This window comes from Rhinoderma darwinii, chromosome 3 (assembly GCF_050947455.1).
Source record: "Rhinoderma darwinii isolate aRhiDar2 chromosome 3, aRhiDar2.hap1, whole genome shotgun sequence".
NCBI classification, from domain to species: Eukaryota; Metazoa; Chordata; class Amphibia; order Anura; family Rhinodermatidae; genus Rhinoderma; species Rhinoderma darwinii.
The window spans coordinates 106,168,449-106,312,627 of NC_134689.1; positions in this window are offsets into that span (position 1 = coordinate 106,168,449).

The window sequence follows — 144,179 nt, forward strand, 5'->3', positions numbered from 1 at the left end:
TCTACTTAATCCGCCACTGCATATCGGTGCCGTTATACGGACAGTGTCAGGGCGGCTTGCACTGAGTTCCCTCCCGCGAGAACACACACAGACTGAGAGAGCGCTCTCTGCAGAACTACCAGTCTGTGTGTGTTCTCGCGGGTGGGAACACAGCGCAAGCCGCCCTGACACTGTCCGTAGCTGATTGGACAGTGTCAGAGCGAAGAGATCACGCCCCCTTGCCAGTTAGTTAGATAGAAACGCCCCATTGACAGTTCAGGGGCTTATTTACATATCGGGCACCAAATATAACGGCACCGATATGTAAATAACGGAGGAAGTTAGAAAAATAATTTCAAGTGAGACAGTGTTTGTGAAGCTCTGCCTATTACATGCTGCACTCAGCTGCACATGTATGGGCAGGTGAAAGGTTTTCTTTAATGCGTTAAAAGTCAAGGTAAAGATGGCTACATCTGTATTACCGTATAATAATATTACACTAGTCCTAGAGGGTATCTATAAGTTACCTGCTGTCACTGAACCCCTCAGTGCCGCTAACCCTACGGATACAGCTTTCAGCGCTAGTTACAGCTCCTCTGTAATCAAGATACAAAGCAGCTGTATCTAAAAAAAAGTAAAACAAATTTTTAAGAAAAAATATGCAAGTTGCACCAAACTTAATTTTTTTTCTTACATATTTTACATTTTTATTCATTTTTTCTGTAACACAGCAAGGGTTAAAAGAAACAAACAGCAATATTTATTACCCTGATTCTGCGGTTTCTAGAAATACCCCATACGTGGCCCTAGTGCGCCACTCGACTCAAACACAGTCCTCTGAATTGAAGGAGCACCTAATGGATTTTAGGGCCTTGATTTTATTGGGATGTTTTTCAGGCAACATGTCACATTTGCTGAGCCCCTAAACTACCAGTAATTGAAGTCACCCAAAAAGTGACCCATTTTGGAAACCACACAACTTAATAAATTTATCTAGGGGTGTTGTAAGCATTAGGACTTCACAAATGTTTCATAAACACTGGGCCGTAAAAATAAAGAATTGCATTTTTTCCAATAAAACTTTGCTTTAGCCCAAAATGTTTCATTTATACAAAAGGAAATAGGAGAAAATGCACCTCACAATTTGTTAAGCAATTTCTCCTGACTATGGCAATACCCCGTATGTGGTCATAAACTGCTGTTTGGGCACACGACTGAGCTCAGAAGGGAAGGAACAACAATTGGCTTTTGAACACAGATTTCGCTGGAATTATTTTCGTGTTCCATGTTGTGTTTGCGGAGCCCCAGAGGTATCAGTACAGTGGAAAGCCCCAATAATTGACCCCATTTAGGAAACTACACCCCTTAAGACATTTATCTAGGGGGGTAGTGAGCATTTGGACCCCACAGGAGTTTTCCAGAATTAGAGGCAAAGCATAAAGAATTGCACATTTTTTACAATTATGCCATTTTAGTGCCCAATATGGTCTGCCCAGCTTTTGTTATTGGAGACACTCCACCCATAATTTTTTATGCAGGTTCTCCTGGGTATGGCAATACCCCACATGTGGCCATTATCTGCTGCCTGGGCACACGGCAGGGCTCAGAAGGGAAAGGAGCGCCATTTGGTTTTTGGAAAAAAGATTTTGCTGGAATGGTTTTCAGGTGCCATGTCGCGTTTGCAGTGCAACTATGGTACTAGTACAATGGAAACCCCAAAAAAGTTACCCCATTTTAGAAACTACACCCCTCAAGTAATTTATCTAGGGGTGTAATGAGAATTTGAACTCCACAGGTGTTTCATGGAAGTTATTAACTATCACGGTGCGGGGTGTGGGCCCACTGGGCCATACCGCATAGCGGGATAGCAGCTGGCCAAAAAGGTACAATGCAAAGTCTATAGTTCAGAAAGGGTACCTGAGGCAATGTAGACAGTAGCGATGGATTCAGGCTAAGATGAGGCTCCAATAGTAGACAGACACCCAGCGGGGTGCTATACACTAGATGCAGTGGAGGATACAACACGACTCCAACTTTTGACAGCACAGAGGCACGGTAGCACGGGATACAGGGTACAGGCAGCAGGAACGGGTAACACAGGGAACTGGAAAACACTAGAAGACCATCTGCAAGGACAAACTTTAGGTAACACAACAACGCTCAGGCAATGATCAAGAGGGCAGAGCCCCTTTTATAGTCCAGCAGCATTCTGGGCTAAATGCAAATATTCTGCAACTGTGCGCGCACTGGGCCTTTAAGGCCGTGCACGCGTGCGCCCTGCGGGAGACAGTCTCTGAACCAGGAAGTGAGTGCCGGCATCTCTCAGGAGGGAGATGCCGCCGAGAACTCACACGTCCATGGGCGCGGCCGTCAGAGGGTAAGTCAGAACGACGGTCTGCGGCCATAGACGTGACATTAACACCGGGCAGTGAAAATAAAAAAAATCATTTTTTTCAAATAACGTTGTTTTGGCCCGACATTTTTCAGTTATACAAGGTATAATAGGAGAAAATCACCCCATAATTGGCTATGAAATATCTCCTGAATATGGCAATACCCCATATGTGGTCGTGAACTGCTGAATGGGCATATGGCGGGGCTCAGGAGGAAAGGATCACCATTTGGCTTTTGAGCACAGATTTTGCTGAAATATTTTTGAGCTAGCAGAACAATGTAAGAACCCCAGAAGTGACCCCCAAACTGCACCTTGAAAGTATTCATTTAGGGGTATAGTTATTATGTTGACCATGTAGGTTTTTTTTAGCCGGAATTACGGGAGAGAATAAAACTGAAAAGCGCCTTGTGGCTTTTTGTGCCGAGTTGGATGAATTCCAGACATAATTTGTTTGCAGTGAAGGAGAAGAAAAAAACTGTCCTTCAGTATTCATCTATGGGTATATCGATTTTTTTATTTCTTTTTTTAGCTATAATTCCAAATGGGCAATAATGGGCAATAATGTAGTGGAAATAGGGGTGAAATTGTCTGTATGGCTTAATGGAAATGTCAAAAAGGGTTAAAACCTTAGAGAATAAGACATAAAACTAACAATTTAGGAAAGGTAAGAGTGAAAACATTTCTTGATACACAACCCTGGCTTATAAGGACAAGTGTCACACTGTGACTTTTCACATTCCGTTTTTATAACAGACACAACATTTTTTTGTAGGGTCTTCTCTTTTTCTTAGTGGGGGCAGGGGCGTAGCTAGGGGGGGCAGGCGGGGCACGTGCCCCGGGCGCAGTTCAGAGGGGGGCGCCAGTGCCCCCTCCTCCTGCACTATAATTGTACCTGTGTCGCAAGGACACAGGTACAATTAGAAGCAATGAATGACCGGGCACGTTCCATGCCCGGCCATTCAGCGCCTCTCCACGAATGAAGCGACTGGTACCTTTTGTACCAGTGACGCTTCCGTCGATGAAAGGCGCTGACTGACTGGCAGGGAAAGTCATCCTGCCCAGCCAATCAGCGCCTTTCATAGACGCTGTGTTCAACCCCCTGGAGACCTGCGCAGAAGAGAGCAGGTCTCCATGGCTGCCGGACGGCGTGGGAGCGGGATTAAGGTGAGTTTTAATTTATTTATTTTTTTAATTGTAATAGACGTGTGTGTCTGTATCTGCGCGGGGGACTTTGTCTATGGGGGGGGGGTGTCTATCTACAGGGGGACTATATCTACAGGGCTGGGCTATATACAGGGGGACTATATCTACAGGGGGGCTATATACAGGGGGACTATATCTACGTGGGGGGGTGTCTATCTACAGGGGGACTATATCTACAGGGCTGGGCTATATACAGGGGGACTATATCTACAGGGGTGGGCTATATACAGGGGGACTATATCTACAGGGCTGGGCTATATACAGGGGGACTATATCTACAGGGGGGCTATATACAGGGGGACTATATCTACAGGGGGCTATATACAGGGGGACTATATCTACAGGGGGGCTATATACAGGGGGACTATATCTACAGGGCAGGGCTATATACAGGGGGACTATATCTACAGGGGGGCTATATACAGGGGGACTATATATACAGGGCTGGGCTATATACAGGGGGACTATATCTACAGGGGGGCTATATACAGGGGGACTATATATAAAGGCCATTCAGCGCCTCTCCACGAATGAAGCGACTGGTACCTTTTGTACCAGTGACGCTTCCGTCGATGAAAGGCGCTGACTGACTGGCAGGGAAAGTCATCCTGCCCAGCCAATCAGCGCCTTTCATAGACGCTGTGTTCAACCCCCTGGAGACCTGCGCAGAAGAGAGCAGGTCTCCATGGCTGCCGGACGGCGTGGGAGCGGGATTAAGGTGAGTTTTAATTTATTTATTTTTTTAATTGTAATAGACGTGTGTGTCTGTATCTGCGCGGGGGACTTTGTCTATGGGGGGGGGGGTGTCTATCTACAGGGGGACTATATCTACAGGGCTGGGCTATATACAGGGGGACTATATCTACAGGGGGGCTATATACAGGGGGACTATATCTACGTGGGGGGGGTGTCTATCTACAGGGGGACTATATCTACAGGGCTGGGCTATATACAGGGGGACTATATCTACAGGGGTGGGCTATATACAGGGGGACTATATCTACAGGGCTGGGCTATATACAGGGGGACTATATCTACAGGGGGGCTATATACAGGGGGACTATATCTACAGGGGGCTATATACAGGGGGACTATATCTACAGGGGGGGCTATATACAGGGGGACTATATCTACAGGGCAGGGCTATATACAGGGGGACTATATCTACAGGGGGGCTATATACAGGGGGACTATATATACAGGGCTGGGCTATATACAGGGGGACTATATCTACAGGGGGGCTATATACAGGGGGACTATATATAAAGGGGGCTATATACTGGAGTGGGCTGTCTATAGAGCACCATATACAGGGGTGGGCTACATAGTATATAGCCCCCTGTAGATATAGCCCACCCCTGTATATGGTGCTCCATAGATAGCCCACCCCAGTATATAGCCCCCCTGTAGATATAGCCCCCTGTAGATATAGCCCCCCTGTAGATATATTCCCCGTGTATAGCCCACCCCTGTATATAGCCCCCCTGTGTATAGCCCACCCCTGTAGATAGCCCCCGTGTGTATAGCCCACCCCTGTAGATATAGCCCCCTGTGTATAGCCCAGCCCTGTAGATATGGACCCCTGTAGATATGGTCCCCCTGTAGATATGGTCCCCCTGTAGATAGGGCACCCCTGTATATATAGTCCCCCTGTAGATATAGCCCACCCCTGTATATAGCCCACCCCTGTATATAGTCCCCCTGTAGATATAGCCCACCCCTGTATATAGTCCCCCTGTAGATATAGCCCACCCCTGTATGTAGTGCTCCACAGATAGCCCACCCTTGTATATAGTATATACAGGGGTGGGCTATCTGTGGAGCACTATATACAGTGGTGGACTATATGTACAAGGGGGGCTATATACAGGGGTGGGCTATCTGTGAAACACTATATACAGGGGTGGGCTATATCTACAGGGGGTCTACATACATGATTTGGCTATCTGTAGAGCTCTATATACAGGGGTGGGCTATATCTACAGGGGGCTATAAACAGGGGTGGGCTATATCTACAGGGGGGCTATATACAGGGGTGGGCTATCTGTAGAGCACTATAGGGGGAGTTATTTGTGGGACACTATATACAGGGGTGGGCTATATGGGGGCACTATCTACAGGGGTCACGGTGTGTGTGGGACACGGTGTATGGTGCTATTATAATTAGAGGTGCAGTGTATGGCGCTATTATATTTAGGGGCGTAGTGTGTGGTATAATGATAACTTTATATTTATTTATAGGTGCAGAAATGTTGGAAAAGTGAGAAGCTGAAGACATGTGAGCGGCAAACTGCAGAAATGGGCTGTGACCGGGAGAAGTCACCATAGAGGTCTGGACCGGATGGAGAGAAAGAACTAGAATCTGAGACGTCACCGGTGAGTCACTTAATGTAAATGTTTATTCTGCCTCTAATCAGTACTGTAGTCACTGTATGATCTGCAGCGAGATGATGGGTGGAATGATTATGATAGGATTTATTTTTTGTGATACGGCATCTTCCAGCATATCCTTACCATTGTTCGGACCATGCTGGGAGCTGTAGTTTTACGCCGTACACACCTATACAGCAGGGGTTGCACTAAATTGAGCTGTATTTGTGCTGGTGTTGTATATATGTAGTGAGCTTGCTTCTGGGGCTGTATATAGAACCATATTGCTTGTGAAATGTACAAATAATTTTATGCTCGCGTTACATAAAAATAAATGACACGTCGATTGGTAGAGAAAACAAACACGGTGAGGTGGAAGGAGATGTCGGGAAAGAGGTTGGGGGGGGGGGCGCCAAACTGAATCTTTGCCCCGGGTGCTGGAGAACCTAGCTACGCCTCTGAGTGGGTGTACTTCACTTGGGAAGTGCTGCCCTGATACAATACTGCTGGCCTCACTGTTATGGGATTTACTTGCAGACTCTTCTGCCTGGTCTTTAACCAGTTCAAGACCGAGCTATTTTGAGCCTTCAGGACCAGACACCGTTTAGCCCTTTTTAGCATGTGTTAGTTAAATGGCTATGACTTTTTTATTTATTGGGCTAACGACGTGATTTTTGCGATGTTTTTCCCGTAGACAATGCAGGTTTCTTTTTTTTATCATTTTTATACACATCCTTTTTGCTATTTTAGAATTTTTATTCTTAAAGTTTGAAAATAATAGTAAAAAAATAAGGTTTTTTACGTTTCAGCTATTTTTTTTTTTGGTAATAACATAGTTTTACCCTAAAATAGACCTTTTATTTGTGATCGTCATTGTCTAACGTAAATTTTAATATATTACATGTCTATATTAGGGTAATTAGCGACAATGATTGGCGGGGGGAACAGGTTTTTTGGGATGGGTATTTTATGGGTATGTACGATTGTCACTAATAGGGCTGTGCTGGGTCTAGTAAGACCCAGCAGCAGTCTGTCACTAACGGCACCTGGCAATCATGTGACCAGTCACATGAACACCGGGAGCAATAGAGACAGCGGCGCGGCCACTGCCTCTATTCCTATACACAGTGTTCATTGAGCGCTGTGTAAAAGAGATCGGAGAAGACAGAAGCAGCGAAAGCTGCTTCTAGCCTCTCCTCAGGGTCCCTGGCTGTCACTGACAGTCAGAGACCCGACATTCAGCTGCCCGATCGCTCGGGCAGCAAGTTAAAACCCGAGCCGTAAAAAGTCTATGGCTCGGGTTTTAAGGACCCTGACCGCTGGCCGTAAAAACAAAAAATTATTGTTTAATTAATTACTTTCTTCTGGTAGTCAAAATTCCGTGCTTAATTTCTGATAAATGATAAAGGAATTGTACAGCCCTGTTTGTATAGGGTGCACTGCAGTCTTCTGGTACCATACGTGGGACTTCCTCATTGCACTGTATGGCTGTAGCATTTGTTCAGCGCCTCCCACGTGTTGATGAATGGATGAGATGAACCCCATGAATGAATGTAGGAACACAAACATCTATTGTATCTCTAAATTTGGTCACCATCACAGTCCCATTACACAATGACCTGCTTTCACCAGGTCTCAATTTTTGGTCAACCAGATTTTTTTGGGAGGCCATTTTGATTCCTCCGTATTGTGTCACAGGCAACTGTATTTTTTTCAAATAGACTGTGGACAAGTGGAATGCTAGTATAGAAATTGTCTAGATAAAGGTTATAACATTTATCTAGCAGGGGGTATAAAAAGTCCCACACAATTTTGACGCCTATATTGAGGACAGGGCAGATTTGGGAGTCTTTCCCTCTTAAAATCGAAATCTGTGAGTGTACCCACTTTCACTCTCACAGATCTTATACATTTTTATTCTATATTTTGCCCTTTTACTTGGCAAATATTGCCTAAATATTAGCCTTCCTTTGAAGTGACTCTTCTATGGCAATGTTTTTATTTGGGGTGTATGCCTCTGAAAATGTTTCACTCACAAGGGTAATTAATGGCATAGTTTTAAATAACCTGTCCTGGTTGAGGTCACCAGGCGGAGAGCACTGGCTGTTAACATTGCAATGGAGGAACTTTAATATTGCCTCAAAACGAATTTGCACCATTTTAGCCCTGTACATTGGGGTATCGTATAAAATGTTGGTCGACCAGTAGGACTGTATGTTTGCATTAATCCCACAGTTTCGTGCAGTTTTTCGCCCGGAATTCCCTGCGACCACCAGGGCGGATACGCTGTGTAACTTTACACAGCGTATCCGTCCCATGTGAACTCAGCCTACTAATCAAACTTTGATGGGCAATAGTAATTATAAGAAATCAATGTTTTTTTCTAAACCGAGAAGAGAGTTATTGGATATTCACTCATCTATTTAATACTTTGAAAACCGTCCAAAACAACATTCCCATTTGCATGGATTTACGCTTTATTTAATGACATAATAAACTGTATCTGCTGCTCACAATAAAGACACAATCATATTTATTCAAAAGGAACGAGGGACCCTCAGCTTGTCCAGCGCACACTGATTTATACAGGTTTATTTTATCTGGGCTTGGTAAATTAAATCCATCTGTTCTAATTATAAGAATTACAATATGGCCACTTACTAATTATTCCTGATTGAAGAGATAAATGTGTTAAATATTTGACAACACACAGGATGTGTCGGAAATAATAGATTCTTGTACTAATAGTAATGGAAATAATTGGAGGCAAATACAGGAAAATATGACAAATGGATTGTAGAGTTTAATTAAATTTTTGATGACTGTTAAACTTTTACTGTGTTTCATTACAGGCTAATACTAGCTGGACAGAATTGCATACATATTTCAGTTTGACAAATGAATTTTGGTTGTTAATATGCTTCTTCAAGTTCCGGGTTTAAGGACTTATCCATTAAAATAAGTAAATTATGTATATTATTTGGATTAAGAGGTTGTTGATGAAATTGACACTTTGGGTTAATTGAAATGTCTTCAATCAGTTTGGAATGCAGTACACACAATTTCTTGCCAAACCCAAATTTTAATATTTCTGACCACAAGGTCATTACCATTTTTGGACAACATTGAAAGTTGAGGCAAAACATGGACTTTGTAGTGTGACCCTTGCAGTCCAAAGGAATACATTGTGACGCATGTACATGTAACACAATATCATGGAGAAAGAGTTGGCTAAAAGAGCTGCACTTACTGTAACATTACTAAAGAAACTATTGCAGATTAGTCACTTGACTGTTGGCAAGTTAGGGTGCAAGGCCGATAGGAGATGAATTATTCTCTTCTAAAAATCAAGTTAGAGGAGGCATGGGGAAAATGGAAGAATACGATTATAATGTAAACTAGGTAAGCGGGTTATAGGTATAATTATTGTATGTATTGGAGTCCTACTTAGATGTCATTATGTTTCCATAGTGGCAATAGCAAGATGCACAAGTGATTGTGGTTGCCCATAGCAAAATTTATTGCAGCGGTTGTAAGCATACCAGACAAAAGGTATAAAAGTCTGCTGTCCAGGTCTACCCCCCTCCTCTTGAGCATTTGTAGAGGGTAAACCCTGTAGTTTCTGATGTGACCCAAAAACGGTAGTTCTGTCACTGTTTTTCTACTGTTTAGTTGATTTATTTTAAAGGGCGCCTACCAATCAGTAAGTTTATGCTGCCCTAATTAGCAGTCAAAATATTTATATGTCATGTCCACCTGCCACGACAAGGATATCTCATTCAAGTGGGTCTCTACACTTGGAGACTCACATCTCTCTCTCGGACTAAGGCCTTAAAAATGTAGTTAGGATAAAGCTAGTTCCTAGCTAGCATGAATACATTTTGTAGTCCTACACCCAAGAGAGAGAGAGAGAGAGAGAGAGAAGTACATCTTCTATTGATAGAGTCAGAGAGACCCACCAGGTAGCCGGTGAATCCCTTGGTCTGCCCCTGAACCAAGAACCAGGGCTCCCTCCATCATCAAAGCCTCCTTCCCCCAGCCACTTGGTTACTGATGCGCCCATATAGTAAACTGTGTTCTTTATTTAATAAACTACCCAGTTTACTGTAAAGAAGAATTGCTGGCAAGATAACATCTTGTCAGCAGGGCTTACCTTATTCCTCCATGGTCCCCTCTTCCTCAATATTGCCCCCTCAGCTCACAGGAACACCAACGAGGTGTTAGCAAGCCCCACTGTCCTCAGTACGCAGATGCAGTTGATTACTATGGTGGAGCAGGGAGCCATCAGGTCTCTGTTCTACCATTCACTCTGCCATAGACAGCTCAGTACACGCACCTATGCTGAGCCGCTGACTACACCAGCTGAAAGAGGCCTGAAGACTGCTCTGCTCCGATCACTGTGGAAATAGGGGTAGGTGAGTATGCATTTTATTATTTTAAGGGGCACTAAAGGGTCACAAATACTGTGTGGGGGCTTTAAGGGGCACTATTACTTTGTGGGGATGTACTAAGGGGGCACCAATAATGTGAAGGGGCACAAAGGGGGTATTAATACGGTAGGGAATAATAAGGGACATCATCACTGTGCAAGGCACCAAGGGCATTACTAATTATTACTGTCTAGAGAGCACTAATGGGACCCTATTACTTTGTGAGGCTATAGGGGAGCACTATAATAGTGGAGGCCACTATTACTATGTAGGTGGCATTAGGGGCACTATTACTGTGTTGGGCTAAAGAGGGAGGTATTACAGTGTGGGCAGCACTATTACATTGTGCAGGCACTATTACTGTGTGGCATACTATTACAGTATGTGAGGAACTAAGGGAGCACTATTACTGCGTGGGGATTAATGGGGGCACTTTTACAGCTTGGGGAGAATTACGCAGGGGGGACATTTTTACATTGTAGGATCACTATTATGTGTGGGACACAAAGAGGGCACTATTACTGTGTGTGGGAGACTAAGGAGGCACTAGTACTATGTGTAGCACAAAGAGAGCTACTCTTACCGCGTGGATGGCCTTATAACTTCGAAGAGAACTCAGAGATGCACTAAGTGGGACACTATTACCATTTCAGCACTATCTATTTGCCATTGCTATTTTTGGTGGCACAATGTTTCTGACAATATTTTTGCAGAAGGAGGGCAATGTTAAAGGGGCAGCAAGATGCAAATAATGTGCTGTAAAAATAAAGAGCCAAAAACGTTTGGGAAGCAAACTCTGCAGAGATAAGTTATGTGTAATGTCAGGATAGGGAGACAGACAGGTGAGCCCTAATCTACCCGCCACTCTGTCCCTGCCTACTTGCAAAGCCCGTCCTAGGCGACGGCGTACAACTGGGCGACGGTCCCTATGCTCAATATGTGTACGACAGACACAACAAAACAAGGGTACACAGAAGCAAAGGAAAGTGGGGCAGTTGCCCACGGCAACATCGTGAGCAACAGAGTAGTGGACGAGCCGAGTCAAACCAGGAGTGTACGTGGTAACAAATGCAGAGCAGGAGAATAGTCAGTCAAGCCAGGGTCAATATGAAGCAGAGGTTAATGGTAACAACAGGAACAGCAGAGCCAGGAGATAAGAGAATCACAGGCAAAGGACAAGCAGCAAAAGAAGGTATAAGTAGACCAAGGGCGGGATCTAGAACCGTCTGGCCAGGCTGCGATAGGCTCTCCCACTCCTAGCCTAGCAGCCTGAGTGGTAGCAGATCGAGTCACTCTAGCAGACCTAGGAACAGATGCAGGCTTATTAACCACGTGCGTCGACACAGAAGCTGTGTCAGGAAAATCCTTTACTGTACCCCCCCCCTTTTATGAGGGGCCACTGGACCCGTCCTAGGTGGACCTGGCTTGTTGGGGAACCAAGATGGAACTTCCTGAGCAATAACCCGGCGTGAACATCCCGGGCGGGTACCCAAGTCTTCTCCTCAGGCCCGTATCCTCTCCAATGGACCAGGTACTGGAGGGAGCCTTGGACCATCCTGCTGTCCACAATCTTGGCCACCTCGAATTCTACCCCTTCAGGTGTAAGAACAGGGACCGGAGGTTTCCTCGAGGTAGCCAAGGACGGGGAGCAGCGTTTCAGGAGGGAGGCATGTTGTGTATTTGAAAAGACGGGGCTAACTCCAGCCGGAAGGAGACAGGGTTAAGGACCTCAATGACCTTGTACGGCCCTATATACCGGGGGAGCAAATTTTTTGGACGGAACTTTAAGGTGCAAATTTTTTGAAGACAGCCACACCAGATCCCCGACCACAAACAAGGGGTTAGCAGAACGTCTTTTATCTGCCTGGGTCTTTTGTATGCTCTGGGACGCCTCAATGTTCTTCTGAACCTGGGCCCAGACTGAGCACAGTTCCCGATGAATGACATCTACCTCGGGATTGTTGGAACCACCAGGTGAAACGGAGGAGAACCGTGGATTAAATTCAAAATTACAGAAAAAGGGGGAGACCCCTGACGAGTTACTGACCCGGTTATTGAGGGAAAATTCGGCGAGGGGAATGAAGGAGACCCAATCATCTTAGCAGTCAGAGATAAAACACCTTAAATATTGTTCTAGAGACTGATTAGTCCTCTCAGTTTGGCCATTAGTTTGAGGATGGAAGGCAGAGGAGAAGGACAGATCAATCTCCAACTTCTTACAGAAAGCTCTCCAAAACAATTAAACAAATTGCACCCCTCGGTCAGAAACAATATTGACAGGAACCCCATGGAGACGCAGGATGTGTTTGACAAACAAGGTAGCTAACATCTTGGCATTGGGTAGTTTCTTAAGGGGCACAAAGTGGCATATCTCACTGAAGCGGTTTACAACAACCCACACCACCGACTTGCCTTGGGAAGGGGGCAGATCGGTGATAAAAATCCACGGAGATATGGGTCCAAGGTCTCTGGGGAATGGGCAAAGAACATAGTAAGCCCGCTGGTTGGGACCTGAGAGTCTTGGACATAGCAGAAATTTCACAAGCGGCGACGTAGGCCTTAATGTCTTTAAGCAATCCAGGCCACCAATAGGTTCTAGAAATGAGGTGCTTGGTACCCAGGATGCCTGGATGGCCAGATAGTGCAGAGTCATGATTCTCCCTGAGTACCCTTAGCCGGAATTGCAGGGGAACAAACAGCTTGTTCTCAGGAAGGTTCTCGGGAGCTGAACCTTGATCAGCCGCAATTTCAGAGACTAAGTCAGAATCAACAGAGGATATGATTATACCTGGGGGCAAAACACAAGCAGGATCCTCCTCTGGAGGAGGGCTGGCCATGAAGCTACGCGACAGCGCATCAGCTTTAATATTTTTAGACCCAGCCCTATAGGTGACCACAAAGTTGAATCTAGTAAAAAAACAACGCCCATCGAGCTTGTCTCGGGTTTAGCCTCCGGGCAGATTCTAGGAAAACCAGATTCTTGTGGTCGGTAAGGACCGTTACCTGGTGCCTAGCCCCCACCAGGAAGTGGCGCCACTCTTCAAATGCCCATTTAATGGCTAAGAGTTTGCGGTTGCCAACGTCGTAGTTACTCTCAGTGGGGGAGAACTTCCTGGAGAAGTAGACCAAGGGCAGGAACTAGAACCGTCTGGCCAGGCTGCGATACGCTCTCCCACTCCTCAGCCTACAAGCCTGAATGGTAGCAGATCAAGTCAATCTAGCAGACCTAGGAACAGATGCAGGCTGATTAACCACGGGTGTCAACACAGAAGCTGTGTCGGGCAAATCCTTTACAGTACCCCCCTTTTATGAGGGGCCACTGGACCCTTCCTAGGTGGACGTGGCTTGTTGGGGAACCGAAGATGGAACTTCCTGAGCAATAACCCGGCGTGAACATCCCGGGCGGATACCCAAGTCCTCTCCTCAGGCCCGTATCCTCTCCAATGGACCAGGTACTGGAGGGAGCCTTAGACCATCCTGTTGTCCACAATCTTGGCCACCTCGAATTCTACCCCTTCAGGGGTGAGAACAGGGACCGGAGGTTTCCTCGAGGTAGCCAAGGACGGGGAGCAGCGTTTCAGGAGGGGGCCTGTGATTATGTAATGTCAGGATAGGGAGACAGACAGGTGAGCCCTAATCTACCCTCCTCTCAGTCCCTGCCTACTTGCACAGCCCATCCTAGGCGATGGCGTACAACTGGGCGACGGTCCCTAAGCTCAATATGTGCACGACAGACAAAACAAGACAAGGGTACACAGAAGCAAAGGGAAGTGGGGCAGTTGCCCACGGCAACACCGTGAGCAACAGGGTAGTGGACGAGCCGAGTCAAACCAGGAGTGTACGTTGTAACAAATGCAGAGCAGGAGAATAGTCAGTCAAGCCAGGGTCAATATGAAGCAGAGGTCAATGGTAACAGCAGGAACAGCAGAGCCAGGAAACAAGAGAATCACAGGCAAAGGACAAGCAGCAAAAGAAGGTATAAGTAGACCAAGGGCGGAGCTAGAACCATCTGGCCAGGCTGCGATAGGCTCCCCCACTCCTCAGTCTACCAGCCTGAGTGGTAGCAGATCGAGTCAATCTAGCAGACCTAGAAACAGATGCAGGCTGATTAACCACAGGTGTCGACACAGAAGCTGTGTCAGGCAAATCCTTTACATTATGGCTGAAAGAAGTTGTCATGGGCCAGATTGAGAAGAAAAGGGAAGGTGAATGACTGGAATCAGAGAAAACATCACCTGTGAGTCACTCAATTTAATTGTGATGTAATCACTTATATTGTCTGCAGAGATCCTGTGTATAACTGGCATCTACCACTATATGGTCACTGTATGGTGGCAATATTTGCCTTAATGGTAGTTACATATATGTCATTGTGTGGAGTAGAGATGAGTGAATCAATTCTATACGAATTGCGTTTGATACAAATTTCCCAAAAGTTTCAGACTCATTAAAATCCCAAACTTTTGGGATTTCACGGTGCATGAGTTGTGGTGAAATTATGTTCAATTTGGTGCTGATTTGCATGCAGATTTGCTGCTGCAGAGAAGAAGAAGGGAGAAGAGAAGATTTGAGAAAAAAAACCTCACTCACCTCCCCTGGTCTCCCAAAGCGTCGCATCCTGCTTCCATTGGCAGGTGTCTACTGAGTCAGCCACCTGCTGCGATCACATGCTGCAGGTTTTTTTTAAAATAAAAACATATTGTTTTCAAGCTTTATCCAAAGAAATACCACTATAAGAAACTTTAAACACATAACTGGAATTACACTTTAAGACATAAATGTTACAATGATTGAAATATCCTTCTAACCTGATCTTTTGTCTCATAATGGAAGCAAAAATGATTGTGCTGGTCATCTGATAACAAAAATTCACATTCCTTAAACTACTGTAATTTAAACAAATACTAAGCAAGAAAATTATTTCAAATAGATCATTTTATCCAACTTAATGAATTCAGCATTTATTTTTTTTATGAAAGAACATCAAAGCCAGGCATAAATTGGCAGGTTGGTATAATACTGGACTCCTATATGCCATTTTCGTGTTCCGTGTCACATTGTCTTCCCTGTACAGCCTTTCTAGTCATCTCAGTTTTAATATATACTGATTATTTGTCTCTGAAGATTAAAGGGTGGCAACTACTTGATTACTATCATTAGACAGAGGAAATATCCTTCAAAGTCAGTCATAACAGCCAGATGCACAGAAGCAATTTTGAAATGACAGTACAGTAATATATTATACGAAATCACGTTTATGCTTTGTAGTTGTTATTTATCCAAACTACCAATGTCTTTGATAGTAAAAGAAATGTATTGTTTTGACATATGAATATTGGACAAGTTCATTTTGAGAAAAAAAAAACAACAATATTTCTTTGCTTTGTTACCAAATACTATAACGTTTCCCAAAAAGCAGCAGTTATAGTAGTTACATTATTCTACCTGCAAATAAAATGATGACAGATTGTTAGGATATACTATTAATGTCCAAACAGCGGGGGTACGACCAATAGGTACCTTGCTCATTGCTGGAACGAAGTAGCACTGGCATTAGGAAAGCACTGATCTTTTTCTGCTGCATGGCCGGTCTATTATAGTTATTCGTCGACCATATCGCGTCCCAAAAAAAATCATGTAGAGCCAATGCGGCAGAGTGGTTTCCTAGCCCTGCCTCTACTTTGTTCTAGCAACGGGGTGGGGATCACATTGGTTGGACCCCCTATGTTATCACGCATCGATGGCATATCCTAACCTATGCTCGCTAGCGTCGTTCCCTGAATCTTGCTGCCCTAGGTACCATACCATAGGTGAAATTTAGTAAATATGGCTCTAACTGCATCTACACACATATATGCAAATACTAACACCATATATACACTTCAAATTACATACATACATAAATATAAACACCTCCTGAATGTTCGCTATAGACACACATATACAGAAAATAAATATAAAATGCCCTTGGGAATAACACAGTAGGGGGCGCAGGGTTCAGGATTTGGTAGCTCAGAGGATTAGCTTATACATTAGATGTCAGTCGCTGATGGAATATGGCTGATGATACAGTGCGGTAGCCAGTCTATATGGATAACTGTCGCAACCATCTCCAGCCTTCACTGCAGTTGCGAGAGAGAGAGAGAGAGAGTGGAGGGACACAGGGCACACTTGGATTGGGAGAAGCAGGCCAGATCAGCTGAATTCACTCCCTGCAGGTTAATGGCAGAATTATGGTGGTAAATAATTACTTTGTTGTGCTTTATCATAGTTTTTTATATGTATAAATTATATTATATACATTTTCTTATATTACATTTCACCAAAAGACATTTTTAAATACTAAACAATTTATGTAAGAATATTTTGTGTCAAAAATAATCAAGGTGGCTACACAGAGCATCAGAAATGGAGCTGTCCATCACTGCTATGGGCTACATACAAATTTTATGTCAATTGGAAGTACTTCAATGTTCTGCCAGCCAAATTGTTTCTGCAAAGTGCTGATTTATCGGTAATTGTGCTACCATATAATAAACCAACAAGAATGTTCTTCCAAGGGAAAATAACAGCGAAATAACAGTGTGGAGAGCTATTTGGAATAGCTATTCCATGTCAGTCACAGATAAATTCTTCCGAAATCTGAAATTTAATTTTCCAGATTTAAGGCACATCAGATTATTAACAAGAAGTCTAGGTTAGAAAGACAAATGGTGTTACTGGCTATGAAGTTTGTTTTCAATTTTATTTTAATAGCTTCCCATATGTTTTAGCATACTGAATGTTCATTTAAATATAAAGAAGGTTATATCTGTAATATATAACAGTTTATATAACTAAACATTGTGGGGCAGAATTTCTAATGTGATTGTGCCTAGACCTTGTCGTAAATTTCGCCAAAATGTAGTGCATTACTGGTGCATAATGTTGTATCAAATTTTAGACCTATTTATGAAGCAAATGCGCCAAAGAGAATAGATGTTTGTGCCTCACTAGCCAATTTTCAAATCTATCTATCTATCTATCTATCTATCTATCTATCTATCTATCTATCTATCTATCTATCTATCTATCTATCTATCTATCTATCTATCTATCTATCTATCTATCGATCGCGATCTGTCTGTCTGTCTGTCTGTCTGTCTATCTATCATCTATCCATATATACACACACACACACACACGCGCTCTCACACACACACACACACACAAACACATATGTAAAACTGACAGGAAAACTATTAGGCCATTCGTCTGGCAGACCTGGGTGTCTTTGTCAGATTAGTTTTATGTGTGTAAAATGTCTTAACCATTAACATAGGTAACATATAAAACAAAATAAAAGAGTTATAAAACTCAAAATCTTTTGAAAACCATATGTTCTACTAATTGCGTTACAAAATAATGTAACAACCATTTAATGACTTTGCAAATGAATACCCTGAAACCTTGTTTTCAATATACCATAGAATATAAAACAAGATTTACAAATGAAATACTTTCCTTTGTTAAAATATTATGTTTACAAATTGTCTTTTGTACTGGAACGGAAGGTGAAAGTTGAAATCTGTATGAAAACCAGTTAGATATTAAGTGGTAATTAAAAAAAAAAAGAAGTATTCGCCTCTTCTTAAGAAGAATCTCATCTGATGAAATATCATGCAACAAATACCATGAGTCCTATTTGCCTTACTTTTTTCCTTCTATTCTAGACAGAGAATATTTGAAATGTCATCTGCCTCTTGATAGCGATTGCAAGATTTCCACTGACCAGCAGAGACTTGGCCAATGGTTGCTTTAATGAAACCAGGTAGCAGCACTATACCAGGATCCCCCGACACTGAACATACCACTGACTACTTTCTTGGTTACATCTGCTATTATACGTATATAAAGAGGACACCATACTAGTCCACCAAACCCTGAGGAAGCCGGGTCTGGCGATATGCTGGGTTTTCTCTTGGTGTGTGCCCATCTGCCGGGCTCATACCGACTTCTGATTTTTATGCTGGTTTTGGTTATGTTTCTTGATGGATTGAATGTCAAATTGTGATGTCTATATTACATTATATGATTTAATATGTGGATTGAGGTGGAGTTACTTTTGGTGCTTCACATATAATCCGGTAGGTCAGATTGTGTTTGGGGCTTTTACACACTTTACGGTGTATTATATTGTGGATCATGCATTTCTGTATACAATGTTTTTAATTTTTTTGTCCTTCTTGGTATCAATAAAATAGCTACTTTTGATATTATCTGGACGTGCATGTAATTGTTTTGCCCTACTCTTATGGTAATCACAGTTGTTTTATATAAGGCAAAGACTGTGCACTCACTATACACTTAGTGTGGCCACCCATCTCTTGTTGTTTCCTGAACCTACTACAGATTACTTCTAAAAGGTTGCTGAATGTATCACTGACCAATAGGTAATGGACCGTAAAATAACTACAAACCTGTTACAGCACACAATCCATATTATCGACCCCCATGTATAGTGACTAGCCTGTGCCACAGACCCCAATTTAAAGAAATCTGATCACAGGTCACAAACTTACCACTGACTTTCCGGGCCCACTTTGTAAATGCTGCCCTAAGCATGACACTACCTCATGGTGAACAGGGATGTTGGTGAGAATGCATAGGTTTTATGGCCATAGAAATGGGACTACATAAATATTAATCATAGATATATATTTACCTTATTAGAAAGAGATAATATGGACAGCACAATAAAATATCACAAAATAAAAACAATAGTAATAGAACAATGTTCCAAAAATTGCCCACAATAGAGTATCCTATGGCACAGTCTAAACCAAATAATGTTTAATCTACAGATAAAGGCACCAATCTATCTAGAATATTGTAGAATGTATATAATAACTATCAATAGTTGAAGACTAGATTGCAGGGTATGAGATTAAGGCTGGGTTCACACGACCTATTTTCAGACATAAACGAGGCGTATTATGCCTCGTTTTACGTCTGAAAATAGGGCTACAATACGTCGGCAAACATCTGCCCATTCATTTGAATGGGTTTGCCGACGTACTGTGCAGACAACCTGTCATTTACGCGTCGTCGTTTAACAGCTGTCAAACGACGACGCGTAAAAATACAGCCTCGGCAAAAGAAGTGCAGGGCACTTCTTTCAGACGTAATTTGAGCCGTTCTTCATTGAACTCAATGAAGAGCAGCTCAATATTTACGGCTGTCAGAGAAGCCTCGCAAAATGCGAGTAGGAGCATTTACGTCTGAAACAAGGCAGCTGTTTTCTCCTGAATGCCTGCTATCGTGTGCACATACCCTAAAAGCCAAACTGCGGGGCCGTCGTTGTATGCTAATAAATGTATCAAAAATTGTATAGCTGCACCACCTCTTGGATATGAATAAAATTATTGTAAGAATTGTTGTTATAACTGTGCATTGGTGTAATAATTGGTAATAATTAAGTCAACTTATTCTAACATTGTACTGTCTTAATGACTTGTTAATATGGAAAATTACTCACCAGTCCCTGGTCATGCAGCTCTTCTTATCTGTTTGTCAGTAAATCAAGAGCACTCATCAGCTGACATTACCATCGGACCTGGCTGGCAGCTTGTTGATGCATGTCCTATAGATGCATAGGTTCTCAATGATCGCTATCAAGCTGGACTTAAGGTCTATAGTTGTTGGATCACAAATAGATGGATATCGTATTCAACTGAGGTGGAATGCTATCACAGGTGGCTAAATGCATTTCGGAGCCTTAATCCGCTCCTTCTTCTTCTCTAATAAAATTTCCGCTTACATCTCTGTCATTTTATATCTTTAGATAATGTATACAACTCAAACTGGACTTCAAACAAAATGTCAGTGATTGAACAATTAAAAATTGTCGCCTTCTTTTAAGTTCTTCTCACCCTTTGCCCACTTATATCCGTTTGCGGGAAACCCCATAGAGGTTGTCACAAAATTTTCCCAGACCCTAGTGATAAAGTGAGACATCACCTGCCCATATACAACCGGATAATCAGGGAGAGATACTGGTCACCATAGTAGTTGTCAGTCAAACTAGTGCAGACATTTTTGTAAAAGTACCATACAATGACAAATGTTGGCCAAATAACATTTCCATACAGTTGCCTTAATAGCAATGCTACAATAGAGTGATGCAAATAATACACTGAACAGTGCCTATAAAACTATGCCACACCATGCCTAATACCACCTTACAGTGTTCAAATAATACCAACATACAGTCTACAAATAACAGCTCCATGTGTAATTTAATAACAGTGCAATGCTATTATTAATATAGTTTCTCTGATTTATTACATATGATGAGGGTTTGCCTAATTTCACAGACATCTTTTTCTTTTCTTTCTTTCTTTAATTTTCTTTAATTTTCATTCACTTATACAAAACAAACTAAAAACACTTCCAATAGGGAGAGCAGAAACAAAAGAGGGAGAAAACTAAGAAAAATACAAACAAAAACAAAAAGAAACAAGAAGAAACTAATTATTTCTTCCTTCTCCTTTCCCTTCCATACTCCTAAGGGGAAGCTTAACATTTGAAGTCCCTTGTAATGTAACTATACAAGTTATAACTAGCTACGTTAGTCTAAATCTACCATACTCCAACTTCTAACGATTATTTTATCCTATCCCCTCTCTACCCTTTATTTTACCCCATATTTTTAAATTAGGATTTTTTTTCCCCTTCTATCCTCTACCCTCCTTGGCTTTCGCCCCCCTCTTTTGTCCTCCAGTTCCCATTACATAATCTCCAACGTATCCATCACTGCTCTTACATGCTGACTTTTATTCCACGGAGTTCAAACTTTTTTAAAAATTTTCATAATTTACCCAATTTTGTAATGTGGGAGGGCTCAAATTTTTCCAATTTAGTAGAATGCATTTCCTAGCAAAGTATAGAAGTTTTGCCACTGCCATATTGGTCCTGGAATTTTCTACAGCTAAGTCTACGGCACCCAATATACAGATTCACAACTTTGACGAGGCCACTTTTTGAAACATATTATATATTACCTTACATATTCTCTCCCAGAAAATACTGACCCTAGGACATGCTCACAGCATATGTATATTGTCAGCATTTGTTTTCTTACATCTAGGAAACCTAGAATCTGAGTTACTATAAAACCTAGATATTTTATCTGGACAGAAATGGGAGTTATGTAGGACATAAAACTGCAACATCCTAGGTGCCAGACTATTAGTAAGGCACCTCAGAGCCAAAGACCAGCCACCAGGGTTTTCCATCTCCAAAAGCCTCTCCCAATGTTGTTTTGCCTTCTAGGGATTTACTGCCAAATCTTGCTTTATATAAAGCATATATAATTTATGCGTCAGTCCCTTAAAGGGAACCTGTCACTAGCATTACACCTATTAAACCAGCAATACCAGGTGGTAGTGGGTGAAAAATCATTTCCATATAACCTATAATTGTCTTCTTAGTCGGCTCTGTAGCTTTAGCATTCCGTTTTTTAGTGTTCCCACACCATATGCAAATGAGCATAAAAAAAGTCATATCTTCGTTTGATAAGAGTCAAATCTTCCTTTGAAAAGAGTCATATCTTCATTCCTCAAGTCTTTCCGAGTTTACCACGCCTCCTTACCTTTGATTGACAGCTCCTTGCCTTCCCCCAGTACACAAAATCCCACGCTTGTGCATTAATGTCCTGTTCTGGTGTGTGCGCACAAAGAGACACCAAATTATTACGATAAAAAGCGCAAAATGTTTGCAAACCATTATTTACAGTTGGAGGAGGAGTTTAGGAGAGGGGATAACGGCAATGAGCTTTTGATAGCAGCGGCCAGTGAGGGATAATTAAAGTTCAATAGGTGAAAGGCTGGTGACAGGTTCCCTTTAAGTGAGCTAGTATTCATTGCCAACTCAACAACATCAGAGATATCCCCAATTTTGGCTGATCTCTGGTCCTCGACTTTGCATGCATGTAATAATTGTAGGTAGTGATATCTAACTTGTATTTAATATTGAATCTATCATACCCTATAATATTTTCCCTTTCCACTATTTGATCTAGATAGACAACCCCCAGTTATACCCAGCATTTTGGATTAGTTATCTTATTTATCTCCTTAAGGTCTGTATTTCCCCATATTGGTGTAAAACCGTAGCATCCCTGTACCTTTCATTTATTTTTGATGTTCCCAAATAATTTTTGCATAAAATGTATTATTTGAGGTAGAAGAACCATCTTAAGCAGGACGATACGCCCAGGCATTGAAACAGTGAGATTTTTCCAAACTCTAATCTTACCCCTAATTTTACCCAGTAGCAGGACTAAATTCAATTTTACAAAATCCTGTGGTTCTTTTAATATATTAATACCCAAATATTTTATTGTTCGTGAAGGCGAAACTTCACGAATAGATCTTGGAAAATATTCATTTAAATCATCTACTGGCAAACATACTGATTTATGCCAATTTATTTTCAGACCCGAGTATGATCCGTATACTTTAAAACTTTCCAATATCCTTACTTTTGAGGGATGCGTCCCCAAACATAGAAGGACATCATCCGTATAGAGTGATATCTTTCCTGTGACCTCCCCAAACTCGAAACCCACAACATCTTTATCCCTTCTGATGTCTATGGCCAATGGTTCTATCATTATGGCAAAGAGCAGGGGTGAAAGAGGATACCCCTGTCTTGTGCCACGCTGCATTTGAAAGTCTATTGACTCTTGTTCATTAACCATTACCCTAGCCTTGGGCTTAGTGCATAAAAGCCTTACCCATTTAAAGAAATTGGGCCCAAAGCCCATCTTTAAAAGCATGCCCCATAAAAATTCCATTCTATCGTATCAAATGACTTAAAGGCATGCAATATGAGTATGGTTCTTTCCCCTGGGTTGGACAGCTCACTCTGTAGGTTCATATACAACCTCCTTAAATTGTCCACAGTGGCCATACCTGGCATAAAGCCACTTTGGTCGAAATGTATTATTAAGGGGACCACCTTGCACATACTGTCTGCCAGAATTTTGGCCAACAGTTTAACATCCGTATTAATGAAATTGGTCTAGAAGAGTCCATCTTATAGGGTCTTTCTCTTGTTCAAGAATAAGAACAATTAGAGCCTCCCTAATGGACTCCGTTACTTCCCCTATGTTCTTTAATCTATTACATATCCAGACTAGTGTAAGACCTAGGATTTCTTCATATTGAACATAAACCTCGAAAGGAAAGCCGTCCAAACTAGGGGATTTATTCTTAAGGATTCTACTTAAAACTAGATCTTGTGGGGGCCCCTTACAACTGGGCTTGCTCCTGTGTAAGTCTTGGTAGACTAAGTTTATCCAGGTAGTCCTTAATGTCATACTATATGAGAAAGCATGTATCCAGCACTCGTAGAAATAAAACTTCTGGTTTATTTGATCACGTTAAAACAGATTTAAAATGCCGGGAAGACGCTAACGTGTTGCGAACCACTAGGTTTCTTAATCATAGCTGGCTTCCTGCAGAGTCAAATTCAATCTTTATAACCAGGTACATCCTATGTCATATGACTCACTATGGGGGGAGTTAATACTAACCTCATATAAACTTCACTAGACACAAAAGTAAGATTACTTCAGTATTAGTTTTCAAAACATATATTTGTTAATTCCGAAGTGACCACCATTTCACATAATGTAGCAGTTTGAATAAACATAATTATTTCTGGTCCATATTCATTCAGATGTTTTATTTGCACACTTTATGTAAAACTCAGTGAGAAAGGATTCAGGTGTGTGGTAATGATAATTATCAGGTCCGTGGTGCAGAAGAACAGCAAATTTAAGACCTGTCGGTAAAGCTAATGCAGAGTTTCACAAAAGGTGCTGAAAACAGCTCCTATGTTATTATGTGAGTAGTCTTATAAGATTAATATATTTCAATATAAATTTGTGTGATTATCAAGGGTAAACTATACATTAACATAGAATAAACTCTCATCTGAAAATGGACATCTTAATTGTAGTAAGAATAGAGCTATATTTATGGTAGTATCCTGCATTATATTCTAATTTGAGAAGTTATTTTAACTCTGAAAATACCTTGCTTAATAATAGTTCTTGCTCAAATAATAGGACTTGTTAAATATAATACAATCTGTTAGTTCAATATGAATTTGGTCTAATTAGTATAAATACGTTAGATCATTCCTGAAATTCATCCCTTTAGGGAAGCGTCTATCGAGTTTTAAGATCCACAATGCTTCTCTATTAAGGAGTAACTTTCTCCAATCCCCTCATCTTTTAGGTTTAAAGACTCTTTCTAACCCACAGACCTGAAAAGACCCCATATTGCGGTGATGAGCCTCTATGAAATGTTTTGCTGCTCCTGATACATTACGTTTATTGGGATTTTTTATGTCTGCTATATGTTCTGCAATGCATTTTTTGGGTGTTCTAATAGTGCAGCCTACATATTGTAGATTGCATTCTTTGCAATAAATTATGTACACTACATGAGTAGTATTGCAATTAATAAGCGATTTCATAATTTGCAGAATTTCTAGCTATAAAATTGCATCCAGTTTTCATGATATCTTTTAACATCGGGTCTTTGTACAATATAGGAAGATATTGTTTCACTTTAGTCACTATTTCATTGTAATCAGTACTATAAGGGGTAGAACATACCATTGTTTGCCTACACTGTTTATCCATATACTTATTTACTTTAGTAGAATATAAATATTCTTGGGGGGTGGAGCTAGCGCTGGACTTGTATGGACGTGTCTACAATAGCTCACTTTTAGCTTACGTTAGCTTGTTTCATCTCACTATGGTCAAGATCGGTGGCAGTAAGGCTAGAGACGATCCGGATACCTCTAAACCTGTCGTGGCACAGGGAGATATGGAGAAATTTGTGAAAAGGAAGCCGGTGGGTGCAGGAGGACATAATGCCAAGATGGCGCCGACTTCATCCCGCTCACATGAGGAAGGGAAGTCTGAGGCCTCGGATGGAGAGAGTGATGCAGGGGGAACCTCCACTGAACTGCCGCTTACAAGAGCATTCTTCAAAAAGGTACTTAATAGGGCTCTGGAACCTCTTGTTATAGACCTGGCTGAAATGAAACAGGATATGCGCATAGGTCAGCGTGTTGAAACATTTGAATCGACTCAAGCCTCCATGTTATATTTCAATACTGCTGTCACGCAGTGTTTTTCCTCCTGCCAATTGCACCTGAATTCAGCATTTCGAGCTCTGGAGGATCAAGAAAACCGAAACTGCAGGAACAACCTGCGTTTCAGAGGTATACCTGAATCCGTTTCTGCCGATGCATTGATGGAAACAATTAAGGAGCTCTGTCGCACTCTTTTAGGCCCTAATGCACATGGTGACTTTATTATTGAGAGGGCCCATAGGGCTTTGCGCTCTAAACCTAAAGCTTCCGATCCACCGAGGGATGTGATTTGCCGCTTTTTGAATTACACTGTTAACCAGTTCAGGACCGGGCTATTTTGAGCCTTCAGGACCAGACACCGTTTAGCCATTTTTAGCACGCGTTCTTTAAATGGCTATAACTTTTTATTTGTTGGGGTAACTACGTGATTTTTGCGATGTTTTTTCCGTAGACAATGCAGGTTTCTTTTTTTATCATTTTCTTATACACAACCTTTTTTCTATTTTAGAATTTTTATTCTTAAAGTTTGAATATAATAGTAAAAAAATAAGCCTTTTTTTCCGTTTCAACTATTTTTTTTGGTAATAACATAGTTTTACCCTAAAATAGACCTTTTATTTGTGATCGTCATTGTCTACCGTAAATTTTAATATATTACATGTCTATATTAGGGTAATTGGGTCAGCGCTAGCGTTTCAACAATGATTGGCGGGGGGAAATGTTTTTTTTTTGGGGTGGGTATTTTATGTGTATTTATTAATAAAACATTTTTCCACTTTACTTTACTTTTATTTTTTTATTACTATTGTCTGTCCCTCAAAGGTCAAAAAAGACCTTTGGGGAACTTTATATATTTTTTTCTTTCTTTTACACCATGTTTCTGCACAGCAGCCCCAGTTACAGGGGAAATCAGCCCTCTCATAGTGACGATTGTCACTAATAGGGCTGTGCTAGGTCAAGTAAGACCCAGTAGCAGTCTGTCACTAACGGCACCCGGCGATCATGTGACCAGTCACATGAACACCGGGAGCAATAGAGACAGCGGCGCGGCCTCTGCCTCTATTCCTATACACAGCGTTCATTGAGCGCTGTGTAAGGCCTCATTTACACGAGCGTGTGCGTTTTGCGCGCGCAAAAAACGCTGCGTTTTGCGCGCGTTTGTATGGCGTATGCACTGCGTATACGCAGCCTTGTTGCGTTTTAAACGCGCAAAAGGCATTTGACAGCTCCGTGTGTCATCCGTGTATGATGCGCGGCTGCGTGATTTTCACGCAGCCGCCATCATAGAGATGAGGTAGTCGAGGCCCGTCACTGTCCAAGGTGCTGAAAGAGCTAACTGATCGGCAGTAACTCTTTCAGCACCCTCGACAGTGAATGCCGATCACAATATACACCAACCTGTGAATAAAAAAAGACGTTCAAACTTACCATGAACTGCCTGCTTCCTCCAGTCCGGTCTCCCGGCCGTTGCCTTGGTGACGCGTCCCTCTCTTGTCATCCGGCCCCACCTCCCAGGATGACGCGGCAGGCCATGAGACCGCTGCAGCCTGTGATTGGCTGCAGCCTGTGCTTGGCCTGTGATTGGCTGCAGCTGTCACTTGGCCTGAATTGTCATCCCGGGAGGTCGGACTGGAGGAAGGAGCCGGGACTTATCGGTAAGTCCGAACTTCTTTTTTTTTTTACACGTATATGTATATTGTGATCGAAAGTCACTGTCCATGGTGCTGAAACAGTTTAAGTCTTTGAGCACCGTAGGCAGTGACTGTCTCCTGACGTCGCGTACCCGAACATTTTTTGCCGGGTTCGGTCAAAACGAGTTCGGCCGAACCCGGTGAAGTTCGGTGCGCTCATCTCTAATTTGACACTCCGTTTGGATGTTTGTAACCAGAAAAGCACGTGGTGCTTTTCTGTTTACATTCATCCTTTTGACAGCTCTTGCGTGATTTTCGCGCATGCAACGCAGGACCGTCCGTGTGGCATGCGTTGTTTTCACGCACCCATTGAAGTCAATGGGTGCGTGTTGCGTGAAAAACGCAAGAATATAGAACATGTCGTGAGTTTTACGCAACGCACTCACGCAGCGCAAAATACACGCATCGTCTAAACAGCCCCATAGACTATTATAGGTGCGTACGACACGCGTGAAAAGCACGCGCGTCGCACCCGCGTATAATACGCTCGTGTAAACGAGGCCTAAAAGAGATCAGAGAAGACAGAAGCAGCAAAAGCTGCTTCTATCTTCTCCTCAGGGTCCCCGGCAGTCATTGACAGCCGGACACCCAACATTCAGCTGCCCGATCGCTCGGGCAGCAAGTTAAAACCCGAGCCGTAAAAAGTCTATGGCTCGGGTTTTAAGAACACTGACCGCTGACCGTAAAAACACAGCGGGAGCCAGTTAAGGATGCTATTTTGACCAAAGCAAGATATTCTGTTGCTCTCTCCTTACACAGCTCTATTATTGTAATTTACCAGGATTTGGCGACTTGTACCCTTCAAAAACTGCATCTTATTAAACCACTTACCGATTATTTGAGGAATAAAAACATCTTGTATCGTTGAACTTTTCCTTTTGGTTTATCCTTTTTCCATGATGGTCGCTGCTTGTTCATCTCGTCAGTTACTGATTTAGATTCTGTTTATGCTTATCTGGACATCGAACCTTTGGACATAGAGGACTGGTATCCAGTTTCGGATTTGACCTTCCTCACACGGCTCATCTGACACCTTGGGAAAATATTCAGACTCCAAAAAAACAACGAAGCAGGAAAAAAATTGGGACGCTTGACTCCGCGCAGATTTTTGGGAGAAAGATCTAACCATCCCTAAATTGATAAGACTGTCGTGGCTCTGATATTGTTCTATATCCTTTTTTGACACGGGGTGGGATGTTATGGCCTTGTCTCCTATGGTTAACTTACCAAATTCCCCCTTTTGGAAGGTTCTGTATGAACCGATATTGTTCATGTTTCCTGCTTTGGGTGCTCCCCATCTATATTACCCGTTTGTTCTCTCCCTTCCCCTTTGTTGTTGGTACTCTATGTTGTGTCCCTGTACTTTGTCTTTTCCTTTTTTACATTGTGGAGGTATGACTCTCTTTCAAATACTTTTATTTTGAACACTACAGGTGAGCGATAATTAGTCGTGGCTATCTGGGATCTAAGTTGTAGAAATATATTGTACTGCTGTCATTATGTTGCTTGTTTTTCTCTGTTTTATGATTTCTCTTTCACTTATACTACTATATTATTCCTTCATTGAATATAGTGTCATATAGGGGGGTGTGGCCGCTAGCGCATTGAGTAGTACACGTTTGATTCTAGCTCCTTAGCTCCTAGGCTGTTCTCGGCTCAAACCGGCTTTTTGACAAGTCTTCAGTGACTCTATCTGTCATATACATATACCGGAACATTGCCTGACACTTACCTATCATGGGAAGGATTCGGAAGAAACCTGCCACATCTAAACTCACAGAGTTCTTTCCGACGGCAAGATCTCAAAATTGCCCCGGCTCGTCTTTATCAGAGTGTCAAGGAGACTCTGCTGCAAGTCGGAGGTCTTCAGAGGTTGCTAGAGGTACGATCCTTGCTGCCTCACCACCTTACCTTCATCAGCCCTCCGATGTCTCGCTGCTGCACTCTGCTTCTCCTCCATCTGGGCTGTTACCCTCCAGACCTCCATCTTCCCCTTCAGTGAGTAACATTAGCTCTCCTGCAGAGCATGCTTTAAACATGGTGCATGTGTCAATGCAAACTGCTGGGTCTGAGAAGCCAGTAACTGAGGCTGCACTTAAGCATCTATTGCATGATCTTCATGCATCAATTCAACAGTCTATTAAAAGTGCATTTCATGATCTGCAAAAAGACTTTATTGCTTTGGGGGAGAGGACCTCACTCACTGAGAATAAGATGGCTGAATTTTCCAAGTGCCCATAATGCCCTGGTGGATACTAATACTTGTTTGGAAGAACAGGTGGAAGCGCTTACATGCAAAATTGCAGACATGGTAGACCTCTCACACGGTAATGTTCGATTTCGGGGCATACCCGAGGATATAAAAAATATTCACTTGGTGGAATACTTGACAGATCTTTTTGTGGCTCTCTTGCCGGACACGCCGCAATTGGAATTGCTGATCGACAGAGCACATCGTATCCCTAAACCAAGATCCCTGCCTACTTCGACGCCTAGGGATGTGATTGCTCGTATCCATTTCTACCACTTCAAGGATAAACTCCTATTTGCAACTAGGAATGTGACCTTCTTTCCTGACCGTTTCTGTAATGTACAATTATTTGCCAATCTTTCTGCAGCTACTTTACTTCGCAAGAGAGAATTTGTGTCTACAACACGGATTCTTCATGACTACCAAATTCCCTATGAATGGGGTTTCCCAGTTAAATTAATTATTTCGCACAAAGATTCGAAACATGTGGTGGATACTCCGGCTAAGGCCTCTACTCTTATTAAAGGATGGAACTTAGATGCTGGTCTTTCCAAGTCTGCCACTTCCTCGCTGACGCGTGATATCTCTCCACCTAAGAAGCCTCTCTGCCTGTATACAGAATGGCGGCAAGTTAAACCTCATCATTCTTCTATATCTTAAATGTATCTTGATAATTTTACTCATACTGGTGAAGTGTAGTTTTGCTGTGTATGAGTTGCCTTCATAGAGGTAGATGTTTGATGTGACTGTTTTATGTCTATTTCTCCTTATTTTTAGGTCTGTCAAGCTGTCTCATTAACATGGCCTAGGGTGGGATCATGTCTATTGCTTGTTAATGCAGATTTCCCTCCCTTCTGGGATTGTGCAAGCTAGATTGTATTACTTTGTTTGTTATTTTTTTGCTCAACTGTTAGCTCGGTTTGTTCTGTTTGCTAAGCTCACGGGTTCTACCTTATTATGTCATCCTATTATACTGCGAATCTTTGCTATAATGCTATTTTTCATGGAATGTTTCTTTGAGGTATATATTTTTTGTATTTTACCATGGTGCTTCGATTTTCCTCTTTGAACACTAAAGGGCTAAATAGCCCATTTAAACGGTCAATGCTATGGGTTGAAGCCAAAAGGTTGCAGGCTTCTGTGCTTTGTTTGCAAGAGAAAAAAATTTGAATTTTTAGGCTTAAACATAAACACTTTCCTCATGTCTACACGGCTCTGGCTGTCTCTACAAGGGGAGTCTCCATAGTAATTAACCATTCGGTTTCATTTGTTCAAGATCTTGTTCATATTGACTCAGAGGGGCGTTAAATTATTCTTGTCTGTCATTTGAATAATGTGCAATATACCATTGTTAATGTGTATATGCCAAACACTCATCTGATTCAATTTATCATCAAATTGTTTAAATTGATTCATAACTTCTAAAGTGGGCATCTTGTGTTGGTAGGAGATTATAATAAAGTCATGTGGCCTTCTCTGGATTCTACAGCTCCTGGAGCCATGCATTCTCCCTCTGATTTGTTTCAGGTCATGTCTAAAGAAGGTTTGATGGATGTTTGGCGCTTGCAACATTTAAATGAGAAAGATTTTACATTCTTTTCACATCCTCACGATACTTATTCGCGAATTGATATATTTTTTTGTGGATAAACCTTTGTTTGATAGGATTTCCTCGTCTCAAATAGGACTTATTACTTGGTCAGACCATGCCCCCATTTCAATGTCGGTGTCTAAAAACTTTAATAACAAATATGGTTTGGACCCTTGGTAGCTGGCAGGCCAGATACAACAATTGAAAAACAGATGCCAGAGGCAAAAAGCCCTATTTCCCAACTACCATTAGAGTTGTTACATTTTAAAATATAATCTTTAATGTGCTGATTCAGCAAACAGACAAAACCAACATAAATGGTTAAAATTCTCAGTGCATGGATCGGGTCAGCAACCATTAATGGTTGTATCGGTATGCACGTGTATGTGCCGTCTATACTTGCAGACCGGCAAGGTCTGGAGACCGTTAGTAGCAACAGTGGACTCCTAACCCCTGGGGGGCTCTTCTTTCAATTTTAATACATGCTGGAATTTAGGGTTTAACAATTTAATAATCTAACTGGTTAGGAGTCCACTGTTGCTATTAACGGTCTCCAGACCTTGCCGGTCTGCAAGTATAGACGGCACATACACGTGCATACCGATACAACCATTAATGGTTGCTGACCCGATCCATGCACTGAGAATTTTAATTATTTATGTTGGTTTTGTCTGTTTGCTGAATCCGCACAATAAAGATTGTATTTTAAAATTTAACAACTCTAATGGTAGTTGGGAAATAGGGCTTTTTGCCTCTGGCATCTGTTTTCCAATTGAAAACTTTAATAAACCCCCCTCATTTCCTTGGAGGATCAACCATTTTATATTGAACTCACCTAAATACCAGGGTTCTAATATTTCTACTATGGAAGAGTTCCTTAAATTTAATGTAACTCCTGACGTGACACCCACAACGGTATGGTGTGCACGTAAGGCCTCTATGAGGGGTCATTTCCTTAGCTTAGCGGCTAAAGATAAAAAAGTTAGGGACGCTAAACGTCTTCAATTATTAGATTAAATTCTTCATCTTACACAGCTAAATAAGGGCACGGCATGTGCAGATCAGTCTCGATTGCTTAGTCACCTTCATACGCAATTACACCAAATTGATTTATACAAGTATGATAGAGCTTTACATAGATTAAACGTTAAATTCTACAGGCATAGTAATAGAGTGGGTGCCCTTTTAGCGCAACAATTGAAACACCAAGCTTTTAAAGCTAGAATTCCCTTTCTTTATAACCAGCAAAATGATATTATATTTAACCCTCAGGATATTGCGAATTCCATTGCATAGTACTACTCTTCCCTTTACAACTTAAACCAAGATCCTGATGTCCCTCAACCTTCCTCCACAGATATTGCTGACATTTTGGCTTCTATCTCTCTCCCAAAAATTACGCCATTGACTGCTTTGTTTCAGCCCTTTCAACTTATAGAAATACTGGACGCTATAGCTACTTTGAAATCTCAGAAATCTCCGGGTCCTGATGGTCTTACTAATGATTATTTTAAAACATTTCGATCCATTCTCACCGCACAACTTCTCCAATTGTTTACGCATATATATTCAACTGGTCAATTTCCCCCGAAAATGCTTTGGGCCACAGTCATCACATTGCCTAAACCGGGTAAATCTGCAGATAGAAGACAAAATTTTAGGCCCATCAGCTTACTTAATACTGATTTAAAATTGTATTCCAAAATTCTGGCCCTACGTTTGTCTTCCGTACTTCCACATTTGATTCCTCAGGATCAGGTTGCGTTTTGTAGATCTCATAGATTGGGTGGGGCGCCGTCAGACGCCTTCATTGCTCTTATCTTTGGATGCGGAGAAGGCATTTGACTGCGTGCATTGGGGTGATTTGGATGCTGTGCTTGCCAAATTTGGTATTACAGGGAAAGCCCGGGACATCATTGTGGCATTGTATACTCATCCTTCAGCTACTGTGCAAGCTTCAGGGTAACAGTCCACTCCGTTCTCCATATCTAATGGCACTCGCCAAGGGTGTCCGCTCTCCCAGTTGATCTTTACTATTGTGATGGAATCATTGGCGGAGGTTATAAGATCGACTCCAGAAATACAGGGAATTACTATTGGTAGAACTGAGCACAAAATTGTTGTTTTTTTGCTGACGATGTACTTATGGTTTTGTCGGATCCTTGTGTCTCCCTCCCTCATATTATGTCCATTCTGAAGAAGTTTAGTGCTGTCTCTTATTACAAATTGAATGAAAGTAAGTCACAGATTATGAGTATGGGTTTATCTTCTAATGATGTACATATTTTGCAGAACTTATATACCTTTAATTGGACGTCTCAAGGGCTTCCCTATTTAGGGATTCAGTTGGCATATCCTGTTTCAAGGATATATACTCTTAACTATCCCCCTTTACTTACTCAGTTGGAGAGGGAGCTTGATGACCACCTTCGGTTTGAAATTTCGTGGGTAGGACGCATTGCAGCTCTCAAAATGTTGATTTTACCTCAAATTCTTTACTTGTTTAGGAACTTGCCTATCTGGGTTCCTGTTTTGTACTTAAACAAACTTCAGAATCTTTTAGCTAAATATGTATGGAAAAAACAAAAACTAGGGTTGCTATTCAGGTTTTATACCTTCCTATAGCTAAAGGGGGGTTGGGCTTTCCCCATATTGCAGCTTATTATCATTCTTGTATTTTAGATCAATTAAGACAGTGGTTGAACCCCACACATCCAAAACATTTGGTAATTATTGAAGTGGGCACTTTGATTCTATTAGTACATATTTATGGGCTGCAGCTCTTAAATTGCCAATCCCTACTCCATCTTTGTTCACTATTAAGGCTGCTCTATGTTCGTGGAAATCGATGGTGGTCAAAAAGGCACTCTTTCCACTGAGAGTGTCTGAAATTAATATTCAGACCCTTTCGCAATTAATACCTGATTTGAACTTATCCATTTGGGAAACAAATGGCATTAAAACCATTAATGACGTTTGGAGTGGGGTTGTTCTTTTTACTTTTGCAGAGCTGGTTGCTAGGTTTAACTTACCAACAACTGACTTTTATAAATATGTCCGGATTCGTCATTTCTTGCTGGGCATTAGCAGGAGTTCTCCTCCTTCTAAATCACTTTATGAATTTAATTTTTTCAATATTCAATAACTGCAAAAGGGGGTCTAATGCATATTTGGCTGTATTGGGTATTTTACAACAGACAGCTTTCCAGTCTGTTGCGCGGTGGGAGTTAGATTTATCCTTACCTCAGAAGAGTGTGGATTGGGAATCCACATTTTCACTGGCCCCTCAACTGTCCAAATCTACTCACCATTTGGAAGCTACTAGAAAGATGTTATATAGATGGTACCTGACACCTCACCGCCTATCTTTGATATATCCTAATTCTTTCAATGTCTTTTGGAGATGCTGTTAGGAGGTGGGGACTCTTAAGCATATTTTTTGGTATTGTCCTGTCATACAGCCTTTTTGGGGTAAAATAGAGAAATTATTATCGACCGTCTTACAATACCCGCTAGAATGTACTCCTGAACTTGCCCTGCTTAATGTAGGGTTAGTTGATTTATACTCTCACGACAAGACGATTCTTTTTCATGTGTTATGCTCTGCAAGAATTCTTATAGCTAAGTATTGGAAGAAAACCTCCACTCCTACGTTAAATGAGGTGATTCAGTATGTTAACTTTAATTGTATTATGGAAAGAACACTTTTCCTGCAAGGAACCCATGTGTCACAATATCTTCTTTGGGATAAATGGATTTCCTCTCGCTATTATGTAGATTCTCTATACCTAATTTCTATGGTCCAGTGAGCTTTGCTTAGTTCTGTTTTGTTTATTTGTTTTTCTTTGTTTGATTTTATTCTTCATTACTGAGTTACAGTCTTACTATTCAGGGTACACATATGTTTTGGATTTACTACAACTTCATGCCTGATCTTTGAGCATTATTTTGAGCATTTGTTAAACGGGTGCTTTGTGTGATGTGAATGTATTCTGATAATGCATTGTTCTCTATAATTATTGTCAGTGAGGAATGCCCCGCAATCAGTTTGTATGTAAAAATGTATGCGATATCTATATTTTTCTCTCAATAAAAATTGTATGTTTTAAAAAAGAAAATAGTGTCATATAACGTGAAGGGCCTCAATTCCCCTTCAAAGAAATGTCAAATTTTCTCCTCTCTGAAAAGGTTAAAATGTGATGTTCTGATGCTACAAGAGACACATTTAAAAAAAGATCACTATCCGAACCTTTCTTTCCAGTACGGTTTCATTGTGGGTGCAATAGTTCTGCCTCCCCTCTGAGTGTAGGTTTTCAGAAATCTGTCCCGTTTGTATGCCTCTCTCTCACTCCAGATCCAGATGGCCGATATACTATTCTGAAAGGTAAAATAATCACTCAAATTCTTACCCTTGTCAATTTGTATGCTCCAAATGTTGGTCAGGTTGCATGGTTGTGTAATGTCTTGGATTTGGTTGACTCTGTGGCTGTTGGTCTGCTTATTGTAGGTGTTGACATAAACCTGGTCATGGATCCTTTAACGGACTCTTCCGTTAAAAATCAGCTTTATCTTATAGAACTTTGAGGAAAGTTAAAACGTCTCTGCAGGATCGGGGCCTGGTTGATGTTTGGAGGTGCTTTCACCCGACAGAGGTGGATTACACCTTTTACACTCCTGTGCATGCTTCTTATCAACCTTTAACTACTTTTTTTTTGCATAAAGCCTGCCTCCAGCTCTGTGTGCATACTGTCATAGGTACACATTTACACTCTGATCATGCACCTATTTTCCTTACTTTGCAATTTGCCAATCAAATGGGCAGAACGCCTAGGAGGAGACTTAACAACTCTATTTTGAGACTACAGGAAACTAGAGATTCTATTCGGGATAAACTTGAAGAATATTTCGAGCTAAATGCCCTTCCAGACACTTCTCTTCACGTAGGCATATGGCTTATGTTAGAGGACAGTTGATTAGCATTTGTTCCCATAAGAAAAAAGAACGAGATAAACTTTCTAATACTCTTTTGTCTCAGATTCAGAAACTAGAGAGGCTTCATAAAAAATCTCTGGCTAGCCAATACCTGACGGAACTTAACGACCTTCGAGCCCAGCTTAAAAATTTACTTAATGAATTTACGTTCCCAACATAACTTTTATGTCCATGGCAATCCAAGAGAATCAAACAAAGGCAGATTAACAATTATGTTCACATGTTAAAAACACCTGATGGCAGATTTACCTATTCGGCCCCGCATATTGCTGGTCTGTTTCGGAACTTATACCACAATCTATATAACCTGGAATCCTCACTTCCCTCGACAAATCTGGAGGATAGACCTGGGCTCATATCTTCCTTCTTAGACTCTCTCTCTCTCCCAGTCATTTCTGAGGCGCAAAGTGAGCATTTTGCTAAATCTTTTTCCATCACAGAGCTGGAGAGTGCTGTTAAACACTCTCCATCTGGCAAATGTCCGGGTCCTAATGGCCTATCTATAGATTATTATTCTACTTTTGGAGACATTCTCCTCCCCCGATTATTGCATACCGCAAATCTTGCTACTCAGGGTTCATCCTTATCTGTGGATATGTCACGTGCCCATATCTCCCTTATTCCAAAAGAGGGGAAGGACCATACTGTGTGTGCCAACTTCAGACCCATTTCGCTCCTGAACATGGACCTGAAGCTGATAGCAAAGATGTTATCGTCTCGCCTAAAATTGATTCTCCCGGATGTTATTTCCCCTGACCAAGTCGGTTTTGAATTGCAGAGAGAGGGTAGGGATAACTCTAGTAGGGTATTACATATACTTCATCATTCCAAAAAAGACAAAATACCCACAGTAATTCTCAGCACGGATGCTGAGAAGGCCTTTGACAGGGTTAGTTGGAATTTTATGAAGCAGACTATGTTATCCTTTCATCTCCCTGCCCCCTTCATTAACACTGTTTTTTTCCATGTATGCGTCTCCTTCTGCCGTTACTGCGGTGAATGGAGCCTTATCTTCCCCTTTTGAAATTAGTAATGGCACCCGACAGGGATGTCTTCTTTCCCCCCTGTTGTTTGTAATGGTTATGGAGAAACATATGCAGTCTATACGATTGAATCCCGATATAGTAGGTTTTCGTTTGGGTAATGTAGAACATAAATTAGCGGCCTATGCAGACAACCTTCTTTTAATTGTCACAAACCCTGATATCGCACTTCCCAAGGTGCATGATTTATTAGACTCCTTCAGTTATATTTCAAATTTTTGGATTAATGCAAGCAAATCTAAGGCCCTCAGAATAGCCCTACCATCAGATTGTAGATCACATTTAATAGCCGATTCGGCCTTTGACTGGTCGTCGTCGCATATTACATACTTGGGGATTGAATTATGTGCAGACTGCAATGAGTTGTTCTCTATTAACTTCTCTCTGCTTCTGTCTTCTTTCCCGTTGCTGCACCGCTTAGATTTGCTTTATCTGTCGTGGTTTGGTCGGAAGAACCTCGTCATCTCTTATGTTACACCTAAGATTACCTACTTGATGCAGACCTTACCTCTACCTATTCCCAGGTCATACTTTTTACACATGAATAGACTACTTGCCAGGTTTATTTGGCGAGGGAAGAGAGCTCGTATTGCGAGATCTGATCTTTCTCGTCAGAAACTTTTTGGAGGCATAGAATTACCTGACCCAGAACTATATTATAGGGCGATACATCTTGCCAGAGTATTAGATTGGTTGCATGCCCCACTACATAAATTGTGGGTTGCTTTAGAAAACTACAAGTCCCCGGCCCCGCTTCGTACCCTCATTTTGTTAGATACTTCCCTTATTTCTGGTAGTACTCCCCCTAATCCTTTAACACAAGCAACACTCTCTGTATGGAAGACTTTTTTGGATAGATCTGATTCACATTTATTACCTTCACCCTTAGTTCAGCTCAGGGATATTATTGGAGGTGCCCCTAAGGCTTTGCGTGACAGCGCTCCGATGAGCGTAAGATATTCTCGGACTCCTCTTACACAACTGTTCGATGACGATGGTAGTTTGATCTCCCATTCTGCTCTCATGTCTGCTTTATCTATTGCCGATAGTCACTTTCTGCTACTTGCATATGTGAAATCTGCCGCTTTGTCGTGTTGCCGGTCTCCCTCTTTCCATAGGGATGTTAACTGGTTTGAAATTCTAGTCTCTCAAAACCGTACTCCACTTAAGTCTATTTCTCTGATTTATAAGAAACTCTCTATACCCGTTCCATCTCGACCTCCTTATTTTATTGGTTTATGGGAAAGGGATTTGGGTAGAAAATTGTCTGATGCTGACATTTCTAAGATCCTGATTTCCCCTTATAAAATGTCTATATGCATTAAAATACAGGAAAATAGTTACAAATTCGTATCCCGATGGTACAGGACGCCAGATAAGACGTGTCTGTTTTCCTCGACACATTCTGATACCTGCTGGAGCTGTAAGACAGAAAGGGGTAGTTTTTTTATCATGTTTGGTGGGAATGTGGCTTGTTGGGAACATGGTGGGAGGAGATCTTTAAACTTTGTAATGACATCTGCAAATGCTCCATACCTATGTCTCCAGAAATTGCCCTAATTTCTATACCTCTCTCCTCGGTACAGGTTGCCCCTTCTGCTTTATTTAAGTTATTAATAGTTGTGGCCCGTTTGTTAGTCCCACTTCATTGGCTCTCAGATTCTATTCCTACTATCGACCATTGGATTGCGAAGGTTGATCAGATTTATAGATTCGAGGAGTTGTCTCATTGGGATTCTCAAACTAGGAAAATTTTCCTTACAGTTTGGCACTATTGGAAGATCTTTCCCTAAATTTGTTTGAGGATGTATTTTGTGAAATTTTGCTTAACAACGTGATTAACTACGTGTACAAACCATGTTTATATTGTACCAATGTCCCTCCCTCCTTTTTTACTTTCCTTCCCTTTTCTTTTTTGGCAAGGTATCTTGATATGATGTATAATATTTAGTATGCTTGCCCGTTTGGAGTTTTGTCTTTTTCTCTGTTGATAATTTCAATAAAATGTCAATAATAATTAAAAAAAAGAATATAAATACACTTTTCTGGCTTTTGCATCTGCAATCCTCTTTGCGATTGAGATAAGAAATAGTATAGCCCCTAGCTCTCAATCTAGTCTCTATTGTTTTGCATTCATTCAGAAAATCCTGATGCTGAGTGCAGGTTCTTTTCGTTCGTACATGTTCCCCTATCGGTAGATTATTAATCACTTGCTTGGGATGAGCACTGTGTGCATGTAAAACAGAGTTTCCTGATATAGGCTTTCGATACATACTACTCTGTATGCATCAATGTAACTGGTCTCCTGTGAATAGAAGGTCTAGAAAAGGAATTGTAGTAGACTCAATATTAAATTTGAAAACTAAGTTGTTGTTATTATTATAATTATTATTATTATTATTATTATTATTAATAATAATAATATATTCTAAAAAATCTTGTATAAGTGGAACCGATCCAGACCATATTATTAAAATATCGTCTTTTGTAACCACTGTAAGGGTATGTTCACACGGCTTAGCAAAATACATCTGAAAATACCGAACTGTATTCAGGCGAAAACAGCTCCTGATTTTCAGTCGTTTTTGTAGCAACTCGCGTTTTTCGCTGCGTATTTTACGGACATTATTGGAGCTGTTTTTCAATGGAGTCAATGAAAAACGTCTCCAAAAACGTCCCAAGAAGTGACATGCACCTCTTTTTCACGGGTGTCTTTTTACGCGCCGTATTTTGACAGTGACGCGTACAATTACACCTCGTGGGAACAGAACACCGTAAAACTCATGGCAAGCAATGGGCAGATATTTGTAGGCATATTAGGGACGTTTATCAGGCGTAATTCGAGGCATAAAACACCAGAATTACGTCTGAAAACACTGCGTGTGAACATACCCTCATAATGGATATTTTTAATTTATGGGTTACAGTATGTATCGATTACATTTTTTTCCCACCAGGAAACGTAAATATTCGCTAAAGAATGTGAAAATCTTGCACCCTTTGAACCACCCAAGCGTTGAAGGAATTTTTTTTTCGTTAAATAGAAAATAATTATGTTTTAATAGATATTCTGTGACTACAATAATGTATTCTTTAAATTCATCTCTATAGCTGGTGTATTTTCTTAAATGATCTCTAAGTGCTATAATCGTTTTGTCATGTAGAATTAAAGAATAAAGGGCTGTGATATCACACGTCACCCAATTTCAGAAAACGCTGTGCAAACGCGTTGAGTGAACCTATGCAAACTTATACTTTTGTATATATATTTTTTTATTACAAGTCGACACCGCAAAGAAACAGAGACGATGCTTCCACTTTCCACTTTGTATACTAACAAACTTATTTTCTATATTTTTCCACATTTTGTATATATATATCACGTTGGGTGCGTGGACCCACTGGGCCGTACTGCCTTGACGGTATAGCAGCTGGCCAACAGGGTACAACTCAAAGTCAATAGTTCGGATAGGTGTATCTGTGGTAACCTCTGACAGTAGCGAAGACAGGCTCAGATGGGACCTTGGCAGCAGGCGGACACCAGGCGTGGTGTAACCAGAAAGGCGTAGTACACAGCACGACTCGACTCCAACTCTAAACGACACTTGATCCAGGATAGCACGGGACACAGGATACAGGTAGCAGGAACGGGAACACTGGGAACTAGGAAACACTTAAGGGACCATTTGCAGAGAGGAACATAGGTAAATGACAACAACGCTTAGACAATGCAGGAAGTGGCAGGGCCCTTATGATAGTCCAGGGTGCTCATGGGCTAATTTGGTTCTTTAATTCAGGTGCGGGCGCTGGCCCTTTAAGAGTACCCTATGGGACACAGCAGAGTGAAGCAGAAGTGAAGCTGTTGTCTCCTATGGAGGAAATGCGAGCCAGCGCTCACTGATCCATGGCTGCGGCCGTCAGAAGGTGAGTAAACCTGACGGCCCGCGGCCATGGGTATTACAATATATATACTTATTAAAATTTACGGTCATTGAATATTTACTGAAAGAGAATCACACCAATATTGGTTTACAATGAGAAATTTATTTTATAATGCAAAAAAGTTCATCATGAAACCAGGACACTATAGAGATTAATAGTCTTGAAAGACTTAATAGAGCAGCAGCTCAGTTTTCTGATCAACATGTGCCGGGTAATGACACTAATCAGAGTTTGATCAAACTAATGCATGATCTGAAAAAAGATCTAAACCAACAGATACGAATATGGTGGGATAGCACTCTTATATAGATAAAAATATGATCCCAAGGGGTTTACGGATACGCAAAGTACCAACCATAATTTATAATGACAACTTTATTATTGAATGGAACCAGATTATGAGTGATGCTTCTATTTGACTGATGTGACTCATCACTTCTTATGAAAATCTAAAATTAAAAGAAGTGGAAATTTCAATAAGGAAAACCCATGCTTCACTTCAAACTTTAAATCAATTGCCAAAATATGAAGAATTAAACAACAAATTGAAACAATATATCACGCAATTAGAGGACATTATAACAAAAATTAAACACACTAAATTTGAAAGGGACGTTAAGGATTATAAAGAAGACATTGTTTATACTTGGTGAAACAACCGCAGTCGTACCACAGCACTACATACTATTTTGAAAAAACAAAATTGTGGAAAAGATACAAACGCAATATGAACAAAGTGAATTTCTGATCGTCTGAATATGACTCTATGGATGCTATGAAATGTCTGATTCAGATGGATATTTTGAACAGATGGGGAAAACAAGACAAAACCATAATACACACCATAGACCATCAAGAAAATCAACCCACTCTGCAAGATCCAGAAAGAGATCCAGAAAGGAGCAGATATCCGAGATGCAAAAGGCAGTAATACTGATGGATGATCATATCCTGCAACAAAATGAATGCGAGAAAGAACACCATCACCCAGTGGACCAAAAAGCACTATATAATACATCTAACCAAAATGAAAACTCTAAAAAGTTTTTTCCTCTTTCTTCAATGATGCGCAATTAAAATTGACAAATAAGTTTGCAGAAGAAAAGCAGGACAATGAACATCAAAGTCCCTGCCAAGAGAATATATCTAATTTTCTGGACAGAACTGTTATTCATAGTGAGAAAGATAATTGTCCTTTGGTTAAAAAGAGTGGTGAAATAAGTGACAAATCAATTAATACGTCATATAACATTAAAGAAGAACCTAATCTCAGAAATGAATGTTCAGTACTAAACCTGTCAGCTTTCATACTTAATACGAATCAAATAAAAGTTCTAAAAAAAGGTTTCAACTTTTTTCCAGCAAGAAATTTTGACCCTTATCAAACCTTATTAGATATAAATAAGTTTGTACGGCTACTAACGATCAAGAAACACTTTTCATCTAAAGAAGAAAATTAAAACCAGAAATAAATGTTGTGTCCTATTACAGAACTTTATTTACAGAATAATTTTGAGGGTTTTAATTTTGAGGAACAACTTGCGATTATTACTCTCCAGTCTCTATATAATGAAATTCAGAATCAGATGTCCTGATATGTCCCTCCAAAGACATTAAACATTTGTCTAACCCTTTTTTTTTTTTACCACATTTCTTCTAGGCCGCCAACAATGGATGATTTCCAATTATTAGTAGAGGAAGCTTTGAAAAATTTATATAAAGATAAATCTACAAACACTTTCAAACTTACTAAGGCCTTATTCACACGAACGTGTTTAACATCCGTGATACGCGCGTGAAAATCACGCGCATCGCACGGACCTATGTTAGTCAATGGGGCCGTTCAGACAGTCCGTGATTTTCACGCAGCGTATGTCCGCTGCGTAAAACTCACGACATGTCCTATACTTAGCCGTTTTTCGCGCATCACATCATTGAAGTCAATGGGTGCGTGAAAATCGTGCACGGCACACGGAAGCACTTCCGTGTGTCGCGCGTGATTCGCGCAACAGTAGATAAAGAAATGAAGGAAAAAATAAAAGCACTCCCTTCATTTCTTTTTCTAAACAGCAAAACCGCGTGTCATAAGGATGGCATATGCGTGAAAATCATGCAGCCACGCACCTTTCACTGATGACACACGGAACTGCAACACGTGCAAAACGCAGCATTTTTTGCTCACGCAAAACGCACACGCTCGTGTGAATCCGGCCTAAGGGAGAGAATTTAGCATTAAGGGATTTGAAGGAGACTACAAACATCATAATACGAAGCTCAGATAAAGGAGGGTCAGTAGTAGTCTTAGATGCAGGCCCCTATGAAAAAGAGATCATGGTTATGTTAAATGATACAAATACGTATAGGAAATGAACGTTAGATCCCACAGACATTTTTAAGAAACAGTTATTGAATCTTCTTATAGAAGGACTAATTATAACAGTTCTAACGTTAAAAATAAATTAAATATATGAATAGAGATTATCCCATTATCCCTATATTCCATGCGTTGCCAAAGGATCACAAAAATATATTTTCCCCTCCCCTCAGGCCTATCGTATCTAGTATTGGCTCTATCAATGAGAGATTAGGAGAATGGCTTGATACACAACTTCAACCGTTGATGAAGAGATCACTGAGCTATATCAAGGACAGCAAGGAAGTTCTGAAAATAATGGACAACCTGAAATGGGAGAAAAATTTCAGTTGGGTGACGTGTGATATTACAGCCCTGTAGTCTTCAATCTCACATGACAAAGCCATTATTGCCCTTAGAGACCATTTAAGCAAATACACCAGTTATAGAGACGAATTGAAAGAATACATCATTGAAATCACAGAATATCTATTAAAACACAATTATTTTCCGTTTATCAAAAAAAGTTTCCTACAATGCTTGGGATGGGTGCAAGATTTTCACCTTTTTTTTAGCTAATATTTACGTTTCCTGGTAAAAAGTACATTTGATCTATACAAATTGTAATCCATATATCAAAAATATCCATTATTACGGTCGTTACATAGACAATATTTTGATAATATGGTCTGGATCGGTTCCACTTATACAAGATTTTTTAGAACATACTACTAATAATAATAATAATACACAGTGCTCATCCCAATATTGTCATTAATAATCTACCGATAGGGAAATATGTACGAGCAAAAAGAACCTGCACTCAGCATCAGGATTTTCTGAGTGAATGCAAAACAATAGACACTAGATTGAGAGCTAGGGGCTACACTATTTCCACTTTCAATCGAATGAAGAGGATTGCAGATGCAAAAAAAACCAAAAGTGTATTTTTATTCTAATAAAGTAAATAAGGATATGAATAAACAGTATAGGCAAACAATGGTCTTTTCAACCCCTTATAGTACTGATTATAATGTTATAGTGACTATAGTGAAACAATATCTTCCTATATTGGACAAACACCAGATATTAAAAGATATCATCAAAATAATCAAAAATCCACGTGGCTTAGTAGCACAGGTTCATACAAATGCAGCTGCACGAGGTGTGGAGTATGTGCCTTTATGCAAACCAATACAAGTATAGTTTCCATCTCCACTAATGCTCAATTTATAATCAAATCGCTTATTAATTGCAATACTACTCATGTAGTGTACATAATTTATTTCAAAGAATGCAATCTACAATATGTAGGCTGCACTATTAGAACACTCAAAAAATTAATTGCAGAACATATAGCAGACATAAAAAATCCCAATAAACATAATGTATCAGGAGCAGCAAAACATTTCATAGAGGCTCATCACTGCAATATGGGGTCTTTTCAGGTCTGTGGGTTAGAAAGAGTCTTTAAACCTAAAAGATGAGGGGATTGGAGAAAGTTACTCCTTAATAGAGAAGCATTGTGGATCTTAAAACTCGATAGACGCTTCCCTAAAGGGATGAATTTCAGGAATGATCTAACGTATTTATACTAATTAGACCAAATTCATATTGAACTAACAGATTGTTTTATATTTAACAAGTCCTATTATTTGAGCAAGAACTATTATTAAGCAAGGTATTTTCAGAGTTAAAATAACTTCTCAAATTAGAATATAATGCATGATACTACCATAAATATATCTCTCTTCTTATACAATTAAGACGTCCATTTTCAGATGAGAGTTTATTCTATGTTAATGTATAGTTTACCCTTGATAATCACACAAATTTATATTGAAATATATTAATCTTATAAGACTACACTCACATAATAACATAGGACATGTTTTCAGCACCTTTTGTGAAATTCTGCATTAGCTTTACCGACAGGTCTTAGATTTGCTGTTCTTCAGCACCACGGACCTGATAGTGATCATTACCACACACCTAAATCCTTTCTCACTGAGTTTTACATAAAGTGTGCAAATAAAACAAAACATCTGAATGAATATGGACCAGAAATAATTATGTTTATTCAAACTGCTACATTATGTGAAATGGTGGTCACTTCGGAATTAACAAATATATGTTTTGAAAACTAATACTGAAGTAATCTTACTTTTGTGTCTAGTGAAGTTTATATGAGGTTAATATTAACTCCACCTATAGTGAGTCATATGACATAGGATGTCATTACACTTTAGGATGTTATTACATATCCTTTGGGCCCTTTTCCATTTATTCTTATTCTTCATAGTAGGATTGCCACAATAGCACCTCTCTTCAGCTTCCACCCTTTCAGCAGCATCCCTCTCCATACCAGAGAGTCTCCTCCTAACAGTAGACGTTTCCTTAATAATTATACCCCGTCTATAGGCTTTTGCTACATCCCCAAAAATGTGGGGGTTCGCCGACAGATATTATCCTCAAAAAAGTGCCTTATTTCCTCAATAATTATTTTGTGCTCCATCATAAGAGACCATACAATGCTATCTCTAAATATATTTCTCATAATATCATCCCCTACCTGTACCTGTACTGTTAATGGTGCATGGTCCGATATTTTGCTTGTCTCATATTTAACCTTAGTGATTTTCTTTGCAGCTATTCTATTACTTACTGACAAATGAATACGTTGAAAAGAAATGTGTCTTAGAGTAGCACGAGTACTCGCTTCCTTTCAAATATTTGCTACGCCAAATATCTACACCCTACTTCCTCTATGAATTGTTTCAATCCACTTCTACCTTGTGTATTCTGTGCAAGTACCAAACGAACCTTATCTTTTAAAGTGTGTACCACTCCTATTAAAATTATATTGTTGATATTTTGTCAAATTAGTAGTTTGAACACATACTATAGCTGGGAGATAATTTTTAATAAAATTGAAGACTGCCATTCTCTTTATTTTCGAGCCCAACCCCCTAGTGTTCCAAGAAAGAATCTTTACATTTTTACCAGGAGCCATATCTAGACCATTCCATTTCTCCCCTGGAATCCATAGCCATATACACCACCAAAAAGAAAAAGGCAAAGTAAAGAATGGGGGCGAAACCCCAAAAACCTCTCCTTCTAAATAGCCCATCTAGTTGGGGATACTCCACCCCTAGATAGACTTCAAAAACCTCTGCCTAACTCCCCCCCTGCTTCTTCCTACCTGCCCCTGACCTCCTAGGAACCTATATTTGATTTATTATATTCAATATTAAAAACATAACTACTAGGGGCTTTAATTTAATATAAGTTAACCCTTTCTAGGACCCTCTTATGCTACAAAAAATTTCATGGACCGTCTACTGTGTCATGTTATTTCTTCCCACAGTCCCACACAGATTGATTAGTGCTACATTCACATCACCAGCAATTTATCCCCAATGTTTTCCCTTTTAGATTCATGTCAGCCCACTCTTTGGCTTCCAGTGAATCCTGGAAGAACACATTCGTCTCCTTCCAGATAACTTTAAGTTTAACAGGAAATATCATTGAGTATTTAACTCCATGTGCCCGCAGTTGCTTTTTAACATCTTGAACGTTCAGCACTTTCCAATTTCCTTTTGTGCTTATACATATAACTAGTATAGAAAACCCGTTACAAAAGGAATGATGATAAGTATTTGTAAAAACTACTATAAACTATTATAAAAAAAATAAGTGTATCTTAAAACCTAATTATCAAAATTTTAATATTGGTAATTAGGATCCTACATGTTCAGACCTTGGCTTTTTTGCACTTACAAAGTTGAAGAATTTGTGGGGATTTGTTTTACTATCCTTGGCCACCTACCTTTCGTTTTGTATTTTTGCTGATTTTATAACTTTTTTGCAGATTTTATTAAGCTCTTTGTAATTTACAAAGGCTACAGCTGTACCCTCAGATTTGTATTTTTCAAATGCCCTTTTTTTGTCATGTATTGAAGGTGTAAGCCATGTAGGATTTAACTTTAGTCGTTTATACTTTTTACCTATAGGAATACATTTTGCACTTTAATTATACAAAGTAGATTTTAAGATTTCCTACTTATCATTTGTACCATTATTTGAAATTAGTGCTTCCCAGTCTATATCCTGAATTGAAGCCCTCATCCTGGGGAAATTTGCCTTCTTAAAATTAAGTGTTTTTGCCCTCCCAGCCTGTGTTTGTTTTCTTACAGTATAGGTAAAAATATAACTATAATGTGATCACTGTTATCGAAGTTTTCACGAACATTGACATTCCCAACAAGCTCTGAATTATTAGAAATGACCAGATCCAACAGAGCTTCACCTCTAGTCGGGTCTTCCACAAACTGGCCCATAACATTTTCCTGCAACAGGTTGAGGAAATTTCTCCCCTTTGCAGTTGATGCCGAACCATGACACCAACTCATATCCCGGCAATTAAAATCTCCCATTAGCGAGTATAATTATTGTTTCTTGCTTCCTTTTACATGTGTATATAGGCCTTGACTTGAGCTATTTACTCAGCCATTTTTTTAATTTGTGTTCATGTTTTTTAAAATGTCAATAAAAAAAACACCAACAAAAGAATTGCTTTTTTTATGCATACCGCCATTATACAAAAAAATTATATAAATTAAATGCTACATATATATATATATATATATATATATATATATATATATATATATATATATAAAAATAGAAATCTTGCAGCACTCCAAAAGTGTGAGAAAAAAGTGGTTTTATTCAGCCAACAAACAGCGACGTTTCTGTCCTACAATAGGACCTTTATCATGCTTGATAAAGGTCCTATTGTAGGACAGAAACGTCGCTGTTTGTTGGCTGAATAAAACCACTTTTTTTCACACTTTTGGAGTGCTGCAAGATTTCTATTTTTATATACTGCCTTGTCCTTGGATCTGGACGACTTGCTTGGCACCTACACATGTGTTTTTTAGTGAGTGCTGCTGCTTTCTATTGCTATATATATATATATATATATATATATATATATATATATATATATAAAAATATATACACTTATACTACCGTTCAAAAGTTTGGGGTCACCTAGACAATTTTGTGTTTTCCATGAAAACTCACACTTATATTTATCAATGAGTTGCAAAATGACTAGAAAATATAGTCAAGACATTGACAAGGTTAGAAATAATGATTTTTATTTCAAATAGTAATTTTCTCCTTCAAACTTTGCTTTCGTCAAAGAATGCTCCATTTGCAGCAATTACAGCATTGCAGACCTTTGGCATTCTAGCTGTTAATTTGCTGAGGTAATCGGGAGAAATTTCACCCCATGCTTCCAGAAGGCCCTCCCACAAGTTGGATTGGCTTGATGGGCACTTCTTGCGTACCATACGGTCAAGCTGCTCCCACAACAGCTCTATGGGGTTGATATCTGGTGACTGCGCTGGCAACTCCATTACAGATAGAATACCAGCTGCCTGCTTCTTCCCTAAATCATTCTTGCATCATTTGGAGGTGTGATTTGGGTCATTGTCCTGTTGTAGGATGAAATTGGCTCCAATCAAGCGCTGTCCACAGGGTATGGCATGGCGTTGCAAAATGGAGTGATAGCCTTCTTCAAAATCCCTTTTACCTTGTACAAATCTCCCACTTTACCAGCACCAAAGCAACCCCAGACCATCACATTACCTCCACCATGCTTGACAGATGGCGTTAGGCACTCTTCCAGCATCTTTTCAGTTGTTCTGCGTCTCACAAATGTTCTTCTGTGTGATCCAAACACCTCAAACTTCGATTCGTCTGTCCATAACACTTTTTTCCAATCTTCCTCTGTCCAATGTCTGTGTGCTTTAGCCCATATTAATCTTTTCCTTTTTTTATCCAGTCTCAGATATGGCTTTTTCTTTGCCACTCTGCCCTGAAAGCCAGCATCCTGGAGTCGCCTCTTCACTGTAGACGTTGACACTGGCGTTTTGCGGGTACTATTTAATGAAGCTGCCAGTTGAGGACCTGTGAGGCGTCTATTTCTCAAACTAGAGACTCTAATGTACTTGTCTTGTTGCTCAGTTGTGCAGCGGGGCCTCCCACTTCTCTTTCTACTCTGGTTAGAGCCTGTTTGTGCTGTCCTCTGAAGGGAGTAGTACACACCGTTGTAGGAAATCTTCAGTTTCTTGGCAATTTCTCGCATGGAATAGCCTTCATTTCTAAGTATAAGAATAGACTGTCGAGTTTCACATGAAAGCTCTCTCTTTCTATCCATTTTGAGAGTTTAATCGAACCCACAAATGTAATGCTCCATCTTCTCAACTAGCTCAAAGGAAGGTCAATTTTATAGCACCTCTAAACAGCAAAACTGTTTACAGCGGTGCTAACATAATTGTACAAGGGTTTTCAAGTGTTTTCTAATCATCCATTAGCCTTCTACCACAGTTAGCAAACACAACGTACCATTAGAACACTGGAGTGATGGTTGCTGGAAATTAACCTCTATACACCTATGTAGATATTGCATTAAAAACCAGACGTTTAGCACATTAACAATGTATAGAGTGTATTTCTGATTAATTTAATGTTATCTTCATTGAAAAAAACTGTGCTTTTCTTGCAAAAATAAGGAAATTTCTAAGTGACCCTAAACTTTTGAACGGTAGTGTATATATATATATATATATATATATATATATATATATATACACACAAAATTGATGCCTAAAAAATTTATAACTTTTCCCACCAAAAAAGGCCTCAAGTTGCTATGTTATATTATTATTGTTATGTTTAGTAATGAATTATGCCCTGTCCAGCCCTGCCGAGTGATTGAACTCCGTCAAAACCCTCACCCTTGACATGCCCCGGAATCCGAGCCACCAGCTGACGCCTGTCTGTCCGAACGTCTGCCCGAACCGCCCCCTAATGGACATACGAGTGCCCAAAGATCCATACCAGGCACGGGGACTGGTCTGAAGGAGAATGAAGACAACCGTTAGGCATGAGCAATAACAAGAGCCTCAGACACGACCCCCCCACCCGGAAACCGCTCCCTCACCTTCCCTCACCCTCATGCAAGCAAGTGCGGATGCACATATGTTTTATATCGACGAGATTCCCACCTCCCTATGCGACGCACCACTTCCGGGAACCAACCACCAGCTGGCCGCCTCCGTGGCTCCCCCAATCCAAAATGAATGTGGCGCGTAAGATGTATCCTCTAGGCCCATGTACCAGAGACACCTTCGAAAAACAGCCGTAAACTGGAAACAAGATATAAACCCCCCCCCGTCCGCATGACGCAGCAATGGACCCGCCCCAACTCATTAGTCCCCAAATAAGACACTAAGGTACGCACTGGACACATGATTGCCCCTGACACTGTATGCAATACCACTTGCTTTCCCCTTCCTGACTGATCCATTTTAGACCGGCGAATCCTGAACTCCACCCTCCCATGCAGCAGCGTTAGCTCCTCCCTTAACTAACACCCCTCGCGCGATCTACTTGGCGACACCAGCTCCCCCACCCTAAGTGCCCCGAAAAATTACAAGGAGAAAGTCAATCTAAACAAAACCACCTCATACCCAGAGGTGCACACCACGTCCACTGCCGAACCCAGTTGTTCGAGCAACGCAAATAACACCGGTCGCCGCCTATCAGACACCACCCATCCCCTTCTAAACCCCATCAGGGCCTGGCCGACTAGAAAATCCTTTGTGACGTCCCTCCGTCCCCGCCATTTGCATTCAAAAGCCAGGGCCGCCACAAAGCGATTCACGGAAAGCTGATTCTATATCCGTCTTTGCCATAAGCGCCCCCTTCCCATACCACCTAAACCAATCAACTGCCGTATCAAATGAAGTGTAAACCACTGAACACTGAACATATAGATGGATCTATGCCATCATTCACAGAAGCCCCCTTTGGATGTGACAGGTGATGAATAAGCCTAAACTTGTTTGGTTCCTTCTGGGGAAACCACCAAGTTTGGAAAGGGTGGCGAAACAAAAGATCCCGCCATTCTACCCAGCCACACCTCCTTGCTCAACTTTTCTAACTACTTCCAGGTTAGACTGGCGCTCAGTACACTGTCTAACCCACCCTCGTGTCCCTCGGCTCCTCCCCTTCCTCTTCCCCTCATCATGGGGCCTCCCCCTAGCCTGCAGTTTGGTCCGGCCGTTCTTGTCCTGTGTGACTGTCCCGCCAACTACAGGATTGATGCTGCAATGCCTTTGCAATGCAATAACTGAAATCTCTGGCAAGTCTGCTGTGATATCTGCAACATCTGAATTACCTGTCAAATATGCAAATGTTGGTGCAGATTCGTTGCTTAATTCCCCCGAATCTGTAGCAACATTTGCAGCGGAAAAATTCTGCCATGTCTGAACGTGGCCTAAAAAGGAATGGCTTTGTGAAATAGTAGAGATAGAAATTCCAATCTCTGCCACAAAACAGAGGGTGAAATTAGGAGAAATTTTCACATGCCAGAAAGTTGGTGCAAGTTGTGATTTCACTACTAGAAAACGGTGGGAGGCTAGCTGGAAACTTGATCATTTAAAAAAGAGACATTTAAAGCAAAAAATACACATTGAGGCAGTTGCCAAACTTAAATGACAGACTTCAGGAGGTTTATTACAGATGCTGTCACAAACTGCAGATGAAAGGAAAGAAAACACAGAAATGGCAATTCGCAAAGCTGTCAATCCTGAATAAGTAAAGTTGTTGATTGACAATGTTTTATTGGCTATCAATATGAATGCATCAATGCTTTGTGTCCAAGATATACATGATCACATGGCAAAGTATACAACAATTCCACAGTCCTGACATAGTAAAAACTATGCATTTTAATTTGTGGAATGCATCAATGAAACAGTTAAACGAAGTCTGTCACCAGATGTCCATATTGAACTACCAACAGGATATTATAGATTAGGGTAACCTGATTCTGATGTGTATTATATTTTTCCATAGAGTGCCTCATTTGAAGAGAAAAAGCTTTTATTACATTTATGCGAATGAGCATTTGGGAGCAACGAGGCCATCACCGTTGCTCCAAAAAGATCTCTCGTCATTCCCCAGTTCAACCTCCATCCCTCCCTCCCTGCTTCCTTTAATTGACAGGGGCCAGGCAGCGTACTAGGCAAGTTCACACATGGCCCTGTAGTGTAGTAAACGCACGCACGTCTCTACATCCTAATTGGTGCATGCGCAGTAGTGCCGATTAGATTGGTGACATAAAGGTTGTACTGCGCATTCTCGCTATCCTAAAGCAGTATATCTTGGACTGGCAAATAGCGTGACGATTTTCACTTTGCTTTTTGTTATTACTTATTAATGTGTTCTATACAATTGTTCCTCTTTTATTCCACTCGGTTGTTTTGCTTTCCCCAGCATAAAGGGACTTGATGTTAAAGATGTTACTCCTGTTACTGGCCTTTTGGTGTTGCCTACACGTGTATGATCTGGGAGGGATAATCAGTGCCGCATCTGCCATGAGGCGAGGTGAGCCGACAGCCTCAGGCGGCGCCACCTACCCGAAAATGGCGAGCGACATTTTCAGCCAGGGACGGACTGGACCAGAGAGGAGGCATGCAGACTTAGCAAACGTGCTGCATGATGGGCACGTCTGTAACACTCCTCCTCCTTGCTGTACGCAGCACGTGCCGCCAGAGAGGAGCAGGTCTGCAGGACGAGCGGTCGAACGAAGAGGAGAAGTGACCAAACGCACGAGGTACGTTCTTGCCTTAACTCGGTCGGCCGAAGCTGCTGGGACCGGGTCCTGGGAGTATATTGCAAGGGGGGTCTGGGCATTTTACTGACAGCAAAGGGCTCTATGGGGCTGCAATAATCCACCCCATAGAGCCCTCACATCACTATAATGGAAGGATAGGGAGGGTCTGACTTACTGCAGAGGGCTCTATAGGGGGGATTCTGCCCCCCCATTAGAGCAGACAGTGAGATGCTCAGACCCCCCTAACCTTGCAGTATAGTAACTAGTGAGGGCTCTATGGGGGGATAATTCCCCCCTATAGAGCCCTCTGCTGTCAGTAAAATGCCCAGACCCCCCTTGCAGTATACTCCCGGCCCCCCAGCGTTGGCGGGACCCCTTTTAAATTAGTGGGGGCAAGAAGCTGAGCGCAGTATAACTCCCACACAGCAGTCAGAGACAGTACCCTCCTTGCAGTATAATCCCCCCATAGTACCCTCAGTAGTTATAAGGGTATGTTCACACGGCAACGCAAAATACATCTGAAATTACGGAGCTGTTTTCAGGAGAAAACAGCTCCTGAATTTCAGACGTTTTTCCATGTACTCGCGCTTTTCGCTGCGTCTTTTACGGACGTAATTGGAGCTGTTCTTCATTGGAGTCAATGAAAAATGGCTCCAAAAAACGTCCCAAGAAGTGTCCTGCACTTCTTTGACGCAGGCGTAATTTTACGCACCGTCTTTTGACAGCAAAGCGTAAAATTACACCTCGTTTGAACAGAACATCGTAAGACCCATTGCAAGCAATGGGCAGATGTTTGCCGCGTATTGGAGCCGTCTTTTCAGGTGTAATTCGAGGCTTAAAATGCCTCCATTACGTCTGAAAATAGGTCGTGTGCATATACCCTTACACTGCAAGAGGGGGTTCGGTGTGATTTGGTGCTACTTTCTAATTACTTTTTATTAAAAATCATTTTTACTTTTTGAGATACAGCTGCTTTGTATCCTGTATACAGAGCAGCTGTGTATAGGGCTGAATCTTGTATCCGTCAGGTCAATGGGACTGACTGATTCAGTGTCAGCAGGTCGATAATAGGCGACCTAATGGATTCAGGTCTCAGCGCTATGTACAGCTGCTCTGTATACAGGATACAAAGCAGCCGTATCTCAAAAAGTAACAATAATTTTCAATAAAAAAATAATTAAAACTTTGACCAATCACACTGATAGATATCATACATATATATATATATATATATATATATATATATATATAAATATATATATATATATATATATATATATATATATATAAATGCGTTTTTAAAGGTGTACATAGCCTTTAAACTGTAACCAGTGATTTGCTCGATCGGGTTGAGATCAGGTGATTGACTTGGCCATTGCAGAATATTCCATTTCATTGCCTTAAAAACACCTGGGTTGCTTTCGCAGTATGTTTTGGGTCATTGTCCATCTGTACTGTGACGTCCAATCAACCTTGCTGCATTTGGTTGAATCTGAGCAGAAAGTATATCCCTGAACACTTCAGAATTCATCCGGCTGCTTCTGTCTTCAGTCACATCATGAATAAACACTAGTGACCCAGTGCCTTTGGCAGCCATGCATGCCCATGCCATCACACTGCCCCCACCATGTTTTACAGAGGATGTGGTGTGCTTTGGATCATGAGTCGTTCCAAGCCTTCTCCATACATTCTTCCTCCCATCATTCTGGTACAGTTTGATCATAGTTTCATCTGTCCAAAGAATGCTGTTCCAGAACTGGGCTGGCTTCTTTACATGTTGTTTGGCAAAGTCTAATCTGGCATTTCTATTTTTGAGGTTGATTAATGGTTTTCACCCTGTGGTGAACCCTCTGTATTTGCTTTCATGAAGTCTTCTCTTTATGGTAGACTTAGATACTGATACACCTACTTCCAGGAGAGTGTTCTTCACTTATGTAGATGTTGTGAAGGGGTTTTTCTTCACCAAGGAAAGGATTCTGCGATCATACACTACTGTTCTCTTCCGTGGACATCCTGGCCTTTTGGACTTCATGAGATCACGAGAGCGCTCTTTTTTTTTCAAGAATGTAGCAAACTGTTGATTTGGCCACTTCTAACATTTGTGCTATCTCTCTGATGCATTTCTTCATTTTTTTCATCCTAACGATCGCCTGTTTCACTTGCATTGAGAGCTCCTTTGACCTCATGTTGTGGGTTCACAGCAGCAGCTTCCAAATGCAAATTCCACAACTGGAATCAACTCCGGACCTTTTACCTGCTTAATTGATTATGGATAAACGAGAGCATAGCCAATAAAATAGCTTTTGAGATAATTGTCCAATTACCTTTTGTCCCTTGAAAAAGAGGCAGCTACGTATTAAAGAGCTATAATTCCTAAACCCTTCCGCAAATTAGGATGTGAATACCCTCAAAATAAAGCTGAGAGACTGCACTTTAAGCCTATATTGATTATATAACTGTATATTCAATATATTTTGGTAAACAGCTAAAATTACAAAACTTGTGTAACTGTCCAAATAATTCTGGACCTAACTGTATATCCATGTAGTCCCAGATTATTTACACCGGTGAAATGGATTTTATATTTCCTTGCATAATGATACTAGTTTTTTGCATGCGGGCCCAGGAGGTTCAAGCTTTCCCTTTGCTTACACATCATGCTGGTTTGGTAAGTTTTTTTGTCATGATTTTGTATGCATTTGTTTTTTTTAAGTACAGTTAAATATTTTATTGTAATTAAAAAAAAAACCTTTTAGAACAATTGCAGGAAGTGCTGTGGTAAAAAAAAAAACACACAAAAAAACAGCACGTGTGAGTACAACATAATAATTTTACACTTTTCAAGACCTTGGTTCGAAATTACAGGCATGTGTTTGTTATGCTGCTTTTACAGATGACAAAAATAAGAAAAATTATTATCTTTTCTGAGCAAACGTCTTAAAAACAAATAAACTGAACAAATGTAGTTCAGTCATGGTTCCCAACAATTTCCGACTGGGATGATATAAGTGCTGCATTAGCTCTCTAAACATTAAGCTGTTTTATGCCCCAGATTATGAATTATCCTCGTCACAAGGCTGCTCTGAAATTGCACTTCTCAAAGTCTATATTGATTTTTTTCTTGCTTAAGGCTAAGGACAGATGGCTTTACTAATTTTTGCCATACTCAATCTTCTATGTGATGTTAACATAATCAATTATCTGTGTCTAGACATTCTTTGGGTAGATTTAGTTTTAGTAACATTATTCAGTATTTTGAAATGAAATGTTTATTAAGATATATCAAGCAAATTTTCATTAGACCCCACCACAAGAATCCTGCTAGAGCAGTTTTGCCTTCACAAAAATAAAGCAATTTAAGGAAAAAATAAAAATCATTAAATGTAGCACAAAAGTCAATTTAGGTCCCATGCACACCACCGTCGTTTTCATCCATGATTACGGATCCGTAAGCATGGAAGAAATTGCGGACCCATTCATTTCTATTGGTCACGGACACCTTTCCATATATTTATGTATGTGTGTCCGTGTCGTAGAAATGATCCGCAAATTATAGAACATGTCCCATTCTTGTCCGTAATCATGGCACGGACTCCCCATAGAAGTCTATGGGAGTTTCTGTAATTGCGGACAGCTACAGACGTGCATCCGTAGCCGTCCGTAATTGCGGAATCAATGCTATGCGACACCAGGGGATTACCCAAGGTTCATCCCTGTTTTATTTGCGGATACGTAAATACGATCGAACTACGGATGCACTACAGACCGTGGAAAGCGTGCCGTATATGCGGATAAGTTGCGGATGACTACGGATACGTATTTGTGTACAGTAAAAAAAATTATGGTCGTGTGCATGAGGCCTTCCTCTGATGTATTTAATTGCAAGGGTAAGTTCACTGTGGATTTTCCGCAACGGAATTCACTGCGGAACATCCGCAGCATAATACAGTAGCAGCAGAGTGGATGAGATTTGAACAAATCTCATCCACACGCTGTGTAAAAAACGTAATAACGTTCATAAATTGACCTGTGGTGCGGATTTTTAATCCGCAGCATATCAATTTATTATGCGGAATTGCTGGTTTTCTGTCAGAGGCTTCAGTGGACACATGGGATGAAACGTCTTCCCAGGAGGCCGGGCTGCAAGACGTCAGGGGACGCATAGCCATGACTATGGGTAAGTATGGGCCTATTTTTTTACCTGCTATTTTCCGCAGAAAAACTGGCTGAAAATCTGCACCACAATTTGGTTAGGTTTATAAGCTGGAATTCCCTGCCGGCTCCAGGGCGCATACGCTGTGTACCTTTACGCAGCGTATCCGCTCATTGTGAACATACCTTAATTGTTAATAATCTTTAACACATGGGTGAGATGTATTAAAGCTGGAGCACAGGAAAAGTGAAGCACATGCCCATTTTTGTCGGGTTTCTACTATAGTTTTCGAAAGATCCACTTAAAAATGAGAGGTAGAATCTGGTTGGTTGTCATTGGCAATATCTCCATCTTTTTTTGTACCAGTTTTAATTAATTTCCCTATGAGGTTTCCAAAAATGGTTAGGAGAGGTTTCCCTCTTAATAATCATCTAAGCACATTGGCACTTCTTAATTTTTATCTCTTCCCGACATTTGACGTAGACCAGTCATAGCCGGGTAGGGGATGCATGGAACAGGCTCAGGGCCGAGCTCACTCCAAACAATGTGGGTGTCGGCTGTATGTTGCAGCGGACACTTCACAGTAATGAGCGAGACCGCGCCCGAGCACAATCCCGCTCGTTTAACCCATGAAATGCCAAGGTCAATAGCAACCACGGCATTTAAATCATTAGAAAAAGGGAGCGTGACCCCCTCTAAAAGCTCATTGGCCCCATCCCGCGATGCGAACGCGGGGTGCCCATTGTTGCTACGGCAGATATCCAACGATCGATGGTTCATGTCCCCTAGGGTGACTAATAAAAAAAAAAAAAAATCATTTAAATAAAGTTTTTATGTAGAAAAGAATATTAAAAGTAAAAAAAATTTGCCCCTAAAGCATTGTAAAAAAAGTAAATATACAAACATAATTGGTATCGCCGCATCCGTAAAAGTCTGAGGTATTATAATATATCATTATATAACCTGTATCGTGTACGCCGTAAAACAAAAAAATACAAACGCCAAATCGCTGTTTTTTGGTCTACTTATCTCCCACAAAAATTTAATAAAAAGTTATCAAAACCTTGCATGTACCCCGAATTGGTAGCATTAAAAACTACAGCTGATCCTGCAAAAAAAATATGCCCTCATGCCGCTTAATCAACAGAAAGATAAAAAAATTATGGCTCTCATTTGGCAAAACAAAATAAATTGTATTTTTCACAGTTAGTTTTTTGAATGTAGAAGTAGTAAAATATAGAAAAAAAACATAATCGTATAGATTCGTAATTGTATTGACCCACAAAATAAACTTAACATGTTGTTTTAATTGCACAGTGAATTCCGTAAAAACAAAGTTGCTGTTTTTTTCATTTTCTACCCCACAAATAGTTTTTTCCCATTTCCTGGTACATTATATAGTACAATAAATGGTGTAATGAAAAACTACATCCCGCAAAAATCATGTCCTCATAGGACTAAATCGAATGAAAAATAAAGAAGTTATCGCTTTTTGAAGGGGGGGAGAAAAAAAATGAAATTGAAAATCTGAAAAATGGCTGCGGCGGGAAGGAGTTAAAGTACAGACTACAGAAAGTATTTTCATTCAGGTCGATTCCTCTTCCCACTGGAATCTTAGGCTCTGTTTACATCTGCGCTATGGATTCCATTTATAATGGAATAGATGATGCTCTGCAGGATCCCAATGGACCCCACTGATTTATAATGGAGTCCATTGAGGTTTATTTTTGTTTTGATAGCAAGCATAGCCTCACATGCTTTGCCATCAAAAGTGATAAAAAAATAACTCAGCTAGGATGGGATTATTAGCATTATTTCTATTTTTGCAGATGACACCAAGCTATGTAGTATGGTTCAGTCTATGGAAGATGTTCGTAAATTGCAAGCTGATTTGGACTCACTAAGTGTTTGGGCATTCACTTGGCAAATGAAGTTTAATGTAGATAAATGTAAAGTTATGCATCTGGGTACCAACAACCTGCATGCATCATGTGTCCTAGGGGGAGCTACACTGGGGGAGTCACTTGTTGAGAAGGATCTGGGTGTACTTGTAAATCATAAACGAAATAACAGCATGCAATGCCAATTAGCTGCTTCAGAGGCCAGCAAGATATTGTCGTGTATTAAAAGAGGCATGGACTATCGGGACAGGGATATAATATTACCACTTTACAAAGCATTAGTGAGGCGTCATCTAGAATATGCAGTTCAGTTCTGGCCTCCAATTCATAGAAAGGATGCCCTGGAGTTGGAAAAAATACAAAGAAGAGCAACGAAGCTAATAAGGGACATGGAGAATTTAAGTTATGATTAAAGATTAAAAGAATTAAACCTATTTAGCCTTGAAAAGAGACAACTAAGGGGGGGCATGATTAAGCTATATAAATATATGAATGGCCCATACAAAAAATATGGTGAAATCCTGTTCCATGTAAAACCCCCTTAAAAGACAAGGGTGCACTCCCTCCGTCTGGAGAAAAAAAGGTTCAATCTGCAGAGGCGACAAGCCTTCTTTACTGTGAGAACGGTGAATCTATGGAATAGCCTACCACAGGACCTGGTTACAGTAGCTTCAGTATTTGGCTTAAAAAAGGTTTAGATAATTTCCTAGAACGAAAAAATATCAGCTCCTATGTCAATGTGTAGAATTTTTGTTTCATCCCTTTTGCTTTTCCCACTCCTTGGTTGAAATTGATCGACATACAGTATGTCTTTTTTCAACCGTACTAACTATGTAACTATGTAAGCCTATGCAAAGTGCAAATGCAGATGTAAAAATAGCCTTAGACATGCACAAACACGCAACATACAGTAGCTAGTGGTGGTCTCTTTATAAAGACACCCTGGTCCAGTTCCTGAAACTCCCAGCAAACAGTTGATATTGGCAGGGGAGATGGCATCCGCTGCAGAGGAAATGCAGTAGAACAAAGCACCCATTCAAATGAATAAGCAACAAGGAGCAGTAGCGCCACTTTCTTAACAGTTCTCCTCTCTAGCTAATACAAGAGGGTCCAGAGCTGTCGATGTCTATAACATCCATAATAGAGAATATGGTCATAGATTCTGATTGTAAGACATCCCCTATAAGTGTTGGAGGTAACTCGACTGCTTGGAAAAAAACCCATACAGACATGCAAACATGTGCCCTAGTCACATTAAAGCCTCTACACCTCACCTGAAAGGGAATTTTGACCCCTTTGATTTGTCCGCTTTAGAAAAGTCGGTTTACAAAATACTTGCATTTTTGAAAATCCACTGTCTCAATATCACAGCTTGATGCTGGTCCTCTGTTTACAAGCAGACAAATCTGATAAGATGTCATGGTGAATCGCTGTAATGACGGGGTAGGGAGACAGAAAGGTGAGCCCTAATCTACCCACCACTCAGTCCCTGCCTACTTGCACGGCCCGTCCTATGTGACGGCGTACAACTGGGCGACGGTCCCTACGCTCAATATGTGCACGACAGACAAACAGACAAGGGTACACAGAAGCTAAGGGAAATGGGGCAGTTGCCCACGGCAACACCGTGAGCAACAAGAGTAGTGAACAAGCCGAGTCAAACCAGGAGTGTACGAGAAACTAAACGCAGAGCAGGAGAGTAGTCAGTAAAGCCAGGGTCAATATGAAGCAGAGGACAATAGCACAAGCAGCAGCAGCAGAGCCAGGAAACAGGCAGAATCACAGGCAAAGGAGGAGCAGGAAAAGAAGGCATAAATAGACAGAGGGCAGGAGCTAGCTCCGTCTGGCCAAGCTGTAATAGGCTCTCCCACTCCTCAGCCTCCCAGCCTGAGTGGTAGCAGATCGAGTCACTCTATCAGACTTAGGAGCAGGTGCAGACTGATTAACCACGGGCGTCGACACAGAAGCTGTGTCTGGCAGATCCTTTACAGTATCCCCCCCTTTCATGAGGGGCCACTGGACCCTTTCTAGGTGGACCTGGCTTATTGGGGAACCGGAGATGGAACCTCCTGAGCAATACCCCAGCGTTAACATCCCGGGCGGGTACCCAAGTCCTCTCCTCAGGCCCATATCCTCTCCAATTGACCAGGTACTGGAGGGAGCCTTGGACCCTCCTGCTGTCCACAATCTAGGCCACCTCGAATTCTACCCCTTCAGGGTTGAGAACAGGGACCGGAGGTTTCCTCGAGGTAGCCAAGGACGGGGAGCAGCGTTTCAGGAGGGAGGCATAAAACACGTCGTGTATTCGAAAAGACGGGGGTAACTCCAGTCGGAAGGAGACAGGGTTAAGGACTTCAATGACCTTATACAGCCCTATATACCGGGGAACAAATTTTTTGGACGGGACTTTAAGGCGCAAATTTTTTGAAGACAGCCACACCAGTTCCCCGACCACAAACAAGGGGTTAGCAGAACGTCTTCTATCTGCCTGAGTCTTTTGTATGCTAGGTTCTTCTGAACCTGGGCCCAGACTGTTCACAGTTCCCGATGAACGACATCTACCTTGCGATTGTTGGAACCACCAGGTAAAACGGAGGAGAACCGTGGATTAAACCCAAAATGACAGATAAAGGGGGAGACCCCTGACGAGTTACTGACCCGGTTATTAAGGGAAAATTCGGTGAGGGAAATGAAGGAGACCCAATCATATTGACAGTCAGAGATAAAACACCTTAAATATTGTTCTAGAGACTGATTAGTCCTCTCCGTCTGGCCATTAGTTTCAGGATGGAAGGCCGAGGAGAAGGACAGATCAATCTCCAACTTTTTACAGAAAGCTCTCCAAAACAATGAAACAAATTGTACCCCTCTGTCAGAAACAATATTGACAGGAACCCCATGGAGATGCAGGATGTGTTTGACAAACAATTTAGTTAACATCTTAGCATTGGGTAGTTTCTTGAGGGGCACAAAGTGGCACATCTTACTGAAGCGGTCTACTACAACCCACACCACCGACTTGCCTTGAGATGGAGGCAGATCGGTGATAAAATCCATGGAGATATGGGTCCAAGGTCTCTGGGGAATGGGCAAAGAACATAGTAAGCCCGCTGGTCGGGACCTGGGAGTCTTGGACCTAGCACAAATTTCACAAGCGGTGACGTAGGCCTTAACGTCTTTAGGCAACCCAGGCCACCAATAGTTTCTGGCAATGAGGTGCTTGGTACCCAGGATGCCTGGATGACCAGATAGTGCAGAGTCATGATTTTCCCTGAGTACCCTTAGCCGGAATTGCAGGGGAACAAACGGCTTGTTCTAAGGAAGGTTCCCGGGAGCTGAACCTTGATGAGCCGCAATTTCGGAGACTAAGTCAGAATCAACAGAGGGAATGATTATACCTGGAAGCAAAACACAAGCAGGATCTTCCTACGAATGAGGACTGGCCTTGAAGCTACGCAACAGTGCATCAGCTTTAATATTTTTAGACCCAGCCCTATAGGTGACCAAAAAGTTGAATCTAGTAAAAAACAACGCCCATCGAGCATGTCTCGGTTTTAGCCTTCGGGCAGATTCTAGGAAAACCAGATTCTTGTGGTCGGTAAGGACCGTTACCTGGTGCCTAGCCCCCTCCAGGAACTTCCTGGAGAAGTAGGCACAGGGACGGAGATGGGTGAGGGACCTGGTACCCTGGAACAAGACAGCACCCACTCCCACCTCGGAGACGTCAACCTCCACGATGAATGGCTCCATTTGGTTAGGCTGAAAGAGCACTGGGGCAGAGATAAAGCACTTCTTAAGGACCTCAAAAGCCTGGACCGCCTCTGGAGGCCAGTGGAGGAGATCAGCACCTTTGTGAGTAAGATCCGTAAGAGGCTTAGCGATGACCGAGAAGTTAGCAATAAATCTCCTGTAATAATTAGCAAACCCCAGGAAGCACTGTAATGCCTTCAGGGAGGCAGGTGGGACCCATTCAGCCACAGCCTTAACCTTGGCAGGGTCCATGCGGAATTCATGAGGAGTGAGGTTTGACCCAAAAATTGTATCTCCTGCACCCCAAACACACATTTTACGGTTTTAGCAAACAGTTTGTTTTCCTGAAGGGCCTGGAGCACATTCCTGACATGCTCAATGTGGGAGGACCAGTCCTTGGAAAACACAAGTATGTCATCAAGGTACACTACAAGAAATACCCCCAGGTAGTCTCTTAAAATCTCATTTATGAAATTCTGGAAGACCGCGGCAGCATTACATAACCCAAAGGGCATGACGAGGTATTCGAAATCGCCTTCGGGCGTGTTAAACGCAGTCTTCCACTCATCCCCCTCTTTGATGCGGATAAGGTTATAAGCCCCCCGTAGATCAAACTTAGAGAACCATTGGGCCCTCTGAACCTGATTGAAGAGATCAGGAATCAAAGGAAGGGGATACTGGTTCCTTACAGTGACCTTATTCAAGTTTCGGTAATCGATGCATGGCCTAAGACCACCATCCTTTTTCCTTTTCCCTACGAAGAAGCCAGCACCTACCGGAGAAGTAGAGGGGCGAATGTAACCCTTGGCCAGGCATTCCTGGATATACTCTCTCATGGCTTCACGTTCGGGACAAGAGAGATTAAATATCCTACCCTTAGGGAGCTTAGCTCCTGGTACCAAATCGATTGCGCAATCGTATTCTCTATGAGGAGGTAACACTTCGGAGGACTTTTTAGAAAAAACATCAGCGAAGTCCGGAATAAACTCAGGTAGAATGTTCACCTCCTCAGGGAGAGAAATAAAATTAACAGAAAAACATGACGTCATGCATTCATTACCCCATTTGGTAAGATTACCAGTATTCCAGTTAAACGTGGGATTATGCATCTGCAACCAGGGAAGGCCTAAAACCAAATCGGACGATAATCCCTGCATCACCAGTACAGAGCACTGCTCCAAATGCATGGAGCCAACAAGGAGTTCAAAAACAGGGGTATGCTGCGTAAAATAACCATTAGCAAGAGGAGTGGAGTCGATACCCACTACCGGGACAGGTTTAGGCAAGTCAGTCAAAGGCATAGCTAGAGACATAGCAAATTCCACAGACATGATATTAGCAGACGACCCTGAATCCACGAAGGCACTGCCGGTAGCAGACCTACCACCAAAAGAGACCTGAAAGGGAAGCAAGATTTTATTACGTTTCATATTTACGGGAAATACCTGTGCGCCCAAGTGACCTCCCCGATGATCACTTAGGCTGCTTATTCTTACGCCTAGGACAGTTGTTCACTTGATGCTTGTCATCCCCACAGTAGAAACAGAGACCATTCTTCCTGCGGAGCTCTCTACGCTGTTGAGGAGACACGGAGGCCCCGAGTTGCATTGGTTCATCCGAGTTTTCCATTGAAGAATGAAGCAACGGAACCTCGGGAGCCATCATGGGGGAGCCAGAGGAGAAAGCACAAAAACGTTCAAGTCGTCGTTCCCTGAGACGTTGGTCAAGACGTACCGCTAAAGCCATAACCTGATCTAGAGAGTCTGAAGAGGGATAGCTAACTAACAGGTCTTTCAGGGCGTTCGACAGACCCAATCTAAACTGGCACCTCAAGGCAGGGTCATTCCACCAAGAAGCTACACACCACTTCCTAAAGTCAGAACAGTACTCCTCAACGAGTCTCTTACCCTGACGTAAGGTCACCAGCTGACTCTCGGCAAAGGCAGTCTTGTCAGTCTCGTCATATATGAGCCTGAGAGCAGAAAAAAAAAGATCAACAGAGGAAAGTTCAGGGGCTTCAGGAGCCAAGGAGAAGGCCCATTCTTGGGGCCCGTCCTGGAGCCGGGATATAATTATACCCACTCGCTGGCTCTCAGAACCTGAGGAGTGGGGCCTTAGATGGAAATAGAGCCTTCAACTCTCCCGAAAGGAGAAAAAAGTCTTCCGGTCCCCTGAGAACCGGTCAGGCAACTTGAGGTGGGGTTCAAGAGGTGAGGTGGGGGGCACTACCAGGGTAGCATAATGCTGGTTGTCCCTCTGAAACAGGGCTTGGACCTGTAGGGAGAGGCCCTGCATTTGCTAAGCCAGGGTCTCAAAGGGGGCCAATGTTGTGTCAGGGACCAGGGTAGAAAAGGTATATGGGCCTGTGATTATGTAATGACGGGTTAGGGAGACAGACAGGTGAGCCATAATCTATCCACCACTCAGTCCCTGCCTGCTTGGACGGCCCGTCCTAGGTGACGGCATACAACTGGGCGACGGTCCCTACGCTCAATATGTGCACGACAGACAAACAGACAAGGGTACACAGAAGCTAAGGGAAATGGGCCAGTTGCCCACGGCAACACCGTGAGCAACAAGAGTAGTCAACGAGCTGAGTCAAACCAGGAGTGTACGAGGTACCAAACGCAGAGCAGGAGAGTAGTCAGTATAGCCAGGGTCATTATGAAGCAGAGGACAATAGCACAAGCAGCAGGAGCAGAGCCAGGAAACAGGCAGAATCACAGGCAAAGAGGGAGCATTAAACGAAGGCATAAATAGACAGAGGGCTGGAGCTAGCTCCGTCTGGCCAGGCTGTGATAGGCTCTCCCACTCCTCAGCCTCGCAGCCTGAGTGGTAGCAGATCGAGTCAATCTATCAGACTTAGGAGCAGGTGCAGACTGATTATCCACGGGCGTCGACACAGAAGCTGTGTCTGGCAGATCCTTTACAATCGCGCTGTGATTGGGTGCCTTGATCATGAGATGCCTCTACGGATGTCAAGTCACTACTCAGCATTGTAAACAGAGGGCCGGGGAAGTGGCTGGCAGCAGTGAAAGTAAAAAAAGTAAAGTGTCATGAAGACTTATTTTTTATAGTTTGCTCAGTAAAGGGGTTTTCACTGGAATATGGAAAAGCTCCTTTAAAGGGTTATGTGGCAACCAAAAAGTATTAGCAGTGTACTAGTATGAGCTAATACATATTCCAGTCCCCCGTCACGCTGATTATGAGATTTCCGGGGGACCGGAAGTGTAAAGTCTAGTGGAATAGTCTTCCTTCATGACGACACGACTCATCGTCATATGACCAGCCCCGCTGTACTCTATGTAATCCCTGTAGCAGTAATAGGGTGAACAGAATGTATATCAGCAAGTGTACTTACATACTGCAGTGAGTACACTGCTAATGTTTTTCGGTCCCGACATAACCCCTTTAAATGCACTAAATTCTAAAATACATAACAACGCAGAAATAAATTACCTCCATAGCAGTAAATAGTGAGGTACTGTAAATAGACAAATAGTGATTTAGTGTATCTAGTAAGTATGAATAGGCATAAGACACAATTATCCTTAACATTTTTGTGTATGCCTTGCACACTTTAAACACTGTTCTGTTCTGGCGCTGGCTCACTGTATGTTGAATTGTTATTGTGTACTTGTGCAGTCTCATCATCAGGAGCTGGTAGCAGGATTAAAGGGGTTATGTGGGGACTGAAAAGTATTAGCACGTGTGTACACTTGCTAATATGCATTCTGGTCCCCTCGTCGCAACAAGATTTTAATAAATTTTTATAGCGCTGGCGGGGGACTAGAAGTCTAGTGGCACAGTCTTTCTTCATGACGACACAACTTTTTGTCATGTGACCTGCCCCGTACTCTATGTAATTGCTGTACTACTGCTACAGCGGTTAAATAAAGTACAGCGGGGCCGGTCACATAACGAAGAGTTGTGTCATACATTGAGTACTCTGCTAATACTTTTCGACATAACCCCTTTAATCTCTAGCAGCCACTAAAATTATCTTACCCTGTCTCCTCCCCACTGGCCTTTCTATGGGACACCTGCCTATCCTCCCTAATAGACATTCACTCTACCTTCCTCCACTGGACACAAGGTACTTGCATACCTACCCTCCTCCAGTGACCACCCACTGGATGTCAGGAATATACCTGACGTCAACTCATGGACACAAAGCCCAAGGTAATATCCACAGTGCTCAGGTGCTGGTGTCCACAACCAGGAGTCGTAATACAAGCAAAAAATGATGCACTTTATTTTTTCATTGCAATATCTCTTTTATTAAACCAGTATGAAGTAAAATTTCAGCAAAGTTTATTCATATGCGCAATAAAGACCACAGTCTGAACTTTGTTGAACGCTGTTCCCTTTCTGTCTACAAAGAAAACCAATAAGAACCTCCAACCTGTCACAACTTCTGACATTTTAGGCATGTCTGAAGTTGTGTGATATGACACTGACTTTTTAATGGACTATGAGGTGGACAGTGCATATAATACACTGCAGATGAACTTGATCAAGACCTATGTACTGTAAAAACAGTTTACAGTTATTAACACCTTCCCTCAAATGAACGTACTATTACATCCTAAATGTGGTCACCTAAACACAAATAAATGTAATAACCCGGCTGTGATTGAGAAACCTATTGACCTTGGCATCTACGTTGTTTGACCAAGGAAGTGGGATCCCTCTGTCAACCAATCAGCACCCCTGTGACGCGATTGCAGGGTGCCGATGGGTTACCATGAAGGCCAAGTGCCCAACAACGGCCTCCATGTATGCCACAGTATAGGTGACTCACTTCTTCTAAAGCAATATATATTTGTTCAAACAATAACAGATTCAAGTCCCCCAGTGCTACTAAAAAGGTTTTGGGTCACCAAAAACATTTATTGCATATCCACTGGTACCATCTCTAGGACCCGTACCTATCTCCCGAACTGAGATACCCCGACAATGGGGAGTTATGGATTTTATTTCCTGTTTCCTGATTCCCATCCTGTCATGCACCTATGCTCCACGTGGATGCATTGGCTATTGGCTACCGCACTAGGTGGGTAGGGGCCCGGGGACACCTGTTCAGAAGATAGGTGGAGGTCCCAGAGGTGGGGCCCGCATCTATCAGATATTTATGACATATCCTTGGGACATGCCATACATTTTTGTGGTGAAACAAATCCTTTTAAAAATAATAGTAGAATAAGTTTTATAAAGAAAAAAATGCAAAACATCAGCTTCACTGAGATTTGCTATATAACATTTAGGGTATGTTCACACGCAAACGCAAAATACTTCTGAAATTACGGAGCGGTTTTTACGGCCGTAATTGGAGCTGTTTTTCATTGGAGTCAATGAAAAACGGCTCCAAAAACGTCCCAAGAAGTGTCCTGTACTACTTTGACGTGGGCGTATTTTTACGCGCCGTCTTTTGACAGCGACGTGTAAAATTACATCTTGTCTGAACAGAACATCGTAAAACCCATTGCAAGCAATGGGCAGATGTTTGCAGACGTTATGGAGCCGTCTTTTCAGGCGTAATTCGAGGTGTATAACGCCTGAATTACGTCTGAAAATAGGTCGTGTGCACATACCCTTAAACTTATAGAAAACTACTACCCTGTTAGTTTGCAGTCAGAGGACCAAATCTAAATGTAGGTGGACTTGCACTTGCAGTCCCACAGATTTGTAAAAAGGTCAACTGTAAATTACCATTTTTTTCTGATTGTAAATAAAGCCTTATGTGAATTTTTTCACCCTGCATTTTCCATTTTCAACATCACATTTTAGATTGAACTTTTTAGATGAATAAAATATAACATTTTAGTTACTATTGGTAGAGAAGAGACACAAAACACGGCGCCACATAGTGTAGATTACCAAAGGTAAAAAGATGCAAAATCCCGAAGTCCAATAAGGTGCTCACCTAGAGACAAGGGACAACGAACGGTGGAGAGAAAGGTTGCTGCTGCTGCCAGGACTCGGTGCCGGTGTTCCGCAGAAGACCGCAAATGTAATGCTGGTATACAGAAAAAGATTGAGTCTCCAAGGCGCTGCTGCACGGGGAAGCAATTAGCAAGCAAGGTAACAGGTAAAGGTGGTTTATTGCAAAAGGCTACGCGTTTCAATGCCGCACCGGCATCTTCATCAGGCCATAAAAGAAAATAAAACATCTGCACAGTTTAAATACACACTGACCAATTAAAAAACCCGCCAATGTGGCTGGGGTCAAAGTTCTCAGATGACGTCACTAATGAGAAGAAAAGTGACAGTTCACACGAGGCAATAGATAGAAAAACAACATTCAGGACCATGGACAGCAGTAAAATCAAACATACGCAAGTGCATAGATGAAGCGCACATAGCCGACATGACAAAAATGGTACATAGGGTATAAAAATACGAAATTGCAGAAGGGATAATCAATAATAAAATGCACAAATGTTGAAATAAAAATAATAATTGCCACATATAAAAGGAAAGCATCCAAATCTACAGTAAACTCATATAAATATATAAATAAGCCGCGATAAAGTTACAAGAAGAGAAAAAAGCATCTAAATGGATGTTTGGATGATAGCATCCAAAAGGATGTTGAAAAGAGTATAAAAAATAATGTTAAGAGATAGAAATGAATAGATAAGGGACAGCGCATTTGTAGATTGAAAGCCGGGCAAGGTCAACTGTAATGGGCAAAGATATAAATAGCGATGTTCTTTTGATGGGATACTATACAATTATGAGATACAATTTAAATGATGATGTACAATTATGTAATACAATGATGTGGATGCAGTACAAGAAATAATAAATCAACAAATAATAGACATAAAAACACGGGGTAAAAGGGACCAAGTAACATCAACACCAATCTAAAGTTAAATCATCAGGGGGCTGATGATAAACAATATGTAGATAAATCAAAATAATCAAATACAATAAAATAAAAAATATATAAATTATAGAGCCTAAATGTAAGGGAGTGATTGGAAAAATAGGGTATCATGAAAATGGTGAGCAGGAAGGGAATACCACTAATAATCCTTATATGATAGCGAAAAATTGCCGTTACATAGAAATGACCTAAAATTATGAGACAAACGAATTTAAAGGAAAACATGATGCTGGGAAGTGCAAAACACTCTCAGATGTTAGGAAAAAACGGACCCAAACGAACGGGCAGAGGGATTGAAGATGCATGGATGGAAAAAATATTGATAAATGAACTGTTAGTAAATGATATTTAATCAAGGGAAGATTCAGTTAGATCATTTAGACCATATGGTTGTAGAGTCCTGAGTTTAAAGATCCAATAGTTTTCGCGTTGCTTGAGTTTATTAAACCTATTAGTAGTGTTTGATGAGATTAGTTCAATGGGTGTGACCGTTATTTCATTAAAATGATTGTTACGTGTGGAGGCGAAATGGCGTGAAACACTATGTTTCATAAAACCAGAGGTGACATTGAACCTGTGACTATTAATTCTGGTTCGTAGGCACTGAGTAGTGCGGCCTATATATTGTAGATGACAAGGGCATTCAAGCATATATACTATATATGAACTCCCACAATTGAGGAAATTATTAATCTTAAAAGATTCATCGGTCACTGTTGACTTATATTTAGTGGCTCTATGAGTGATCACAGTACAGCACATACATCGTTGATGGCCACATTTGAAAGAGCCTAATAATTTAGGGAGCAGAGTGGTGCTAATGGTCGGTGGATTACTCAGTCTACTTGGGGCTAATATATTTTTAAGAGATTTAGAACGTCTGAACGTGACTACGGGTTTGATGGGCAATTCATTCTTAAGATAGGGATCATTAGTTAAAATATGCCAATGCCTCTCTAGGATTTCCCTAATTTTCTTATTACCACTATTGAAAGTGGTGATAAAATTACTACTAAAATTTTGGGTAGTCTTATTAACTGCTTTTTCCTCAATACAGGATGCTTGGGTTAATAGGGCAGCTTTACGTCTAGCTCCTTTGATGAGGTTGGTAGGAAAATTCTTCTGTTTAAACCTTCTTTCTAAAACATTACATTCCCTATTAAAATCTAAGTTGGTAGTACAATTTTTCCTAATCCTCCTAAACTGACCGAACGGAACATTCTTTATCCATGGCGGGTAATGAGCACTATTGAAATTAAGGTAGCTATTGACGTCTACCGTTTTAAAATGGGTTTTCGTGTTAAATTTATTGGAGGCAATATCAAAAGAAATATTTAAGTCAAGAAAATCAATGGACGTGGCCGAAAAAGTATGTGTGAAAGAAAGCCCATATGTGTTCTGGTTAAGGAATTTAATAAAGGATGCAGCTTCAGACTCATTACCTATCCAGATGAAGAGAAGATCGTCAATATAGCGTTTATACCATAAAATATTATTTTTGAAGCGATGATCCTGGTGTATGTAGTAATCTTCAAAATTCCCCATATAGAGGTTGGCATAAGATGGTGCGAACCTGGAACCCATAGCACACCCCTTTATTTGGTTATAAAAATTTTTTTATCAAAGCTAAACGAATTATGGTGGAGAATAAAATGAACACATTTGGTAATAAAATCAATCTGAACAGAGGGCATGTCGGTTTTGGTGTTTAAAGCAGCTTCAATGACTTCAAGGCCTTTAGAGTGGGGGATATTACTGTATAAAGCAGTGACATCTGCAGTCAGAAAATTAATGGGATGCATGAGATTGGTTACATTGATGGCAAGAAGCTCTCTAATAACTTGTGTGGAGTCCTTGAGATAAGAGGGTAGGCCAGCCACCAGGGGTTGTAAATGCAGATCAACGAAATGGGAAAGGTTGCTCGTCAGGGACCCTATCCCAGAAATGATCGGGCGCCCAGGGGGATTGGTGATGGATTTATGGATCTTGGGAAGATGGTACATAAATGGCAGACTGGGAAATGGCATATGGAGAAAGCCTTTTTCTTTTTTTGTAATAATACCTTCCTGGAAGGCTGTTTCAATCAGATTGGCATATTTTAATGAGTGGTCGTGTAAGGGGTTCACTGTTAATGGAACATAGAAATTAGTATCTCCCAAAATTCTGTAAGTCTCACCCAAATATTGGTCTCTGTTCAAAACTACAATGCCACCTCCTTTGTCAGCTGAACGAATTACGATATTCTCATTTTTTGCCAATGCTTTAAGGGAATTTCTTTCCTGGTAGGTGAGATTATCGGGTTTGTGTGCAGGTTTGCCAAGAGTTCTGAACTCATTCCCTACAAGAGTGGAAAAAGTTTCTAAAAGGGAGCCCTGATGGTGCAGGGGATAAAAACATGATTTAGGTTTGAGATTAGTGGTGATAACTGACGGAACAGTATCGTATGTGGTAGATTCAGGCGTAGGGACGGGTGTTACAGATAAGGGCACCATTTTGGAAAGCGAAAAGTGTCTGGTGAGAGTAAGTTTACGGATGAATCTATTGAGGTCCATAAAGAGATCAAAATTATTGGGAGATGCAACTGGACAAAATGAAAGGCCTTTATTGAGCAAGCTAATCTCATGTGGATTCAAACTGTGAGAGGACAGGTTGAAAATTTTCATTTTTAATGATTGGTCCGATGTTTTTTTAGAGTTGTCGAGAGGGGTTGTTTTATTGCGCTTACGACCTCCTCTTCTTCCTCTGTATCTAATTTTCTTTTTATGGAAATTTTCTGTACCAATGGGAAAAAATGTGTGATAGTTTGGATTTTCGGGCTTAGGAGATAAGTCACAAGTTGGTCGTCGCTGTTGAAAGTGGGTGTAACAGGGGGCATGGTTAATTGGGAGGGGAGTCCTAAAAAAGAAGTGGTGGTATCCAAAAAGGATATAGGAGCTATGGTAGGGGGATCATGATTATCATGGAGTGCATCATTGGAGGGTGATGGAATACCAGCGCCTTCTATATTTGTAGGGAAAAAATTATCCAAAAGATAATAACACAAGTTATTAGAGAGCTTCTTGCCATCAATGTAACCAATCTCATGCATCCCATTAATTTTCTGACTGCAGATGTCACTGCTTTATACAGTAATATCCCCCACTCTAAAGGCCTTGAAGTCATTGAAGCTGCTTTAAACACCAAAACCGACATGCCCTCTGTTCAGATTGATTTTATTACCAAATGTGTTCATTTTATTCTCCACCATAATTCGTTTAGCTTTGATAAAAAAATTTTTATAACCAAATAAAGGGGTGTGCTATGGGTTCCAGGTTCGCACCATCTTATGCCAACCTCTATATGGGGAATTTTGAAGATTACTACATACACCAGGATCATCGCTTCAAAAATAATATTTTATGGTATAAACGCTATATTGACGATCTTCTCTTCATCTGGATAGGTAATGAGTCTGAAGCTGCATCCTTTATTAAATTCCTTAACCAGAACACATATGGGCTTTCTTTCACACATACTTTTTCGGCCACGTCCATTGATTTTCTTGACTTAAATATTTCTTTTGATATTGCCTCCAATAAATTTAACACGAAAACCCATTTTAAAACGGTAGACGTCAATAGCTACCTTAATTTCAATAGTGCTCATTACCCGCCATGGATAAAGAATGTTCCGTTCGGTCAGTTTAGGAGGATTAGGAAAAATTGTACTACCAACTTAGATTTTAATAGGGAATGTAATGTTTTAGAAAGAAGGTTTAAACAGAAGAATTTTCCTACCAACCTCATCAAAGGAGCTAGACGTAAAGCTGCCCTATTAACCCAAGCATCCTGTATTGAGGAAAAAGCAGTTAATAAGACTACCCAAAATTTTAGTAGTAATTTTATCACCACTTTCAATAGTGGTAATAAGAAAATTAGGGAAATCCTAGAGAGGCATTGGCATATTTTAACTAATGATCCCTATCTTAAGAATGAATTGCCCATCAAACCCGTAGTCACGTTCAGACGTTCTAAATCTCTTAAAAATATATTAGCCCCAAGTAGACTGAGTAATCCACCGACCATTAGCACCACTCTGCTCCCTAAATTATTAGGCTCTTTCAAATGTGGCCATCAACGATGTATGTGCTGTACTGTGATCACTCATAGAGCCACTAAATATAAGTCAACAGTGACCGATGAATCTTTTAAGATTAATAATTTCCTCAATTGTGGGAGTTCATATATAGTATATATGCTTGAATGCCCTTGTCATCTACAATATATAGGCCGCACTACTCAGTGCCTACGAACCAGAATTAATAGTCACAGGTTCAATGTCACCTCTGGTTTTATGAAACATAGTGTTTCACGCCATTTCGCCTCCACACGTAACAATCATTTTAATGAAATAACGGTCACACCCATTGAACTAATCTCATCAAACACTACTAATAGGTTTAATAAACTCAAGCAACGCGAAAACTATTGGATCTTTAAACTCAGGACTCTACAACCATATGGTCTAAATGATCTAACTGAATCTTCCCTTGATTAAATATCATTTACTAACAGTTCATTTATCAATATTTTTTCCATCCATGCATCTTCAATCCCTCTGCCCGTTCGTTTGGGTCCGTTTTTTCCTAACATCTGAGAGTGTTTTGCACTTCCCAGCATCATGTTTTCCTTTAAATTCGTTTGTCTCATAATTTTAGGTCATTTCTATGTAACGGCAATTTTTCGCTATCATATAAGGATTATTAGTGGTATTCCCTTCCTGCTCACCATTTTCATGATACCCTATTTTTCCAATCACTCCCTTACATTTAGGCTCTATAATTTATATATTTTTTATTTTATTGTATTTGATTATTTTGATTTATCTACATATTGTTTATCATCAGCCCCCTGATGATTTAACTTTAGATTGGTGTTGATGTTACTTGGTCCCTTTTACCCCGTGTTTTTATGTCTATTATTTGTTGATTTATTATTTCTTGTACTGCATCCACATCATTGTATTACATAATTGTACATCATCATTTAAATTGTATCTCATAATTGTATAGTATCCCATCAAAAGAACATCGCTATTTATATCTTTGCCCATTACAGTTGACCTTGCCCGGCTTTCAATCTACAAATGCGCTGTCCCTTATCTATTCATTTCTATCTCTTAACATTATTTTTTATACTCTTTTCAACATCCTTTTGGATGCTATCATCCAAACATCCATTTAGATGCTTTTTTCTCTTCTTGTAACTTTATCGCGGCTTATTTATATATTTATATGAGTTTACTGTAGATTTGGATGCTTTCCTTTTATATGTGGCAATTATTATTTTTATTTCAACATTTGTGCATTTTATTATTGATTATCCCTTCTGCAATTTCGTATTTTTATACCCTATGTACCATTTTTGTCATGTCGGCTATGTGCGCTTCATCTATGCACTTGCGTATGTTTGATTTTACTGCTGTCCATGGTCCTGAATGTTGTTTTTCTATCTATTGCCTCGTGTGAACTGTCACTTTTCTTCTCATTAGTGACGTCATCTGAGAACTTTGACCCCAGCCACATTGGCGGGTTTTTTAATTGGTCAGTGTGTATTTAAACTGTGCAGATGTTTTATTTTCTTTTATGGCCTGATGAAGATGCCGGTGCGGCATTGAAACGCGTAGCCTTTTGCAATAAACCACCTTTACCTGTTACCTTGCTTGCTAATTGCTTCCCCGTGCAGCAGCGCCTTGGAGACTCAATCTTTTTCTGTATACCAGAGTTACTATTGGTGACATTTAGCTGCATATAATAAAAAATAAATAAAACATGAAGTTACAAATAGATAGCATTCAAAACAAAGTTGTATTACAAATACATTGTCTCTGACAAGTGAATAATATTATGTAATTAGCGGTTTAAATGGGCGTAACTACAGTCATATTAGTTACTGTGGAGCACAGAGGCTAAGGAAACCCACTCTAGTGCAGAAACATTGGGGTGAATTATTATTACTGTCTTAAATTTAGACAGTTCAACCCTTTCCCGACATTTGACGTAGTGTCACGTCATAGCCGAGAAGGGAAAATATTGAGTGGACTCATGGGCAGAGCCGACACCTCACTGTAATGGCCGGGATTGGAGTTAACTTTGAGCCTGCCTGTTTAACCACTCAGATTCCGCGGTTAATAGTAACCGTGGCTTCTAAGCTGTTAGAAATAGGGGGGCGCACTCCGACAGCCCATCGTCCCCCCTGCCCCGCGCCGTGATCACGGGGTGCTGATGATTGTCATGGCAGCTTGGAGGCCTGGTGAAGGCCCCCAGATCTGCCATCCTTTTGCTCCATTTAAGACCTGTAATAGGAGCCGGTAAAAAAACAATATACTGCAATACATAAGTATTGCAGTATATTGTGCAAGTGATCCAACGATCGCTAGTTCAAGTCTTCTAGGGGGACTAATAAAAAAAAGTCAAAAACAGTTATGTTTAATGAACACCCATTATTCCACAAAAGTAATGTAAAAAAATAAGCATAATTAGTATCACCGCATCCGTAAAAGTATGAACTATTACAATATAACATTTTTTATCTCCTTGACACATTATCACATACATGTACGTGAAAAGCATCATAGGGAAGTATGGAGGGCGCTCACGGGCTGAGCGTGCTCCATACGCTGCGGGTGTGTCAGCTTTGTTTTACAGCTCAAAACCCGGGATTAATAGACGGGAACAGCGATCGTGTTGTTACTGGCCGTTTAACCCCTCAAATGCTGTGGTTAATCGCGACCGCAGCATCTGAAGCGTTGAAAAGAGGGGCCCCACACCGCGATCTGGTTGGTTGTCATGGCAGCCCAGGGGCCTAATGAAGGCCCCAAAGTCTGCCTTTTGTCTGCCTTTGTTAAGCCGTGTCACTGGTTCAAATAACCCTGGGGAGAATGAAAAAAATGTGTAAATAAAAAAATAAAAAAAAACAATATATATATTTATATATATGTGTATATATATATATATATATATATATATATATTTATATATATACATACACACATATATAAATATATATATATATATATATATATATATATATATATAAAGTAAGAAAAAAAACTTTTCCCATTTTTCCCATAAAGTAATGTGAAAAATAAAAACAAATAAACAATTGGTATCACTGTGTATGTAAAAGTCTGAAGTATTACAATATACCATTATTTAACTTGCACAGTGAACGCAGTAAAAAACAAAAAATGTAAAGCGTAAAATTTAAAAAAAAAGTTGTACAGGGTGGTCCATTTATATGGATACACCTAAATAAAATGGGAATGGTTGGTGATATTAACTTCCTGTTTGTGGCACATTAGTATATGGGAGGGGGGAAACTTTTCAAGCTGGGTGTTGACCATGGCGGCCATTTTGAAGTCGGCCATTTTGTATCCAACTTTAGTTTTTTCAATGGGAAGAGGGTCATGTGACACATCAAACTTATCGAGAATTTCACAAGAAAAACAATGGTGTGCTTGGTTTTAACGTTACTTTATTCTTTCATGAGTTATTTACAAGTTTCTGACCACTTATAAAATGTGTTCAAAGTGCTGCCCATTGTGTTGGATTGTCAATGCAACCCTCTTCTCCCACTCTTCACACACTGATAGCAACACCGCAGAAGAAATGCTAGCTCAGGCTTCCAGTATCCGTAGTTTCAGTTGCTGCACATCTCGTATCTTCACAGCATAGACAATTGCCTTCAGATGACCCCAAAGATAAAAGTCTAAGGGGGTCAGATCGGGAGACCTAGGGGGCCATTCAACTGCCCCACGACGACCAATCCACTTTCCAGGAAACAGTTCATCTAGGAATGCTCGGACCTGACACCCATAATGTGGTGGTGCACCATCTTGCTGGAAAAACTCAGGGAACGTGCCAGCTTCAGTGCATAAAGAGGGAAACACATCATCATGTAGCAATTGTTGAATGGCCCCCTAGGTCTCCCAATTTTCAACGCTTCAACATTAATTTTTTTTAGCAAAAATTTTTTTTTTTAAATGTCTTTTTAACCTACGGATGTAGCCATTTTTATCTTTACTCTGATAACTTGCTGCAGTGTGATATCATACAATAAAAGCCATTGAAATGTCATTGAAAAAGTATAGATAAAGGATCTTGCCTCTGTCTATTTAATGCGTTAAAATGCGTTAAAAGCCAAGATTAAGACGGCCATATCTGTATAGAAATTTGGTATCACCGTAATAAAATTGAGCCAAAGAATAAAGTTAAGTTGTAGTTTTTACCACACTGTTAAAGCAGTAAAAATTAAAACCAAAAAAACAATGTAGGAATCGCAGTTTTTTCCAAATTCAGCCCGCAAATAATTTTTTTATGGCTTTTGGAAAGTGGGGAGAAAAATTTAAATGAAAACAATAATAAAATGACTAGCGACAAGGGGTTAAAACTAGACCAAACAGACTGAAGATGCTCCAACCTTTTTACAGTGGCACACGCAGTAATAGATTTGGCACATCTTGCTAAATATGTTAGATGACTTTCTCCTTTTTACGTCACCTCTTGGATGACTTACTTTAGACCAATATTTGGTGCAATATTGTCGCAATTTACACATTTTAAGATTTGCAAATTCAGTGAGAATTCTGGCGCATTTAGCTTATAAAATTACCCCCATTTTTTCTGTTTTAGAGATGAGCAAATTTCCAAACATTTGTTTAGGGTCCGATTCAGTTGAATGGTTGAGTTGTTAGGAAACTTCCGTCACTTTAAGGTTGTCATACAGCTTCTGGGTGGCCCTGGTTTGAGATGATGAGCCAATCTAATTTCTCTGTCTGCAACCTATCAGGGTCGAGTGTGTAGTATTTTAATCTGTTGAGTTTTATCATCGTTGCTTGAGATTCTCTTGTGTATGCATGTTTCTGATCGAGATCCTGGTTACACCCTGAATACTTGACTGTTTAGATTCTTTGAATTGGAATTCAGCTTGTCTTTGAATTCACCCTCTGCTCACTGATTTGGACTTTTAGTATCTCCTGGTTTTGTACCCTGCTTGCTGATTACCGCTCTGGCTTGTCTGGTTATCCGTTCTAGTATTGCCTGCAGTTGCACCTCCTGTCCAACAATGTATTCTATTAAAGCAACCTGGGTTCTATGCAGCCAAATCCAACCTGCCTTGCGGTGGGCTCTAGTGAAGACCGTAGTGTTGTGGAAATCCATCGCTCAAAATATATTAGACTGAAATTTATACGAGTACAAACAGACTCTCAAGGCCAGACTCCATTAGTCAGTATCCTAATTAGGATATTTCACCGATATATATCGAGAGAGGAGAAAAAAACACACAGACACAGCTGAAATGTTCAAAATGCTCCTCTGAAGGATTTATTACCAAACTCAAACTGTTAAACTGAAATTCAGAAGGGGTGTAGTCTTGAGGTAAACCAATCAGAGACAATGTAACAATATTTGTTATTCAGTAAAAAGAATACAATAAAATACATCCCAGATACATCATTATAATTCTTCACACATTATGTTTACAGGTTTCTTATCTCTCTTTTGGACAGAATGTCCTCGTGGAGATGGGGGAGACCTTTCTTCACGCATACTTGCCACCCTCCCATCTCCCTCCCATCTCCAACTTTGCATGGGAACCAAGGTCAAAGATAAAACATACGAAATCAACATTACTTGTATTAAAGGAACAATGACCTTTCTATTCACTACAAAAGAAACAAGATGGGAACTCCAGACAAGATGGCTGCTGCACGAAACTAAATCATTTAAACATTATCATCACTTTCACATATTACATATCTTAGTAATTCGGCCTCCTGCTTGATAATTCACAATGTAATTTCATACAGAGAATACAAGCAAATAAATCATCCTTCACAGTAGAGAAGCATTAGACTCTGCTGACCAGAGTGGTGACGGACTTGAGTCACCTGCACTCTTGATCCAGACAGTCTTCAGCTGTCTTTGGGGAATTGCACGCATAGCAATTCCATAAACTTGCACTCTGGGGAATTGCTGAAGTAGTGATTCCTTTACAAATATGTGCATATATACATAACTAAGCAGCACAGTTCTTCCAAAATCGTGAAGTCAGGGTGCAATATTCTCATTAGGGCACGTAACCAGTGTCCCAAGAAATTGATCCAATCCTCCAAAACACGAGACAGCACTCCTTGGTTAGTGAAAAAATAAAGGTTTATTCACCACATGCGACGTTACAGCCCTACTCCATGGGGCCTTTCTCAAGCATAACAGTCAGTGAGCAGTGCATATATAAATACACATGCCATAATGGTCCACAATCAAGTGATTAATTAACAAACATTTTCAAATAACTTTTGATATCAATAGTTGACAGTAAAAAAGTTAACAGGAGTGCATTATATAAATATACAGACTTTATATTGTTTTTGACAAATAACATAAGTTGTCAGCTGTTCACTGTATATTTTAAGTCAAGTGCTAAATACATATAAATAGAGTGCAGGTGTTTAAAATTATATATCATAACATATCGGAAAAAGACTCACCTATATCGGATACCCTCATATGTTTTGCTTGTTTACTTCGTCCTCGTCGTCTACTATTCTTTACAGCGCATGCGCGGACTCTAAAGTTTCCGCACATGTCTGTTTAAGTCTCCACTATGCAACTGAGTCGTGGAACGCACGACGTGACCCGCACATCCATTGTATTACGATTCATCTGACGCATGCTCAGTCGGCTATTACTCCAGACCCGATGAAGTGACATTCAGGGTATGTTCACACGCTGAGAGGCAGTTATGTGTGAAAAGACAGACTGTTAACAGCTGCCTCGTTTCACACGTAAATGCTCCTCCTCGTAATTTACGAGGCGTCTGAGACGCTCGTAAACCTTGAGCCGTGCTTCATTGATTTCAATGAAGAACGGCTCAAATTACGTGGCAAAGAAGTGCCCTGCACTTCTTTGCCGAGGCAGTAAATTTACGAGTCGTCGTTTGACAGCTGTCAAACGACGACTCGTAAATAACAGGTCGTCTGCACAGTACGTCGGCAAACCCATTCAAATGAATGGGCAGATGTTTGCCGACGTATTGTAGCCATATTTTCAGACGTAAAACGAGGCATAATACGCCTCGTATACGTCTGAAATTTGGTCGTGTGAACATACCCTCAATGTCTATAGTATGTTTTTTTATTTATGGAATCTTCAATAATTTTACAAAATAAATCATAACCTGCCTAAATATAGGACATTAAATGTATAAGTGAATGTATATTTGCAAGTATGTGTATACGTCTGGGATTCTCCCACCAATCCTGGTAGTCTCCAACAAGGAGACAATGTATCCGGATAGGGGACATCAATTTAGTATAGAACCCTCCTACACAACAAAGAAGGTCTCATATGAGGAACAAATTTGCTCCAATACTTGCAACAGTATCGCTCATAATATATTGGTATTATTATTTTATCTTACTTTATATTAAGAATATGTTGATATTATTACTTCATATTAAGAATAGTTTCAGTTGTTATTCCAAAATAGCTCATAACCGACTCAGATACACATTTGGAGAGAATGTGTAAATATATTTATTTAAATATGATGTAATCATTTGAATACAATAATAATTACTGAGGGGATCCGTGTCAGGTGAGTCTTCAAATCTTGAGAATGTAAACAATTTCAATCTATAAGAAAAAGGTTAGAATTAATAAAAAATAATATAAAATTCTTCAACATTGTGTCCAAAGAGAATTATTCAAGTTATGTGCATATGAAGTCTAGTCAACACTGCCTAGGATATAGCAGGGAAACCCCCAGTGTGTAGGGTGACCGTAGCCTATCCAATACCCTACAACTTACAGTCAACATTTAGACCATAAGGACGTAGCGTATTTAGTTTAAAAATCCATTCTAACTCACGCCTCTTCAATAGGACTACTCTATCACCTCCACCTCTGTGTTTTGCGATATGATCAATGATCCTGAACCGCAAATCCTTTTCCGTATTATTGGCCTCAGTAAAATGTTTGGATACTGGCAAATCCAATCTTTTATTGCGAATTGTAAATCTGTGATGGTTTATCCGTGTTTTAAAATCAAGTGTTGTCTCTCCTATATAGAATAAATTACATGGGCATTGCATTAGACCAGTAAATGGGTGAGTGAAAGTCTCCCCCTTTAACATATATGTACAATTGATGCAGTTTAAACAAGGGAAACACCCAACCTTTTGCTGCCAAAAAACGTCTGTCTTGTCTCCCTGGTACCACCCACATCCGCTCGTACCATCTTGTCCTTTAGATTATGTGACCTTTTATGTGATATTAATGGTGGTAAATCATCTGGGACATATTTTAAATTGCTTTTCAGTATTGGCCAATGTTTACGGATTATCCTAGCGATATCAATACTTGATTCCGCACTATGTGGATATGAATGGTATCCGTCTACTTGTATCTTTTTTCTTAACCCCTTTATATTAACCCCTTAACCCCGCAGCCCTTTTACAGATTTTCATTTTCATTTTTTCATCCCCATCTTCCAAAAGCCATAACGTCTTTATTTTTTCGTTGATATAGTACTATGAGGGCTTGATTTTTGTAGCACCATTTATTTTGCCATATAATGTACTAGGAAATGGGAAAAAAATTATTAGTGGAGTAGAAAATGAAAAAAACAGCAATTACTCCATATTTTTTTGCGCTCCGTTTTAACGGAATTCACTGTGCAATTAAAACAACATGTTAACTTAATTCTGTGGGTCAATACAATAATGGCGATACCAAATATATATAGTTTTTTCTATATTTTACTACTTTTACAAGTAAAAACCTAAAAAAGACAATTTATTTTGTGTCGCCAAATTCCGAGAGACGTAACATTTTTATTTTTCCGTCTATTAAGTGTTATGAGGGCTTATTTTTTGCGGGATAAGCTGTAATTTTTAATAATATCATTTTGGTGTACATGCAACGGTTTGATCACTTTTTAATTCCTTTTTTGTGGGAGATTAGGTGACCAAAAAATAGAGATTCTGGCGTTTACAATTTTACGACGTTCACCGGGCGGGTTAAATAATTATATATTGTAATAGTTCCGAGTTTTGCGGACGCGGCGATACCAATTATGTTTATTTATTTATTTTTTTACTATGCTCTAGGGGGGAAATGGGAAAAGGTTTTTTTTTTTTTTAACTTTTATTTTTTTGTATTTTTTTTTACACAAAAAAAAACTTTATTTTACTGATTTTTACTTTTTTTAATTAGTCCCCCCTAGGGGACTTAACCAGTTGAGGGCATGTCGTATTTGCAAAGCCCCTGAGGGACCAAAACAGTGGGAACACCTCAAAAATGATCCCATTTAGGAAACTACACCCCTCAAGGAACCTATCTAAGGGTATAGTTAGCATTTTGACCACACAGGTTTTTTTGCAGAAATTATTGGAATTAGGCCGTGAATATGAAAATCAACATTTTTTACAATACAATTTAGCTAAACCTAATTTTTTTTCATCTCCACAAGGACTAAAGGAGAAAAAGCGCCCCAACATTTATAAAGAAAATTCTCCTGAGCACAGCAATACTCCATATGTGGTTATAAACTTCTATTTGGACTCAAGGCAGGGCTTAGAAGTGAAGGAGTGATATTTGGCATTCAGATTTTGCTGGATTGGTTTCACATTTGCAAAGTCCCTGAGGGACCAAAACAGTGGAAACACCCCAATGGTGACCCCATTTAGAAAACTACACCCCTCAAGGTACTTACCTAATGGTATAATTAGGATTTTGACCCCACAGGTTTTTTTGTCTGAATTTATTTGAATTATGCCTTATTTACTGGTGTTTCAATATATAATGTGGGGGCATGTGCAAGTTGTGAAAAGCAAATCAGAGTATAATAAAAGGGTACATAAATAATAAAATGAATAATTCATAGATGTGTGGTAAGCCCTGATGCAATCCTTTATGCACAGGCAAGTTTTTCCGGGGCAGGTGTCGCACTGATAAGTGGTGTCCCTTCTTATGCCCCTTTTGCTACACAATCAGCACCTTTTTTGGGATCTTCCCTTCTTTGCAGTTTTGGGAACTATGCCGGCAAAGTGTTGCCCTGGTACAATACGGGCGCCCTCACTTTCAGCAGATGTGCTTGGGCTCTCCTCTGCCTGGTTTTCATACACAAGCACCTTGATAATCTCCTCCTGAAAATTAAGGAATGACCCTGTCCGGCCTGCACACTTGGATAGCACGTAAGCGTTATACAATGCCATCTGTACTATGTGCACGGACACCGTTTTGTACCACACCCTTGTTTTTCTCATGGCACTATAGCGCTTCAGCACTTGATCTGAGAGATCACCCCTCCCATGTACTTGTTATAGCCCACGATGCAATCTGGCTTGTGGGTCACTGTGGTGGTACCTCGCACAGGGACAGGGGCGATGCCATTCCCATGTATTGTGGTCAAGAGAAGGACATCCCTCTTGTCCTTATACTTGACGAAGAACACGTTCTCTCTGCATAATGCCCTGCTCTCACCCCTTCTGACACGTTGGCTAAGCAGGGCTTTAGGGAGGCCTCTCTGGTTTTTGCGCACTGTGCCGCATGCTGCAGTATCTCTGGTGGAGAGGCATTTAAATAGTGGGATGCTGGTGTAGAAGTTATCCAGGTTGATAACACGGGTCCAGCTGTGGGTGCACCAAATCCCACACTATTTTCCCACTAACTCCCCGGATGGAGGGGGGGCATTCTGGGGGTTCAATCCTGGAGTCCCTCCCTTCATAAACCTGAAACCTGTGGGTGTACCCTGAGCTACTCTTGCACAGTTTGTACATTTTTATCTCATACCTTGCCCTCTTGGTCAGGTATTGGTGGAATTTTAGCCTCCCCGTAAAATGTACAAGGGACTCATCTATTACAATGTTCTTTTGGGGGGTATATGCTTCTTGAAATTTGGTGCAGAAATTATTGACTGGCCTGATTTTGAATTGTCATATGTGGGGTCATCACGGGGCGGGCACTGTGCATTATTATTATAATACAAAAAAGTAAGAATAGCTTCAAAGCGTGTTCGGGGCATTGCCATGCGGTAAATTGGGGTGTTGTACAAAACATCTGTGCTCCAGTATTGCCTAATCTATGGCTTCTATACTAGCCCCATATGCAGCACAAGGCCACACAATTTGAGCATCACCGCTGCATCTACAGGGGTCCACTTGAAGGGTCTAGCATATGATGACGTTGGGATCTGGGCAATAAATTGCTGGGCATATAAATTGGTCTGGGCCATCATTAAATTCACTAAATCCTCACTGAAGAAAACCTTAAAAAAATCTATTTCTGTGAGGCCTTCAGGGATCTGATGCTCATAATTCTCGGAGGGTGGGTTTTGCACGGGATCACTTATCTGGGGGGTAACCTTAGCTGATGCCCTGGGTCGCCTTTGCAGTGCTTCCTCATCGCCGGATTATGATGAGGAGGACAAGATGTATGGGGCGAATTCCTCTTCTCCCTCGCTGGCGGAATCAGTGTCAGAGGCCAGGATGGCATATGCCTCCTCTGCTGAATAGACCCTTTGGGATGAATGGGACATTTTTATTAGGGGGGTGTGTAGTGCTTGAACACGAATAACACTGACTTTATTTTTACACAGGGGGTTGTGTGTGTTGTGCTTTTACACGTGCATTTCAAAATTGCTTATTAAGAATGAAATAAAAATGTACTGAACAAACTTCAGTAACAAAACATTATGGCAATATAAAACTGTAAACTAATTTCCTGACTACCTGACACTAACTAAAATTTAGTGACATTGAATCTGCTAAAAAAAAAATGTAGTAAATTTAGGCTAAAACTATGCTATATAAAATTTAGTGAAGAACTTCAGTAAAAAAACTGAATGTCCGTCACTAACTGATGCTAAATCTGTAACGTTATATATTAGTGCTAAAAAAAACTGTAGTATAAAAATTATACTGCAGTAAATTTAGACTAAAACTATAAAGCTACAGTAACCACTGACACTAAATGTAACACTATATTTTAGGAAAAAACTGTAATATAAGAAATAGACTACAATAAATTGACACTAACTAGAAAAATTGTATAGCTAAAACGACCTAAAATGCTATGTAATTTTTTTTATTATAAAACGGACGCTAACCTATACATCCGCTACCCTAACGCCTTACCTATGCAGGTACTAGCTACACCTAACTATATTTTATTTAACTTTGTTTTTTAACTTTTTTACAGTTTTATCTATAAACAAAAGCAAAAAAAAAACCTGCGTCAACAACTTACCACTGAGGCTGATTATAGAGTGAGCACTCAGTGGCCGCAGGGCGCACACAAAAAGATGGTGCAGTAAAAATAGGCCAAAAAATAAACCTGCGCCAAAAAATTAGCACAGATGCCGATCAGTGAAGGTGGTCACTGATCAGCGCTCAAGGGCTGCAGGGCGCAAACACGGAGACGGTGCTGGCAGAAAAATGGAAAAAGAACAAGGCGCAAAAAAAACCTGCGTCAATAAATTACCACTGAGGCTGATTATGGACCCATTACTGAGTGGCCGCAGGGTGCACACAAGAAAATGGTGCAGTAAAAACAGGCTCAAAATCTAAAAACTGTGCCAAAAAATTAACACACATGCCATTCAGTGATGGCGGTCACTGATCAGTGCTCAGAGGCTGCAAGGCACACACACAGAGATGGTTCTGGCAGAAAAATTTAAAATCAGCATCCTCCTACCCTCCTCCTGTAGTACTGCCCACTCCCTATGTTCACTCCTCCTGCAGTACTTCCCCCTCTTTATCTACCCTACTCCTGTAGTACTGCCCCTCTATATTTACCCTCCTCCCGTAGTACTGCCCCTTTAGATCTACCCTCTTCCTGAAGTATTGCCCCTCTATATCTACCCTCCTCCTGTAGTACTGCTCCTTCTGTATCTATCCTCCCCCTGTAGCAATGCCCCTCTATCTACCCTCCTCCTGTAGTACTGCCACCTCTATATCTACCCTCCTCATGTAGTTTTGCCCCTCTATAACTACCCTCCTTCTGTAGTACTGCCCCCTTTATATCTACCCTCCTCCTGCAGTACTTCCCCATCTTTATCTACCCTCCACCTGTAGTACTGCACCTCTATATTTACCCTCCTCCTGCAGTACTTCCCCCTCTTTATCTACCCTCCTCCTGTAGTACTGCCCCTCTATATGTATCCTCCTGTGTTTCACAAAACCGCTTTGTGAAATCACAGACTTGTGAATAACCCCACTAAATTGCACTGGTCAGTGTGCTATCAGTTATTTAAACGGACGGCACACTGATGTGAAATACAATTGTCTGAATGAGGCCTAAGTGTCATTCCCTGTTGTTATTTATGCACAAGATACATCAATTATCTATAAGTTATCCATTTATTGTATAATCATTTTATTGTACATTGGTTAGAAACACTAGTTATCAGATGTGCTACATTTACTTATTTTGCTGTAGATTTCACTCTTCGCACTTATAAAAAGTTTAACACCAATTGTTGTTAAAGTTTTGAATGGGTGAAGCATAAGACAAAAACAGGGACTGAATGCAATGTCATATCTGAACCAGAGACCAAGTCAGAACTCGTGTAGAAAAATTTTGTATTCCAAAAGAGCATACACACCTCAGGCTAGAACAGGTAAAGACAGGTGCAGTCAAAAGTACCTATAAAACAAAACTATTATGTGTATTTTACCACTCTAACAGCTGATTACTTGGCGTGCCGCATGCTACGCGCTTCTAGATACGCATGTTTCATATTTTAACCTTGTGCGTATGACTAAAACCTTTCTAATTTGAAACAATTATCCTGCAGTGCTGCTCTATATACCCTTGATCCAGGGGCGTAGCTAGGGGGGGCAGGCGGGGCATGTGTCACGGGGGTGAACTAAGAGGGAAGGTGAGGGGTGCCAGGTCCGCACCGTCCATGATGGCGGCCTGCTGCCTCTCTGAGGGGAGAGGCGGTGGCACCACTGAAACCAGCCACCGCCACCCCCTCCCGCACTATAAGCAATGAATGGGTGGGTACGTTCCATGCCTGGCCATTCAGCGCCTTTCAACGACTCAAGGGGCGCAATTACTTCTTTGCGCCGCTTTCTTCGTTGAAAGGCGCTGATTGACAGGGCAGAATTACTTGCCCTGTCAATCAGCGCCTTTCAACGACACAAGGGGCGCGATGTAGTCATCGCACCGCTTGCGTCGTTCATCCCCAGCAGACCTGCTCAGAAGAGAGCAGGTCTGCATTGCCACCGGACGGCGCGGGAATGGTATTTAGGTGAGTATGTAAAGTTTTTATATTTAATCCTAATAAAAATGAGTGACATTATCTACAGGGGGGGCTCTATCTACAGGGGTCGCCTCTATCTACAGGGGGGGGCTATATACAGGGGTCGGCTATGTGCAGCACTATAGGGGGAGCTATATGTGAGGCACTATATACTGGGGGCTATATCCAGGGGTGGTCTATATGTGGAGCACTATAGGGGGAGCTATATGTGAGGCACTATATACAGGGGTGGGCTATACATGGAGCACTATTTATAGGGGAGATATATGCAGGGCACTATCTACAGGGGTGGGCTATATGTTGGACACTATACAGGGGTGAGCTATATCTATGGGGTTGGCTATATACAGGGGTGGGCTATATATGGAGCACTATATGGGGAGCTATATGTAGGGCACAATATGCAGGGATGGGCTACATGTGGAGCACTATTTATAGTGGGGATATATGTAGGGCACGATCTACAGGGGTGGGCTACATGTTGGAAACTATATACAGGGGTGGGCTATATGTGGAGCACTATATACAGGGGGCTATATGTGGGGCACTATCTATGGGGGGCTACATGTGGGGCACTATTTTAAGAGGGGGTTATATGTGGGGCACTAAATACAGGGGGGATATATGTAGGGCACTATCTACAGGGGTGGCTATATGTGAGCACTATCTACAGGGGGCAGTATGTGGGGCACTATCTACAAGGGCTTTATGGGGGTCACTATCTACAGGGGATTTATGTAGGGCACTATCTACAGGGGGCTCTATTGAGTGCACAATCTACAGGGAGCACGGTGTGTGTGGGACACAGTGTATGGTGCTATTATAATTGGAGGTGCAGTGTATGGCACTATTATATTTAGTGGCACAGTGTCTGGCACCACGAGAACTTTATATTTGTTTATAGGTGTAGAAATGTTTGAAAAGTGAGAAGCTGAAGACATCTGAGTTGTAAACTGGAGAAATAAGCTGTGGCCAGGGAGAAGTTGTCATAGAGGTCTGGACCGGATGGAGAAGAAAAAGGAAAAAGAACAACTAGAATCTGACGTCACCTGTGAGTCACATAATGTAAATGTTTATTCTGCCCCTAATCAGCACTATAATCACTGTATGATCTGCAGCGAGATGATGGGTGGCATAATATTTTTTTGTGAAACAGCAGCTCCTGACATATCCTTAGGATTCTTTGGGCCATGCTGGAGCTGTATACAATTTAGTGCAAATCTATATGGCAGGAGTTGCACTAAATTGAGCTGTATTTGTGCTAGTGTTGTATTTATGTACTGAGCTTGGTTCTGGTAATGTATATATGTACTGAGCTTGGTTCTGGTGCTGTATATATGTACTGAGCTTTGTTCTGGTGTTGTATATATGTATTGAGCTTTGTTCTGGTGCTGTATATATGTACTGACCTTTTTCTGGCACTGTATATATGTACTGATCTTGTTCTGGTGCTGTATATATGTACTCAGCTTGGTTCTGGCGCTGTATATATGTACGGAGTTTTGTTCTGGTGCTGTATCTATTGTACTGAGATTTGTTCTGGTGTTGTATGTATGTACTGATCTTGGTTCTGATGCTGTTAGTATGCACTGAGCTTGGTTCTGGTGCTGTATATATGTAATGAGCTTTGTTCTGGTGCTGTATATAATTAGCTTTGTTCTAGTGCTGTATATATGTATTGAGCTTGAGCTTGGTTCTGGTGTTATATATAGAACTATATTGCTTGTAAAATGTACAAATGGCTTTATGCTCGAGTTACATAAAAAAATGTGGAAAAAAATTACACCTCATTGGTAGAGAAAAAAAACATGGCGAGGGGGAAGGGGATGACGGGAAAGAGGTTGGGGGGGGGGGTGCCAACCTGAATCTTTGCCCCAGGTGCTGGAGAACCTAGCTACGCCTCTGCCTTGATCTCTCATCATGTCTTATTACATCTCTTTTGTAGTGGAGATCGTGTTTAACTACAGGTCCCAGTGGAACCACACAGAGCATCAAGGCGCCTACTTGTGGGTGGTAAAGTCCAGATTGGAACAACTGTTATCTGAGCAGACTTGATAGTTCTGTGATAACAAAGTCTGTTAAAGCGGTAAAGTACATATTATAGTTCAAGTGAGATCTTAGCCTCTCAACCAGAGTTGTAGCGATTATTTTGTTCACCTGGGTCAAAGATTCAGTTAACTGCCCTAGTCCTGCATAGCTAAATACCCTGGCTGATTGCCTAGCTCCTGCCACTGAGGCCTCTTATCACCCACTTCCATAAATTATTTTCAGAAATATACACGCCTCAAAAACAAATAGCTGTTCACAAATCCCTGATCCATTTCACGGGCCGTTTTGTATTAAAAAAGTACATTCCCAGCAAGTAAGCAAGATACGGAGTCAAACTTATAAACTATGTGAAAGTGGCACTGGATACACGTATGCCTTCAGAGTTAATGATGGAAAAGACAGTCACATGGGTCCCCCTGGTTGGCCAACATTTGTGGGCATCAATAAGGATCATTGTGTGGGATCTTATTTACCCACTTTTACATGAGGGCTACCATTTATACGTGGACTATTATTACACAAGTATCCCACTTTACAAGTATCTCTAGGAGGAGGGCACAGTGTCTTGTGGAATAATTAGAGCCAATAGGAAGGGCTTCTCACAGTCTCTAGTCAACACAAAACTAAAAAAGGGAGAGTCCTCAGGTGTCCACAGTTCAGAACTGCTTGCCATGAAATGCAGGGACAAGATAAATGTCTTTGTGCTCAGAACCATTCACACGGATAGAACAGTCCCAGTGGTAGTAAACCACAGCTATGTCCATGCAGAAAAACCTTTGGGCACTTGCACGCGACCGAGTGCCACTTGGGCCATTTTTCACGGCATCGGAGTGGCATGCGATAGTTTTCACGGAAACCCATTCACTTCAGTGTGTGAATCGGGTCCGTGAAAAAAGATCAGACACTCTGATCCATTGAAAGATAAAACCTGTCCTATCTTTCCACGGATCACGGGCTGGACTCGGGCGGCACACACGGTCGTGTGCAAGAGCCCTTAGTGTGTGGTGGAATATAATAAATATATGGGGGCAGATGATTTAAATGACCAGATGCTCAGGCCATATTTGGCCTTGTGAAAATCGAAATGCCGGTACAAAAAAGTGTCCCTGTATCTGTTGCATTTAACAGTGTACAATGCATACATCATTTTTAAGAAATATGGTCACTTTCTGAAATTTCAGTAACAAATCATTACGACTCTCCTTTATCCGTCAGGTACTATATCTGCAAATGTGAGTCAGACTCTGTCTGCAGGCTGCATGTCAGATACTTTCCTGACTTCCTTGCTACTACAGAAAGGGATCAGAATCCCCAGAAAACGTGAAGGGTTTGTACCAAACATGGCAAAAGGAAAGACTCCAGATACTACTGCCCGCAGTGCCCATCAAAGCCAGGAGTGGTAAATGAAAAAAAATATTGCCTTTTTCTTTTATATATGTATCTTTGTAGTGTGTATTTGATGATGTGAGAGCTTGATTTATAATGTTAGCAAGTTTCACGGAAATACACTTTGTTTGCTAAACATTTGCCCCATGCATACGAACGTGCTTTTGCCACTGCAATTCACCCGATTTGCGGGTGAATTGCGGTCCCATTCATTTCTATGGGCCCATGCACATGACCGTGGTGTCCATGGTCCGTGCATTGCCCAGAAGCCAGGACCTCAAAAAGATAGGACATGTCTTATTACGGGCGTATTTTGCGGTCCAGGCTCATTGAAATAAATGTACATGGCCATGTGCATGGCCTGTGATTTGCGGGTGGCCCGCAGTTGACACTCCGCGGCCGTCCGAGCCGCAAATCACTGGCTGTGCACACCACTACGGTCGAATGCATAAGCCCTAATATGTTGTTATATATTGTATTTTTTTATGCCACACAGGTACAATAAATACAAAACACCTCAATAAATAAAATAAATAGAAGAGTGAAGATTGAGAGTGTCTAGCTGAGTCATTTTGAGTTGTTCATTGTGTTTAGCTACTTCACAACATCTGTAATGGTCGTATGGTGTCAGTAAACCAACTATTGAAAATTTGCTCTCCAAATGTCAGTTTGCACACATTATAAGTTCCGCTTTGAGCCCAGCAAGTAAGAAATGCACACACATTTGGTATCACTGAAGTCGGCAGAAGTTGCAAAATATGTGTTCAAGTGTATTCCCCTATTGGCATGAACCAGATGTTAAAAAACGGCACCTGAATTCACATATTTGGAAAAAAAAAATGTTCAATTTACATTTTTGTCAGTGTATTGTCTGGAAAAAAAAGGTGGGCCAAAATCTTTATTATATATCCTAAAATGAACATGTTCATAGTGTTTTGGCACTTCACAACATCTGTAATGGTCATATGGTGTTAGCAAACCAGCTTTGGAAAATTGTTCTCCAAAAGCCTGTTTGCGTACCATTCATTGTAAGCTCTGCCTTGTGCCCGGAGTGAAAGAAATGCGCACATATTTGATATCGCTGAAGACAGCAGAAGTTGTCAAATATGTGTTCATGTGTGTTTACCCAGTGGCATGAATCAGATGTGAAAAAAAAACAAAAAACAAGGTCATATATAGTCACATAATCACATTTTTTCCCCCTTTTTTTTTCTTCATTGTTTTAACTATATTTTAAAAAGTAAAATATATCACTTATATTAATACACAATATGGAAGCCCTATATGTTTTGGAAAAAACAAACCAAAATACATGTAGGTTGGAAGAGTAATAAATAGATCAACAATTTGTTATTAAATTGGCACATGGCTAAAACTTGCAAAGCTTCTGGTCAGGAAGTGGTTAACAAACAAAAGATTAGACAGCGGGTATATTTGATTAACTAAATGGAGTTGGTACCTAGTGATTCATTACAGTCACAGCAGATACAAGGTAGTCACAGGACATTTCACTGTTTATGTCAAAAACTCACTGTAAACCTAAACTGTGCAGATGCCATATCAGGCTTGGACAACGAAAACAAAGAATTAGGATTAAATAATCAGTTGTACTGACATTTAGCAAAACTTCTGCAAACACTTTGTCATCACGGGTGGAAGCCTCCCTATTTGGGTATGTTCACACCCAGTGACCAAAAACGTCTGAAAATACAGAGCTGTTTTCAGGCGAAAAAGAGCTCCTGAATTTCAGAAGTTTTTATAGCAACTCGCGCTTTTCGCGCCGTATTTTACGGACGTTATTGGAGCTGTTTTTCAATGGAGTCAATGAAAAACGGCTCCAAAAACGTCCCAAGAAGTGACATGCACTTCTTTTTCGTTGGCGTCTTTTTCCGCGCCGTATTTTGACAGCGTCGCGTAAAATGACGCCTCGTGGGAACAGAACATTGTAAGACCCATTGAAAGCAATGGGCAGATGTTTGTAGGTGTAATGGAGCCGTTTTTTTCAGGCGTGTGAAAATACCCTTACTCAGTCTAGCTTGTTAAATCTGTATTACATACATCCTGCCATAGATAATGATCATTTAGGTGGCATAGCTAGAAAATGTGCACTGGTGACAAAATTATTTCCAATGTGTAAAAATGTGTTCTATTGGGTGAAAAAATCATCAACATTCTCAAAGAGATTGTCCAATGGATTTATCCCTTTTTGGTTTTGTAATAATTGTTCCACGGCAAAAAAAAAAATGATCACCAGCTATACTCAGCAGCAAGTGTTTAATTTCCCTGCAGCGCCACCACAGGAAAAATTAAAGATCACACAGTGTCCATTTAAATCATTTGGTGTCCCTATAATACATGGACATGCCAACTCAGGGATGCTCTTTGTATCCTTACTTCCCTTTGACTAATAGCTAAGGGTACCCAATGGGTGACCACCCTCTATTAACTCCCTAATAGGGTATTTGCAAATATAATTTCTGGTTGTGGTGTGTAACAACTATTGAGAATTCCCATGTGTAGAAATGTAAATATTCACTCATACTGAATTTTGCTGTGATTAGAAATAGTTTCTACTGTGAAATCCACTGGCTGTAACAAAATATTTGTAAATGCTGCTATTTTCAGAGGAATAATTCATTATGGTGTGTATTTCAGAATGTTATCTTGATTCAGAAATGAACTTTATAGACTAGTAAATATATGGCTACCTTTAAGGGGCTTTCTGTTTTACATTAAAAAAAAAATGTATATGCTGTGGGATAAAATGTGACAAATGTTGTTGCTTCCTATTCCATAGTCATAATTCGTTACAATATTTCCTTTCTTAGATAATAACATAAATGTTTAAATACCCAGTATATCATAAGATAAATGTTTGTACAAAAAAATTATATTGCAATATTTATTCTAGTAAAAAAAAATGCTGGAAACGACTTTCTGTGGTGCATTGACTATAAACAGGTCAGTGCGAGAATCTTATGATTTAACCATCAATGTAACAAATTTTGTCCACAATAAAAGTTGTAATCCACCCTGAACACCAAAAAACTCCTCCAGAGATTTATGAACAGTCAAACTAATACTTTTAAAGAATAAGCAAGTAGAATGCTGTTAAAAATATTTGCCCCCTGAGTTTCAAACAAATGTTATCCAACCACAGCTAGCCCTGTGTAAAAAAAAAATACTGCCCATAAAGTTGATATCATCTGTATTCCAGCAACATTATAATTCTGCCCATTTTCTTTGTGGTCATCTTTATGTGTGCTGCCCATATTCTTACAGGCTGCAGGCCTAGAGTCCAATGATATTCAGGATATTCACGCTCCCCCACCAACCCCTGCCGCCAACTGCTTTTTCCCTTCTCTGCTTTGAATACATATGCACGCTCCGCCGAACAAGCATTTGGCAAATAGCTATTTGAAGTGTATGGGCAGCTTATACCTCCTGGTGCATAATGTTCATTACCATGTTCCCAGTAAGCCACTGAACAGATTAATACAGGGTGGGCCATTTATATGGATACACCTAAATAAAATGGGAATGGTTGGTGATATTAACTTCCTGTTTGTGACACATTAGTATATGGGAGGGGGGAAACTTTTCAAGCTGGGTGTTGACCATGGTGGCCATTTTGAAGTCGGCCATTTTGTATCCAACTTTAGTTTTTTCAATGGGAAGAGGATCATGTGACTCATCAAACTTATCGAGAATTTCACAAGAAAAACAATGGTGTGCTTGGTTTTAACGTTACTTTATTCTTTCATGAGTTATTTACAAGTTTCTGACCACTTATAAAATGTGTTCAAAGTGCTGCCCATTGTGTTGGATTGTCAATGCAACCCTCTTCTCCCACTCTTCACACACTGATAGCAACACTGCAGAAGAAATGCAGAATGGGCAAAACAAAATTGGAACAGGACCCTCAGTTTACACAGAACATTTTGTTCAGTGATGAGGCAAACTTTTATGTGAATGGTGAAGTTAACAAACAAAACCACCGCTATTGGTCTGACACTAACCCACATTGGATAGATCCCTCCAAGACTGTTGGAACACAAAAATTGATGGTATGGTGTGGTATATGGGGTACAAAGATAGTGGGGCCATTCATCATCAATGGAAACCTCAAGGCCACGGGATATCTGAAATTGCTACATGATGATGTGTTTCCCTCTTTATGCACTGAAGCTGGCACGTTCCCTGAGTTTTTCCAGCAAGATGGTGCACCACCACATTATGGGTGTCAGGTCCGAGCATTCCTAGATCAACAGTTTCCTGGAAAGTGGATTGGTCGTCGTGGGCCAGTTGAATGGCCCCCTAGGTCTCCCGATCTGACCCCCTTAGACTTATCTTTGGGGTTATCTGAAGGCAATTGTCTATGCTGTGAAGATACGAGATGTGCAGCAACTGAAACTACGGATACTGGAAGCCTGTGCTAGCATTTCTTCTGCGGTGTTGCTATCAGTGTGTGAAGAGTGGGAGAAGAGGGTTGCATTGACAATCCAACACAATGGGCAGCACTTTGAACACATTTTATAAGTGGTCAGAAACTTGTAAATAACTCATGAAAGAATAAAGTAATGTTAAAACCAAGCACACCATTGTTTTTCTTGTGAAATTCTCGATAAATTTGATGTGTCACATGACCCTCTTCCCATTCAAAAAACTAAAGTTGGATACAAAATGGCCGACTTCAAAATGGCCGCCATGGTCAACACCCAGCTTGAAAAGTTTCCCCCCTCCCATATACTAATGTGCCACAAACAGGAAGTTAATATCACCAACCATTCCCATTTTATTTAGGTGTATCCATATAAATGGCCCACCCTGTATATGATTAATATCATGAAATCTCGACCTTTTGGCTAGATCAAGTGTAATCACTTGATCTAGCCAAAAGGTCGAGATCTCATGATCCTTATCTAAAGAAAAAGAGGTACTGGCATTTACAGAAGACAGGACTCTTCATAGATGTGAGGCTTTTTCCAACTATCAATGACAAGCAAGCAACCTCTTAAACATGGTTCATAATGTAACGCACTTATGATTGTAAGGCCGTAATAACATATCTGAGTGCACGATCCACATAAATAATAAAATTTTGAGTAATGGAACTGACTTCCGACACTATTGGTCTTCCATGTAAAGGTGTTACCCCCTTTATGCACCTTGGGTAGCCCATACACAGTCTTGTTGGTCAATTTCATCCTTAACCCCTTAACGCCCTGTGACGTACTATTATGTCACGGACGTTGGCCTGTTAACACGAACTGCCGTACTATTATCTCATGGCGATAACAGGCTACCATATCTGCAGACACGTCTGCAGACACAGTTTTTAAAGCAGTGATAGCTTAACGCTATCACTGCTGCAAGGAGAGGACCGGAGCTTGCCTCCAATCTTGCCGATTAACCTCTTAGAGGCAGCGCTCAAAAGAGAGCGCTCATCTATGGAGTTAGCATATTGAAAGCCTGCGATACAATCGCGGGGTTTCAGATGGCAGCTTTGGCAACCGGTGGCCTAAATATGGCCTCCTGTCTGGCAAGTATGGAGGCCTGTTAGGCCCTGCCCGGAGACGGGGCCTGAAAGGCCTCTGATCGAAATAAGATGATGGCGCAGGCTCTGAAGCTAAGCCTGTTCCATCAACCTGCTGTAATGACAGGGAACAGAGCTAGCTCTGATCTCTGCCATTAACCACTTAGATACCGCGATCAAAAGTGATTAGCGATTGTAAACTTAGGCATCACCGCAATGAGATTGCGGGGGGTGCGGATAGTTGCTATGGAAACCGGAGGTTTAACAATGGCCTCCTGGTTTTCCACCTACGGAAGGCTGTTATGCCCCGCTTGGAGGCGGAGCCTAATAGGCTTTACTGTCAGTGAATGACTGACAACTCTAATGTATAACACTACGTGACATAAAACATTTTATAAAAGGAAGGCCCCAAAATCCTCTAGGTGCTCCATTGATTTTGTGGCCTGTGCTTCAGTAAATTAGCATACTAGGGCCAGATGTGGGATGTTTCTAAAAACTGCAAAATCTGGTCAATAAATATTGAGTTGTTTTCCTCTGGTAAAACCTTCTGTGTTACAGGAAAAAAAGGATTAAAAATGAATTTCTGCAAAAAAAAAATGACATTTGTAAATTCTTGTGAAACAGCTAAAGGGTTAAGAAACTTCCTAAATGCTGTTTTGAATAGTTTGAGGGGTGCAGTTTTTGAAATGGTGTGATTTATGGGGGTTTGTATTATATGGGTCCCTCAAAGCAACTCACAACTGAACCTGTTCCTGTAAAAATAACCTTTTGAAATTGTATTGAAAATGTGAGACATTTCTGCTAAAGTTCTAAGGCTTGTAATGTCCTAGAAAAATAAAGGAATGTTCAAAAAACGATGCCAATCTAAAGCAGACCTACGGAAAATGTTATTTAGCCACTATTTTGTGTGGTATTACTGTCTGTTTTACAGGCAGATACATTTTGGTGTTTTTCACAATTAAATACTGAATGCATCGACCAAATTTTAGCAGTAACATAAAGTCCAATGTGTCACAAGAAAACAAACTCAGATTTGCTTGGATAGGTAAAATCACTCCGACGTTATTACCACATAAATTGACACATGTCAGATTTGAAAAATGGGGCTGCGTCCCGAACGTGCCAACTAGTCCACGTCCTTAAGGGGTTAATGCTTCTTTAAAGATAGCATCGAGCTGGCTTAGAAAGACAGATGTGGGATTAGAAGAATCAAGAACCCTATAACAATTAGTGTTTTCAAAAATCAGCCTGCACGTTTTTCGGTAGTCCTCATACCAGATCACGCTCTCCAGAAATATGTCAACACGAGAGTTGCCTGACAAAGGAGGCATCTTATCGCTTTCCAGTCTGAGATCAGTTAAAATGCCACGTCCTAGCTACGCCTCTCCTTATTCCATCAAATCAATCATAATTTTCAAATTAGGAAGATCTTCCTCTTAGATACCCATTCTTGTCATTGTTTACGATTTACGATCATGCATCTTGAAAAAACATGCCATTTTAACCTACATGCAAACAAGTGGAGATCTTTAATTTGAGTGAAACAGTCAAATCTTGGCACTGACACAAAATAGACCTATCTCTAAGGGTATGTTCACACGCCGAATCAAAAACGTCTGAAAATACGAAGCTGTTTTCAAGGGAAAACAGCTCCTGATTTTCAGAAGTTTTTTAGGCATCTCGCGATTTTCGTTGCGTTTTTTACGGCCGTTTTTGGAGCGGTTTTCTATAGTCTATGAAAAACGGCTCCAAAAACGTCCCAAGAAGTGACCTGCACTTCTTTTTTGTGGCTGTTTTTTTATGAAAACGGCATCGTAAAATAACGGCCCCATCGGAACAGAACACCGTTTGTCCCATTGAAATCCATGGGCAGATGTTTGGAGGCGTTCTGCTTCCGATTTTTCGACCGTTTTTCGGGCATTTACGGCCATATGAACATACCCTAACACAGACAACTCTGTGATTTGCATACTTTTTGTGGGGGTCCCTGCCCTTGTGTCTGATTCCTCATTTGATATGGGGCACATACTTCACTAAAAAGACTGATAAAGATGACGATGAAGTAGTACTTGAGGATTTTTCCATGCAATACACTGATGTTCAGCAACAGGAAAACATATCAGTAAATGCTATGGTTGTTAAAATATTTAGTTAGAAACAATTCCCTTTAAGGCCCTGTTCACACAGAGTTTTTTTGGAGGCAGAAAAATCTGCCTCAAAATTCCGCCTGGATTTTGACATGCCTGCAGGCCGTTTGCCGTGTTTTTTGCGGCGTTTTTCTCTGCGTTTTTTTGCCCGCGGCCATTGAGCGCCGTGGGCAAAAAAAACCCACGAAAAAAGCTTTCTCTGCCTCCCATTGATGACAATGTGAGGTCAGAGACATAAACGCCCAAAGATAGGGCATCTTGCTTCTTCTAACTGCGACATTTTTTACCGCTCGCCAGAAAAGAACGCCTCCGCCTCCCATTGAGATTAATGGGAGGCGTTTTCGGACTTTTTTGACACATTTTTTGGCGCGTTTTACAACATCAACGAACGTGTAAAAAAACTCTGTGTGAACACCCCCTTAAGGAAACGTGATACAAAATGTGCGAGCAAGTGGAATTTGATAAATTCTCTAGATTTTAACAGGTGACATCCCTGCTGCTCTAAATTAATATTTATCTGAGATGGTTTATTATAATGGCAATGCTTTAAATCCCTCAAGAAATCCTCTTTTATATACAATATGGTTATTATGTTATCCAAATTTTATCTCCTCATTATAGAGACTTATTTATACTTCAAATCTAACATAAAAGATGTACCAAACCAAAACAATTATCAGCAAATGACTGTAATGTATTTTCTGAAAAGCTTATCTTAGAGTAATTTGTTTATCCTGCTAAGCTATTAATTTTCCGAAACTCTCCAATGGTTGTTGTGTGCAGTACTGTCAATTTATTTGCAGTTTTTTTTTTTTTTGCATACTCCCCAATACCAACCCCTATTTTGACTGTTCAATAACAATAAGAAATAAACCCCTACATCTGAATTGACCAAATCTTTGTATAACAGAATCATTGCTTACATATTCTGCATACTTTATGTGTTGCAGATTCTGGATGCAGATTTTCTTCATAGATTACAATGTTATTTCAGATTCCGTATTGAAATCTCCAGAGAAAACGTCACAAAATACTCAACAATCATTCCACAGGTAAAAAACGCAGAAAAATTAGCATATTTTATGGCAGATTTTTTTGCCATGTGTCGACATTTGTCTAGTCTATACTGATGCCTATTGGTGGAATTAAGACTTTTGGTGTCCCTCCTATACATATCCAATGGACGTTGACCTTCATGGAATAGTTAGTGTTAAGAAATCGCTTCTGGTTAAAGGCTAGTTATATCAGCAGTTGTGCCGTGATTTTATATTGGATAAGAATAGAAAAATTTGAACATTTTAGTGCAACTTCAAAGTGGATATATATTCAGAAAATGACATGTTATTTAACCCTTTCAGGACCAAGGGTCATTGATGCCTCAATGACCGGGCCTAAATTTAAAGTTTTGGCGTATATTCTTTTAAACTGTCAAAACTTTTGAACTACTTTGGATAACGTAATCATTTTTTTTTAGTGTTTTTTTTTTTTTTACGGCAAAATACACTTTAAAAAAATATGTATTTTTACTTTATATGCCACACATATGTTATGTTACAAACTAAGGCCTTATTCACATGAACGTCTTATACATCCGTGATACGCGCGTCATTTTCACGCGCATCGCACGGATCTATGTTAGTGAATGGGGCCATTCAGACTGTCAGCTGTCGGCTGTCAGCCGTATGTGCGCTGCGTAAATCTCACGACATGTCCTCTACTTGACCGTGTCAATGGGTGCGTGCAAATCGCGCACGGCACACGGAAGCACTTCCGGGTGACGTGCGTGATTCGCGCTACTGCTTGTAAAGAAGTGAAGGAAAACATAAAATCCCCTCCTTCTTTACTGTGTCTTCACATAAAAATGGAGTGTCGTAATGATGCCGGCTGCGCGAAAATCACGCAGCCACGCATCATATACACATGTCACACTAAACTTTAGCATGCGAAAAACACAGCGTTTTATGCGCGCGCAAAATGGACACGTTCGTGTGAATAAGGCCTAACAATTGATCAAAAAATACAAAATTTTAACATTTTATTTTGGCTACTTTTTTTTGCCTTTGACATTTGTAGAAAATTTTAATCAAGGCCTAAAACATAGTAAGCTACTTCTCCTAAGTTCCAGGATACCACAAAAATGCATGCAACCCTTGCTTTTACCATGTTATAGCATCCAGAATCACAGATGCCCCTATTTACTTTCAGTTTGCAATTTTTTGCATGAACCATTTTATCACACCACGCTGCCTTTGTGCTAAACCTGTGGTACCAAAACATCAAAAGTGGCCAGCAAAGTACACCATTTAGTAAAGGAGACCATTTATTGAATTCTAAAAGGGGTGTGTTAGAAAATGTTCACTTTGAATTTTTTATCTAAGTAGAGTATGACACCAAAAAATTAAAATGGGCACTTTTTTTTCCTTTGGTGTCAACTCAGTGGCATTTTTCTTGCCCACACCACACATCATGGTAACAAAATCACCATATTAACTACTGTATACTACAACTTCTGCTGAAAAAAATGATACCCCACTTGTGCATGTAACCCGCTTTCTGACACACTGTGACAGAGTGAAGGAGTCTTAGTGGAGATGACAAGCGCGAAAAGTTTGTTTACAAACTGGGGACACTAAGGGTATGTTCACACGGCCTATTTTCAGACATAATTCGGGCGTTTTACGCCTCGAATTATGCCTGAAAATACGGATCCAATACGTCTGCAAACATCTGCCCATTGCTTGCAATGAGTCTTACGATGTTCTGTTCAGACTCGGTGTAATTTTACACGTTGCTGTCAAAAGACGGCGCGTAAAATTTTGCCCGCGTCAAAGAAGTGCAGGGCACTTCTTGGGACGTTTTTGGAGCCATTTTTCATTGACTCCAATGAAGAACAGCTCCAATTACATCCGTAAAAGATGCCACGAAAAACGCGAGTACATGCAAAAACGTCTGAAATTCAGGAGCTGTTTTCGTCTGAAAACAGCTCTGTAATTTCAGACGTATTTTGCTTTTGCATGTGAACATACCCTAAGGGTATGTGCACACGATGAGAGGCTTTTACGTCTGAAAAGACAGACTGTTTTCAGGAGAAAACAGCTGCGTCGTTTCAGACGTAAAAGCTCCTCCTCGCATTATGCGAGGTATCTTTGACGCTCGTAAATCTTGAGCTGCTCTTCATTGACTTCAATGAAGAACGGCTCAAATTACGTTGCAAAGAAGTGCCCTGCACTTATTTGCCGAGGCAGTTAATTTACGCGTCGTCGTTTGACAGCTGTCAAACGACGACGCGTAAATGACAGGTCGTCTGCACAGTACGTCGGCAATCCCATTCAAATGAATGGGCAGATGTTTGCCGACGTATTGTAGCCCTATTTTCAGGCGTAAATCGAGGCATAATACGCCTCGTTTACGCCTGAAAATAGGTCGTGTGAACCCAGCCTAAGGCTTTATTCAGACGAACGGGAAAAATGTCCGTGCAACGCGCGTGATTTGCACGCGCATTGCGCGGACCTATATGTGTCTATGGGGCCGTGCAGACATGTCCGTGATTTTTCATCAGCGTGAGTCCGCTGAAAAAAAGTCACGACATGTCCGTTCTTTCGGCGTTTTGCACGCATCACGCACCCATTGAAGTCAATGGGTGCGTGAAAACCACGCATGCCGCACGGAAGCACTTCCGTGCGAACTGCGTGATTCGCGCAAGAGCTGTCAAAAGGATGAATGTAAAGAGAAAAGCACCACATGCTTTTCTGTTTACAATCATCCAAACAGAGTGTCTTTGAGATGAGCGAACCCGGACAACCGAACCGAACTTCACCGGGTTCGGCCGGACTCGTTTTGGCCGAAACCAGCAAAAAAATTTCCGGTACGCGATGTCAGGAGATAGTCACTGTCCAAGGTGCTGAAAGAGTTAAACTGTTTCAGCACCCTGGACAGTGACTTCCGATCCCAATATACATGAACGTGTAAAAAAAAAGAAGTTCTGACTTACCGATAACTCCCGGCTTCTTCCTCCAGTCTGACCTCCCGGGATGACAATTCAGTCCAAGTGACAGCTCCAGCCAATCACAGGCCAAGCACAGGCTGCAGCGGTCACATGGACTGCGGCATCATCCAGGGAGGTGGGGCCAGATGTCAAGAGAGGCGCGTCACCAAGGACGCGTCACCAAGGCACCGGCCGGGAGGGAAGTTCTCGGTAAGTACGAACTTTTTCTTTTTTTTTAACAGGTTTCTCGATATTGTGATCGGCATTCACTGTCGAGGGTGCTGAAAGAGTTAACTGCCGATCAGTTAACTCTTTCAGCCCCCTGGACAGTGACTGACGTCGACTAGACTCATCTCTATGATGGCGGCTGCGCGAAAATCACGCTGCCGCGCATCATACACGGATGACACACGGAGCTGTCAAGTGGTTTTTGCGCGCGCAAAACACAGCGTTTTTGCATCCGCAAAAACGCCACGTTCGTGTGAATCCAGCCTAACACTGCCGGCTTTTCTCAGCGCTATGCCGGCAGATGCAGAGGACTGTAGATTCAAGCCCTGCCTGCACGGGGCATATGCAGCTGGGATGTGAATCTACATATTGTTGGCATGAAAGGGTTAAATCATTATTTTATAAATATATTTGGTAAAAAAAATAATAATTTTTTTTATGCGATTATACAAATAAAATACATTTTGAGATATTCTTGTTTTCACAACTAGAGTAGTCACAATAAGCTGATATTTTCCCTTTTCTGTAGCTCACATGTCAGCTTTACTGTATATACTTTTACATAAGAGAAGAGTTATTTCATTATCATTAGAGGGTGCTTATTAACAGCTCCATTGTACTGCTGGGAGCCTAAATAAAATGGAATAGTAATACTATTCATACAGATAAGTTTCTGTATGAATGTCCCCTGTCAGTCCCTGGTCTCTGGGGGAGAGGGCTGTACTTCATCACTTCATGTAGTGCATCCTCCTCAATGTCAAGGCTGGATAATAGTCCATGCAGTGGGTTTTGTTGCAGTAATCTCCACGTAGCTCTATTATATACCCTATGATATCAGAATACTTAGGCTCAGTTCACACTAGTATCATGGCTTCTTTTACTTATAGCTATGCCAGATCCATTTTCAAGCTGTTACTGACATATCCTGACTGGCCCCCATGATTTATAATGGGGTCCGTCAATTTTCATTCAGTGTTCTGGCATTTTTTACATCAAAAATAAAGCTGCAGACTACTCTATTTTTGCCTTAAAAAAATCAGAAACCCTAACAAAAGGCTAATACTGATTATTAAGGGCCACACAGTTCTGCTGGTACATGGGACTGAACCATATTTTTGCAACAAATCTGCTGCGTGTGAACTTACTGTAAAGATTAGGAATAGAGATGAGCGAACTTATGAGAAGTTCGGTTCGGCTGGTTCGCCGAATTTCACGAAAAAGTTCGATTCGGACCGAACTAGTTCTGACCGAACCTGTAATTTCCGTGCGCCGAGCATGGTACTGTCCAGGGTGCTGAAAGAGTTAATGGGCTGCACTAACTCTTTCAGCAACCTTGACAGTACCATGCTCGGCGCGCGGAAGATAACATTTTAATGTAATAAAAAAATAAAAAAATACGTTCATACTTACATTCCTCCTGTCCGGCCTCCAGCGATGACGTTTCATCCATGTCACCGCTGCAGCCAATCACAGGCTGTAGTGGAGGTCACGCACGTCACGTGACCGCCTCTGCAGCCAATCACAGGCTGCAGCGGCCTCTGCAGCCAATCACAGGCTGCCGCGGCCTCTCAGCGTCATACACTCCTCAACATCTGCACGCTCCTCTCCTGAAATATTCTGTGCTGCTGTGAACTCTGCTCTTACCATTACGTAGCTCTCAGTCTGTTACCTCTCCTCCACTCCTGTCCTCAATAACACCTTCACATGATTGGCAAGTCACCACCCCGCACAAGATCCGCACGCTCATCTCCTGAAATACTCTGTGCTGCCTTAAACTCTGTGGACAGGTCAGGATCCTGTTTCTTTTAAATCCTGCTGGGGAACCCGCTTGCCTTGGTGACGCGTCCCTCTCTTGACATCCAGCCCGATTGTGATTGGCTGCAGCCTGATATGAAGGTAACCTGTAATAGTACACGGAGTGCCTATAGCTACATAGTACAGAGGTACAAGGACGATGTCTGCCTCTGTATAGGCTCAATGCTCATGGCGGAGCTGTGAGCAGTAAGACATTTTTAACAATGACTGACAAATGTTTAGCTTGTGTATAGGCACATGTAAAATAAAGCTGTTAACAATAAGGTGTTTTCATGGTTGCACCACGAGTAGTAATTACGGTTTTATCCTTCAATTTTCTGTTTTACTATTACTTCTATTATTGCCTTTTCTCATTATCCTTTTATTAACTTATTCTAAGGAATTGGAGGGACATTGCAGCGGTTTCATTGTCAGGTGGTTGACCTCAATATCTCACAAGAAGGTCATCTGTTTCTGCAGCCAATCACAATCGGGCTGGATTTCAAGAGAGGGACGCGTCACCGTTGTCTTGGTGATGCATCCCTCTCGACATCCAGTCCGACCTCCCAGGATGACGCGGCAGTCCATGTGACCGCTGCAGCCTGGGATTAGCCTGTGATTGGCTACAGCGGTCACTTGGACTGAATCGTCATCCCGGGAGGTCGGACTGGAGGAAGAAGCAGGGAGTTATCGGTAAGTAGGAACTTCTATTTTTTTTACACGTTGATGTATATTGTGATCGGAAGTCACTGTCCAGGGTGCTGAAACAGTTACTGCCGATCGTTTAACTCTTTCAGCACCCTGGACAGTGACTATCTCCGCCGGGTTCGGTCAAAACGTGTTCGGTGCGAACCAAACTTTTCCCGATGTTCGGACCGAAACCGGGTTCGGCTGTCCGGGTTCGCTCATCTCTAATTAGGAATTTAAAAAAAAAGAGTGGCTAATGTGTGTAAAGGATCTGCCAGGCACAGCGGGGTTAACTCCCAGAACTAATCAGTCAGCACCTGAGAATACATCCCTGAGACTGACTCCTGCTTCCACCATTCAGGCTGGCAGGCTTAGGAGTGGGAGAGCCTATCGTAACCTGGCCAGACTCAGCTAGCTCCCGCCCTCGGTCTATTTAAGCCTGCACTTCCTGTCCATCGGTGCTTGTTATTGCTTTTGTTTCTTTCCTTGTGGTTCCTGGCCCAGCTACAGCTCCTGCTATTTTTGATCCTGCTCCATACCGCCCTGGCTTACCGACTACTCTTCTGCTTTTCGTTTTGTACCTCGCACACTCCTGGCTTGACTCGGCTCGTTCACCACTCTGGTTGCTCACGGTGTTGCCGTGGGCAACGGCCCCTTTTCCTTGCTTGTGTTCCTTGTATGTTTGTCGTGTTTGTCGTGCACTTACTGAGCGCAGGGACCGCCGCCCAGTTGTACCCCGTCGCCTAGGGCGGGTCGTTGCAAGTAGGCAGGGACTGAGTGGCGGGTAGATTAGGGCTCACTTGTCCGTCTCCCTACCCCCTGCCATTACAATGTGCATGGTTATATACTTTATTACATCATGCTGTTCTACTCTTTTATTGGGGGATTTTCTTAACCCCATCCTGACCAGTCCACATAATTTAACGGGCTGCAGCGCTGGTTTTGTGTCTGCAGCCCATTAATTTAAGTGTTCTCATTACATTGCGCATAGTGATTCCCCTATTACCGGCATCTCTCAGTACTGGCTGCTACTAGCAACCTTAGTACTGAGGGAAGACATCGGGAACTGACCAGTCGCGGTGGTCCCTGTTGATTAACCCCTTAAATGCGATGGTCAAAAGAGATCGCCACCTCTGAGGGGTTACAACACCATCGGCACCCCCGTGACGCGATCACGGAGTATTGCACTATATTATACCAAGTATTGCAGTGTTTTATACCAACGAACAGTTTAAGTCCCTGGTGGGACTAAAAAAAGTTTAAAATAAATTTTTTTTTAAATTGCCCATTTTCCCCTATGAAGTCCTTTATTATTGGAAAAAAATGAACAAAACAAATAAACTATACATACAAATGTAGCCATTTTTATCTTGACTATGATGACTTGCTGCAGCGTGATATCACACAACAAAAGCCATTGAAAAGTCATTGAAAATCTCAAGATAAACGATTTAACTGTCATGCCCATGGCCGCAGCCATAGGCCTGTGAGTGCTGGCCCACATCTCCTCCTCAGGAGATGCCAGCGCTCACTTCTGCTTCTCTCGGCTGGGTCCCGTAGGGTGCGCACGCTCGTGCCCGCTCTTAAACGGCCAGCGCACACACTTGAGTTAAAGTGCCAAATTAGCCCATGAGCACCCTGGACTATAAGAGGGGCCCAGCCCCTTCCTGCCTTGCCTGAGCTTTGTTGCCATTACCCTAGTTTGTCTCTGAAAATGGTCTCCTAGTGTCATCCAGTTCCCAGTGTTTCCAGTTCCTGCTACCTGTAACCTGTATCCCGTGCTATCCTGGTATGGTGCCGTATTGAGTTGGAGTTGTGCTATGCTGTGTACCATGTCTGCCCTGGTACACCACGCCTTGTGTCCACCTGCTGTCAAAGTTCCTTCCAAGCGTGCCCCGCTACTATCTGAAGCTACCACAAGTACACCTATACGAACTATAGACTTTGACCTGTGTCCTGTTGGCCAGCTGCCATACCGTTACGGCGGTACGGCCCAGTGGGTCCACTTACAGAACCTCACACTAGCCACTGTGTATTTAATGCGTTAAAAGTCAAGGTAAAGACAGCTACATCTGTAATTGGTTTCACCATGTCCGTAACAGCCTGAACTATAAAAAATATTATGTTATTTATCCCGCTTGGTATACACCTTATTTTTTTATTTTATAAAAATCAATTCCAGAACCGCTATTTTTTAGTCACTTCATCTGATTTAATTGTGCAAACACTGTAAAACATAATTTCATATGGTGTCACCGTAATGGCAATAAAAATGACATATTGTTCAGAAAAAAATAAGCAATTGCACAGCACCGTCGCCCAAAAAAAGTTATGCCTTTCGGAATATGGCGGTACAAAATCTGCAGTGTGTTGCAAAAGGGTGAAAAGATTGGGCACCATTTTTCTGTGTGACACTGGCCACACAGCTGTGAATAATTATTTATTTACCCCATTATTATACCACCTTATTATGTCCTGATGTACCCCGCACAGCTTACATATTGTAAACTAAAATACCAGTAAAACCCCAGAACTACTACCAAGCAAAATCCATGCTCCAAAAGCCAAATCGTGCTTCCTCCCTTCTGAGCCATATAGTGTGCCCAAACAGCGATTTACTTAAACATATATGGCATTCCCATACCTGGGAGAACTCGCTTTATAGTTTATGAGATATTTGTCTTGGGTATAGTTTCCAAAATGGGGGTCACCACTAGGGGTTTTACTATTTGACCTCGGAGCCCTGCAATTGTGGGCCAATGGTGTGAAAAATTACCAATTAGGCCTAAAAATGCACAAGGTGCTCTTTCACTCTTGAGCACTGCCATATGTCTAGGCAAATGATAAATGCCTTCAGAGGTGTCGTTTCCAAAATGGGGTAATTTCCTGGGGCTTTCTACTATACTCTGGTACCTCAGGGGCTTTGCAAATGCGACATGGTGCCCGAACCCCAATCCAGCAAAGTCTCCACTCCAAAAGCCAAATGGCGCTCCTTCCCTTCTGAGCCCTGTCATGTCTCCAAACAGCAGTTCATGACCACATATGGGGTATTGCCGTACTATGGAGAAATTGATATACAAATGCTGGGGTGCTTTTTCTATTTTAATCCTTGTGAAAATGTTCAATTGTACCAAATTTTACCGCTAACATAAAGTACGATGTGTCACGAGAAAACAATCTCAGGATAAATAAAAGCATTCCAAAGTTATCACATAAATTGACACCTGTCAGATTTAAAGAAATTGACCTGGTTCTTAAAGCCAAAACAGGCTGTGTCCTCGAAATTTGATTTTCCATTTTTTACTCCAAGATCATTCACCAGGCTATAAATCTGCCTCCATAAATTTACTAATAAATGTACGTATTTTATCTGCTTTGTATCTATTACAGCCAGTGAAATATAATTGCAGTTGAGATTCTGTCTTTGCCATTTTACTGTGTAATGAACCCATGATGAACACCACACTATATTGCAAGTACTTAGGGTGTTAAAATATTTTACTTCTTGGTAGAATATGTCACAGTATATTTTATTAATCAAGTTTTTCAAACGATTTTATTAAAACTAAATAATGTAGAGTCATTTTCATCATCATAAATTTCAGGTTCTAGGTTATAATTCAAGGATGGAATTCTACATATAATATTGTAATTGCCTCAAAATATTGTATCATAATAGATCAGGTTATTATAGGAGAAAAAAAAATCATAATAGCCCTGAGCCTGCAGATGAAAAATGTATCTAGATTTTTCAATCCTTTCCACATCAATTCTCCCTATGTCAGACATAGAAATAAAATACAATTTAAAATAAAATAAACTATAAAATAAACTCAATGTCAATCCTCTCTGGTCATTTGTCTTTAAGATTGATAGAACTATAAACCAGAATTATTGGATGAATTATATAAAGCACTGATACAGTTTGTTAGGGTATGTGCACACGTGAACTGTCTTTTACATCTGAAAAGACAGACTGTTTTCAGGAGAAAACAGCTGCGTCGTTTCAGACGTAAAAGCTCCACCTCGCATTATGCGAGGCGTCTTTGACGCTCGTAAATCTTGAGCTGCTCTTCATTGACTTCAATGAAGAACGGCTCAAATTACGTTGCAAAGAAGTGCCCTGCACTTCTTTGCCGAGGCAGTCAATTTACGCGTCGTCGTTTGACAGCTGTCAAACGACAACGCGTAAATTACAGGTCGTCTGCACAGTACGTCGGCAAACCCATTCAAATGAATTGGCAGATGTTTGCCGACGTATTGTAGCCCTATTTTCAGGCATAAATCGAGCCATAATACGCCTCGTTTACGCCTGAAAATAGGTCGTGTGAACCCAGCCTTATATGGGGAAGTTCTTTATTGGCCTAAAGATCAATTACAATAAAATAATATTTAACCCCTTAATGACCGGGCCTGAAAAGACCTTAATGACCAGCTAAATTTTTCTGTTTTTGCCTCTCTGCGTTTCAGCAGCCATAACTTTTTTTATTTTTTCATTGACGTGGCTGTATGAGGCCTTGTTTTATGCGAGAGAAATGGTATTTTATTTTTCCCACAGTTTGGGGTAAAAAAATTTTTTTTTACGGCGTGAATATAGGAAAAAACGATTCTCGGAATAGTTTTTTTTTTAATTTTTTTATCCCGTTCACGTTTCACGCTAAATAACCCGTTAGATTAATTCTTCAGGTTATTACGGTCGTGTAGATACCTAATATGCGTAGGTATTTTGTTTTTATTTAGTGTAGGGGCAATAAAATTTATTTAATGCAAAATAAAGACTCTTTTTGGCACTTTTTTAATTGATTTATTTGTTTTGTTACTTTTTTTTTTTTTAATCCCATCAAGGGATAACTTTATTTGTAACTTTATTTTTTACTTGTAATGTATTAGCATACTTCTGTACGCTAATACATTACACTGTGTCACTCTGACACAGGCTGCTGATCGGGCAGCACATAGTGTGCCCGAACAGCAGGCACACGGAACAGACAGCCCTGGGGTCCTTTGTAGGTCCCCAGGACTGACTGCAGAGGGATTCCCCGGTGTTTGATCGCATCACTGGAATCCCGGTGATGTGATCAAAGAGGGAAATTCCCTTTGATCATGCCGCGGTCATGGACCGCGGTAATCAAAGGGTTACACAGCTGGGGTCCGAATGTTTGCCGACCCCAGCTGTGTTCAGGAGGCTGCTCTAAGATCAGGAGCTGTTAGTAACAGCTCCTGCTTAGAGGATGAGTGCTCACACGAGCGCTCATCAGCCTGATCTGCAGCGACGCCAAAAGACGTCTCTGTAGATTAAGCACCCGCACCGCCTGACGTCAAAAGACAGTGGGCGGTCGGGAAGGTGTTAAACTTTCCAATGAAATTAGATAACCAAGTGTGTGGAACAATATATCTCCCTCCAGATACCCCTTCAGTTAGTGCTCCTATGTTAGTCCTTATCACTCAGGTAGGCCTAATCCTTTGTGTCATGCACCCCCCTCTTGCTCTACATAGATTATAGGGGTTATGTGGGGAACAAAAAGTATTAGCAGTGTACTCACTGCAGTATGTACAATTGGTAATATATATTTCGGTCCCCCGTTTTGCAGATTATGAGATTTTCATAGATTTTTTAAGCAATTGCTGTGGATCGGAAGTCTACTTGCACAGTCTTCTTTGTTGACTAACATGACTCTTCATCATGTAACAGTGCAGCAGTTGGCGGCAGCATCAGATCTGGGCAAATACCAGGGCCCACTTGGCTTTGGAATCCATGTTGTTCAGTGTAACCATTTGTCATGCTGAGAGTCGGGTAGACAGGCGGTCCATCCCGATTCTGTTGCCCAAGGCCCCACATACACCTCAAGTTGGCCTCTGGCATGCCAACAAGCTTTTTGGCAGTATGTGCATTATACCCAGTACAAGGCAACAGGCAGCAGCATATGACATAAGGGATTCAGCTAAGCAGAGGGGTCCTCAACGAAAGGTTCTGGATTATTGGACAGTCATAGAAAACTGTTTTTATTTGTGTAGCTTTCTCCTCGTATTGCAAGATTCTAGATTATCTAACAGTTCTGTGCCAGCAACATTTTCCAGGCTATCATATTTTCTGCATTCAATTAATATCATAAGCATTCAATTAAATTCCAAACACAAAAGGGCAAATACTGTCTAATGCCAGCAATAACAAATACCTACTTAATAGAAATAAAGTTGTTGTTTTTCTTCCTTGAAGGAAACAATTTATCAATATGGTTCATGCATTTGTTAATGATGACAGTTTAGAGAATGACAACAGAGCTCGCCAGAAGAAAAGCAATTTAAGAAGCTGTTCATGCTGGGGTCCAACCTGCGAGAACACGATAACGGTAACTTCTTACATAGGTCTTTCTGTTAGGCATGAACACTAATAAATGACCTCTCTTGTTGTGAAAAAATTAATCATTCATTTCCCTCCAAAATAAAGCCAAGCTAATTAATTTCAGACGTCCGAAGTTTGGCGTTAAATTAATTACAGGTAAAAAATAATTGGTGTTAGATAGATAATAGAAAAAGAAATGAAAATTCCATTTATGCTGCTAATAATTTTCTGTTAGTAGAAAGTGCTAAATAATTTAGTTCCATTGACATGAATTAAATTGCATTCATAGCTCTACTGTGAAAATATAATTGTGTCATATATCATTATATAGAGTTTCACTTTCTTGCTGGAGAAAAGGCGACGTTGTACTTAATACAAATGCTAATGAGTCTGGTTCACGCAGGTTCATAGTGTTTATAAACAGTTTCTTAATCACAAATCATCTGTTGTAGCATTTAGACCATTCTTCATTGATGGTTAAGGGATTCGATAGGAGTATGATGGGTGTAGTGCAGGTTTTATGCTTATGAGACTGTTAAATAAGGGTGGACTTGTTCTCTAATAAAATGGTATTTCATTTCTGGATCGCCTTTTCAGGGTTTTTAATTGGTAGATAGAATGTTGTTATAGAATGATCTAACATCTCATGAACAAAGCTATAGCAAGGACTGTACATCTGCCTGAACTTTTATGTTTTTACCATACTTTAGTGGGTTTTCGTTCAGAATTTAAGAACATACAGAACTGTCAATGTAAATAATTTGAATTCCAAAGTGGTCAACATAGAAGAGGGCCCCTGTGCATGACAAATATACACCCTTTAATGCCCAACAGCTAACTTGTCAAGAGCGATGTGATCATCATACAGATGTGTCCAGCCTTACTTTTTCTTAAATTTAGTGTAGGACTCCAAAATTCTCATGAAACAAATTCAATACAATATCGTGACATGCTAGCAAAACCCATGACATGCTGGAAAACACATCACGACCACTTGTTGGCCACACATAGACACATATAGTATAGACATCTCGTGACAGTATCGCAAAGTCATGTTTTTTTCAAAGCAAGTCATCTCGCACTACACATCTCAGGATATTTCGAAATAAGAAAAACGAAGGGATAGACACATCTGTATATATAGTATATATAAAGTATAATGTTTTTTTAAAAGCTGGTCATCTCACTCCACACTTCTTGTTGAGATATGTGTAAATTTAAGGAAGGACACATGTGTAGATCTCCTTTCTTATGATCCTTTAACAAATTCTGGCATCAGTGTTCCAATCAGATTGCTGTAGCTTTGGCTTATGTAACACCCACATTTGGCTATCGCTCTTATGCTAGAGCTCCATGGCATCACCTGCAAGTTATGGGTAAAGTCTAAATAAACAGTTAGAAAACTTTTGACATGTCATAGTAACATGCTAGAAGTTTTGATCAGTGGGAGTACGAGCACTGAGGGCCGGCCTTAGGATAGATGGCGCACTGTGCAAAAAAAAAAATGTCACCCCATCATAAAAAAAATGCCCCATGAAGAAGTATAATGCAGCCACACTGTATAATGCCCTTTGTAGTGCCCCCACACAGTATAATTCCCTTTAAAGTGCCCCCACAGTATAATGTCCCCTTTAGTGCCCCACACCCAGTATAAAGCCCCCTAAGTGCCCCCACACAGTATATTGCCCCTTACAGTATAATGCCCCTTTAGTGCCCCCATACAGTACAATGCTCCCAGAGCTGCACCATACAGTATAATAATATTATTTAATAATATATTATAACTCCTTTAAGGACACAGAAATTTGTCCTCTAAGTGTGCCCACACAGTATAATGCCTCCTAAGTGCCACACACAGTATATTGCCCCTGTAGTGCCCCTATACAGTATAATGTTCCCTTAGTGGCCCACACACAGTATAATGCCCCTTTAGTGCCCCACACAGTATAATGTCCCCCTTTAGTGCCCACCCACATTATAATGTCCAGCAATTGCCCCCACACAGTATAATGCCCCCTTTAGTGCCCCCACACAGTATAATGCCCCCTTTAGTGCCCACTCACAATATTATGTCCCCCAAGTGCCCCCACACAGTATAATGCACCTTTTAGTGCCCACCCACAGTATAATGTCCCCTTTAGTGCCCCCACACATTATAATGCCTCTTTTAGTGCCCACACACAGTATGTCCCCTTTAGTGGCCCCACACCATATAATGCCCCATTTAGTGCCCACACACATTATAATGTCCATCAAGACCCCACACAGTATAATGCCACCTTTAGTGCTCACACACACACAGGAACACACACACACACACACACACACACACACACACTATAATGCCCCCTTTAGTGCCCACACACAGTATAATGCCTTCTGTAGTGCCCACACACAGTATAATGTCCCCGAAGTGCCCCCACACATTATACTGCCCCCTATAGTACCCCTATAAAATATAATGCCCACTTATGACACCCCACACACAATATAATGCTGGCCACCCAATGCCCCCATTATCACACAGTACAGTATATAATTATGCCATGACCACTCCACACGGTATACAGCCCACCTTATGTTATATAATGGCCCCTTATGCCCCCCACTGTGTCAATGTTAATATATATATGTATTGCAAAAAAACAAGCGGTAGACACCGCTCAAACGGGTCCTTCTCCATACTGGCCCCGGCGCTGCACTGTGACACAATTGTCACGTGACACGTCATGTGTCTCAGTGCATCGCTGGGCGCTGGTGTCATAATAGAGGAGCGTGGAAAGGCAGGTGCTGAGTCGCCCGGGTGATTCCAAAATACAAGCAGGAGAAGGGAGCCAGCACAGCACCACTCGCGGGAGTGCTGCGCCTTGTGCCATGACACAGGTTGCACAACATAAAGGCCAGCCCTGACTGAGACACCCACTGGTCTCTAAAATGAAGCAACAGAAGTGCTCACCTGAGCGCTGTGCCGCTTAGTTTCTGATTATATATCCTCAGAAAAGCTGAGCGGGCGGTGTATTTAACAGGCGTTTTTTTAACTGTACCTCAACCGCAATGTGTGATTATACCCTAAGAGAACAAAATAGTCAAGTCTCCCTCCCCCACACAAAATCCAATTAAACTTCCCTCACACAATACATTTTACGGCAAAGCCCACTTACCGCACACAAATGAACTATAAGGGTCTTTTCAGACGTCACACGTTACGGTTTTGGCAGCGGTTTTTGGGAAATCGATTTATAACCATGTCATTTGCCCCAGTTTTGTGTAAATTGCAGAAAAAAACCAAAACACGATATGACCACAACCTGTGAATAGATGCTAAATACAGTGGTGCTTGAAAATTTGTGAACCCTTCAGAATCTCTATATATTTTTGCATAAATTTGACCTAAAACTACATCAGATCTTCACACGTCTTTAAAGTAGATAAAGAGAGCCAAATTAAACAAATGAGTAAAAAATATTAGACTTGGTCATTTATTTTTTTTAAGGAAAATAATCCAATATCACATATCTGTAAATGGCAAAAGTATGCAAAAGTATGTGAACCTTTATGATTAGCAGATAATTTAATGAGGGCCTTTTACACTGGGCTATTATCGGGCAGACAAGCTTTCATAGAACACTCGATGATAATTACCCAGTGTAAATGGGGCAGAGATCAGCAGTTGAACGAGCAGTTAGTTCATCTGCTGATCGTATAGTTTTAAAAAAACTGAAATATTATCGTTGTCGGCAGCACATCTCCCTGTGTAAACAGGGAGACGTGCTGCCGACATGATAATAATGTATGGGGACGAGCAATCAGAGTAACAACCGCTTGTCCCCATACATAGCTTCTTCTGACAGGAGCAAACGAACGCCGATTAATGAGATGTCTCGTTGACCGGCGCTCGTTGTTCTGGACAAAATTGGCCGGTGTAATAGGGCCTTTAGAGTCAGGTGTTTTCAATCAATAGGATGACAATCAGGTGTGACTGGGTGACCTGTTCTATTTAACCGGTTCAGGACCAGGCTATTTTGAGCCTTCGGGACACCGTTAGCCATTTTTAGCACGCGTTAGTTAAATGGCTATAACTTTTTTATTTGTTAAACTAGCAACGTGAGCTTTGCAATGTTTTTTTCATAGGCAATGTAGGTTTCTTTTTTTTTTTTTTTTTATCATTTTTATACACATCCTTTTCGCTTTTTTGGAATTTCTAGGCTTAAAGTTTGAAAATGATAGTAAAAAAAATATGCTTTTTTAATTTTGAACTATTTTTTTCTGGTAAAAATATAGTTTTACCCTAAAATAGACCTTTCATTTGTGAACTTCATTGTCTACTGTAAATTTTGATATTACATGTCTACTTTAGGGTAATTGGGTCAGGGCTAGCGTTATGACAATGATTGGCGGGGGGAAATTTTTTTTTTTTGGTTGGGTATTTTATGTGTATTTATTATAAACAAAATTGCACTTTATTTAACATTTTATTTTTTTATTATTATGGTCTGTCCCTCAAAGGTCAGAAAAGACCTTTGTAGGTCTTTATTTTTTTTTCTTCTTTTACACCATGTTTTTCCACTGTAACTGGGGCTACACAGCACCCCCAGTTATAGGGAAAATCAGCCCTCTTATAGTGATTATTTTCACTAATAAGACTGTGCGGCTGCCTCTATTCATATACACAACACTCATTGAGCGCTGTGTAGAGGAGATCAGAGAAAGCTGCTTCCATCTTCTCCTCAGGGTTCCCAGGAGTAACTGACTGCCGGGTACCCGACATTTAGCTGCCCGTTCACTCGGGCAGCAAGCTAAAACACGTGCTGTACATACCCTACGGCGCGGGTCTTAAGGACCCCGACCGCCGTACGTGTATACACAGCCGGCGGATGGGAACCGGTTAAAGAACAGGGATCTATCAAAGTCTGATTTTCACAACACATATTTGTGGAAGTGTATCATGGCACGAACAAAGGAGATTTCTGAGGACCTCAGAAGAAAAGTTGTTGATGTTGATCAGGCTGAAAAAGGTTACAACCATCTCTAAAGAGTTTGTACTCCACACAGTCAGACAGATTGTGTATAAATGGAGGAAATTCAACACCATTGTTACCCCTCCCTGAAGTGGTCGACCAATAAAGATCATGCCAAGAGCAAGGCGTATAATAGTCCGTGAGGTCTTAAAAGTCTTAAAGGAACCCAAGGTAACCTCTAAGCAACTAAAGGCCTTTCTCACATTAGCTAATGTTAAAGGGTAACTAAACTTAAAAACTTTTGACATGTCATAGTGACATGTCAGATGTTTTGATAGGTGGGGGTCCGAGCACTGAGACCCCCATCGATCGCTAAAACGAAGTGGCAGAAGTGTTCCGGTGAGCTCTGAGCCGCATAGTTTCTTATTGGTGTTTCGTGGAAAGTCGAGCAGTTGGTGTACGGGCCCAATAGAAAGTCTATGGGACCGTACACCAACTGCTCGGCTTTCCGAGAAAAGCCGATCATAAACTAAGTGGCTTTGGACTCACCCGAGCGCTTCTGCCACTTTGTTTTAGCGATCGGTGGGGGTCTCGGTGCTGAGACCCCCACCAGTCAAAACTTCTGACATGTCACTTTGACATGTCAAAGGTTTTTCGATAGTTTAATTAGCCTTTAACCCCTTCTCGCAACTTGGCGTAAATGCACGTCCAGATGAGCAGTAACTTTGCGCACCTGGGCGTGCAGTTACGTCCGTGCTTTAATAGTTAACCGCCGCACGGCGCTACACTGCTGTGGCGGTTAACTGTGCAGGGTTTCTCCACATTGCCGATCAGCGGCCCATTGAAGAGGTTTAGATCGGATCGGCAGCCCCCCCACATGCATTTGCGAGGGCTGGCGATCCTTGTCACGGCAACCGGAGGCCAGACAATGGCCTCCGGGCTGCCATGTATGGAAGCCTATGAGGACCAGCCGGATGCTGGTTCTCATAGGCTTCCTGTCAGAGTGACTGTCATGTCACAATGACAGTTAGAACACATTACACTACGTAGGTAGTGTAATGTGTTCTAGCAGCGATCATAGCTGCAAGTCTAAATGTCCCCTAGTGGGACAAGTAAAAAAAAGTAAAAAAAAGATAATAAAAATGTTTTCAAAAAAGTGTAAAAATAAAAGTTATAATTGACATAAACCAACACTGCTTTTTTTCCTATAATAAGTCTTTTATTCTAGGAAAAAAATGAACACATATTTGGTATCAGCGCATTGATTTTATAAATGAGCGATTTTACTGCGCAAACGCTGCAAAACATAAAAAAAGATGTACAAATGGTATCGCTATAATCATATCGATCCACAGAATAAAGTAAAACGGTAATTTATAGCCCAGGGTGAACGGCATAAAAAAAAAGAATAAAAAAACCTATGTCAGAATTGATGGTTCTTTGTTACCTTCCTTGCCAAAAAATGGAATAAAAAGTGATCAAAAAAATCGTACATACCCCAAAATGGTACCAATGAAAAGTACAGATTGTCCTAAAAAAAATTAGCCCTCACACAGCTCCGGTGAAGAAAAAATAAAGAAGTTCTGGCTCTCAGAATATGGCGATGCAAAATGTGCAAATTGTTCCAAAAACAGATAAGATTGGGCACCATTTATCAGTGCGACACTAGCCACATATCTGCAGATTATTATTTATTTACCCCATTATTATACCCTCTTATTATACCCTGATGTACTCCCCACAGATTACATATGCCCCCACATTATAAACTGAAATGCCAGCAAAACTCCAAACAGAACAACTACCAAGCTAAATCTGCGCTCCAAAAGCCAAATGCCACTCCCTCCCTTCTGAGCCCTACAGCGTGCCCAAACCACAGTTTACGCCCACAGATCTGGCATCGCCATACCCAGGAGAACCCGATTAATATTTTATGAGGTATTTTTCTTCAGTGGCACAAACTGGACACAACATATTGTGCACTAAAATGGCATATTAGTGGAATATTGTAATTTTCACTCTGCACCATCCGATGCGCATTAACCCCTTCGCACACCATGAGATAGCATGTTGTGGTGTGGGGGGGTGATGTATGGAGAGGGCTCACGCGCTGGGCTCGTGCCATAAGCTGCAGGTGTCAGCTGTGTATTAGAGCTGACACCCAGGACTAACGGACAGGAACAGCGGTCGCGCTTTTACAGGAGCCTGTGTATTGTACCAGCGATCTACTGATTGCTGTTTCAGTCCTCTAAGGGGACTAATAAAATGTATAAAAACAAAAGTAAATAGTTATTATTAGTGAAAAAAATTAAATAAATATTTAAAGTCCCAAAAAAAACCTTTTTACAATTTTTTTTCTCTAAAGTAATATAAAAAAATTCCAAAAATACACAAAATTGGTATCTCTGCATTCGTAAAAGTCAGAACTATTACAATACACCATTATTTAACTCGCACAGTAAACGCCATGAAAAATAAAGAATGTAAAACTTCAAAATCGCTCTTTTTTTGGTCACCTTGGCTCCACCAAAAAATTTAATAAAAAGTTCTCAAAAAGTTGTATATACCAAAAAATGGTATTAATAAAAATTACAGCTCGCCCCGCAAAAAATAAGCCCTCACACCACTCTATTAATGAAAAAATAAAAACTTTATGGCTCTTGGAAAGCGTGGAGGGAAAAACGAAAAAGAAAAAGCAAAAAATACAGGGTGGGCCATTTATATGGAAACACCTAAATAAAATGGGAATGGTTGGTGATATTAACTTCCTGTTTGTGGCACATTAGTATATGGGAGGGGGGAAACTTTTCAAGCTGGGTGTTGACCATGGCGGCCATTTTGAAGTCGGCCATTTTGTATCCAACTTTAGTTTTTTCAATGGGAATAGGGTCATGTGACACATCAAACTGCTCGAGAATTTCACAAGAAAAACAATGGTGTGCTTGGTTTTAACGGTACTTTATTCTTTCATGAGTTATTTACAAGTTTCTGACCACTTATAAAATGTGTTCAAAGTGCTGCCCATTGTGTTGGATTGTCAATGCAACCCTCTTCTCCCACTCTTCACACACTGATAGCAATACCGCAGAAGAAATGCCTCCCGATCTGACCCCCTTAGACTTTTATCTTTTGGGTCATCTGAAGGCAATTGTCTATGCGGTGAAGATACGAGATGTGCAGCAACTGAAACTACGGATACTGGAAGCCTGTGCTAGCATTTCTTCTGCGGTGTTGCTATCAGTGTGTGAAGAGTGGGAGAAGAGGGTTGCATTGACAATCCAACACAATGGGCAGCACTTTGAACACATTTTATAAGTGGTCAGAAACTTGTAAATAACTCATGAAAGAATAAAGTAACGTTAAAACCAAGCACACCATTGTTTTTCTTGTGAAATTCTCGATCAGTTTGATGTGTCACATGACCCTCTTCCCATTGAAAAAACTAAAGTTGGATACAAAATGTCCGACTTCAAAATGGCCGCCATGGTCAACACCCAGCTTGAAAAGTTTCCCCCCTCCCATATACTAATTTGCCATAAACAGGAAGTTAATATCACCAACCATTCCCATTTTATTTAGGTGTATCCATATAAATGGCCCACCCTGTAGTTCAGTCCAGAAAGGGTTAATTATTTTTTAATGAAAAAACATTTATGAACACATGTGGGGTATAGCCGTACTCGGGAGAAATTGCTTTACAAATGTTGGGCGGCTTTTTCCTCCTTTATCCTTTGTGAAATTGAAAAAAATCAACATTTTAGTGGAAATAATGTTGATATTCATTTTCACAGCCTAATTCTAATACATTCTGCAAAAGACCTGTGGGGTCTAAATGCTTACTATACCCCTAGATAAATTCATTAAGTGGTGTACTTTGCCAAATGGGGTCACTTTTGGGGGGTTTAAATTTAAATTTGAGCTCCAAATGCCAAATAGTGCTCCTTCCCTTCTAAGCCCCATTGTGGGTCCAAACAGCAGTTTATTACCACATATGGTGTATTTCCGTAATCAGGAGAAATTGTTTTACAAATGGTGGGGTGTTTCTTCTCCTTCATTCCTTGTACATATATTTTTTCAGAAAAAAAGTAGATTTTTACCTTTACAGACTAATTACAATGAATGCAGCAAAACAACTGTGGGGTCAAAATGCTAACTTTACCCCTAGAAAAAATCCTTGAGGGGTGTAGTTTCCAAAATGGCGTCACTTTTGGGGGTTTCCACTATTTTGGTCCCTCCAGTGCATTGCAAATGCGACACTGCACTGAAAACTATTCCAGCAAAATCAGAAATCCAAAATCCAAATGGTGCTCCTTCCCTTATGAGAACTGCTGTGGGTCCAAACAGCAGTTTATTACCACATATGGGGTATTGCTATAATCGGGAGAAAGTGCTTTACATATGTTGGGGTGTTTTTTCTCCTTTATTACTTGTAAAAATTTAAAGTTTCAACGTTTTTTTCAGAAAAAAAGTAGATTTTCATCTTCACATACTAATTCAAATAAATTTAGCAAAACAACGGTTGGTTCAAAATGCTAACTATACCCCTGGATAAATTCCTTGAGGGGTGTAGTTTCCAAAATGGGGTCACTTTTGGGGGTCTTTACTGTTTTGGCCCCACAAGACCTCTTCAAACATGACATGGTGCCTAAAATATATTCTAGAAATAGGAGTTCCAATATCCACTAGGTGCTCCTTTGCTTCTGAGGCCTGTGTTTCAGTCCATTAGCACACAAGGGCCACATGTGGGATATTTCTTAAAACTGCAGAATCTGAGCAATAAATATTGAGTTGCATTTCTCGGGTAAAACCTTCTGTGGTACAGAATTTTTTTTATTACCAATGAATTTTGTCAAAAAAAAAAAAATTTGTAAATTTGACCTCTACTTTGCCTTAATTCCTGTGAAACGCCTAAAGGGTTAAAATACTTTCTGAATGCTGTTTTGAATACTTTGAGGGGTGCAGTTTTCAAAATGGGGTGATTTATGTGGACTTTATAATATGTAAGGCCCTCAAAGCCACTTCAGAACTGAACTGGTCCTTGAAAAATAGCCTTTTGAAATTTTCTTGAAGATATGAGAAATTGCTGCTAACGTTCTAAGCCTTGTAACGTCCTAGAAAAATAAAAGAATGTTCAAAAAATGATGCAAACATAAAGTAGACATATGGGAAATGTAAACTCAACTATTTTGTGTGGTATTACTATCTGTTTTAGAAGCAGATACATTTAAATTTAGAAAAATTTAAATTTTTGCAAATTTTCTCCAAATCTTGGTGTTATTTACAAATAAATATTGAATTTATCGACCAATTTTTTTCACTTACATAAAGTACAATATGTCACGAGAAAACAAACTCGGAATCACTTTGATATGTAAAAGCATTCCGAAGTTATTACCTCATAAAGTGACACATATCAGATTTGAAAAATCGGCTTCGTCCTGAAGGCCAAAAGAAGCTCAGTCCTGAAAGGGTAATGTTCATGAGTCCACCATCAGATTCCTGCAGATTCATTGTTCTTCTGTTGCGGGTTTTCCTCATTGAATAGGGATGTTAAACCCGCAACAAATAGCCAAGTGTTGTGACTTTTGTGGAGGAAAACACTGCAATTACGCTGCAAGAATTGAAAATAAGAAAAAAAACACCTTTTTTTGTGTAAAATGAATGAAAAAGTTAATACTTACAGCACGGCTGTTGTCATAGCAATGCTTTCTTCTGTTCACCTTCCAGGCCACTCCCCTGGGATGACGTTTCATCCGATGTGACTGCTGCAGCCGATCCATCCATTGTAATTTGGAAATTTGTCTTATTAGCCTTTGACAGTGTCAGTGTGGTAAGTATAGACCTTTTTCAAGCGCTGGTTTCCGCAGCAGAGATTCAGCCCGAAAAACTGCACCACAATTTGGTGCGTTTTTTGTGCAGAGTTCGCTGCAGGTTCTAGGTCGGACATGCTGCATTCTTTTACACAGTGCATCCGACCTGTGGGAACCCAGCCTTGGAGGCAAAAACAGCATGTATATTGACTCTCAGAATGTGTTTTATTCGACGTGATTGCCATTACCTAATATTTAGAAGGTTTATGAATGTAACAGAGAAAATTTCATGTTGCAGAATTTACAATAAAAAATACTTTCCCTGTTGTGAGTATGAGTTTATGGATTATAGCCAAATACAAAGGGAACATTTCCCTTAATGCCATAGTTAAAGTGACTTATAACACACCGGAGCCACATTGAAATGCTTCAATGAGAAATCCAGTAACAGGGGTGTATAAAGAGAAGCTTCCATCTAAATATACCAGTTACTTATCCCACTTTCCTAAGGCAGATAATGTCACTAAAATCCTCAGGAGAAAACTACAGTTCCCGGTAGTTGCCTGTAGCTCATTTACTATTTACGAACTATGCCTTATTATTTGACTTAACTGTAAATGGTGATCAATACATCTAAATAATGTATAGGCTTACTTAACCTGTTTGCTGTTGAACATAACTGAAGTTGCAAAAGGGTAAAATATTTAATAGGTGCTGTTGGTCGCATAACTTTAAGGGTAACTAAACGTTCAACAGACTTCTGATATGTCATAGTGACATGTCAGAAGTTGTGATCGCTGGGGGTCTGAGCACTGAGACACCCACGATCGCTAAAACGATGCGGCAGAAGCGCTTGTGTAAGCGCTGAACAGCTTTGTTTCTGTTCGGCTTTTATCGGAAAGTCGATGTAGCGGTGTTCGGGCCCATAGACTTTCTATTGATCGAGTGACATCCTGATTGTAGGTTGGTTATACAATTGCGACATATAGTAATGGGATATTTCCGTGCAATTATAAGTGTAAGGCTATGTTCACACTGGGTGGATATGCTGCGTAAAACACACAGCGTATCCACCCTGGGTGCCACAGGGAATTCCGGCCAAAAAAATCACACCAAATTGTGGTGCAGTTTTTCGGCCTGAATGTCCACTGTGGAAAACTGCTCAGAAGAAAAAAGTTTCATACTTACGTAGCCGTGGTGACATTTCATCTCATATGACCGCTGCAGCCTGTGATGGGCTACAGCAGTCAAATGGGATGAAACAACATCCCAGGAGGCCAGCTAGGATAAGGAAGCACAGAATTCTGGGTAAGTATAAGATTTTTTTTTCCTGAGTTGCGATTTTTGCTGCGGAATTGCAGCTTTTCCGCCACAAAAATCACATCTTCTATTTGTTGTAGGTTTTACCTCCCAATTGAATTCAATGGGGAAACTCGCAACAAAAAAGCAGCGATTATGAAAATACAATTGACATGCTGCGGATTATAAGAAAACGCACCATTGGTCAATTTCTGAGCGTTTTTTCCACTCATCATTTACGCAGCGTGTGGATGATATTTGTTCAAACTTTATCCACTCTGCTGCTACTGTATTATGCTACGGATTTTCTGCAACAAAATCTGTTGTGGAAAATCCGCAGTATTTACGCTACATGTGAAATTACCCTAAGAGCAAACAAAGAATTAAAATAATTAAAAGAACGGCTGTCACACGGCCGTCTTTCACTGTCATGTGAATAAGGCATAAAGGTATGTTCACACGCAAAATCAAAAACTGCTGAAAATGACGGAGCTGTTTTCAAGGGCAAACCACCTCTGATTTTCAGCCATTTTTGTAGCCGAAAGGGTATGTTCATACGCAAAATCCAAAACGGCTGAAAATGACAGAGCTGATTTCAAAAGGACAACAGCCTCTCATTTTCAGCTGTTTTTTAGCCGAAAAAGTTTTTTGGGGCTTTTTTTGAGCCATTTTTAGAGCTGTTTTTTCATTGACACAATGAAAAACAGCTCGAAAAACACCTCAAGAAGTGACATGCTCCTTCTTTTTACGGGGCGTCTTTTTACTTGGCGTTTTTTAAATTGGCAGCATAAAAATGCCCTGTCTGAACTAAACGCTGTTTTTTTCCATTGAATTCAATGGGGATGTTTGTAGGCATTTAGCTAGCATGTTTCAAGGCATATTTCAAGGTGTTAACGCCCCGAAATATGCCTGAAAACTCTGCGTGTGAACATACCGTTAGGCTCAATGTGATGTTCTTGTGAATTTTGTCACCATGTAGCCTGAAGGTGCCAATTTGCTGCTACATATTAATTGTCAATTTCATGATGTTGTATAAAAAAAAAAAAAAAAAAAAAAAAGCCTGTGAAGCCTGACAGATTAAAAGGGTTTTATTTGAAAAACACTCCTAAAAGCAACCCCTTGAATTTGTCAGGGTGCACAGACTCCCCCCCCCCCCCACACCCCAAAAAAAAAAAAAAAAGCACCACTTTTAAAAAAATTATACTGATTTGCAATACCAGATGCAAGCCATGGATAAGTGGCAATGTTTTTGGGAAAAAGCAAACCCTTTTTCTTACCTCATGCAAGTCAAGATTCACACATTGAAGTTTGGTATAGTTTATTCTTCTGCCAAAGCCAGAAATGGATCTTACAGAGAGTAGAAGTATAAAACAAAGTGCTCTTTTATCTTCAGTCCTGGCTTTGGCTAAAAAAGATGCTTCAAAAATGGCATCAAATCCCTTTGTGTGACTCTAACCTAATATGTAAATACACTGAACACTCTACTGGTTATAGGGAGCAATTTTGGTAAGAATAATATATAATGGAATAGCCATTTACGTGGTTCCACAATATATTCATAAAAGGGGTTGTCGTTTTGGACAATTCCTTTTTGGTAGAAAAGTTGCCAGAGTTGAGACCCTCTGTGATTAGTTATAATCTACAGGAAAACCTGGCAGCAAGCTGTTTACCTGCAGCGCCACCACAGGGAAAATTAAGCATTACACAGTTCCCAGTGAAACTAATGAGCTGTGTGTGTAATGCATGGATTTGTCAGGTCCCCCAGACAGAGATGTTCTTTGTAGCCCCTCTCCACTTTTGTTATTAGATGAGGGTCATGAATGGGACCTCCCTCCCTCTGTATTAATTAAGAATCCCACTATTACATATTTGAGAATTGGATTCCTAAACCAGAAAAGCAGACAAGCCCTTTAATGTGTCTCCATGGCCAGTGGTTTTAATGTTTATGTTCAATAACACAAGTTGAAAATTGTAAACTTTTTACTGAAGAACTTTGGGTTAGTTCACAATTTCAGTACTTTTCTTATTGGATATGAGAAAATGACTCACAGGACACCATTTACTGACACTTTACATTAAATTGCTATTTTTCCCTAGTGTAAGAGAAACAATTGTCATACGTACCATTTTCTAGCAAAAAGTACTGTATTTGTTATTCTTAAGAATAATACTAAAACTCCAGAAAGCAATTTTATCAACAGAAATACATGTCTTAAACTACAATATTTCTTTGTGGACAAAAAATAAAATAAAAAAATCTCCACATGCAACCAATTTTTATGTAAATTGTAGGAATTCAGAACATATCGGAAAAGCAAATCTTTTATTTTGCCTCTTTACTGTGAGAAGTGACTTGCAGTTCAGTCTTGTCTACAGTGTTTATTCGTAGAGATCTCAGAGGTGATTTATCACACTGTTACACTGGAGGTCTACAACAATTTAAATTAGAGCTTTTCAGCACTGACATTAAATCTATGAAAATAAATCACTTTGGAAAGCCCATTATTTCTTAATTACGGGACATATTAGTGTCTAGGTTTTGAAAATCTCTTGTGGCTTCAAGGAACATTTGGTTAGGAGGAAAGTTTTCACTTAACCTTCCTTCTGTGCATCATGTAAAAAACAAAAACATCTATATCTGATGAACATTAGAACATAAGTACACATTAGGTAATGCATTATTAGGCAGAATGGATTTTAGCTTACTTTTAAATATACCATGACACTTAAGAAATACCATTTCTGTAAAGAACATCAAATTGGCTTGAAAGGGTATTTCCAACTTGGACTTTATGGCATATCCACAGGATATGCCATAAATGTCTAATAGATGCAGGTGCCAATCCTGGGACTGGCACCTATGTGAGAACTGTTTCACCTGGTGCGGCGGCCGCAAGCTAGTGGAAAGGTGGCAGGGCTTGCTCGGCTGTTTCCGTAACTCCCATTGAAAGAGTTGCTCTCCACTAGTCCCATATGGAATGGGACACTTCTGCCCACTGCATCAGAAGACCCCCATTCTTGCTGTAGGTATGTGTCCCAGAGCTTGGACCTGCATCTATCAGACATGTATGACATATTCTGTGGATATGCCATAAATGTCTAAGTTCGCAATATCCCTTTAGTAGTCTATGAATAAAATAGCAGCTTATGATTTTGAAGTTAGAAGATTCAAAGTAAGTAAAGTTCTTAACCCTAGGTACAGGTGTGTGCATAGAGGTGAGGGCCCCCATAGCAGATGATTAAATGGGGCTGATAAAAACTACCACATCCCTAACCCACCTGGCACATTTGGATTTGTTGCTTGTTTGCAACCCATCTCCTTCCAATAAGCTTTGGGTAAATACCCCACACCATAGTTCGTAGAACCAGTGGTCAATGCACAGTTTTAAAATTAGGATGCATGGGCCCTCTCTCTCCAGGGTTCCCACAGCAGCCACCTGGTCCGCCATTATGATGCGTATGCTCTTGCCTGAGTGCACAAAAATGACCTACAGCTGAAATCCAGATGATTGCAGGCACTAAGGCTAGGGCTCCACTGCAGCTTTTGGCCCAATAAAAATTGTGATCATCACGCAATCACAATTTTTCTCTATAAGGTAAAAAGTCATGGTTGACTATCGATGGTCGGAATATTTCCGACATTATAGCACAACTTCTCCCCCCATAGAGAAACACTAAGGTCACATGTCAATCCATTAACTTCCAATTTCACCACAACTGTTGTGCAACTAAAAGCTGTGGAGCCCTGGCCTAAAGTGATGCTTTGGTTAGAACCATTTTAAAGTTTTTTTAGGCTTTTACATTTTTAAATAAGGGTGATATGAGTTAAATGACTTACTTATCTTCTGAATACCTTACTTTTCCTGAGCTGATGGTTTTCTTGCCTTATTAGTATTTATTTAAACTACTTAATCAATGATGTATTAACCTTATTGACATCACCGCTACGAAAAACAGCGGGGATATCTGCGTCGGCGGGTCTGTTAGGAAGCAGGTTCCATAGTTTTTACCAGACAAAATAGTTTAGCGGCATAAGGACGGACACAGAGATTGAAACCTGGCAGAACCCATTAAAGTCAATTGGTTCCGCCAAATGCCTATGGCTTCCGCCATGTGGCGGATCCAGTATCTCTGTTTTTTCTATGACGGAGCAGAACAACGGAAAGTCCTGATGCAGATGTGAACATAGCCTTACTTTATAGCAATCCTTTCTTTATGAATCATTGTCAAAATATTCTGCTACGCTGTACATAAAAGATAAAGTAATCTACACTGGTCCCTGCCCTAGTGGAAATAACAATCTTATTTATGTACCATCAACAGTCACCCATGATACCTGCTAAACCAACTTATTGTGTTCATGAAGAGTGGCAAATGGCAATCCCACTACTTTTGTGTGCCATTTGCTGAACAGGAACCAACAACGATGCCACTTTGTGACACAAGAGTGCATGCTATGCCATTGACTGAGTCACCAGGGATTTGTAAGTAACAAATCATTATCAATTTACAGTGTACTTCCACGAGAAAGCAGGGACTAGACCGATAATACAGATATAACTAGTACAAGTCGAATGATTGTCTCATGCTATTATACTGGCTGTATCATTCCTAGGTATCAGCACTTCATTGTGCTAACCTTTCACCTCCTACAAAGAAGCCAGTGCCATATTTAATCAAAACTTGTGACATTTGTATACCTCTGGATCAACAGGGAACATTGCACAGTAAAGGGTCATGTCATGTTTAATATTTTGAGCTCTTTAAATGCATGAAGTCAATACTATACTTTTTGTATGGATATATATATATATTACAAGCATTGCCCTAAGGGCTAAAATTGCTTGTCCTGCCAATTTTTCCTTACTTGTCCTACCAGTGAAAAAAATCTCCAGTATGATATAAGAAAAAGGAAAGAAGGACACATCTGTACTTGTATTTTCCATTTAATAATTCTAGAACATATTTTCTTAGAACGCTACGTTGTGCCGTTCCTCTGTTATTCCTCCTAGAAATTTCTGAATAAATTGACAACTGGGTGTTACCAGTTGGAGGTCTGTGACTACACAGACTGACAATGTCCAATCGGTGCTCACAGTCTCTAACTGTGTAGGGAAACACCCCTTTGACAAGGTAAATGGTAACACCCTGTAGTTAATTTATTCAGAAATTTCTAGGGAAAATAACAGAGAAACAGCACAACGTAGAGTTCTAAGAAAAAATGTTCCAGAATTGTTATTTAATAGGGAATACAAGTGTGCATTAAAATAGACAAATCAGGAGAGCTGACAGAACCTCTTTAAAGAAAAATGTATATATAAAGATATTCTAATCTGAAGAGTGTTCTAATAATTTTTAAGGTTGGATCGATGAATAGATATTTGCAGCTCCTTCAAATGTAAAACTCTTAGATGGCACCTACTGAAGGCAGATTGTTATAGCTTCCATTGAACTCAATGTGAACCATAGGAAACCATGTTTAATAAAAATCACCTAGCAGCAGGGTAGTTTGGGATTCGAGAGCATACAGTGAAGGAAATAAGTATTTGATCCCTTGCTGATTTTGTAAGTTTGCCCACTGTCAAAGACATGAACAGTCTAGAATTTTTAGGCTAGGTTAATTTTACCAGTGAGAGATAGATTATATTTAAAAAAAAAAACCTGAAAATCACATTGTCAAAATTATATATATTTATTTGCATTGTGCACAGAGAAATAAGTATTTGATCCCTTTGGCAAACAAGACTTAATACTTGGTGGCAAAACCCTTGTTGGCAAGCACAGCAGTCAGACGTTTTTTTGTAGTTGATGATGAGGTTTGCACACATGTTAGATGGAATTTTGGCCCACTCCTCTTTGCAGATCATCTGTAAATTATTAAGATTTCGAGGCTGTCGCTTGGCAACTCGGATCTTCAGCTCCCTCCATAAGTTTTCGATGGGATTAAGGTCTGGAGACTGGCTAGGCCACTCCATGACCTTAATGTGCTTCTTTTTGAGCCACTCCTTTGTTGCCTTGGCTGTATGTTTCGGGTCATTGTCGTGCTGGAAGACCCAGCCATGAGCCATTTTTAATTTCCTGGTGGAGGGAAGGAGGTTATCACTCAGGATTTGACGGTACATGGCTCCATCCATTCTCCCATTGATGCGGTGAAGTAGTCCTGTGCCCTTAGCAGAGAAACACCCCCAAAACATAATGTTTCCACCTCCATGCTTGACAGTGGGGACGGTGTTCTTTGGGTCATAGGCATAATTTCTCTTCCTCCAAACACGGCGAGTTGAGTTAATGCCAAAGAGCTCAATTTTAGTCTCATCTGACCACAGCACCTTCTCCCAATCACTCTCAGAATCATCCAGATCTTCATTTGCAAATTTCAGACGGGCTTGTACATGTGCCTTCTTGAGCAGGGGGACCTTGCGGGCACTGCAGGATTGTAATCCATTACGGCGTAATGTGTTACCAATGGTTTTCTTGGTGACTGTGGTCCCAGCTGTCTTGAGATCATTAACAAGTTCCCCCCGTGTAGTTTTCGGCTGAGCTCTCACCTTCCTCAGGATCAAGGATACCCCACGAGGTGAGATTTTGCATGGAGCCCCAGATCGATGTCGATTGACAGTCATTTTGTATGTCTTCCATTTTCTTACTATTGCACCAACAGTTGTCTCCTTCTCACCCAGCGTCTTACTTATGGTTTTGTAGCCCATTCCAGCCTTGTGCAGGTCTATGATCTTGTCCCTGACATCCTTAGAAAGCTCTTTGGTCTTGCCCATGTTGTAGAGGTTAGAGTCAGACTGATTAATTGAGTCTGTGGACAGGAGTCTTTTATACAGGTGACCATGTAAGACAGCTGTCTTTAATGCAGGCACCAAGTTGATTTGGAGCATGTAACTGGTCTGGAGGAGGCTGAACTCTTAATGGTTGGTAGGGGATCAAATAATTATTTCTCTGTGTACAATGCAAATAAATATATATAATTTTGACTATGTGATTTTCTGTTTTTTTTAAAAAATATAATCTATCTCTCACTGGTAAAATTAACCTAGCCTAAAAATTCTAGACTGTTCATGACTTTGACAGTGGGCAAACTTATAAAATCAGCAAGGGATCAAATACTTATTTCCTTCACTGTATGTATTGGGGAAACAGATCTCCGACCCATGTAGAAAAACATTAGAGAGTTGAACAGCAGCACATTTAACATATGTTATGGTGATATATATATATACAAATATTAAGTGGTAGCCAGCTTATCCCATTATAGGGGCCTCACAACAAGGATCGTATATTACATTTCTCATTCTATTTCTTGTAGTAGAGAGGTGGCTTAACATTAATGAACACTCTCTCTTAAGGTAAGTTCACACGTAGTGTTTTCAGCCATTTTTTGGTCCGTAAACGCCTGAAAAACAGCTGAAAAATGGAAGCAGAATTCCTACAGACATCTGCCCATTGATTTCAATGGGAAATACGCCGTTCTGTTCCGATGGGGCGTTTTTTTTACACCTCGTTTTCAGAAAACTGCGCATAAAAAGACGCCCGTGAAAAAGAAGTGCATGTCACTTCTTGTGATGTTTTTGGAGCTGATTTTCATTGACTCTATTGAAAAACAGCTCCAATAACGGCAGTAAAAGACGCTGTGAAAAACGCGAGTTGCTCAAAAAACGTCTGAAAATCAGGAGCTGTATTCCATTGAAAACCGCTCCGTATTTTCAGATGTTTTTGAGTTTGCGTGTGAACATACCCTTATAGTCTATGGGTGAAATAGAAACAACTGACTGAGTTTCTGGATCTCTTGTCAATATAGAGCAGTTATGAACTTAGATGTGATCGATAACAGGTGAATCCTGCATGTCAAAGACACGCAGGACCCGTTGTCACCAAACCCATCAGTTCTCCTGACCTGTCGGATTCGGCTTTGAGCGCAAGATAGAGGTTCTAAGTATCCAGGATACATAGAATCTGTATCTCAAAAAGTTTAAACTTTTTTTTGTTAATAAAAAAACAATTTAAAAGTTGATCAAAATACCATGAAACTGTTTTATTAAAATAAAAAGTGTTCAAAGTTTACACAACCTTTAAGTTATTGAAGACCATTTAAAAAGTCGAGTTAAAAATTCCTGACACTGTGTATTTAATGCGAAAAAGTCAAGTTAAAGACCGCTACATCTGTATGTGTTAACAACCCTTTAACCCCTTTCCAACATCCGACGTATATATACGGCACTGTTGGGAATGGCTGCCCGCAAAGCGCAGTACAGTTACGTTGCAGGGATAGCACGTGCTCAGAAGCAGACATCCTGCTGTAACGGCCAGGACCGGAGCTAGTCTCCGATCCGGCCGATTAACCCCTCAGATGCTGCGCTCAATAGAGAAGGGGTTTTTAGTCGACACGTTCGCTGGGGTGCTGAGGGTTGGTTTGGCAACCGGAGGCCTAACAATGGCCTACGTGTCTGCCATGTACGAAAGCCTATGGGCGGGTCCTCATAGGCTTGCTGTCGGTGTATGACTGACAGCTCTAATACACGTACGTATGTAGTATGTACATACTACTTATGTAGTGCAGTATATTAGAATAGTGAATAGAGGGACAAAAAAAAAAAGTTAAAACAAGTTAATAAAAATGATGTAAATAATGAAAGCTTCAAGTAAAAAAAAAAAAATCTAATTTGTCTTTCTTACCCATAATAAGTCTTTTATTATTGTAAACATAAAAAAAAATAACTATACATGATTGTCATCGCTGCATCTGTAACGACCCAATCTCTAAAACTATTATGTAGTTTATCCCGCACGGTGAAAGCCGTAAAAAAACAGAACAAAGAAAACCGTCAGAGTTGCTATTTTTTAGTTCCCATCTCCTCCCAAAAAATGAAATAAAAAGCAATAGAAAAGTCACATTTACCCCAAAATAGTACCAATAAAAACAACGGCCCGTCCCGCAAAAAAAATCACTGACACAGCTTTGTCCACACAAAAATAAAAAATGTATCGGTTTTAGAATATGGTGACACAGAAAACAAATTTACTTTGCATCATTGACTGAATATTAACCCCTTTCCATTTTTCGGATTTTCACTTTTGTTTTTTCCTCCCCACCTTCCAAAAGCTATAATTTTTTTTATCTTTCCGTCTATATAGCCATACGAGGGCTTGTTTTTTGCGGGACAAGTTGTATTTTTTTTTTTAAAGTTTTTCTTTATTAACCTTTTCTCAAAATACAAATGTACAGAAGCGCAACGATTGCGCACAAAAACATACATAGCATACTGACCAACCACACTAGTTGGCAATAACAATCATCATAGATAAAAATACAGTTACAATGCAAAATACAGCATGAAAAATTAACGGATCACAGGTGCATATAAGTGTATTGCGAAGAAAGCAGGATCTACATTTGACCGTCATTATTGCCAAGACATACAAAACAGACAACCAGTCACACTTCACTCACACCTGTCTATCAGAAAGCAGTGTCCGAAATCTCCATCCATCTGGCCCATATCTTCCCGAATTTGTCAGGACACCCTCTGCTAATGTATAACTTCTGATATAATGGTATATACTTATTTATCAATTGCAACCAATGTTCTATACTAGGACACACCGTGGCCTTCCATTCCATAATTATAACCTTCCGCGCACAGAACAAAACAAATCGGAAAAAGATTTTGTCATAATAGCCTTGTACTAACTCATTCATAATGCCCAAAAGGCACACCTGAGGGGAGTATAGTAAATTCTGTGTAGAAACCGCGATTGTATTAAAAAGTCTTGAGCACTAACTACGGAATCAAAGAAGGAAAGCTCCACCTCCCTCCACTCCTCCTCCGACAAATCAGGGATATCTCTCTTCCACCCCAGGTACGCCCTATCAAAGGGGCATTTTACAAAGGACAGCAACAGGGCATACGTCTGAGTAAGGGTCTTAGGAAGGTCTGGGGTGCCGAGCAGGTCCTTCAATCCGGAAAACCCCAAAGCTGGCGTGACAGATCCAAACTGAGCCGAGCAGGCATGTCTCAACTGGAGATAATGATAAAAAACCTTCCTCGAGACCCCAAACCTCTCCTCTAGTTCAGAAAAGGAGACAAACCTACTGTCCACAGAGTATATTTGGCCTAAAAATCGAACCCCCACCCCAGCCCACATCATCTCTCCCGGCAGGGACCACCTGGTGGCAGCCATGGATTGTTCCATAACGGAGTCCTAGGGGAAACAGAAGAATCCGTAGTATCTTTTAGTAAGAGTTGTGCCTTCTTCCAGGCATTCACAATCGTTTTTAACTGTAAGGGCGCCCGACACGAAGTTTTAAACCTATATAAGAGGTTGGTAAGACTCTCATAGGAAGTCATGAGTGCTCCAGCCAGCGCTGTGGCCGCATTACTTAAGTCGATGTCAATCCACCAGTGAGCCAGTACCAGCTGCGAAGCCAAATAATATAAGTAAAGGTTGGGTGCCACCATCCCCCCCACACTCCTTGGGGCCTGCAGAAGGCTGAGACTAAACCGGGGTGTGCCGCCTTGCCAGTAAAACCCACGTAGAATCCCATCCAAGGGGCAAAAAAATTGTTTGGGCAAAATAACCTGACAAATATGTAGGAGGTAAAGAAATTTAGGCAGATATATCATTTTAAAAAGGTTTATCCTACCATATAATGAGAGGGGGAGGTTCCTCCAAGAGTTTAGCTGCTTTTCAGTAGAGTCCACTAAGGGACAAAGATTAAGTTCACGAAAGCGTAACAAATAAAGGGAGATCCGCACCCCAAGATACGTAAATTGAGACGCGACCTGCAACGGAACAGGGAGCCCCTGCCGGGAGCGATACTCTGCACATAGAGGAAACATAACCGACTTAGACCAATTAACCGACAACCCGAGAATGCCCCAAAATTGTCAATCAGTTGCAAGAGTGAAGACAACGAAGGACCATCATCCGCTAGGTACACCACAGTATCATCTGCATACAGGGATATTTTCTCAACTAGTGAACCTCGAGGGATACCAGTAATGGAAGAGGAAAGCCTAACTGCCAGCGCCAGAGGCTCAATCGCAAGAGCGAACAACAAAGGGGAGAGTGGACAACCCTGGCGCGTACCTCGACCTAGAGAGAAGGGCTTAGAGACATCCAGATTTGTTCTCACCCTAGCAACAGGCTGCTCATATAACAGACGGACCAGAGCAAGAAATCTGGGACCAAAATTTAGATGGGAAAGCAGTATCCAGAGATACCTCCATTCAACCGAATCAAAGGCTTTATATGTATCTAGAGAGAGAACAAACCCAGGGGATGTATCGTATTGTGCAGCATCAATATTAAGAAACAACCTGTGTACGTTAATATCCGTACCCTTCCCAGGCATAAAGCCTGTTTGGTCAGGATGAATGAGGGATAATATAACTTTGTTTAATCTGGTAGCTAATATCTTGGCAAGTATCTTTGCATCTGAGTTAATCAGCGATATGGGCCGATAGGAATCCGGAAGAGTCGGATCCTTCCCAGGCTTCAACAGCACCACAATTAGGGCCTCTCTCATAGATGCCGACATAACCCCTATCTCCAGAGCAGCAGAATAGACTTCCTTAAGCCTGGGCACCACAACCTCACAGCTATCCTTATACCAATCAGCCCCCAGGCCATCAAGTCCGGGGGTCTTACCAGATGGCAACAACTGAATCGCATCAGTGATATCGTCCTCTGTAAGCGGGCTGTCTAGTTCCTTTGCCTGTGCATCAGTCAAGCGCCATAGGGGAAAGTCATCTAAAAAGCGTTCTATATCCTCCGGAGGCCCACTACATCTGGAGCTATATAACTCAGCATAAAAATCACCAAACACTTTATTCAAATCTTTAGGGGCAGAACAGAGAGTACCCTCAGAAGAAAGAATAGATGGAACGGAGGCATACGGGCGTTCCGACCTAGCCAAGTACGCAAGAAGCTTGCCATTTTTGTCACCAAACTCAAACACCCTTGCCTCCGTATGCAGCACCTGCTTTTTAGTTTGTTCGACCTGTATATGGTTTAGTTCCCTCTGGACCCCAGCCCACCGACTCTTCGTACCTGGACAATGATCTTCAATATAGTCTCTCTCAGCTCTCTGACTCTCTTCTATCAGCGACCCCTCCTTCTCTCTGGACACTGCTCTACACCTTGCAACCCCTGCCATAAACGCACCCCTAAGAGTGGCTTTATATGCATCCTACACTACCAAAGGGTCTGGAAATTAGGAATTATGATCCCAATATGAATCATGAGAGGCCGCCACCTCTGATCGAACCTCAGCAGAGGACAGCCAGGCCGGATGCAGTTTCCATATTTTGGAGTCAGCTGGGGGACCAACCGTAAATGACAAAATGAGAGCTGAGTGATCTGAGATGCCTCGTGGAGTGATATCTATAGCCGTTACTGCGGGCAAAAGGTCCTGTGACACCAGAGCGAGGTCAATTCTAGAAAAGGTTTTATGGGCAGAGGAGTAATAGGAGTATTTTTTTTCTAGCGGGTATTTCCAGCGCCACACATCTGTCAGATGTAGCATTGAGGACCAGGAGTTGAGGTGAACAGAGGACTGATCCGGACCCCCAGTACGGTCCATAGATATGTCAGGGACTGCATTGAAGTCACCCATACACAACACTGGGCCAGCAGGGAACTCTGAGAGTTTCTGGGCTATCAAGTCCAATAGTGTGGGATCAAGGGGCGGGGGAACATACACATTTACTAAGGTAAAACAGGACCCGGGTGATGAACAGTGTATAATGACATAGCGCCCAAAATGGTCACATGCTACCTTCAACACCTCCAATCCCACACTCTTGGCTATCAGAACAGACACCCCCCTAGAATATGAGGAATATGAGGAATGATATCCTCTAGCTATCCAGGCCCGTTTAAGGGCCAGAATTTTTTGTCCAGTTAAATGCGTCTCTTGTAAGCATATAACATGAGGCGAGTGTTTCTTCAGGAAGTTGAACACAAGAGACCGTTTACATTTTGAATTAAGCCCACGGACATTCAAGCTCAAGACCTTAATTACAGCCATGGTACGCCTGAAGAGCAGAAAACAGCAGGAGACCAATAGCTAGTATATGATGGGAATGGAGAGGAGAAGAATACATAAACATTCTCACACACACTCATGACACACCACATATAACACATATAACCATACATTGAAATACAGTAAAACAAACCCCAACCGTCCCTGTCAAGCACCCGACTTCTAGTGCAGACCTGTACCCACTAACTGAACTACAACTGAGAACAGTGGTCCCTGACTAAGCTAACAGCTACAGCAGCAGACCAGCCCTGAGACCTGACCCCACTAAGAGGGGAAAAGGAGCAAAAGAAATAAAAATTAAACAGTGAAAGACAAGTGACAAAATGGTTAAGCAGTACATCAGTCATATCACATCATCTCTCCTAAGTAACAGTGTAAGTACAGCAGGCAATCAGCAACCCAATCAGTGCAGTAAATACTTTTCAACGAGAGAGAGAGAAAATTCAACAAATTAAACATCAGGGGGGTTACCCCAGCAGGGGATCACAGCAATTAGGGGGGGGGGAGTTCACTCCTGGGGCTCGGAGAGCGGCAGCCACCCAGTCCAAGGCTTCATTAGGGGAAAGGAAAAATCTTGCAGTCGGCCCATCAACCACCCGCAGTTTAGCAGGGTATAACATCGCATACTTGTACCCCTTTTCTTGGAGCTTCTTCCTGACCTCCACGACCGAAAAATCAGGATAAATGGAGATCCGCTGAGAGCCATGTAAGATAGAGCCTTTACGTCTTGCCGCCTGAAGAATAGCATCTCTATCCCTGAAATGCAGCAGTCGCGCCAGCATAGGCCGAGGGGGGCCTCCCGGCGGCCCGGGCCTAGCAGGGACCCGATGAGCCCGTTCAATTGTGAAGAATGCTGAAAATACAGTGTCATCAAAGGTTTCCTTCAGCCACTTTTCTAGGAAAGAAACAGCATCTGTACCCTCTGACTTTTCTGGCAGCCCGACTATGCGGATGTTGTTTCGGCGTAATCTGTTCTCAAAATCATCAGCCCGTTCGACCGAGATCTCCACCTGTCTCCTCAAATCAGCAATCTGAGCTGGAATAGGGTGTAGAATATCCTCCACCTCCGATATCCTGCGCTCTGCCTCTGCAGTACGTTCCCGCACTTTTTGCACATCATGCCTCAGGATAACAAAGTCCTGACGAAGTTCATCAACCTTAGTAACCAACAAGGATTGACAGGAGGTAATTGCAGACATTAACTCAGCAAATTTCGTATCTACATGAGAGGAAGAAACAGGCAGGTCCTGTGGTGAAATTGGTCTTGGAGGACTCAGCGAGCCCTCAAGCAGGGATAAAGATGGGTCTGGAGAAGCAGGGGGGTGTTCAGGCCTAGTAAATTGCTCCAGCCTCTTTACTGCATTAGCCTTGATTTTGGCCAGGGCCGAGCCAGAGGCTCCATCCTCCATCTCATCTAGGGATTCCTCATCTGATGGGGGAATATAACTGCTGATGTATCCTCCTGCCTGCAATGGGACAGCCACCACACACCGCTGCACAGCTCTGCCTCCCAGACGATAACCATTCCCGCCGTCAGTAATCAGCAACACCAGCCTCCAGCAGCAGCGACCGACACAGAGCCAGACTCCTGCAGACAGCCTTTCACTTCCGCCCGCCTCGTGTTCCACCGGAAGTGCCGCCGGCTGACCAGCTTCTCTCTCCAGGAGGGCCCCATGACACCAGACCTCAAAACTACCGATAGGTAGGGATACAGGGGCGAGAGATGCACTTGTCCTGCCCGTTTGGGCAACTTAGAACGCAGGATGGCAAGGATATCAGCAGGATAAGGAGTCAGGGAGCTCAGGAGCACTGTGAAGCACGTCTACTCAGGCAGACATCCGGCCACGCCCCCGACAAGTTGTAGTTTTTAATGGCACAATTTATTCTACCGCATAATGTACTGGGAAGATGTAAGAAAATTATTTGTGGGTTGAAATGGGCAAAAAACAGAGATTACACATTCTTTTTTGGGGTTTTGTTTTTGCCGCATCCATCAGGCGGTAAAAACTACACATTCACCTTATTTTACAGGTTGATACGATTACGGCGATACCAAATTTATATGTTTTGTTTTATGTTTTACCACTTTTAAAAAAATAAAACCATTTGCTAAATTAAAAAAAATGTTTTGTGTCGCCATATTCTGAGAGCCATAAGTTTTTTATTTTTCCATCAATTTAGCGATGTGTGGGCTTAAATTTTGCGGGGCAAGCTGTAGTTTTCACTGATACTATTTTGGGGTATATGTGACTTTTTGATCACTTTTTATTTCATTTTTTTGGAGCGCTAAGGTGTCCAAAAAACAGCAATTTGTTCATTTTATATATATAAATATATTTTTTACGGCATTCACCATAGTTCGGACTTTTACGGACACGGCGATACCAGTTATGTTAATTAAGGTTTTTTTTTTAAATTGATTTAAGGAAAAAATGTAAAAAGGGTTTGTTTTGGATCTTTTAATACTTTATTTTATTTGGAACATTAAAAAAAACTTTCTTTAACTGTTTTTTACTTTTTTTATTAGTCCCCCTAGGAGACTTGAAGCAGCAATCGTTGGATCACTTGCATGATAGACTGCAATAATAATGTATTGCAGTATATCGTGATTCTGACAGTCTACTTTGAAGCCCTGCCGGTGGCAGGGCTTCAAAGGAGTACAAAGATGGCGGACCTCGGGGCCTATGTTTGGCACCCAGGCTGTCATAACAACCAGTGTTACCGGCAGATCGGGTCACGGGAGGGGGGCGCAATGGCTTGTTTAAGGGGTTACTTTATTCTTACACCTTAAGTGCCGTGATCTTTGATTCGGCCCATTGCAGTGAGGTGTCGGCTGGGTAACACAGCCAAAAAACTTTATTAAACTGTTTTTTACTTTTTTTATTAGTCCCCCTAAGAGACTTGAAGCAGAGATCATTGGTTTGCTTGCATGATATACTGCAATACTAATGTCTCCTTTGAAGCCCTGCTGTTAGGCCCCCAGGCTGCCATAGCAACCGTTGTTACCTGCCAATCGCGCCACAGGGGGTGCGACAGTGTGTTTGAGGGGGCGCTCCCCTAAATCTAACAATTTAAATGCCGTGGTCGCGATTGATCGTGGCATTTAAGGGTGTTAAACGGGCGGAATCAAAGTGATCTTTGATTCCGCCCGTTGCAGTGAAGTGTCGGCTGCGTGTAACAGCCATCACCTTCTGTGTATGGAGCGAGCTCAGCCTGGGAGCTCGCTCCATATTTCCCCTTAACCCTCATCACGTACAGTTACGTGATTAGCTGTTAAGGGGTTAATCTCTAAAAAACACATATGGAGTCTAAATGCTCAACACACCCCTTGATAAATGCCTTTAGGGGTGTAGTTTCTAAAATGGGGTCACTTTTTTGGGGTAAATCAGGGCTTTTGCAAATACCTTTCCAGGAAAATCTGTTGGGGTGCTTTCTCTTCTTTATTCCTTGTGAAAATTAAAAATGTTGGAATTTTTTTTTTTTCATTTTCACGGCTTAATTCTAATTTAACCCCTTCCTGCTTTGACCACTTTTAACATTCCTGACAGAGCCTCATTTTTCAAATCTGACTTTCACTTTATGTGGTAATAACATCGGAATGCTTTTACCTATCCAAGAGATTTTGAGGTTGTTTTCTTGGGAAACATTGGACTTGGTTACTGGCAAAATTTTCTCGATACATTCAGTATTTAATTGTGAAAAACACCAAAATTTAGCAAAAATTTGCATTTTTCTAAATTTAAATGTATCTGCTTGTAAGACAGGCAGTTATACCACAGAAAATTGTTGCTAATTAACATCCCCATATGTCTACTTTATATTGGCATAGTTTTTTGAACATCCTTTTATTTTTCTAGGACGTTACAAGGCTTAGAACTTTCAAGAAAATTTCAAAAGGCAATTTTTTCAGGGACCAGTTCAGTTGTGAAGTGGCTTTTAACCCCTTAACGCTCCAGGACATACTATTATGTCATGGTAAGTGCATCGTTCGCGCTCCATGACATAATAGTATGTCATGGAGTAAACACGGCGCCGTTCGCGCGGCGCGTGCATGAGCTGTGATAGCTGCTGTTTCCGACAGCAGACTATCACTGCTCAATGTGCCGGGACCGATCGCGGTGGTCCCCGCAGATTTAACCCCTCAGAAGCCGCGTTCAATAGCGATCGCGGCTTCTTAGGGGTTAATCCGCCATCGCCGGCCTGCTACACGATAGCGGCCGGCGATGGTGACTATGGCAACCGGACACCAAAAAATGGCGTCCGGCTATGCCATAGACGGAAGCCTAGTGGGTCCTGACAGAGTCAGGACCCACTATGCTTGCTGTCAGTGAGTAGCTGACAGTTCTAATACACTGCACTACGCATGTAGTGCAGTGTATTAGAATAGCGATCAGGACCTCCTGCCCTCAAGTCCCCTAATGGGACAAAGTAAAAAAGTAAAAAAAAAGTTAAAAAAAGTTGTGTAAAAATAAGAAAATAAAAGTTTTAAAAGTAATAAAAGTAAAAATCCCCCTTTTTCCCTTGTCAGTCTTTATTATTAAAATAAATAAATAAATAAACAAATAAACTATACATAATTGGTATCGCCGCGTCCGTAACGGCCTGAACTACAAAATTATTTTGTTATTTATCCCGCGCGGTGAACGCCGTAAAAAAAATAAATAATAAACCGCACCACAATCACAATTGTTTGGTCACTTCACCTCCCAAAAAATGGAATAAAAAGAGATCAAAAAGTCGCATGTACCGAAAAATGGTACTGATCGAAACTACAGTTCGTTACGCAAAAAATAAGTCCTCGCACGGCTTTTTTGAAGGAAAAATAAAAACGTTCTGGCTCTTAGAATAAGGTAACACAAAAAGTGAATGATTGTTTACAAAACGTATTTTATTGTGCAAACGCCATAAAACATAAAAAAACTATAAACATCTGGTATCGCCGTAATCGTATCGCCCCGCAGAATGAAGTGAATGTGTCATTTATAGCGCACGGTGAACGCTGTGAAAAAAATAGAACAAAAAAACAATAGTAGAATTGCGGTTTTTTAGTCACCGCGCCACATAAAAATAGAATAAAGACTGATCAAAAAGTCGCATGCACCCCATGAAAACTGCAATGGATTCCTCAAGGTCTCTAGTTTCCAAATTGGGGTCACTTTTGGGGGTTTTCCACTGTTTTGGCACCACAAGACCTCTTCAAACCGGACATGGTGCCTAATAAAAAAGAGGGCTCAAAATCCACTAGGTGCTCCTTTGCTTCGGAGGCCGATGCTTCAGTCCATTACCGGCCCGAGGGCCACGTGTGGGATATTTCTCTAAACTGCAGAATCTGGGCAATAAGTATTAAGTTGCGTTTCTCTGATAAATCCTTTTGTGTTATAAAAAAAATGGTATAAAGAGGATTTTCTGACAAAAAAAAAAAAGTAAATGTCACCTCTACTTTGCTCTAAATTTCTGTGAAACACCTAAAGGGTTCATAAACTTTCTATATGCTGTTGTGAATACTTTGAGGGGTCTAGTTTCTAAAATGGGGTGTTTGATGGGGGTTTCTAATATATGGGCCCCTCAAAGCAACTTCAGAACTGAACTGGAACCTAAAAAAATAAATAAATGAGGCAATACTTCGCTTCTCACATTATACTGATAATGAGTCGTGCCCACCCCGAGATGACCCCATTTTGACCGTTTGTATAAACGGAGACCCCTATTAGACCGTTTCAGTGCCCGGTTTTCCCAAGCCTTCACCCCCGAGAAGTGTATTTCTATTGATGAGTCCCTGGTACATTTTAAAGCGAGGGTTCAATTCCGCCAGTACCTGCTGGGTAAGAGGGCAAGGTATGGCGTGAAGATGTATAAGCTGTGCGAGAGTGCATCAGGGTATACCTACAGGTTTAGGATATATGAAGGAAAGGGCACCCCCAAACCAGACTGCATCCTGGACTACAATAGGTACATGGGAGGGAAGGACTTGTCAAATCAAGTCCTGAAGCCCTACAGCGCCATGCGGTGTGGTATAAGAAGCTGGCCGGGCACATCATACAGATGGCTTTGTACAATGCGTACGTGCTACGTCGATGTGCAGGCCAGAGGGGAACTTTCCTGGAATTTCAAGATCTAATCTTTAGGGACCAGGAAGGGGGGGCACCCAGTACTTCTGGAAGCGAGGCCACACGCATCGTACCAGGGCAACACTTTCCAAGAGAAGTTCCCCAAACCGGTGGAAAGGGAAAGAGTCAAAAGAGGTGCAGAGTCTGCTATAAGAGGGGGATAAGGAAGAACACAATATACCAATGTGACACGTGTCCCGAAAAACCAGGGCTCTGTATAAAAGATTGTTTTAAAATGTATCATACATCCCTTGATTTTTAATTTACCCTGATGCACTCCGCACAGCTTACCCCCCTCATCTTTCCCTTCTGAGCCCTGCTGTGTGCCCAGGCAGCTGATAACAGCCACATGTAGGGTATTGCCGTACCCAGGAGAACACACACTACAATTTAAGGGGTGTATATCTCCGGTGGCGCATGCTGGGCACACTATATCGGACACTGACATGCCATATATATATATAAAATTGCAAATCTCACTCTGCACCATCTGCTGCGCATTATCTTTTACACAGTACCTGTGGGGTCAAAATGCTCACTACACCTCTAGATGAATGTCTTAAGAGGTGTAGTTTTTAAAATGGGGTCACTTCTCGGGGGTTTCAACTGTACTGGTACCTCAGGGGCTTCTGCATACATGACTTAGCACCAGAAAAGCTCCAGTAGGCCAAATGGTGGTCCTTTCCTTCTGAG